The sequence below is a fragment of the Solanum lycopersicum genome, chromosome 2 (genome assembly GCF_036512215.1).
Source record: "Solanum lycopersicum chromosome 2, SLM_r2.1".
In the NCBI taxonomy this organism is placed as follows: domain Eukaryota; kingdom Viridiplantae; phylum Streptophyta; class Magnoliopsida; order Solanales; family Solanaceae; genus Solanum; species Solanum lycopersicum.
This window is the reverse complement of record NC_090801.1, coordinates 61,176,288-61,318,062: the sequence shown is the minus strand read 5'-3', so window position 1 is coordinate 61,318,062 and position 141,775 is coordinate 61,176,288. Positions and strand designations below refer to the sequence as shown.

Here is a 141,775-nt window from a genome sequence, read left to right as displayed (position 1 = left end):
GTTAGTCAATTATTTTTCTTTTACTCATCATTTGTTTTTTAATTAAGAACATTTTATTTTATTTTTATTTATAGTAATTCAAATATGTATCTTATAGGAATTTATATTTCTTAAGCATAGATGTATCTTATTTTTTAATAGTCAATTTATATTTTTTTAGAATATTGTATTCTGATTATACCATTTTGACTATGTATGCTATCTCATATGAATTTGTATTTCTTAAACATATATGCATCATGTTTTTCAACAGTTAATTTGTATTTTTTTAGAATATTGTATACTGATTATATTATTTCACCATGTATGTTACATGTTTTCCAGAATCTTGTATTCTTATTTCATTTATAGTCAATTTGTATTTATTTTTTTAGAATATTATATCCTTTCTCAACAAATTTATTATTTCCACCAAGTATGCTATTTTTCCCAAAAAATTTTGTATCCTTTCATAAATCATATTCATACATATTGAAATACGTGTATATATATATATATATATATATATATATGGTAATCAGTAATACTATTTTGATCACAGAAATACAATTTGTGGTTTGATTTTTTTTTTTTTTAATTTGAATGGTAAAGTGAGCACATAAAATGTAAAAAATATTGGTATACAATTAAAATGAAAACATAACAAAGGAAAGTTGATCTAATAGAATGAAAAAGGAGTTTTTTTTTTAAATTGTTAATAATGAGAATTTTAAGTTATATGTTCCTTCTCTAAAAACTATTATTTCACTTTTTCATTATACTAATTTTTTGTATTTTATATATTATTATACAATATTCTTAATAAAAACTAGAATAAATAGAAATACGAATAAAATACATATTGAAATGAATACGAAATAAAAAATTTCGAAGAAATAAATAAATACACATGAAAAAATATATGAATACAAATATGTTTCTTAAATAACTATAAATTCATTTGGCATACCTATTGAAATGAATACAAACTAATAAAAAAAAAGATTAAGATTATGGAAAAAAAAAAGAACAAGTTTGAGTTTTATTTAAAAATGTAACTCATGAGAAAATTATGTGATTTTTATCTTTTTTTTTGAAATATTTTCTCTCTTTTGTTATTAAATAATTCTATTCTTTAAATAAAAACAAATAATAAAAACATAAATAAGATACCTAACAAATTAAATTTTATTTTTTATTACTCCAGCATAAATTGTAGCTAGTACAATCTTTGTCCTTCAGGTGAGCACAATGTTATATGCACTTTGTTTAATAGTTTGTAAATCACGCAGAAAATGTAAAACGCACTAGACAAGCTCTATGTGATAGGCTCAACTCAGAAGGCATAGAACCTGTACAATCTCTGTCCGAGACATATTTTCTTGAACTAGAAAACTAGAAAAGTAACCTCTGCGTTAGGTTTTTGTTAGAAGGAATTCAAAGGTCGAATGAAGTTTACAAGTATTGGGACTTTAATAGTGAATGCATAATTTTAATTTTCCTTAAAAACAACCTTGATCGTAAAAAACAAAACAAAAAGTAGAGAATATATATATATATATATATATATATAAAATTTCATTAAAAACAATAATTAATATTGAAGATTGTGAAAAAGGTACAAAATTTACATTAAAAGAAAAAGAAAAAAAAACTATCTACTATCTTAGCATAAACATTTTAGAATTTTGAATAAGTTACTCAAAATTTTGTATTAATAAAAAAAGTTTTACAAACAACACCTAAGGTAGTGTAAGCAGTGATGTACACATGAGTTTTTCTAAACTCACCATTAAAGGGACAGGACAAGAATGACTCAAAGAAAAAAAATGAACGAAAATTTTATTTTAGGCGTCTAAATTAAGAAATAGAACTATTATTATGAACAAATAAAAATAAAATAATAAAAAAAATAGAATAACAAAAAAATTGTAGCAAGTAGATACTAACAAATAGAGCTATCATTATGAACAAATAAAATAAAAATTCAAGAACAAATAAAAATAAAATAATGAAAAAAATAGAATAACAAAAAAATTGTAGCAAGTAGATAGTAACAAATAGAACTATTATTATGAACAAATAAAATAAAATTCAAGAACATAATAAAAAAATAGAATAGCAAAAAAATACTAACATAATGTTGAGATTTGAGATACCGAATAACAATAATTGAAGAACAAGAACAGAAAGAAAATTGAACAAACTCAGGTAAAGGATTTAATGAGTATACTATAATTCTATTTGATAAAAGAGATTTTGAGCTTTATATTAATTTTTTTTAAAAAATTGTTAGGTTTTGAATGAATTAAAGTGAGTGATTACGTTTTTAATGAAGGGAAATACTGTTTTGAATTTAAAACAAAATTTAATAATTTTAATAAAAAAATAATTTTAATAAAAAAAAGGAGAATAAATAAAAACTTAAGTAAAAATTATGCGCGGCTACATTTAAGCAAATTCTGCTAAAAAAGAGTCCTGTCAATTATTTTATCCTTTAGTTTTTTTTTTTCTTTTTTGTAAATAAAATAAAGGTATATTTGATAAAAATGACACATCTTTATCTATGCCTAAATCCTCTCTTGAATGTTTGACTAATTGGCTAACACTTATTAATTAGAATTAGTTTTTACTTAAATATATAATAATAATATTGTTATTTGAAGTTCAAAGGTTTTATATGTTTTGGAAATACTGCACAAAAATAATTTTATAGTTCAAGTTAATCTTCACTTATTATGAATGGGGTTCCATTTGTTTAATTTTGATTTTTCAAAATTCCTTTTTTTAAAGAAAAATATGTATGTTAAAAAATAATATTTGAGATTTAATCATTCAAAGCAAAATTTTAACCATAATAAATAATGAAAGATATTTTTCTCCAACAGTTGAGAACATCAAAGCAGGGTTTGAGTTTGGAAATAAAGTCCACTATTTGTTTTTCAAGTGTAATGATGTTCAAATTTTATTTTTTGCTTTACATTGGAAGGTTTATGAGTTGGTTTAAAACATTAATAATTGTGTGATTTTGTGTAATTCTATTATAGAATAATACTGAATGAATGCAATAAAAAATAGTGTATCGAATTACAATACATTCCATACCTACTAAAACAAGGAGACACAAAATGAGAGACATATAATAACCAATTTCAATTCTTTTTTATGATTTTTTTAATTTGCAAACATATAATATATGTTTCTATATTAATGATATATATTTTATATTTTTTAGTAAGGGTATACATGAGTGGGTTGATTCATGTTTTTCAAATATCAAATCAAATTATTTGTGTCGAATTTTTCAATTTATAAGCCAAACCAAACTAGTTATATTTCGGGTTTTCAACATCGGGTTGGTTCAGATATTCAAAAATCAAACCAAATCATTTGTGTCAAATTTTTAAATTTATAAATCAAACCAAACTAATAAATCTCATGTTTTTTTGATAAATTATTTAAACGCATATAATTAACTTGTGCACCAAATATTTTTTTAATCCAACCAAAATACAACTAGCTAAAGTGTTTCTTAAGAAAAACACAAATATGAGATGTGTGATGTCACTAAAATATTCAACAAAAATTAATAACAAAATCTTAATATAAAAATACTGGAACTAAAATGTCATAATAAAAATGATCATAATTTAAAATTACCAAATTGAATTAATTTTTTTTGTTAGAATTCATATTGATTTGATTTTACATTGAATTTTATTAGAGTTAATAATATATATGGACTATAACTTTTATTGAACCATTCAAAATTCTAAGTTTCAAAAACTTGAACAAATATGTTAAGGAATAAAAATTATGAAAAAGTATAAGTAATATTTAAAAATTATGTCCAAGTAACAGTTTTATGCATAAAATAATTTTTTATTATATATATAATGTCGAGTTGATTACTTTTTCTTTTAGTTAAAACCAAATCAATCCAAGTATAGAGGTTTTTTTTTCAATACCAAACCAAGTCAAACCAAACCATCCGATAAGTTTTTTCCTAATTTGACTCGATTTGCAGTTTGATTTAATTTCCGATTTTGTACACCTGCATTTTTTAGGATTCATCTATTCATTTGTAATTTTATTTAAAATTTTCTTGAATTGAAATTAAAATTGTAACTACAAAAGTAAAATAACAACATATTAAAATTATTGAGACTAAACGGCTCAAATTGAAAAAATCATGACTCAACTCGACTATAGTCCATTTGAGCCCAAAGTAACGCAATATTTATTTCAACTCCTTTTAGCATCTCCAGTTTCAATCTAATCCGTCCATTTTGACGGCCTAATATATACCTTGTCTTTCACATCCACAATAGATAGTTGGACACATAGCTCAGATTACACAATATTTGCTCATATTTGGCTGAATTTTGCAGCTAAATGGAATAACAGCATATATACAGATTTATCAAAATTAAGTGAAAACATGTATATTCTGTAGTTTTCCTAAATACACAGTGGATTAAAATTTTAAGGAGTTTGATTAGTTGCATATCTGCTTTCCATCTGCAATGCAGCTAGTATCCACGATATAATCCGTCATTAGCTTTTTATTAGAATCATCCACCATCTGCAAATATCTCAAGGTAGTAGCTACAAGCTAAGTAAGAATGAAAAAGAAGTGCCACAGAGGAGAAATTATATGCATTCTTCTGCTTTAATCTTTAACATCTTTATATCGAAAGTTTCTTTTTAAAGATAAGTAAATCTTTTAATTTTACCTTTGATGCTAGGCGCTTCAAGTTATCCCACTCAAAGTCGTCCTTACAGTATGCTGATCGAACCTTTATGAAAATATATCTAATTCAGTTTGATTACCATAAATAATGGGGAAAAAAGATAAGCTGGAGGGTAAACCAACCTCTAAAATGCGCATAGCTGTGAAGAAGCCAATGAAAGTTCCCAAAGATTCAAGCAAACATTATCAGAAAAGTTAACATGATATAAAAGTTTGATGAAGTAGATGTAAAATCTTGAATTGCAGAACCAAAATTCTTAAAAACTTGCAAGTGAAATTAGAAAATTGTTGATGTACCTAGATCTTTATGTCTCGGGGATTCCCTCATCAAATCCGCGCAGAACTTATCCCCATCACTCAATGAATTCTTATCCAGAAACTCCCTCAGCTCCTCGTATGCTTCAGGATTGTAGCTCTGTTATGTGAAATTATGGTTAACTAATTTTAAGAATTTTCTGCACTTTATATAACTTACTGTTGTGCGGAATTTGAGATAATACGAGAAAATATAAACGCGAAAAACAAGACAACAGATTTACGTGGTTCACCAATAAATTGGCTACGTCCACGGGAAGAGAGGGAGCAGTTTTATTATGGAGAGGCAAAAACAGAATTACAGAATAGGGTTTCCCATAGCGTCTATATATAGTGCTAAGCTACGCCCTAACAGGCTTGGGCCCAACATACAGAATCAATAGAAAATTAAGGGCCCAATTCAAGGCATTCAACAAATCTCCACCTTGACTTGAATTCTCCGAACAGATTCTTCAGACGCACTATGATAGTGTCAGGCCTCCCCCTCTTCCTCAGAGTTGCCCCGCAGGGCAATTAACAGCTTCTGATGTTGAGCAAGTCCAAACAGTGTTGAAACTTGCTCTGTGGAACCGGCTTTGTAAACATATCAGCAGGATTATCAGCAGTTCCTACTTTCTTCACCTTGATTCTCTTCTCACTTCTCAGAAAATGATACCTTACGTCAATATGCTTGGTTCTCTCATGATGGACTTGATCCTTGGCTAGACAAATTGCGCTCAAACTGTCACAATACACCGTAGCCTGATAATGATGCAGACCAAGATCACTAACCAGCCCTTTCAACCAAATCCCTTCTTTTGCAGCCTCTGTCAAGGCCATGTACTCCGCTTCCGTAGTAGACAAAGTCACTGTAGGTTGCAAAGTTGCCTTCCAACTGACGACAGATCCTCCAAGGGTAAACACACAGCCAGTCATCGATCTTCTTGTGTCAACATCTCCAGCATAGTCTGAATCAGAATAGCCAGTAACCAAGCACTGAGTATCACCTCCATAAATGAGACCAACGTCAGATGTACCTCTAAGGTACCGGAAAATTCTCTTCACAGCCTGCCAATGTTCTCTCCCTGGTTGTCCCATGAATCTGCTCACTACACTGACTGCATGTGCTAAATCTGGCCTTGTACAGACCATAGCATACATCAAACTTCCTACGGCACTGGCATAAGGGACTCGTGACATATACTCCTTCTCTTCTTCTGACTGTGGAGCGAACATGGCAGTGAGATGGATATTGGCAGCACTGGGGGTATCAATGGGCTTAGATGAAGACATGCCATACCTCGCTAAGACCTTCTGAATGTAGCTTCTCTGTGACAAGAAAAGTTTCCTTCTCTCTCTGTCTCTAATGATCTCCATCCCTAAAATCTTCCGAGCGGCTCCCAGATCCTTCATCTCAAACTCAGCACTAAGTAAACCCTTCAGCTTCTGAATGTCATACTTCTTCTTTGCAGCTATCAACATATCATCTACATAAAGCACCAGATAGATGAATGAATCATCATTGAGCCTATTGTAGTAGACACAACAGTCATATGAGCTCCGAGTATAGCCCAACTTCACCATATAGCTGTCAAACCTTTTATACCACTGCCTTGGAGACTGCTTAAGTCCATATAAGGACTTCTTCAACTTGCAGACGTGATTTTCCTTCCCTGGAACTTGGAAACCATCCGGCTGAGTCATGTATATCTCTTCCTCCAACTCTCCATGTAGAAATGCTGTCTTCACATCAAGTTGTTCAAGCTCCAGATTCTGATGTGCAACTATCGCTAGTAACACTCGGATGGAAGTATGTCTGACCACTGGTGAGAAGATCTCATTGTAGTCCACTCCCTCTCTTTGGTTGAAACCTCTGGCAACAACCCTGGCTTTATACTTGACTCCTTCTGCTGGTGATATCCCTTCCTTCTTCTTGAAAACCCATTTGCAAGTAATAATCTTTCTCCCCGAAGGCTGTATGACCAGATCCCATGTCTGATTCTTGTGTAGGGACTCCATCTCATCTCCCATAGCGGCAAACCATTTTTCAGAATAAGAACTTAAAATGGCTTCTTTGTAAGTAGACGGCTCAGATGTATCTACCTCTTCAGCAACCTGCAGTGCATAACCCACCATGTCCTCAAAACCATACCTCGTAGGTGGCCGAACTCCAACCCTCCTTGGCCGATCTTGAGCTATACTCTGATGGATATCTGATGGCATAGATTCTAGAATATCAGTTTCTGTCTGTGGCTCTTGATCCTCCTCTTCAGGTTCCTTTAAATCGCTCTCGTTCTGAATGACTTGAAACTCCACCTGTTTGTCAAGACTCCCAGTTTCTGACGTAGTTGTAGGCTTCACAATGATTCTAAGCAGATAACTTTCATCAAAGACAACGTTCCTGCTCATAATAACCCTCTTTTCTGCTGGAGACCAGATTCTGAAACCTTTCACTCCATCTCCGTAGCCCACAAATACTCCCTTTTTAGCTCTTGGTTCTAACTTACCTTCACTGACGTGATAGTAAGCTGTACAACCAAAAGCTTTCAGATTTGAATAATCAGCAGCTTTTCCAGACCACATCTCCATAGGTGTCTTGCACTGTATGCCTGTATGTGGTCCGCGGTTAATCAAGTAGCAAGCTGTACTAACCGCTTCTGCCCAGAATCTTCTATCTAGCCCAGCATTAGAGAGCATGCACCTTGCTCTCTCCAGAAGTGTTTGATTCATCCGCTCAGCTACACCGTTCTGCTGTGGTGTATTTCTGACTGTGCGATGTCGAGCAATCCCTTCATCTTTACAGAATTGATCAAATTCAGACCAACAGAATTCCAGCCCATTATCAGTTCGCAACCTCTTGATCTTCTTCCCTGTTTGATTTTCCATCAAAATTTTCCACTCCTTGAACTTCTGGAAGGCTTCACTTTTATGCTTCATCATGTACACCCAAGTCATCCTTGAGTAGTCATCAATAATGGACACAAAAAATCTGCAGCCTCCCAAAGACTCAACACGGCATGGACCCCAGCAATCAGAATGGATATAATCAAGTGTGCCTTTTGTTCTATGAATGGCCTTTGGAAACTTGTTGCGATGTAGTTTTCCAAAAACACAATGTTCACAAAACTCTAGGCTCTTAACCTTATGACCAGCAAGTAAATCCTCCTTTGACAGAATTTGCATCCCTCTTTCACCCATATGACCAAGTCTCATGTGCCATAACTTAGTCATATCCTTCTGGTGAAATTCTGACGATGCAACATGGGCTGAACCTGTAACCGTGGAACCTTGTAGAAAATACAAAGTACCACGCATGACACCTTTCAGAATCAAATTTGAACCCTTCCAGACCCGCAAGACTCCATCTTTTCCCGACCAGCTGAATCCCTTGCTGTCCAAAAGACTGAGAGATATCAGATTTTTCGTCATCAATGGAACGTGCCTGACCTCGTTCAATGTGCAGAAGCTACCGTCATGTGTCCTTATCTTGATCGAGCCTGTCCCAACCACCTTGCAGACAGAACTGTTGGCCATCGAGATGCTGCCTCCGTCTACCTACTCATAAGTCGTGAACCACTCTCTCCTAGGACAGATGTGATAGGATGCCCTAGAATCAAGAACCCACACATCTGAATGATGAGTGTGCTCATCCGCAACTAGGGCAATATCTTCTTCAGAATTGGTGTCTTCTTCAGCAACAGCAGCAGACACTGATTGTTTTTCCGATTGCTTCTTCTTCTTCGGACAATCAAATTTCCAATGTCCCTTCTCCTTGCAGTAATTACAAACATCATCCGGCTTTGCACCCTTCGACATCGGCTTATTTTTCTTTCCGCTGTTTTTCCTTCCCTTTCCGCTACTGGTGAACAGACCGGAAGGCTGTATGTCCGTACTTGTGCCGTTAGCCTTATGCCGTAATTCCCTGCTATGAAGGGCTGATCTGACTTCTTCCAGTGACACAGTATCTTTCCCAACAATGAACGATTGAACAAAATTCTCGAATGACATTGGGAGAGATACTAACAGAATCAGGGCAGCATCTTCATCCTCGATCTTCACATCGATATTACCCAATTCTAATAACAAAGTATTCAATTGCTCTAAGTGTTCCCTGAGTTGTGTACCTTCAGCCATTCGTAAACCGAATAGACGTTGTTTCAGAAGCAGCTTGTTGGTTAGAGATTTTGTCATGTACAAACTCTCCAGCTTCAACCACAGACCAGCAGCAGTCTCTTCATCCGAGACCTCCGTGATGACGTCATCCGCGAGACACAGCATGATCGTCGAGTGCGCCTTTTCCTCCAGAATCGCCATCTCAGGAGTAACGACGGCGTTCTTGTCTTTCGACAACGGCGCCCAGAAGCCTTGCTGTTTCAACAAGGCCCGCATCTTGATCTGCCATAAACTGAAACTGTTCCTCCCTGTGAATTTGTCGATTTTCACGTTCAAAGCAGACATCTCAAATTCTCCAAGAACACCGATTAACCGAGAGGCTCTGATACCAATTTGTTGTGCGGAATTTGAGATAATACGAGAAAATATAAACGCGAAAAACAAGACAACAGATTTACGTGGTTCACCAATAAATTGGCTACGTCCACGGGAAGAGAGGGAGCAGTTTTATTATGGAGAGGCAAAAATAGAATTACAGAATAGGGTTTCCCATAGCGTCTATATATAGTGCTAAGCTACGCCCTAACAGGCTTGGGCCCAACATACAGAATCAATAGAAAATTAAGGGCCCAATTCAAGGCATTCAACACTTACGAACAATGTAAATAATGTATAACTATTACTTGCATTTAAACCTCTTTAGCATGTAACTTGACTTATCTTTCAGGTTATAAATCTCACTTTTGATGGACACTTATCTCTGGTTATCCTTTAGGTGATCTGATAAAGAAAACTTCAATGTTTACATTGTTCTGCTATCAAAGTCTGTGTATATACTTCTATCTATATTTAGGGATACAGAAACATGTTAATGAGATACTTCTGTTCTGCAACTATTTGCTAGTAATTAAGTGGAAGACAATGAACCTGAAGCTGTGCAGCAACAATTTTAACAGCAATAAAATTGAAAAAGTGGTGTAAGTGTTGGGCTGCTGTGGATTCTGGTGATGTCCCAAATCCTGCATAAGTCAAACATCTTATTATCTAGATCAAAGCAACGCGAACATCAAGTTCATCTGAATTCAATACTTTTAAGTCCATAAAAACTACAATAAAAAGTATATATGAACCCATAATTTAAAAAATAGAGTCTAAATTTTGGATTGGCCTATGGTGTAAACAAGTTAAACCGAACACGAGTGTTGTGAAAAAAGAAATCTGAAAATTGTAGGAGAAGAAAAGATAATAATGATGATTACACACCAGGGACATACATCTTGTGACAGTGGAAACGAGTAGATTGACAAGTTCTCTGTTTCGATGACTTGAATAGATGATTTCTGTTTTCTCTTTGAAGTGTTGAAGGGAATAAGGAGAGCTGTGAAGATACAATTGCTGTTGAGCATTCCATCGATATTGTTTTGTTAGGTAACTAATCAGACAGAGAGTATTAAAAGCATGTTGAATGAGTTGATTTTCTATAGCCAGTACCCAGTGGTCCTGAATCCTGAGGAAGAAAATCCTAGAAAAGAAAAAAGAAATATCTCTTATCATTTGCATAAAATATCTCCTGCCCACTCTATCCAATGCACAATCCATATTCTTCTCATGTTAATATACTGAAATTACTGGTACAGGGGATGAGAATACCATCTCATAAAATTATTTTATCCAAACCTGAAATTAGTACAAAGGGTGGGACAAAATAATTTTTGAAATTATTTAATATCTCAAACTAAACACGAGATAAAATTAACCTCAAAATTTATATTCGAGATTATTATCCTTATCCCCACGTATTAAAATTACATGTATGTATGTATGGACAAACATAAATACAAAAGGAGAAGAAAAAAACTAGAGAGGAAGAAAGAGGGACCGCACCCATCAATAAAAATTCACACGTACGTACATCTTGTATATTTTAACATTCCAACAATCCAAAATAGAACATATTTTATACTTATTACACTCCTGTTAGAATAAGCATCAAGATGAAGCAAAATGGCAAATGAACAAAACGAGATGATAATAATATTTATTTGAAGACGGCAACATTTTGTTGTATCCTATGTCATATTATTCTATAACTACTCAGCTTTTCTTCTAATAATTTCCTTTGATCCGACTCATAATAATGAATATCAGAGCGAAAACCATAAACCTTTCTAGTTTTTTTCTCTTCATCATTTTAAATGGTGAAGCTAAGTCATGTGGAAATGGTTGTGAGATGGCTATAGCTTCGTATCATATTTGGTCAGGAGCTAATTTAACTTACATTAGTCACCTATTCAATTTAACAATTCCTGTGATTCTTAATTACAATCCTCAAATTACAAATCAAGATAGTATTACTATTGACACGAGGATTAATCTCCCATTTTCTTGTGATTGCTTAAATGGTGATTTTTTGGGACATACTTTTGTGTACAAAACTGTGTTTGGTGACACGTACAAAAAAGTTGCCACTATGGCCTTTGCAAACCTTACAACTGAGTATTGGCTCAAACGGGTCAACAATTATGACCCGACCAACATACCGGATTATGCCATGATCAACGTGACCGTTAATTGCTCCTGTGGGGATGGTGAAGTGTCCGACGATTATGGGTTATTCGCCACGTACCCTATTCGCCCGGGAGAGAACTTGTCCACAGTGGCCGTGGGGTCGGGTGTACCGGCGGAGTTGCTCCAGAAGTTCAATCCGGGTTTGGATTTTGGTTCAGGGTCGGGAATAGTGTTTGTGCCGGCAAGAGGTTAGTGACTAGGTTTTTTGTTGTATATCAATACCTTGAACGTTATTATTTCAAGTTGAACCAAGACTAGAAGTCAAGAATTTAGGAAGTTTTAATATACATAAGGTATTAAGGTGTATAACTTCTTATATGTATAAAATAACTAGGGGTGTCAAACACGGGTAGAGTTTGACAAAGGCTAGTCAAAAATGAGCTAGGTGAAAACGGATAAAATGTCTAATCCAATCCATATTTGATATAAAGAAAAATTAAGTACTTTATTACAAATTTTTTTCTACTTTTAGGGTGTGTTTTGTTGTTTAGAGTTGATATATCTCTGTTATGAAAGTGACTCATATACACCCTTACCTACTCAAATATACCTTTTTCCTTAGATTTTTTTGGAAAATGAGTGAACCAGTGTCGAGGTAGGAGCAGACAGCTGACTTAAAACATTCTCTTCTTACCCCATTTTTACTTCATATTGTTAATGCAGATGCACACGGAAATTTTCCACCGTTGAAGACAAGGTATTTGTCCAAACTTAACATTCTTTTTATTTCTGCTCAGTATTTTTCTGTCTATGATAGTAACTTAATATGATTCTCTCTGACTTTTGTTTTGCAGATCAAGAGGTTGGCTCTATTTTGTTTTCTGCTCTGATCATGAGATGTACTCAACTTAATAAGTCCAAACGTGAAGTAGCACGTAAAATTGTTATGGCACTACCATTGCTTACTAAATGATGTCATTTGCCAGGACTCTCACGTGGAGCCATTGCTGGCACAACAGTGGCAGCTATTTTTGGGGCTACCTTCTTTGTAGTTTGTGTTTATTTTGTATTTTATAGGAGCAAGCAAACAGAAGAGGAATCATTTCTCCAAGGGTCATCTGATGAACACTTTAATGAGAACTTCCGTGAGTAGTTTATTTGATTGTGTTGTATCCTTTCCCCAACGAAATGATAATAGTTTCTTCTTGAAGTATATTGATTACAACAAAATTGCCTTAATTGGTAAAGCAGCGGAAATTTCTGTTGTTTCCTGTTGATCTCTTGTTTTGTTCCATGAATAATCATGTTCACTGAATCACTGTAAATAAGCCTTAATTATGTGTCCCCTGCACATTTTTCTGAATGTGTTTATAGTTAAGCCAAATGAGCCTACTAAATCTTTCAAAGCCCGATATTTAGTATGGTTTGATGAAATCCTTAATGCATCAGGTCCTCCGAATTTGGAGAAAATTACAGAATCAGGTCCTTTGTTTGGTGTTATTTCTCCAAGACCGACAGGGATCACAGTGGATAAATCAGTGGAATTTTCATACGAGGAACTTGCTAAAGCTACAAATAATTTCAGCATGGAAAATAAGATTGGTCAAGGTGGATTTGGATTAGTCTTTTATGGAATGTTAAAAGGCGAGGTTTGTGGATATTTTGTATCAGAGTTCATGAAACATAACACTTGAATAATCCTACTACTGATCACTGGTTGTAGCTACTTTGATTTGTCAGTGTTTTCTCATTCACAATACCAATATAGGGCTAATAGCGAAGAGCGTAGTAACTATTATTAATCAGTGATAAACATGGAAAAAAGTGTAGCTTAAAGGTGTTGAATTCTACATGCTATCCGAGGTTTAAATATGGCTGTTCAAGTAACCACAGTAGCATATAAATATAGGTCATGGAGGCCGCTAATCTTAGATTTAGAATGAAACATGAGGTTGTTCAATGATTTAACTGAACAAAACACATTTAAATTAGATGATAATGTAGCTTTCGCCTTTCCTATTTCTTGATCTTAGGCCTCCTTTTGACTTGAATGCAGAGAGCAGCAATTAAGAAAATGGATATGCAAGCATCGAAAGAATTCTTTGCTGAGTTGAAAGTCTTAACGCATGTTCATCACTTGAACTTGGTAAGATTGTTCTTCTTATAATGAATGAGAATATCAGCATTTCCTGTATTTTCATTTATTTCATATGTGCCTTCTTGCAACAAGCTAAACTCTTTGTCATTAACTTGAAATATCAGTAATACAGAACTTTCTCCGCCAATGTTAAAGGTCAGAAAATACTTTTTATGATTGTGAGACCATGAGATGACATGTTATTTTTAAAACACATTGCAGGTTCGGTTGATTGGATATTGTGTTGAAGGGTCTTTATTCTTAGTTTATGAATACATTGAAAATGGAAACCTTGGTGAACACTTGCGTGGATCAAGTAAGTGAAAGTCTACTACTTTTGTGAAATGTCATGTAGACCAAGTACTATAATCACTGTGCTGCATTTTTCTCACTCTTATAAATCCATCTCGACCTTTGACTTCCAGGCCGGAATCCATTGTCATGGTCTACCAGGTTGCAGATTGCTCTTGATGCAGCTAGAGGACTCGAATACATCCATGAGCACACTGTTCCTTTATATATCCACCGCGATATTAAATCTGCTAATATTTTGATTGACAAAGACTTTCGTGCAAAGGTTGTGAAAATTGTGATTGTTAAACAAGAGATCAAATGTTTGCATATAATTTGCCCTGAATGATCTTTAAATTTTGAAGGTAGCAGACTTCGGACTTACAAAGCTAACTGAAGTTGGAAGTACCTCTTTCCATACACGCCTTGTGGGCACTTTCGGTTACATGCCTCCAGAGTAAGCGTCTGATTCCAGGTGGCATATTTTGTCACCTGGTGAGTACTGATATTTTGAGCACTGTGGCTCTCATAGCATAGTTGACGATAGAATTCTGATTGTTCGTGCACTGGACTTCCCTTTTTATTATATTCTGTTTTAAAAGTGCCTTGTAAACAGGTATGCTCAGTATGGTGATGTTTCCCCTAAAGTTGATGTCTATGCTTTTGGAGTAGTGCTTTACGAACTAATATCTGCTAAAGAAGCTATTGTCAAGACGAATGAAGTTATAACTGAATCAAAGGGACTTGTTGCATTGGTACGCCTTGTTACCATCTTTGTTTTACCTAAATATTCCAGCCTCTAAACTACTAAAGAGAATTCTGTTTTCTTTTGCAGTTTGAGGATGTTCTTCACCAGAGTGGTGGTGCTAGAGAAGGGTTATGCAAAGTGGTTGATCCCAAACTCGGAGATGACTATCCGTTAGATTCAGTTTGCAAGGTAGAGTACTTTCCTTGTGCTTATGTTAAAAATGAAGAGTCTTTTCGCTTATGTAAATTAGTTGGTTATTTAATTTGCAGGTAGCTCAGCTTGCCAAGGCTTGCACACATGAAAATCCTCAGTTGAGACCTAGCATGAGGTCCATTGTTGTAGCTTTAATGACTCTATCATCCTCAACTGAAGATTGGGATATTGGCTCCTTTTATGAAAACCATCTCATGTCAGGAAGGTAGCAATAGTAGCTGCTGTTCACTCAAGCATTTTCAACCTCATGTGCTTGGAAGTATTATATGTTTATATGTAATGAGTATTATTCGTTTTCTTTGTTTTGTAAAGCTTCATAGATGGTTGCTTGATTAAGAGAATCCTCTGGAGCCCTAGGGAATACGAGTCTTCATAGGGCAATTATCCTCGCTTTTAAGTCCAAAATGAATCATTTGTGAATATCTCTCATCTAACATATGAATTTTAACAAAATCATACCACGTACTGGTTTTCTATGCCAAAACAATTAGTATTTCCTATTTCATTGCCAAATTCCATTCTTTGACTGAATCTCAAATTATTATTTTTCGTATAGATGTATAATTTATTGCAAAATTTCCAGTTGTAACTTGTAATATATAAGTAGGTTATCTGCCATTGCACGTTTCTCCTTCCCCTTTGAACCCGTCAGGTCAAAATTATTTGTCTTCTTTATTAAATTAATATAGAAGAAACAACACATAAACACAAATGATTGTGTCATCATTCACCACTGGCAAGCAACGAATAAATCTTATAGGTTCTAATTATAATCCTTTGAAATATTCATATTTATACTTGATCCAGGTATAATCTTCAATAATATTTTACTTCTTTGTTTTATCTCTTGGCATGCCATGTTTGATGCAATCTTGACTTTGATGGCATTAAATGTTAAAAACTCCTTTTACTATATCATTGCTCCCAAAATTTAACGCTATCCATGTGAACGTTGTATGTTTGGAGTTGAAAATAATACATCGTACTACTACTATATATTATCATGAAGTCACAATTATTTTAATTCATCGGAATGTGCTTACGTGTTCAACACCAATTTGGGGCTCAGAAGTTTTATTTAAGGGATTTGGAAAAAAATGCAAAAAAGTTAGCTTTCCAATGTTAATAAGGGGATAGAGTAGTTTTTATATATGCAAAAATAGTTACTCTATTCTACTTGCAAAGCAAAGCTTTAATTGAACCCCTTTTATACCTCTTAGCTCAGACATGCCCCTGTGTATTGTTGAATGTTCATGATGAAATGTAGAAAATTTATATAATCGATTATAACAAATTTAGGTGTGACATCATGACTTTTTTGCACCATCTACTTTAAGTTGACCTACTAGAACAAGCATATATTGGCATGTTCATCAAACTGTACTGATGATAGTAATTTTTTTTCTTCATATTTTCAGTAATATAAAATTAAATCGCCTAAACACCAAAAAAGGGCTTTGATAGGGAGACTGCAGGCGCACAAATGATTTGGCATGTTTCAACATCCATGGCTAACACTAACAGCCAATAATGGAGATGTGTTGACTAAAAAGGTCAACTAATGGACCCCAAAATATATTCCTAAAATTTTCTTTCTGCTTTTTCCAGAAATCACATGCTTTAGAATTCCCTGTCTCCCACTTAAAGTAATGCAAAATTCAAAGCTAAAACTCTTTTGTCTCTTGGACTAGGCCATGTTAAAAATGCTAAAAAGGCAAAAACTGAAGTTGTCAAGTGTCAACTAACACAACCATATTTTCATCCATTGGCATCTTTCATTCAAGATTCTAAAAAGAGTTCAAAAAATCTCAACCCATTTTTCAACTAGTACATAGTTGAAAATCAGATGATTTTTTTTCAAGAAAATAGAAGCTTTGAGTTGGTTTTAGGCCTTTTAGTGTTAAACATTTTGTGGGTGGGGGTTAAATCCCAGTGTAGTGATGATTGTGATGCATTAGCTTCATTTTATGTATGGAATGGTGCTAACCTCACTTTTATGTCTAATACTTTTTCAACCCCCATCAAGAATATCCTTAGTTATAATCCTCAGATAACCAATCCAGATATTATTCAATCCCAAAGCAGAGTTAATGTTCCCTTCTCATGTAGCTGTGTTGATGGGAAATTCATGGGACATCAGTTTGATGTGCAGGTCAAGACTAATACTACTTATCCGAGAATCACTCGTCTTTATTGTTCGAACCTTACAACAGTTGAAAAGTTGCAGGAGTCTAACAGTTATGATCCTAACAATGTTCCTGTGAATTCAATAGTAAAGGTTATTGTCAACTGCTCTTGTGGAAATAGTCATGTGTCAAAAGATTATGGACTATTTATAACTTATCCTCTTCGCCCTGGAGAGAATTTGGTTACACTAGCCAATGATTTTAGTCTACCACAGAAGTTGTTGGAAGACTATAATCCTGAAGCAAATTTCAGCAGCGGTAGTGGTCTAGTTTTCATTCCTGGAAAAGGTAATTGATCTCTTTACCAAGGCTTTTATACTCGTATTCTTTGCATATTTAGGTACAATTAGTCGAATTTGGATGAGTTTTTACAGAAAGTTATGCAGAAGCAATAAAATGGAACCATGCTCATTGTCTATTATTAAGGCAAGGAACAATTTTACATACTACAATCATAGTTAATTTTCGGATGATTTGACTTGTATGACAAATTGGTCGGAAGCTCAGGATTGTCACTTGAATATCTGTTACTATATGCCAAAGTGTTGGATGATGTTATAGTTTTTTTCTTTTAAATCTCTATTCTGAAATGTATTGCAGATCAAAATGGAACTTATCCACAATTAAGAACTTCTACAAGGTATTCTCCAACCCCAATGAGCTCCTGATCATTTCTTGAATGTTATACTATCGACAGCTAATTGTCGTTTCTTGCTTTTCACAGCTCAAAAGGTTAGCCTTATTTTACTGCTACAGAGGCATTGTTTTCAACTGATCAAGTCTGAGGTATCAAAAAGCTCTGAATGTGATTGTAATCTACTAAAAACTATGTTATTGACAGGATTCTCAGGTGGCGCAATAACTGGCATATCAGTTGCAGTAGTTCTTGTGGTTGCCCTTTTAGCAGTTTGCATATACATTACCTTTTATAGAGGCAGGAAAACGGAGGAAAATCTTAACTTGGAACCTTACAAACACAGTAGTAATAAGCATATTCCTGGTAATTTTATTGTTTTGAATCGACTGATGTATGCTTAATTACCTGTCAAACTCTATGGTGGTAATTCCTGTTTGTTGTTTCTCATTTCTCTAGCCTTAGGCTTCCTGCAATCGGTCCGGGTTAATGATAAAATTATGTCAACTGTTCTGTGGAAGCAATGTTTTGGTTCATCCTTAGAATAAACCTTGTAGTTTCTTTATATGACTCAGGTCATGCAAATTTTGAGAATTCATCAGAAGGGGGATCTCTTAAACAGGGCGCTTCCCCAGAGGTCCCGAGGATTGCTGTGGATAAATCTATAGAATTTTCATATGATGAACTTGCTAAAGCCAGTGACAATTTCAGCACAGCCTACAAGATTGGCCAAGGTGGTTTCGCATCTGTTTACTATGGAGAGTTAAGAGGCGAGGTTCGTCACATTATTCTTGTTAAGATTGAAATGATTAGCAATTATTCGGATACTCAGATTGATCATCGACCTAGTTCTAGCTGTTTTATTATGTCACCATTCACATAATTGTCTTGACTCAGCGTGCATTTCTTTTCTATAGTCAAAATTACTCATGCTGCTAATCTCATTTGTCTCGATAAAATGCAGAAAGCTGCTATCAAGAAGATGGATATGCAAGCAACAAAAGAATTCCTTGCTGAATTGAAGGTTTTGACTCATGTTCATCACTTGAACTTGGTAAGTTCTCATTACTCGTACTGATATACTATCTTTTCTTACTTGAATATAACCTCTCTGGCACCTGCTCTGAGTCTATGGGGGAAAAAATCAACATCATGGAGTCATGATTGGTTGAACTTGCTAACTTTAGCAATCTTTGAACTTATTTGTAATGCAATTCTCAAAAGTGGTCTGAGCCACTTAGCTTGATAATGTGATACTTCTCATAGTGAAAGTAAGGATTGGTGATTTGGTTCTGCCATACTTGAGATTTAGCAGATGATGAATCCATTTACCTCATATGTCATAAAGTATATTTCACGTGTTGAAACCTTTGCAGGTACGTTTGATAGGATACTGCGTTGAAGGATCCTTGTTCTTAGTATACGAATACATTGAAAATGGAAACCTAAGCCAACATTTGCGCGGTTTTGGTTAGTTCAGTTCTACTTATTGCACAAAAACTTCATGTCTAACCAAATTTTTGAATTTCTCACAGTTCCATATCAATTTTGTACTATTCAGTTCCAGGTAAGGTGCCATTGCCATGGTCTACCAGGGTGAAAATTGCTCTGGATGCAGCTAGAGGCCTAGAGTACATCCACGAACACACTGTTCCTGTTTACATCCATCGCGACATTAAAACAGCCAACATTTTGATCGATAAAAACTTTCGTGCAAAGGTATGAGAGTTCCAAAAACCAGAACTATGAAAACAAAAACCATGTGTGCTAATTCATTTGAAGATAATCTTTTTGTCTTGCAGGTTGCTGACTTTGGACTCACAAAACTGATAGAAACTGAAGGTGGTTCGATGAACACTCGTCTTGTTGGTACTTTTGGTTACATGGCCCCAGAGTAAGACTTTATTTCCCTATGGTATTAGTACTTATTCAATATCTCTGAACAAGATCAAATTATCATTTTTCGTACTTGACTTAATGTGCAGGTATGGTCAATTTGGTAATGTTTCACTCAAAATAGATGTATATGCATTTGGGGTTGTGCTTTATGAATTAATATCTGCTAGAAAAGCTATTATCAAGACTAGTGAAATTTCTACTGAATCAAAAGGGCTTGTTGGATTGGTACCTTTGAAACATTTCTTCACTCACCAAATTCAATTCTCACCTCTAAACCACTAAAAAGAGTCTAAAACTTCAACTTTTAATTGGCAATATTCTTTGCAGTTTGAGGATGTGCTTAATGAGGTTGATCCTAAAGAAGGGATATGCAAACTGGTAGATCCAAAACTTGGTGATGATTATCCCCTGGATTCAGTCTGGAATGTAAGAAAACAATATATTTTCACAAGTGCATTAATGTTAACGCGATTCATATAGTTTGAGATTTACGTGTACTCAAGTAACTTGATCGATTAACGCGATTCATATAGGTGGCTCTTCTTGCCAAGGCGTGCACACAGGAGAATCCACAATTGAGACCAAGTATGAGGTCAATAGTAGTAGCTTTAATGACAATATCATCCACAAGTACTGCAGATTGGAACCTTGGTGAATTTTATGAGAACCAGGGCCTAGCCCATCTCATTTCAGGAAGGTAAGTAATTCCAATTGGAGTTATATTGTGTTACTCACAATCAGGAAATTAGAAGCACAAGTTACACTTGTATATTTGTCTATTTACATCAACCATAATTTAAAAAAAGGAACCCTGTATCTCTCTCCTTTGAGTAGCCATTTGTCTCTAGATTTTTGGGCTTAAATTTAAAGTTTTGATTTCTCAGCGTTTGTTGATGGTATATGAACACCTCAATTTTAAATCATCAGTTGGAAATACCAAATTCATCAATACATAGGATTTCGAATCTCAAATTATTTTTCAAATATAATTTTTTTAGGTGTTTATATTTTGCAAATAAAGATCCGTTATTTTAAATTTTGCTCCAAAAATAAAGTAGTATAAAATAATACTCGACCACCAATGATTTACTCGTTTCATTTTTACTTGTCCCTTATACAAAAAATATATTATTTTACTTTATCCTTTTAAACATATCAAGAGAAGACCATATTTTTATATATTTTATCCTTTAAATCATTTCTAAAGACTTTAGACTAGAAATAAATTTATATAGGTATTGCAATAAAATACTCATACTATTCCGTATTTCTAAAGAATGTGCAAAGTCCAAAATGGACCAAATAAAAAGCACAAAGGGATTATTTGTTTGCTCCTTTGATAAAATTATATAACAGTCAATTTTTTTTTAATTATTTTCATAAATTACATATTTAAAATAAAATTTTAACTCAAATTAATTTAATTTCAATCATAATTTAAAATTACGTACATACGATCCACACCATTTTTTTTTGTGTGTGAGGTGGTGGTTTGGGGTGGGGGAGTTGTTAGATATTTTGCTCCTCTATTACATGTCATTTATGAACAAAGGTAATGACACAAGTCCCCACGTCCTTGTAAAGGAAAGATGACAAATAAACACTCTAAAGCAGGATATTTTCATATTTAATATTTTTCCCATTCTTATTATTTATAATAATAATAATTATTATTATATCAGTATCCTTAATAGTAGTAAATTAGTCATTCTCAAGTAAACTGAACTTAATAAGATTATTAGAAGGACAGTTGTGTCCACCAAATATTTCGTGTTCACGTCAATCTTCATAAGATCCAATAAGAAGACCAAGTGTGAGTTTATTTATGCAAATATCCCCTTTTTTAGGCTAGAATTCAAATTTCTTAACTATTTTAAAAGTTATACAAATATACCCCTTTTAAATTATCCTCTTGAATAGATATTATCTCCGTAAAATTTTGTTGTGATAAGGAGTAACTATTAATTAATTCTCGTTTTTTTTATTTAGAGACGAATAGCTGGAGTGCAGGAATTTATGTTATAAAACATTGACTTGGAGAATATTTATATAAAAAAGTGAATCTAGCCTTATCGAATTTTTCAAATTAATATATATGTACAAATAAATAAGTTACACCGCCTTACACAAACAACTTTAATGTCACTTGATAAGCGCCTTAGCTTGCTTATGAACTATGACGTCCTAAGTTGAAATCTTCATGACCTATAATATTTATAGTTTGTTGACTTAAATCGTTGGAAGGTCCAAATTTTGCAACAAAAAAAAAATAGACGTAGCGAGTGAGATTTAATTCATAAACCCTGGTTGTCAAAGAGAGCTTTAGTCCAAAAGGGATATTGTCTAATGTTTTTTTATTAAAAAAATAATTTGTTCTAAAGAAATTTACGAATTTGATCTAAATGGCTCATAAATGAAAAAAAAAGAGGAACACTTATTAAATATTTATTCTAAAACATAATGGGTGAAAAATTTCTCTAACACAATAATACGTGATTCAGGAATCAATTAAAATTTTGTAACTTAAACTCGTGATATATAAATTACACAAAAAAAATACTATACTTTTTTTGCAAGTCAGCGAAAAACTTTTTTAAGATGTATTATACACCAACTAATATTGACAAAATATTGCACATGGTTAAGATAGACATATAGACATGTTGAACATAAAGTCATAAACTGCCAAACGGATAAATTACACTATTCCATTGAAAATCAAAATGACAATGTTTTTTAAATTATTAATAAGCGAGTATTGCTTTAAAAATAATTATTTCCCATCGTCCCTACCTAAACCTCCTCAACCGCAAAAAAATAAAAATAAAATCAAGAAAAAGAGATGAGAGGTGAGATAAGATAATTGAAGAAGTTTAATGAAGTAGTTGAACAAAAATCAATCTCTCTGTTGTATATATTGAAACCTGACCTAATTTTTTTTTGTATCCTTTAGAGAGTGTGATTTTTATTTATATGATAAAAAATATTTTTTAAATTAATATTTAAGTTATTTTTTGAGTTTGATATATAAGTAAATATCATTTTATAACCAATTGTATACAATTTAAATAAATATTATAGACGTAGAGTTTGGAGATAAGTGTGTGGTGGTAAAAATGAGGCGATGTAGAGGATTTCATTATAGAAAAAACTGTTAATTATATGAGGATTTTCCTGAAAATTAATATGAAATTTTGCAGGAAAATAAGATTCCTGCGAATTTTCATTCTAATCCCCAAGAAAATAGGGGAAAATCTCCATATAATTAACAGTTTTCTTATAGTGTATAGAGAGATACAATCTATAAAATATCTTGTGAAAATTATTTTTCTTACACTATTGAGAGAAAACATTTATCTTATATTTAAGCCTTTTTCTTTAGAGAAACATTTTTTAAAAAAAAAAACGAACACAAATATTAAAAATTACAAAAGAATATACCCCTCCGTTTCTAATGCATATATATATATATATATATATATTATAGAAATACGTACCTTTTGTTTCACTTATTTCCATTTTTCATTATCCCCTATTACTTTTAAAAATCTTCAAAATCTCTTATTTCTTTAATGTATCTGAGCTACATATTATGTATCAGAGTTAGTTTTTAATGTATCTCAACCTGTATTTAATGTATCTGAGCTACACATTATTATTCGAGCTAGTTTTTAATGTATTTGAGTTATATATTAATATATCCGAGCTAGTATTTTATGTATTTGAGCTACATATTATGCATCCAAGCTAATTTTTAATGTATTCGAGCTACAAATTTATGCATTCGGGCTTCAATTATTGTATTCGTTTTCTTTTTAATTTTTAAGAAATTAATATAATTAGAAATTTATTAGGGATAGATAGTAATTTCATATTAAAACTATGAGATTCACGTAATTTACGTGTTATATATATACTCATATTCTGATCTATTGGCTTAAAATTTCGAATAATAATTCTTTAGAAATATCTGAAAGGAAATCTGTAATACCAATAAAAGATACTCTATTCAATATTTGGTTGTTTTTTCCTTCATATATAGTATATAGTGATTCTAATTCTGAATTGCCCCATTTATTTTATTCACCTTCCTGCCCCAACTAATTTTATAAATTCCACCTTTATTTCTCCACTCCTTGTGGTCCTTCTTTCCATATTGTATTTATAGCATGTAAAATTCATTTTATTTCATGTTTAAACTAAAGGGATAATTGCATTTTTATTTCTTTGGTTACTGAAGTAAATTCTGGTTTTGACCTTCGTGATATTTTATTACAAGCGTATTTAATTTTGAATTAATTAAAAATGTGTTTTTGTCCTCTTACAAAGGACATGTGTTAAATCTTTTTAGAATGATATTAACCTTTACCTATAAAATAATAATCTAAATTTAACATATACATTTATACATAATTAAATAATTTAACTCTGGATACATTTTTACGATTCACAACTAGAACTCAAAATTAAATAATTATTTGCAAATATTTTAAGGGTTGAAAGCGCAAGTTTCCCATTTCTTACTTACCAATCAACCACCCCATCCAACTTTTAAAAGATGTATCGTTCCAATTTAATCTATTTTTTCCTTTTATAGTTTCATTAGTTACTGTCTCCTGATCTATTAATAAGTTTTTTAATAAACATTTACACAAATTTTTGAAATGAAAAATTTATAATGTGTTGATTGAACATGTGATGGCGAATCTATCACGTAATCAAAAATACGTGATTGGAATAATATGAATTATGTGGCGGGTGTTAGAACTGCGCTGATTAATCAGAGGTCTTTGAGTTTAAATTTTAAATATTACATAAATTTAAAGTAAAAAATAACATAAATTTATTGTGATCGAAAAGAAAGGATAGAAAAAGGAATGGAGGAATTGATCAATAATGCTTTTTTGGATGCTTTTAGTAGCTAAAAGCTCAACCTCTCTTTTCTTCAAGAATGTTTTGTTTTTTCTTCAAAAAGAATACTAATTGGAAAAGATTCATTAATGCAATTGTTTATGAGAAAGGGCTAAAAGGGGAGAGGTAATACAGAAGGGTTGATTAATTAGTTGTAGTTGTCCATTATTGAAATTGCTTTTTCCTTTTTTCTCATATTGTTTTTTTTTTCCTTCACAAAATGCAAATAATTATAATACTCGATAAAATGAGAAAAGTAGTGGAAACATGATACTAAAGACCATAATGATTTTGCTGACCATGCATGTTTGTTGCTTAATCTCCATTTTCACGTTGAATATTCATTAGTCTCAACAATGTTTGTCTTCACCATGAAGCAATTTTAATCAGCTATCTTACTACTATTATTATATATATATATTTTACAAAGACCACATATTATTTTCTCGATCGCTAATTACTTGTTTACTTTTGAATTGATATACTTATTGAGAAAACAATAATAAACATCGTAGTTTACCATTTTACCCTATTAATTATGAAGTAAATAAATCAAAATTTTTAAAATTTTCACAAAGTTTTAATTTTTTCAAAATAATTAATTGATGATACAGTAGGTAAAAGAAACTCTCGTTTCTTGATCTGTCCACATGGATAAATAACGATAAACAACTAAAACGAAAATAGAAACAGTAACTTAAACAACAGAACAAATCACACATGGAGTAATTCTAGGCCATATATGATATAGTACTAATTTTCAACCTTTCAAAATTTTGTCTCTCTTACTTTTATTTGTTTCGACTATTTATTTAAGAGAAGTTCTGACTAGTACAAAATTCTCCAAGTACAAGTTACCTCAACTCATTTTGATCAAACACGTTTTTATATTTTAAAAATATTTTTTATGTAGTCATTTCATTTTAAGGATTATATGAGAAAAAATAATTTATTCTTACTTTATAAATATTTATTTCTAATATATGAGTCAATTAAAATAAAATAGAAAGGAGCATCAAAAGTCATATTTGGATTACAAAATGGCTATTCTTAACCTTTCCGATTAAAACATGCGAAAATTCAATTGCCAAAAATAGATTTTTATTTATTTATGAGATTTCATAAATAATAGTAATGGGAATAGAGAATTAGGAAGTCGACATAATATTCCCGCGTCCAAATAGTGGAATATAATATTTTCCTTTTGAGAAAAAGGTAGAATAATTTCAACCTTTTTTTTTTTTTCGTTTCGTTTTGGGCATCTTCTTTATGACTAACCACGGGTGCAACACATAATTAACGCGAAATAACCGTGGTTCTCTTTTTTGTTTATTTATTTATTTTTATAATATATAAAATAAATAAAGAAATAGTCAATACACCAACTACCACACCGTTCACCAACACTAGAATCCACGAGTACCGATACTCAAATTTTGCGGTTGTTTTCGATGATAAAAACTGATGTAAATTTGGTTTTTTTATATCATGAATCACGCTAGCTTTTGGGGTTGAGTTAGACTCATGTGTCATATCTTTGCATGGTATCAAAGTTAGACCCAATCTGAAGATAAAGATAATATCTTATATATGAATTTGGACAAATCTTCTCTTATGACCTAGCTCTTTTTGAGTTGGATTAGATCTATAATTATTGATAAGAAAAACATTTGCTAACAACAAAAACGGTTGCGTTATCTCAGAGTCAGAAATAGAAATGTTTGTGACATGTCGGCACGCCTTCGAAGACTCCAAAAATATCGTCTCTCACGTTATCATTATTTTGTTTACAAAACTAATTACAATTATTAATACCAACTTGTTCAATTTCTCATATTTATCTAAAGATCATCTTTGGAATTCCAAATAATTTTCAATTTCATTGATTCATTAAAACTTTTAGTGCATGCTTGATTGGGTAATGACTATTCAAGTTTTTGTTTGGTAATTAATTAGTCCATTTTAAAACGGTTAAGCTAATAAGAAAAACGTTAATATGGAAAATAATCATAAAAAAAAACATATCACAAATGCATGCCTAGCTTTTTCTATATTTGCCAACAAAAAAACATATCACATATGCATGCAAAAATTTTCTACATTTGCCATATATGTGCAACAACATAATATTCCATCTGATCTTACAAATAAAACTTGTAAAAATAAAATGTATACATATCTCATCTTTATTTTGATGTGGTATGAGTATATATTATACATGTAATCTGATAATAAATACATGTATATCTTATTTTTATTTTTCAAATTTTATATTAAAAATTATGCAAATATACATACAATTAAAAAGTATTTTCTTATTCAGTTAGGTCATGCATATAGGCTCTAACACTGTCATAAAATTCGCGTTTTTTAACTAATAATTTTACATTCTCAAGAATGAAGTAGAGTATAAAAACAACAAAAAGAAAAAAAGAATAAAAGTAAATACTGAAAGACAAAGAGAAGAACATTAAGGGACCTAACAAGATCAAATATTGTACTTCTAGCATCAAAGTTAACAGCTTTAATAGTATGAAAAACTAAATTTCTTTGCTATTGTTTTTTATATATATATATATACTTAAATTCAATAATAATTACTAAATGTAACCATATATTTTATGATAAAAAGACACACATATAGCTAGAGAAAATACCATCTCTATTTTTCTAATTTATAAAAAATAACATACTTTTTTGATTAAATTTGAAAAGTTAAATGCTATTTACTATTATCACTACTTTTTAATATATTTTGGTTTTAAGTAATTATAATTCTATTTATATCAAAGGTTGAAGATCTTTCTAAAGCAATTTATAATTATGTACAATTTACTTTAAATAATTAATTATTACTCTCTTCGTTCGAAATTATTTGTCATGGTTTATGTTTTTAGGATTAAAATATAAAAACTTTGACTAACATTTTAAGATGTAATTTTTCATTTGAAAAGTTGCAATTTATAATACTTTTCATATAGTTTTAAAATATCTAATATTTTTGTTTAAAATATCAAATTAATATGATCTAATTTAACTTTAAAAATTAATCAAATTGACTTTCAAAAAACGTAACATGACAAATAATTTCGAACGAAGAGAGTAATAGACAACAACAAAAACGTTCATACCATCAACCTCAAAATTCGTTTATTATTTTGAAATATAGGAGCGATTTATATTGTATCAATGACATATTCAATATCGTTTTAAAGTTGGAGTTCCAAAAAAAATAGACTTTCGACCGAATAGACGCTGAGCATATACAAGTTGTATAATACAACGTAGAATTGAAGTCATTACACAAAAATAGAGAAGAGGTCATTTTATGTAATTTTCAAAACATTAGGGGCTAACGGGGTCCACGACGGCAAAGAAGTAGCCGTTATAAACCCATGTGGCCCTTTGCCGACAGCCAAAGTAAAGAAACTTCTCAATTTCACAAACTCTAATTATAAAAAAAAAAGAAAAAATTAATTCCATTATTTAATAGGAGTAGTGTTTATTTTATTTTATTTATTGCTCTAGACAATTGAAGAAGAGAGATCGATTCGTTTGTCAAAACAAAACAAAAAAAAAAAAACGTTACCATCATTTCTCCTAACAGTATCTGTGCTGAAAAACACCTTTGCTTTCATCTTCAATCCTATCCCAACACAGTTCATGGACTTGTGTGCAAAAAACTTCAATTTTCTTGCATAGTTTTCATTATTATCCAAAACAGTGCAAGAAAAATATCTTCTTGATTTGGTGGGTGGTGTTCTGTTGGAAAAAACTAACTTGCCACTTTCTTTTCTTGAATTATTTTCCTATTATGGTGAATACATTTTCTTCTCAATATTATCCAAAATAACTACATTACGTTATTGTGACTTGGTGGGGTTTTGGTTTATTAGGGGTTGGAGTTTAGTTAAAGTAGAAGAAAGGGGAAAAAGTGACAACTGTTGGCTTTTATGGAGCTTTGAAGTTATTGTACTTCTCCGATCGGCTATTGCTACTCTGCTGCTCTGTTATACTCAGCAGCTCTGTAATTGGAAAGAGATTTATAATCACAACTCACAATAGTATGATCTTCTTTCTGCAACTGTTTTTTTTTTTAAAAAAAAGTTTTTTTTGTGTTTGAAAAGGGTTTTTGTTGATGAATTGCGGTTTTACTTTTGCTTGATTTCAGTGTCTGAATGTGTGTAAGATTTCATGTGTTTCCTAATCTCTGATTTGATTCTGCTAGTTAAGGACTTTTTTTTTTTGCCGTTTTAGGTTGCTGATTCGATTGATTTTCTACTTTTCTAATTTGTGTATTTCGAATTTCCATTTTCCCCAGATTCTCTGAGTTAAAAGAAATAGAGATGATCAGTTGTATTTTTGCGTATTTGTTTTTATCAATTAGGAGTATATGGTAATTTTGATAAGTCAAAGTAATCCAACTGAAACTTGCTTTAAAACAGTAAGCTGGTAAGAAGCAGCTGAATGTAGAAATATAAGTTCATATTATAACAAAAGTGGAAAGGAAGTATTTATCTTTGTCAATAGATGTTGATACTATAAATTGTGTTTGGCAAGGGTTTATAGAAATAGAAGTTCATATTATAACAAAAGTGGAAAGGAAGTATTTATCTTTGTCCATAGATGTTGATACTATAAATTATGTTTGGCAAAGGTTTATAGAAATAGAAGTTTATATTATAACAAAAGTGGAAAGGAAGCATCAGCGATTGTGTTTCATAGTGTGAGTGTTTCCCCATTTGAGAGGTTAAAACTTGCAGCATCTGTCTCGTGGTTTAATTAACCTTCGGAAGGGAGGAGTTGATGGAAGATCCGGAAGTGTATGTTTTCCTTGTCGTTTACTTGTTATCTAAGCAGGACATTGACCTTGTCTTTACAGGTACTAGATGGCGACACTTGGAGATATAGGCCTTGCAGCAGCAATAAATATTATATCTGCCTTGATCTTTCTTGTGGCATTTGCAATTTTGCGGCTCCAACCATTCAATGACAGAGTTTATTTCCCCAAATGGTATCTTAAGGGGCTGAGACACAGTCCCACCCACTCTGGGGCATTCGTCGCCAAATTTGTTAATGTTGATTGGAGAGCATATATAAGGTTTCTGAACTGGATACCAGATGCTCTGAAAATGCCTGAACCTGAGCTTATTGACCATGCAGGGTTGGACTCTGCTGTTTATTTGCGCATATACTTGCTAGGGTATGCTTTCTAATTATTGATATCACTTTTGGAGTGATAAGGCATATTTCTGCGATTGTTAATTGTAACCATGTTTTTAATACCATACTATTTTTCTTTGGTAAACCATGTTGATTAACATGTCGAAAATATCGTATAATTACCTTTTTTATTTTGCTTTGTCAAGTTAACTGGATTCATTTCGGATAAGAATGATTACACTGTGCATTCAATATGAAAATATCACAATAGACCCTATAAAATGAGCTGATATTTGAAAGATTCCTCATTATTTATCTTTTTATTTTTAAGTGAATGTGACTGTAAACTCAAAAAAAAACAATGAAGGTAACTGACTATATTTCTATTGGGGATCTTTGAGGTCTCATTTGATTGTATCAATAATAGGGGTTGACTTCAAACAGTGACGATAAAATGGAAAACCAAATATCTGCTGTCATAACCAGACCAGGGGACTGCTTTCAGCATGGAGTGTAGAACTTGAAACATCAATACTTTAGCTTGTTGCATCAATCTCTTGATTCACATGAAAATCCGAAAAAACCAAACATACTGGATTATCTTATCTTCTTTGTTGGCTGTTTGCGTATACTGTAAAATCAAGATAAATAGGTGGTCATGTTTTTCAAATAGTTTCTTTTTCGACTTCTTATAAGAATGGATGAGGATGATCCTTATAATAGGGGATTTAGGTGTCTTAACATTCAATTAGTCATCTATCTAATCGAGGTTCAGAAACAGGAAAAAGAATCAGCACGATAGGAATTTCAATGTTGTATACTTTAAAAGCTCCTTTATTCCTACTAAAGCATATTGCCTTCGTTGCGTTCATTCTATTTAGAGAAACTAGGTGGTCTGTGATGATTACTGCTTCTTGATTTCTGCAGGCTAAAAATCTTTGTTCCCATAACGTTGCTTGCATGGGCTATCCTGGTACCTGTAAATTGGACAAATAGCACTCTGACAAAATCCGACTTTACTTATAGTGACATTGATAAGCTTTCCATTTCAAATGTTCCGCTTGGATCTCTCAGGTTTGGAGATTTATCTTTCAAAATTTTGAAGAATTTGATCCAGTAGATTTGCCATTACGAGATTGTTTTTTCAACATTTAAGTCTTCTTTGATGTAGGTCTTACGCCTTGAAAACTTTTGAGGTCTTCCTCTTGTTTACTTGTTTATTAATTGTTTTTAGTTTTATCATGATGCTATTTGTAGCCTGCTTTGCTTTTGCATGATCTTGACTAGATCTCTTCTTGGGCCATGAATGAAAATTCTGCAGCTAATGCTTCAAATTTTTTCAAATTTCTTGGCGAGACCACCTAGTAACTTGCAAACAAGATTTGTCTTGGACATGTTTTGAGGATCAGTCATTGAGTGGATTTGCAGTCCGTATTTAGAGTCCCAGTTCTGAGATATGTTAACCCATTTTAGATTCCAGCTTGAAAGTCCATATTTAGCATTCAAGTGAAGTTATCTACTAGGAAAATGGCAATACCCCTTTGCTTACCTTAAAACTCCATATTGTAATTCGTATTGACCTGGATTTTTGCAGGTTTTGGACTCATATTGTTATGGCTTATGCCTTCTCATTCTGGACCTGCTATGTCTTAAAAACTGAGTATGCAAAAGTTGCAGCCATGAGGTTGCAGTTTGTCGCCTCTGAAAAACGTCGTCCCGACCAATATACAGTACGTATCAACTTACTTTTTGAAATTGAACATCTAAATTCTTCTGTGTTTTAACAAATTTAGTTTCTGGAAAATGTATTTAATCACTGAAGCATTTGTTCTCTGCAAATGCATTATGTTTTTCCAAAGTTGATAGACAGATATTGAAGCTGACAAGGCATATCTCCTTAACTGTTCAAACTTAAGAGAGTAGTAAAGTTCCTAAGTTTCTGCTTTCTTGTTTGTGTTTGAAATTTGCAATCTTAATTTTCTCATGGTTTGCGTGATTTGGTGGCTAATCTATGGATAAATTATCTGATGAATTTCTGGAAGGCAGTGAACAGATGACAACTTCATCTTTTACCTTGTCTTTCCATAGGTGGACTGAAACATTGGTTCCTCTTGAAATCCTTTGCAATAATTCTTTATGCATTTGATTAGTTTGAAGCAATAAATTAGTCTGTAATTTCTCCAATTAAGTGGTCAATATATTTAGAACTACTTTGCCCATTTTTTATTTTTTTTTTGTGCGTGTGAGAGATTGTGATAGCCATAAACAGAATTAGAACTGAAAATTTTAATTTCTTTTTACCTCTTTCTTCCATTTAACATACCCTCAAGCTGCATGTCTGTGTAAACTTCAATTTATCTAATGTGTGGACAGAGCTTCTGAGCTTTTTGAAAGCAGTTTTCAGAAGACAAAACATTACTTTTACCTCCTTGAATTATGAGGTGGAGTTAAACATGTTGGCGCTTTTTTTACAATTTCATTGATAACAATTACTTTTTTATGTATATTAGCCATTTGATTTAACAGTAGGAAGAAAACTTAATAGCAGAGGGTCATAACTTCCATTGCCCACCTTGATGGTGTTAATTATGGCTCTGTGGTGCATTTTTGTTCATATCTTAGTCAATTCCTTATTTTAGAGAGTAGATGACATCAGGGTAATTTGTTAGGAGGGAGTGTAGAGCAAGTGTATTTTAATGGGGTTTTCACTGAGTCTTAGATTGCATATACAAAATATGTATTTACATTGATTTTACTAGTGTAATTTTGTTTTTCTGGAGAGAGCTAATCATAGTAGCATTCTTAGGTTTTGACACATTAATGCTCCTTCTGAGAACTTAATTTGAGGAACAATATTTACAAGTATCTAGATTTTTGTTTTGAATAAACAATAGACTAGTTTACGTAGAATAAATATACCTCATTTCCTATTGCCATCTGGATTTTTTATGCCTACTATCTTGAACAATGTGACTGCAATTTTTATCTACATTTCTTCTTGTGCTAAAATTTGATTATTACAGGTCCTTGTTAGGAATGTTCCGCCAGATGCTGATGAATCAGTTAGTGAATGTGTGGAGCACTTTTTCCTGGTTAACCATCAAGATCATTATCTCATGCATCAGGTTCGAACTTGCTGGAATACAAGTATCTCATGCTGTTTTACTGATAGAAAAGACAAGTATCTCATATTGTTTTGAGGAAGTAGTGATATATTTTTTGTTTCTGAAATTATGCTCCTTGTTGAAGCCCCCCAAACTTTGGGCTAGTGATAACTGATAAGACGCGGTGCGTGATGAATGGGTTAGGCGCATGTCACAGTTCGAATCCATATTGTATTTTGCAACCATCTCATTTAAATTCTTAAGTGGTTAGACGGTGTCACACTTTTATCTAGCTTCTAATACTCCCTACCATGTAGATGGATGGGGGGTGTAGTTTAGGTTGGTATATCTTCTCATGGACAAGTATCATTTCGCCAGAAGCCCTTGGCTGGGAACAGGACTGGCTACTCTTTTGAGACGAGACTATAAACATGTTTGATATGTCAGTTCCATAGATATGGAGTCTTCATTGCTTGTTATGTTTATTTCTTTATGTGTTCTTCATTTTGAGATATAATAAATAAGAAGTAAGCAGTAGTGTTCATCTTGATATGGAGGACACCAATTTGTGCTTCTTTTTTTCCACTTAGAAACTTTCGGTATAGGCTTTCTTGAACAAATCATTTTAGTTCACCATGGGAAGGGGCACTAGTAAAATTCAATATAGAATATTTTTTTTTGTGAACTTTTTATAAGTTAATCCCACCAAATAGTATTTTTAATATATATGGCATCTGGGCACACCTTGACTAATTCTATGTGGTACCTGCTTCCTACCATAGGTATCTGGTAACTCTATCCACCGAGACTGCAGTAGGAATCACCTAATGTGCGCCTAGGATTCTCAACCCGCTTCATTGGCAATTAGGCCATACCCATGGGTGCAATCGACCAATTAGGTCGACTCTCAATGTAGAATTGTCTTACATTGAGCCCACCCAAATGTCAAAATCTTCATTAGTATTGCTTATTTTATTACTGCAGTAGGAGAAATTAAGGACTCGTGGCTTAGCACAAGGAAAACAACTAGTTCTGCCGGCGAAGAGGTTGGCAAAGACATTAGGAACTAAAGTGGAGTATTAGAAGTAAGTTATGATGCGACAACATAACATGAAAGAGGGCAAAAATCTGAATATAACTTAAAGGTAGGGAATAGAAGTATGAATCTTCCAGTATGGATTTTTTTGTGAGAAACCTTCTGAAAGTTTTGTAAGTCATCTTAAAAGCTATTATCTAATTTAGTAATTGAAATTTCAATGTACAATTTTTTCTGCAAGTTTGTTCTTTTATCATCCCTAATGCTTCTTTTCATGGAAGTTATCAGCATTTATTATCCCTTGTAAGATAATTATTCGTCAGTTTGTGCTCTGATAGGATGGTCTTAGATTTTACTATCCTCTGAGAAAAGTTATCTGCATGTTAAATATTTCAGTATGATGGACTAAAATTTCTTATTATATGCAAATTCTTCATATATGCTTTATTTTTTATGTTGATATGCTATTTCATCTTTATTCACTTAGTTGGATTTTACTATAGGGTGTTTATAATGCCAACAAACTGGCAAAATTGGTGAAGGAGAAGAAGAGTAAGCAAAATTGGCTCGACTATTACCAACTTAAGTACTCTAGGGATCAATCAAAACGGCCTATGATGAAGGTATGGATTTGTCCCTGATCCTACAGATTGTTATTTTTAACTTCTAATATCGCAAAGTATGTTCTGAGGCTCAATTAGTACTTCGTTAACTTAGTTTTGTCTACCTCTAAATAGGTAAGTTGTTTCAGTGCATTCTTTTTCAAAATTTGCAGACTGGTTTCCTTGGATGCTTTGGAGCAAAAGTCGACGCAATTGAGCATCAGATTGCTGAAATTGAAAGATTGACAAAAGAGGTAAATACCAAAACTTTAATCTCCCTAAATAAGTTGAAAAATTTCCAATCGACATATCCTTCTTAGATCAGAGGCTTAGAGTGTGTGATGGAGAATACTGAATGACTTGCTTTCAGCACCACTGAACATTGATTAACCATTTATCTGACATTGCCACATTCACAAATGGGTTTATTCTCTTTTTCTTGTCTTTTCCTGTTGTCCCTTTTTTCTGTTTTTGGTTGATGCTGTTGAATAGGAGGGTGTGGAGGTAGAATATTAGAGTAGAAGATTATAGGAGGGCGGGCATATTTCTATTCCATTCTCAAGAGTATTAATATTCTTCTTCTTCTTTTTTTTCTTATCTAGATTTCTATTACTACTTGTGATTCTTTAGCGTCAATATCCTATTTTCTTACTGTTGTTTCTGCTTGTTATTTCTGCTTCTTTTTCATGTCTATCGGAAACACCTGTTTTTTACCTTCTCAAGGTATAGAGGTAAGGTCTGCGTACGCTCTACCCTCTTCAAACCCCAGCAGTGGAATTACATTGAGTTCGTTCTTGTTGGTTAATGCTGTTGTCTTTCTTTGTTTTGGTTGTATTATTTGCTGTCGTTACTGTTCACTTCTCCTTTTGTTTCTATCTTCACTTCTGTATTTTGTTTCGACACTTGATTTTGATATGCTTTACTTGAGACTAAAGTCTATCGGAAACAACCTCTCTACCTATACAAGGTAGGGGTAAGGCTGCATATACACCACCCTCCCCAGACTCCACTTAGCTGGATATGTTGTTGCTGTTATGCTATAAATCAGCTCTAATTCTATTAATGCCTCGGTCTGACTTTACTTGCAGATAGCTGAAGAGAAACAAAGGGTAGAAAAAGACCCAAAGTCTACCATGCCTGCATCATTTGTCTCCTTCAAATCGCGGTGGGGTGCTGCTGTTTGTGCACAAACACAGCAATCCAGAAATCCAACCTTGTGGTTGACAGAATGGGCTCCAGAGCCACGTGATGTATTTTGGGATAACCTGGCAATCCCCTATGTTTCTTTGACAATTAGGAAGCTCATCATTGCTGTTGCCTTCTTTTTTCTGACATTCTTCTTCATGATCCCGATTGCATTTGTCCAAACCCTTGCCAGCCTTGAGGGGATTAGGAAGAAAGCACCATTTCTGAAAGTTATTATTGACGAGTGAGTACCACATTACACCCTTGTTGTGAATTCAGCCTCATCTCTCATTAGTTTTTTGTCATACTCATGATCCTTGATGGTGATATGACACCTTGGTTCATTCATTTCAAGACTCTAGTGACAGTAATTCAAAAAACAAAATGTATTTATGGTTTTTGGTGCCATCAGGTCTTTGTTTTTTTGGTACAATCAGGTCTACTCAGAAGATACTATATCTATCCTAGACACTTTAGGTTTGCTCACTTGTATATATGGTTTCAGTACAACCCATTACTGATTTGTGCTTACTACATACAACCGTTACCTTCTCAAAAAAAAACAAAAAACAGAATCTAGTGGTTTGTGTTTTTACCTTTGTCCATTTATTTTAAGTCTTTTCGTGAGAACAATTTCAAAAACAAAATTTAGTGGTTTGATATTTGTGTGTACTTGCTGGAACTTGTTTGACATTGAAGCTAGGAGAATTGTGTGAATTTTGCATAGTTAGTTTAGCTTTGTATGATTTGTGTCATCTCATTCCTTGAGATACTTTATCGCTTTTACATTATGTCATCACTCACAAAAGAGATGTTTGACAAAAGTATGCAACCTAGAAATGCTATTTTCTATTTTACATAGTGAGATGATCCATGGATTTCTGATTTCTTTGCGATGCTAAATTGACATCACAAGTAATACACAGCAACGAAACACTATCTATATATGCTGAATTTACTCTGCTAGTGGTTCTTCCAAATTCTTTTCTTGCTTTCTCCTCTCTGTTTTGGTCTTTGTGCTGAGGAATGGGCTGTTATATGAGTTGGTATTTTTGCCAATCATGATCATAGCAGTCATGCACCAGCTTATCTCAAATGTAGGTTTTTTTGGTTACTCTTTTATGCCTAATAATTCTACTGATTTATCATGCAGACCTTTCATCAAGGCGTTCATCCAAGGTTTTCTACCTGGGATTGCTTTGAAGATCTTTCTCATATTTCTGCCAACTATATTGATGATGATGTCCAAATTCGAGGGCTGGCTAAGCATATCAGCTCTAGAGAGGAAATCTGCGTCTAAATACTACATCTTCACTATCGTGAATGTGTTCCTCGGGAACATAATTGCAGGAGCTGCATTTGAACAACTAAGTACCTTTCTCAATCAGTCGGCAAACCAGTACGTTTTTAACGAAAATATATTACTACATTCACCTCAGCCTTTCTTTAACTTGTGAATCAATGGGGAAATTTTGGGAATGCAGTTAGAGTGTGTTTCTTTATGTTGACATTGTCCACATAGATGTACTCTTTCAGTTCTGCTCTAATAAATTATTCAGAATTGTAAAACTGCAACGCCTTTGTACACCCGTATGGAGTTAAACATAACATCACTGAGATATCAGTTTCTGCGAAGCTCAGTCCTCTAGGGACTTGGTGAAATGTTTAATTGAGGGACCAGTTTTCTAGTCCTTGTAAAGTTGGGTGTTACAAGAAAACAGTAGATATGAAATTACAATGTATATATAAAGTAATTTTTTTTTTTATTTTTTAGGTATAGCGATAGATTTGTATTATGAACACAAGACAAGAGGTTGGCTTATTGATTTAGGGGTTCAAAATTTCACCTTGAGGTTCCAAGTTCAAGAGGTTGACAACTAGATTTTTGTTTTTTGAACTCCCCAAGTGAAAATCCTATATCCACCATTGGCTAGGAAACAATTCATATAGGCTAGGCTTCCTTGTTACAGATGGCCTCATCCAGTATGTGAAAATGGTCATGTAGACCATGCATGCTAATCATGTATATATGCTCTTTTACTATCCTAAAACCCATGCTGATTAACGAGATCGTTCCTGTTCACAGTTCCATGCCTGTAATAGTGTTTAAATTTCTAGTTCTAGAAGTATGTTACATGGACTTCTGTATGAATGTTGGATACTGGTATTGTGTTTGGCAAGTTTGTTCAGTTTCTAGAAGGTTTTCTTTGCACTTGAGAGGATTGTTAAGCTGTCCTATATTTGAAAAACTTAATTGTAGTATATTTAATGATGTCTTGTCTTCTTGAATAAGAGGAAATACATCTTTAGTCAATATACTAGTCCCTTTTGGTTCCAGCCAATATATGATTGGTTCTTTATGTGCTGATTCTGCTATTATATTTGTATCGCCAGTGTTATCCTATATTCTTATTAGGTGCATTCTAAGTTTTCCATTCTTTGGCAAGTCTTGCTAGTCCATATCCTTTTACTTGAGGCTCATCTTGCTATAAAACTTCCTATATTTTCTGCAGAATCCCTAAAACGATTGGTGTCGCAGTTCCTATGAAAGCATCCTTCTTCATAACCTACATAATGGTTGACGGCTGGGCTGGTATTGCTGGAGAGATCCTAAGGCTGAAGCCGCTAATATTTTACCACTTGAAGAACTTTTTCTTGGTTAAGACGGAAAAAGATAGAGAAGAGGCAATGGATCCTGGAAGCGTTGGTTTCAACACAGGAGAACCACAGATACAATTATATTTCTTATTGGGGCTTGTCTATGCTGTGGTCACACCATTTCTGCTTCCGTTCATATTGGTCTTCTTTGGCCTTGCATATGTAGTATATCGTCATCAGGTTCGTCTTCTCTCTTCCTTCTTATGCCTATATTTTCTGCAGAATCCCTAAAACGATTGGTGTCGCAGTTCCTATGAAAGCATCCTTCTTCATAACCTACATAATGTGGGGGGAATTGAATGTGGCAAAATAAGGTCATTGAGAATTTAAATACGGGAAATTCTGATAAAAGATGTATAGAAGATTTACTTAAGCCAAGAAAACAAAATAGATTCTTAATTAGTTACACCATTCGCATGAAAGGATAATAAAACATGATACTTATTGAATAAAATATCTATGTGATAAAATAAGCAAAAATTTGATTACTTCCTATGTGTCAATTTGTTTGTCTTACTTTCTCCTTTTAGTTTCTTTTAAAAAGAAGGTGACTTCTCTAGTTTTGACAACACTTTAATTTTAGTATCCCACATGGCATGTTTAAGATCATAAGATTAGAGGGATGATACACATTTTTATGTTTATGACCACAAGATTCAAAGATCTTATTTACTTTCTTAAACTCCGTGACAAGTCAAAATAAGACAAATAAATTGAAACGGATGACACTTCATTGTACTTGTAACGATTATGGTGTCAGTACAAAGTTGATAGCCTTTGAAGTAGTTATGTAGGCCCTACTTCTACTTAGTTGACATGCTAGGGATAACATCAGCTTTGATATTGGATCAGACATGGAATCCCATTGGTTCAAGTGTATGTTATGTTCATAGGAGTGTCGTTTTAATGTTGTTTCTTAGGCCACATGCAACACTTCATTGACTGGGGTATTTGCAAACTGGTAGTATTAATTCTTTCCACATTTAAAAATTAGACAAAGGGAATATGGAGTACTTGTACTGATGGAGATGCACCTATTAATTCCTAGTAAAATTTGTTGTCACCTATTTGCATATGCTAATTCTACTGATTTGAAATTGTTGATGTAGACATGGTTGCATGTTACAATTAGCGTTTTCTGACGCATTCTTTTCCTGAGACAGATTATAAATGTTTACAATCAGGAGTACGAAAGTGCAGCAGCATTCTGGCCAGATGTTCATGGACGTATAATTTTCGCACTGTGCTTTTCTCAGTTATCTTTACTAGGCTTGCTAAGTACAAAACATGCTACTCAGTCAGCACCTTTCCTGATTGCCCTTCCAGTGCTGACCATCTCATTTCACTTGTACTGCAAAGGTCGTTATGAGCCAGCTTTCACCAAATATCCGATACAGGTGTGTGTGGAAGTACATCTTGCAAATAAAAATTTCCACTGTTACAATAGTTTGAGCTCTCTTTTTTTTTTGTGAGGGTCCATTTTTTTTTTCTTCAAATGTCTACAATGCTATCTTCTTCTCTATTTCAGGAAGCAAGGATGAGAGATACTCTGGAACAAGCAAGGGAACCAAATCTTAATCTGAAGGGCTACCTTCAAAATGCTTATGTGCATCCTGTTTTCAAAGACGACGATGAAGATGAGGATGAAGACTTTATGATGAAACTGGAGAACGATAGCGTTCTTGTCCCCACAAAACGCCAGTCAAGAATGAATACACCAGTTCCCAGCAAAGTCAGCGCTGGCTCATCTCCATCACTTCCTGATGCAGTTACTCATGAACATTAAACAGCTTAGAATGATAGGTTGGAATATTTCACCTCCTTTGTGCATGAGAGTTAGATCGCGGAGACTCAACCTTAACTAAGTTGTACAGAGAGCACTTCAACACATCATAGTTGAGCTGGCTGGACCAGTTTACATTGGGACGGTTGGCGTTGAAAGTACAAAAAATTGTAAAGAGCTCCGGTGGTAGCATTAGAAGTTTTGTACACTTAAGGATGTTCATATTTTTAGCATTTGCTGGTTGTTGACACTCAGGATATAATCTTGTACACGAGCTTTCTAAGGGAATGTATTTATTTTTATCGATCTTAGTTTAAGAAGAAATCTAGATTTCTTGTTTGGTCTGTTTTTTTAAGTTCGTAGTATATGTAAAATTATTATAGTATAATTAAATAAATCTTTAGTGTAATTATAACCGGCGGTGGTTCAATTGAAGTAGAGTAAAGATTCATGTCATAGAACAATAAGCAACTCCAGAATGCTACTACGGAGTCGGGATGCCTTAGACTTTGATTAACTTGAGAAAGTTCTCCTGACTATGATTTTTTTTTTTTCGTTTTCAAAACTTAGAATATGAAACTTCGATTTATTTGGATCCTAGCTTTCCTAATTATGATTTTTTTTTTTAATCTTGATTAAAAATGAAAAACTAGGTGTTTGATTGATGAATAGATAAAGGGACTGCTGATAGAAACAAAATTCACTTAAGACAGTAAGGATAGTTTGGTCATTTCCTCTCCACGGTATAACTATAATTATATTGTTATATTCCGTCCGCCATTTTGAATTAGAGTTTATGAGAACAAGAATGTACATTTATTCCATCCAATATTGTTTGTCATTATTTTTAATTTAGAGTTAAATTATAAAAATTTTGATTGATACTTTAAGATGTATTTTTTTATCATAGTAATATGTAAAAAAATTGTAATTTATAGTACTTTTCATATAGTTTTAGAATATTTTATTTTTTTTGTTTGAAATATCAAATTAATGTAATCTAATTTACCTTTAAAAATTAGTCAAATTAGCTTTCGATAAGCACAACATGACAAACAATCAAGGGAGTAATAGATAAAAGTTTGCTTCGGAATGAGTTTTTTTTTTCTTTTCAACGACGACTTCATCTCTTAGGTTAGGGTTCATAAGAATATGAACCAATATTAGTTTATGATATAAGAGCAGGTAAAATATTGTTCGAAAATTTAAGAGCTCCAGACACTATCAACCATTGAATACTGATAAAATATATTAAGAGAGTGTTTGGACGGATGTAGAGTTAGTTGGAATCGGCTTAAAAGTCGGTCAAATCCATTTTTAAGTTTTTGACTTCTGAAAGTATTTAATAAATATAAAAAAATAACTTAAAATAAGTCAAAAATGACTTAACATATGAAGTGTTTGGCAAGGTAAAAAATGAGTTCAAATAAGTCAAAAACAAAAGTAGGTCTCCCCTTACTTTTTTTTCGACTTAAAAGTCATTTCAATTTGACTTTTTATTTTTAACTTAAAACCGTTTTTTAAAGTCGATCCAAACGGACTCTTAAAAATATTATCAAATTGACTAATATAAAAAATAACTTAAAATAAATTTAAAAGTATTTGACGTCAAAAATAACTTTAAAATAAATTAAAAATCAAAAGCAAATCTCTCAATACTTTTTTTTTACTTAAAATTTATTTCAATTTGATTTTTTATTTTTGATTTAAAAATTACTTTAGATTTAATTATTATTATTTTAGATAATTAAGAATAAAATAAAACAGAAAAATTGTACTACAATAAAAATAGATAAAAAATATTAGTATTTCTTTAAAAAGAAGACAACGTGACGAGTACACGACACGTGAACAACCGCCTACGTAGTTACATCATCGGGAAACCTAGTTTTGGCAGTATGTGTTAATTTGGAGAAGATACTATCAGAAATAAAATGCTCTCCTCCGTTTAAAAAAAAATAACCTAATTTTACTTAAAATGGAATATAAGAAAAAAAAAGTCTTTTTAATCTTATGATTTTAAATTAAAGTTATGTCAAATGTATCAAAATGACATTTAATCTTGTGGTGTTAAACATGTCACGTGGAAAATTAAAATTAAAATATCGTAAAAAAAAGGGATCATTTTTTTTAAACAAACAAAAAAAATAGGAATATTTTTTTAAACGGAGGGAGTATTTGGATTAGGTGGAAGTGACTTTTGTGGTAGATAAAAAATGAGAGATGAGATTTGAAATAATTCGAGCATGTTAAAAAGTAGGGGTGTACATTCGGTATTTCGGTTCGATTTAAGTTTTTTTTTCGATTTTTGGTTTTTGTAAATTGCGTACCGAATACCGAATTGAAATATTTTGGTTCGATTTTTTTTAATTCGGTTCAGTTTTTATCAATTTGGTTCGATTTTTTAATGGGCCTGCTTAATGGGCTTTTTAAAATTTTAAACTTTACAATTTTTTCAATTTTTTGTTCGGCCATCTATATATATATAAAAAAATCACAATAAATTCACAATAACTAGTAATAAAAACAAAATCAGAAAAAAAAAATTAAAAAAACAAACGGACAAACCTGCTGGCTGCTGTCCTGACTCCTGCGCGGCTGCTGGCGGACGGCGCGGCGCGGCTGTTGCTGGCTGCTTGACGGCACGGCGCAGCTACTGCTGCTTCTTCTTCTGGCAGACGGCCGGGCGCCGGCGCTGCTGCAGTGCTGCTGCTTCTCGCGGCTGCTGTTGCTTCTTGCCTTCTTCTAGTGGACGCCTGGACGGCCGGCGCGGCTGCTTCTTCTGGCGGCGGGCGGCGCTGCTGGAGGAGAAGAGAATTAGAGGAAGAAGAGGATAGGAAGAGGAAAGGAGAAAAAGAAAATCAGTAGTATAATTATAAGGTTTCTATTTCTTACTTTCTTTTTTGAAAAAATTATTTAATATTAATAATTATTAATTAATATAATATAAATTAAAGTATAATATTTCTGTTTAAACCGAAATACCGAAAACCAAAATAATACATATCGAAAAATATAACAAAGTAAACCAAATACCGAACCGAAAATCGAAATACCAAAACCAAAATTCTGAAAAATTTCGGTTCGGTGTTCCGATTTTCTGGTGTTTATGCCCATCCCTATTAAAAAGAGATTTATAAACATTTTAGTGAGGAGGTGTGAAAGTTTAATGTTAGAGGGCTTAAAGAGAGGTAGAAGTAGATCAAGACGTATTGAAAGAGCTCTGGTCAATCAGAAACCGACAAGCCTTCATTTAGTTAATTAAGGACATGACTCATGATATGATAATATAAAAGTCGATGAATGAATAGTAGGTTATAAATAACTAATTTTTGTCTTGTCTCTCCTATAAGTAGCATTAATATTATTTTTGGTATTTTAATTATTTTACTAGCATTGTATTTTTTATTCTTAATTTATTTATTACTATGTGGTGTTTTATATCATTTATGCCTTTATTTTCTAACAGAATTATTAGTAGTGAATTTTCTAACAGAGATGAGATTTTTTATGATTTTAGGAGCATGAGGGACATTATTCAAAGAAAGGGTCGGGCTAGATGAAGGCAAACAAGTGTGACCGTAATCAAGAATAGAAATTTTATGACCATTACCAACAACTATATTATTATTTGGCTGAGTGCTCAAATTAAAATAAGACGAGAAGTTACCTGAAGAGGAAGTCATATGAGAGGTAGCTCCGGTGTCCATGTACCAAGACGGATCAGGCGGATTAAGGGACATAGTATGCATTGCAGCCTGAATATCGGTAGGAGTCATCGAACCGGACTGTTGCTGCTGTCCAGACGCCATGTAAGCCTGCTGATTTCGTGGCCTTGGGCCCAATAGTCCAGCTTGTTGGTTTGGAGTACCAGGCCTGGTCCATCATTGAGTAGGGTAAGTGCAAGGAGGAATGGGCCAGCCATATCCCCAAAGATACACTTGCTGCCAAAAAATAGGGGACATGTTCGAAGCTTGAGTCGCACCGGAGCCTCGCCCAGCAGCCGAAGGATTCCGACTATCATTATTTCTAGCACCGTCGGAGCCACCACCGGAGCCACAACCAGCATTTTTTCGGCTACCAGAGTTGCGCTTGTTTGACGAACTGAAATATTTGCTCTTCAACTGACCCGTGTTTGTCAAATGACCGAAGGAGTCATCTGACGAGGCTACAACTATGGCAGATTCGGTTGCCGCCTCCTTTGTCATTCCATTTTCCTCAAGAACAAGCATGGAGCGAGCCTTGTAAAAAGGAGAAAGCGGATTGCTTTGACGAATAAGCGTACCCACACCACGGTAGGCTCCGGTAAGGCCACCAACCAACTGTAACACCATCCGGCTATCAGAAACCGGCGCTCCGACATTCTTCAACTAATCAGCAAGAGACTTGAGATGCTGACAGTAAGAGGATGCATTGGGAAATTCTCCATAGAAGTGGTGGAGAATTCTTGTTCAAGAGCAACGACACGGAAATGTTGGTTGTCCTGGAATATGTCTCGCAACCTATCCAGGCCTCCATAGCAGTCGAATCAGGCTCAATGATGGTCTGCAGGAGATCATTAGAGATAGTGGTATATCTCCATGAAAGAACCATTGTATCCAGAGTTGTCCACAATTCCTTCTCTTGATCATTTGAAGGTGGTTTGGACGTACCTTCTTTCGGAGGGATAATATGGGCTAGTACTCTATGAGAACGAGCATGAATTTTGAATAATTCCGATCATGTAGAGTATTGAACGTTTTTCATCTCAAGAGTGATGGAAATATGGTTCTTGATATTAGAGACAGCCAAAGCTGGATGAAAAGATTTGTCCGACATTGTGAGATTGCCGGCGAAAAAAAAAACAAAAAAATAGAAGAAGAAAAGGGGGTGGAATTAGGGGCGTATGCGGAAGAAGCACCCTAAGCAACTGATACCATGAAAGAATATTTTCCTCAATCCCATCTCTCTATTTTACTGATCCTTATATACACAAAGATAGCAACAAATAAGGCTACAAAATATACTCCTAACTAATTTACCATAATACAAGATATTTACCATAATACAAGATATTTACAATATATTTAACAGGTTTGTTGATAACCGACCGATAATTGTTGATTCATTATTGAATCAATCGATATCTTATTAATTGATTAGCACAATAATCAAGGCCGACTCCTATGCCTATTTGAATAAAACATTGGTCTTAGGCCTCCAATTTTAGGGAGCCTCAATTTTTTTATCAATAATAAATTATGTGTTAATTTTTTAAGAAAAAATTAATTATTTATGATAAGATATATTTTTTAAACGATACTATTATTTTATTTTTATTAATTCCATTTAAATAGAAGAAATCAAGAAGAATTGTTTTATTTCCTCACCGTCTCTATGCTAATATTCACATTATTTTATCCTTTTAACTCCTTTTACACTCTTTTCTTTAAATTTTTGGTAAGTTGGAGTAATTTTCTATCAAAAATATGTATCAATAGTCGAAAAGTGTTGAGCAAAGTGAATTGTAAATTCTTTTTCTACTTCCTCTTAGATTTTCAAGCATTACAACAAGCACAGTAAAACAAGGGGTATACAAAATTATCAACTTCTTAAATCAAGTTTTATATTAACAATTCATATAAAAATTGCGCGAGTAAGCAAATGTTTTTCAACAATTGATAAAATATCATTTATAAAAGAATTAAGTATACTTTGCATTTAAAAATCCAAGTTTTTTTTTCAAAAAAAATAATGGATATGAAGTTCATTTAGATTTTAAGTCTTTAGTTGAAATTTCGCTTTAGGCCTCTGATAGCATTGAGCCGCCCTTGATAGTAATATATTTAAAAACCGAATAATGATAGATCAAACAGTAAATCAAAATTATCTGCCCCATAAACAATCCTAATTCTACCGTTTTTGTCTTTATAAATATTGTATTTTTACTTTTCTGGAAACAAAATCTATCAAAATATATTTTATAAAATCTCCATATTTTCTTCTAATGATAACCAACAAAACTGAACTAAATATATTATTATTATCATTGTTGTTATTGATGCATTATAAAAAAAAAGTGAAAATGATCTGAAAAATATTTTAATTTTAATCGAAATTGTTGTTGCGATATCAGATTATTTATAAAAATTAAAAATGATTATTATTTATATTCATACTTCTAAATATTATAATAATTATATTACAGGAGCGGCTCAAGTGTATTAGTGACCTATAGCAAAAATGAAATAGGGCCTTAAATTGTAAATTGTAAATAACTTTTATATAATTTATTTCTTCTTGTTTTCATTGGATAATATAATCATTCTTATTTTTAATTATTTTTCATTAGATATAGTACTCCAAATATGTCAAATTTCTTCTTTTTCGTGAAATGTTTACTTTTTCTACAAATAGTACTCAATATGTGTTAGAAAAATAACTTATAACCTATTACTATAAAAAAAAAATAAAAGGCCTCTTAAATCTAGGGACCTAAGACACATATCTTTTTTTAATACTATCGAGCCACCCCTATTATTGCACCGAGTATATCGATTAATTGAATACAACTAGACTAACATAATTAAAGAACTTTTTTCCTTAAAAAAACGAACTCTAATAACAATTTCATTGTACTTCCTCTAATAATATACTAATATATCCTGCTAAATATTAATATTATTTTCTCTGCTTAATTAGTAAACCTTATGTTTAGAGACCCAGACAAACCCGGTCCTCATTTCTGAGATCACTAACAGAAAAATCTATTATATTTAATATTTATATAAAAATACTAAAACAAAAAGAATCATTAAATATTTCCATAAATAAATTATGCAAACTATATCTTTTTAATCTAACTATATATTGAAGTATGCATGTGAGAAAAATCGTAGTAGGAAAATACGAGTGTAAATTGATCGATAATTTTTATAGTTTGTTCATCAACTCTTTCTCTATAGTACCTTAATTTTGTTGAATTTTAAATTTATTCAATTGTTATAAATTATACTTGAGATTTTTTAAGAAGAAAAATAATAAACTTATAAATTAGTAGTTTAAAAATAAGACAAAATCTTCTATTTATAGCTAACAAATATTAGTATGTATTGTTAATTGTGCCTTATCAGAAAAGTTACAAACCTTCAAAAAAGTCATAACTCATAAAAAATATCACAATTTTTGAAAAAGTCACAATCCTTCAAAAAATTCGCAACTCATCAGGAACGTCACAATCCTTTAAAAAAATCACAACATTTTTGAAAAGTCACAACTTTTCAAAAAAAGTCACAACTCATCGAAAAAGTCAGAACCCTTCGAAAAAATCATAACTCATCGAAAAATCACAAAGTCACAACCCCTTGTGAAAATCACAGCTCTTGAAATTCATTGCCTTTTTTCTTAATAGGGTTTTCTTTTTTTTTAAAAAATCAATTCATTCAACTATCTACTCTCACTTAATGATAACTCTACTAATCTTTTAATTAAACTACAGATTAAGATATTAAATTGACATATTAAGTTCTAAGCAATCACAAACGATGTCGCATTTTTTAATTGGTCAAAAATATAATCCATTAATTAATTAATACATATTGATGGCATTCATACTAAAACGTGTTAAGTAGTTTATGAGGTTTCGTTATTATTTTTCCTTTTAAGATATAATTCCCTTCTTTGTTTTATTTTACAGAAAATACAGATGAATTTCTGCTCTAGTTTTAATAATCCAAAATCTAATTCATTAATATGCGTATATCTTCTTGATAAATGTTCATTGAATTGAAATTATAATATAAAATACGTGTTCCATTTCATACTAGATAAACTTGAATGTTTTTTTTTTAATTTATTATTAACTTGCATTGTGCTAAAATGTGGTAAATACAATATGGACAATCTCATAAGTGCTGTTATTCTGCAAAATTTGGCATGCCTCTGGGCTAGTCTTCGTTAATCCAAGTAAAGTTAGGTGTAATAAATATATTAATAGATTTTTGATCTAATATTTTTTTTTGAAAAATTCTGTATAAATTTCATCCATAAAAAAGTAAAAAAATGTAAATGTAATAAATTCTTTCTTCTTCGTAAAAAATGTAATAACTTTTACATTAAATGGACTACGAATGATATTTAGATCATAGACATTAGAATTTTGAGTTTAGATACGCATTCAATTTACTTTGACTCGCCTATAATAAACGTCACAGATCTAAAAAATAAATAAGGTACATATTTTATTATAATATTTATTATTAATTAATAAATTTAAAATAATATATTTTATTTTTTTCCAAATATATTATAAGTGGAGGAATAAATGTGAACGGAATAACTGCGGTTGAAAAGGTAGCTATAAACTGCTAATAGTGGAGTATTATATTTTTTAATAGTGGTATATACAAATTAGGATAATTCTTAAAATGACCCAAAGATTTACTGCTACAAAATCCAAATCCTAAAAAGAAAAAAAAAGAAAAGAAGGTAGAGACAGTACCACCCACTGTTTTGTTTCCCTCTACATGGTTTTGTTGCGCCTTATTCCTTTTCTCAATTTCTCCGTTTTCCCTTAAATCAAAAGATCGAATTTCTTTCCTTGTCTTCACTCCATTCATTTCTTTTTTAAATTCTTCGAATTCACTGCATGATGAATTAGAATCCTGGGAATTCAATCGGAGCTGTTTCAACTGATCCATTGATCAGGTGAGTTCAATTGGAATTTTTCATTACTTTTTATGTATATCTGATCTTGGGTTTCAATCAACTTCTGTTTATTTTTTGATCTTTTTATGTTTTCTTGTGAATTTTCGTATGACTATTGGGAATTTGAATGAATTTGGGATATAGATTGTAAGGATTATGTGATTGTTCGTTTTAGATTGAAATGCCGATAATTTGATGTAAGAATTAGGGATTGGATTGATTCAGAATTTAATCTGTTGGTTTTTTTTTTTTTAAATAAAAAAATTATTTATGGTGAATAGGTTTGAGGGGATGCTGTTGACCCGGTTATGTTGACTTTGTTTCACCCCGGTTTATGCTGGAAATTCTATTCATTAATCTGTTTTTTTTTTTTGCTGTAGCTTTTAAATGAGTATAAACAGTATATTAGTTGATTTTAGTTTGATATGATTTCATTTCAGTGTCTATGTTTTTGCATTAGGACTTTAATCTGCTTGCTGATGTTTGATTGATAGGTTTTTGCATTTAAGATTCATTTTTTGTTTATGACATCTGTTATTTATCCTGAAGATTAGGGTTTTAAAGTTGGTATAGTTATGAAATATATGTACTTTTGCTTATTAAGTTCCTTTTTCAGTTGTGTTGGGAGTAGAAGATGGCAACATTAGTTGCGAAACAAGGGCCATTGAGCAGTCAGATTCAAGACACACCGGGAACGAGAAATCAGTCTAGGGTGTTTACGAAGAGAAAGTTTATCCTAAACCGCGATGAAGAAGAGCTTGAAAAGGACAATGCAGCAGCATCGGTGCTCAATGTTATAGAGTTACCTAACAAGAGACCAAAGCTTTGTTCTGAGCCTGGCGCCTCCCGTGGCAAAAGAACTGTGCCAGGGCACGCGAATGTTGCAATCAGAGAGGAGGATGCACTTTTATCGGGTGGATTTGCAGAGAAAGTAAAAACTGCAGAAAAGCCAAAGAGGAACATGGTTAAATCACATTTGAGAACCAAGACAGTAGCTAAGGAAAAAATGACTGTAAAGGAATCTGAAGGTTCACATAGAAGAATCACATCCAAGGGGTATCATCGTTCCGCAGAGAAGAAATTAAGTTCTAAAATTTGGGATGAATTGGTGGGTGATGATAAAGAAGAGGAGAGTGAAGAGGAAGAGGAACAGGAAGAGGATGAAGAGTATTTTCCAGGATCCTTAACAAACTTTCAGATGCCACTTAAGGAAGCATTGAATAATTTAAGAAATACAGAGAAGCTTTTGAGAACTTGCACCAAGGGAAAAGTTCTGAGAAATGGACCTATAAGAAATAAAGGGAATGATGAAGAGAAAGACGAGCCTTCCCAGCGCAAGGAGAGGCTCAAACTATCTACCACCACAAAAAGCATTCTTCTGAGAGGAAATTCACAAACAAAAAGGATGCCTGATAAAGTAAATCTAGAACAACCTTCGGGAACTTCAAGAAAGAAGATGACTCATAAAGGAGATAATACAATGAACAAGGTGGAATTTGGAAGTGAAGAAAAGCAGGGCGTGTGCAAGAAAAAACCAACTTTATCCAAGGTTGGAAAGAAAATGCCAGGGACTCGTGGAGTTCAAGGCTCAGAGAATATAAGGCAGGTGCCTGCTATATTAAATGGAGAACAGTGTCTAAGAACGTCAAACAAGAAGAAAATTCCTCAAGGAGAGAGTACAATGGAGATGGTGGATGAAAGTGAATATGAGTGGAAGGAAAAGCCAAGTTTGTCCAAGGATGATAAAAAGAAGCAGGGAATTCATGAAAAAGATGCTCAGAATAAAAGGATATCTGTACGACGTGCTACAGCATCATTCAAAAGATACAGTAATGATTACTATGTTGGTGAGTGGGAAGATGATACTGATGAGTATGAGGTTTTCCCACTAAGTGATGGACATCATATACCAAGTAACGCAAGAAACCAGGGAAGTGATGTTTCACTTGAGTCAAAACCAAAAAACAGTCAGAAAAATATATTAAAAAATTCAGGAAAGTTACCTGTGTGTAGTTCGTTTCCTTCCTGGGCACCTGCTAAATTAAATGGAGAACAATGTCTAGGAACGTCAAGCAAGAAGAAGAGTCCTCAAGAAGATAGTACAATGGATAATATGGATGAAAACGATGATGACTGGAATATGTGCAAGGAAAAGTCAAATATGTCCAAGGATGGAAAAAAGAAGCAGAGAATTTATGAGAAAGATGCAGTGGATAAAAGGACATCAGTCAGACGTGCTGCTGCATCAGTCAAGAGATATGATCATGATTACCATATTGATGAGTGGGAGGATGATATTGAGGAGTATGAGGTTTGGCATCATACACCAAGTGACTCAAGAAGTCAGAGAAGTGACGTTTCACATGAGTCAAAACCTAAAGATAGTCTGAGAGATATAGTATATAATTCTGTGAAGTTATCTGCTTGTAGTTCATTGCCTTCCTCCACATCGTCTTCTGGTTCGACAATTTCAAGAAATGGAATAGATAGATCTAAAAACGTGAAGGTTAAGCTCTTGTTATTCATCTTTCACTTTAAATGTCATTTCTTCTCTGTTTTACTTATTTCTTTCAGACGATGACTTATTTATTTTATCCTGTGCAGGTAAATTGTCATCAATGTAGAAGAAGTGATAGAAGAACTGTTGTTCCTTGTACTAAGTGTAAAGAGAAATTTTACTGTATCAAGTGCATCAGGGAATGGTAAACCTCTAATGTGTATCTCTTATCTTGCTGTCCAAATGCTTAGTGATTCTCTTTTAGTGTGAGATGGAGTTTTAACCTCATTTTAAGCTTCCTGCTATTTATTTTTGGTGAGCAGGTATTCTGAATTGGAAGAAGAGGAAGTCTCAGAGGCTTGCCCATATTGTCGTGGAAAATGTAACTGCAACTTCTGCTTACACTCAAGTGGCATGCTTAAGGTTTGCCTTTTCTTTTTTTTTAATCGAACAAAATGAGCTTGTAGCTTTTGTTTCCTAATTACTGTTAAATATTTCTTTTGAAGACATCAAAAAGGGATCTCCCTGATCGTGAAAAGATCAAGCATTTGCAGTATTTGATTATCAAGCTGCTTCCCTTTCTAAAAGAAATTCATCAGGAACAAATTCAGGAGATAGAGACAGAGTCTTCTATTCGTGGTATGTATCTAAGTTCTAAAAACAAGACCGACTCCGATAAAACTTTTCTTACATTGTTCGCTGTTTTTATCACAGGGGTATCTTCATCTTCAGTTGATATTAAACAATCACTTTGTCACAATGAGGAGCGAGTTTACTGGTAATACATCTTCTCTTGTTTTTTTTTTCAGCTATACCTTATTTTTTGGAGGTTTTATTCTTATTGATTCCTTGGCCTTGGAGCAGCGACAACTGTTCAACTTCAATAGTCGATCTTCATCGAAGCTGCCCAGATTGCTCATACGAGCTATGTATAAGTTGCTGCCAAGAGCTTCGGGAAGGAAAGTGTTTAGGAAATAGTAAAAAAGCAGTTGTCAAATATCCAAATATAGGTTATGATTACATGCACGGTGGAGACGCAGAGCCTGAACGTTATGATGATATGGAAATTCCACAGGACCAGAACAAACCAATTACTTGGGTTACTAATTATGATGGTAATATCATGTGTGCTCCTGAAGCAATTGGTGGTTGTGGAAATTTTGTACTAGAGCTCAAGCACCTGCTACCAAAAAACTGGATATCAACCTTGGAAGCAAAAGCAGAAAGGATTCTGATTCAATGCAATTTCTCCGAGATTATTTCCCAGCCGATTTGTAGAACGGATGACCCTGAACAGTTACACAGAGCGGCTTCAAGAGTTGGTTCTGATGACAACTACTTGTATTTCCCTACTGCAAAGGACGCAATAGAGGATGATGCACTTTTACACTTTCGTAGACACTGGGCCAAAGGTGAACCAGTGATTGTGCAAAATGTTCTTGCACATACAAGTGGTTTAAGCTGGGAACCAATGGTTATGTGGCGTGCATTGTGTGAGGGCACTGATTCCAAGATCCTTACAAGTATGTCGGAAGTGAAAGCTATCGACTGTCTGGCCAATTGTCAGGTTTTTCCTCATTCGTCTGCATTTTCTACCTTGTCCACAAGCTTAGTACCTTTCTCATTCCACTTATTCATCATCCCTCTCCCCATTCACTTGGTAGTTACCATGTTTTCTAATGGGTTTGTTTTGCTACTAGTATCCTTTTATTAAAGAAATTTTTTTTCTCGTATTTAAGCATTGCTTCTTGAATAGCTTCATGGTGTTATTAAAATATGATCATCTGCCATTGTGCTAAATCATCAAATAACATAAAACTTTTGCAGGTTCCGATCAATACTCGAAAATTTTTTAAAGGTTATACGGAAGGCAGAAGGTATGAAAATCTTTGGCCTGAAATGCTCAAACTTAAAGATTGGCCACCATCTGACAAGTTTGAGAAAGTCTTGCCTCGGCACTGCGATGAATTCATCAGTGCATTACCATTCCAAGAGTACACAGATCCAAGGATAGGGATTCTGAACCTTGCTGTTAAATTACCGGCTGGAGTCATAAAACCAGATTTGGGTCCAAAGACATACATTGCTTATGGTCTCAGCGAGGAACTTGGGAGAGGGGATTCAGTGACAAAGCTTCACTGTGATATGTCAGATGCGGTATGATTTTGACAGGATTATTGTAGTTCATTCATTTGATTTCACTTTATTCTTATGTCATGTCATTGTGAATAGCCCTGGTTAATACTTGAAATCACAATTTGGAGGATATTACCTTAGCTCACATCCAAAAACTATAACCAAATCGACAAGGACCTTGGCAAGAAGGTATCTCAATTGTAGGAAAATTCCAAAATGAGCAAAAAAAACTAAAATTTTATTTCAAATATATAGAACCACATTCGTCCAATCTCTTCTGCCTTATGGCCAGTCCTATACAATATGTTCGACAATTGTCACATTCCCGGTAAATTAATCCACATACCACAATCTAGTTTAATGTTTATTCTCACCTTGGTAGCAGTTTACTGCTTTTCCCAGTTCTGTATTCTGTCCATGATGAAGCCTGCAAAGACTGCAACCATTACTTTTTCAGGCTTATTTCATGACAAGCTAATATTTTAAAATTTTGAATTGCTCAGATAAATATTTTGACACACACAGCAGAGATGGCTATAACTGATGAGCAGCGGTCGGCAATTGAAATAGTGAAACAGATGCATAGAGCTCAGGATGAAAGAGAGCGCATCGAATGCGAGGCTGATAAATATCCTATGAAGATGTCTAGTGACATTAGCAGGGAGGAGAAAACCTTTGATGATTCAGAGACAACTGGAGGTGCATTGTGGGACATTTTCAGAAGGGAAGATGTACCCAAGTTGAGTGAGTATCTTTTAAAGCATGCAAAGGAATTTAGGCACACTTTCTGTTGTCCGGTTGATCAGGTTTTTCATCCAATCCATGACCAGAGCTTCTACTTAACTTTGGAGCACAAGAGAAAACTGAAGGAAGAATTCGGTTAGTAATTTACCCTGTTCGTTATCTTTCCTCAATAACAAGGATCACATTTTATTTAATAAACTCAAGATGTGCACGCTTACTATTTTAGGGATTGAACCTTGGACATTTGAGCAAAGACTTGGAGAGTCAGTTTTCATTCCTGCAGGATGCCCTCACCAAGTGCGTAATCTCAAGGTAAGAATCAATACTTAAATAATCCATGAAAATCCAGATGATAAAGTTCATCAAGTAACCAACCATCTGTTTTCAACTTTCCAGTCGTGTACCAAAGTTGCTGCTGATTTTGTTTCTCCTGAAAACATTCGAGAATGTTTCCGCCTCACAGCTGAGTTCAGGACATTGCCGAAAGGCCACAAGGCCAGAGAAGACAAACTAGAGGTGCCATATAAAAAATGCTTTATTTTAATCTGACTATGTTAAGACAAGCCTCCATTTCTTACTGACTTGTTTCATCCTCTGGTGTAACAGATAAAGAAGATGGTCCTTCATGCAATCAACCAAGTTGTCACAGATTTGGAGCAGCTCACATACATAGCTTAGAGAAATAGCAGTACTTTCTTTGGCAGCAGTAGCAGTTAGTATTTGGTTATTGCTATTGTCCTTGTGTGTTCTTTTAGGTGTTAGGCCAAGGACAATTTTGATACATATTTCTTGCAGCTTAGGCCCTCTTCACCATTGTTGCCTGTAGAAAAGTAAATGTTAAAGGAACATTCTTTTTTAGATCATACTTTTCCTGCAATAAAGGCAGCTTCTCCTATACAGAGACTCGTAACCTTTGCATTTGATTACATAATGGAATACAATGTGAAATTTCATGCAAATACTTTCTATAGTACTCTTTAAGCCTAACAGGGATTTAGAATTTGATTGGTATTAAATGATTTCTAGATAGAAAAATGTGAAACTAATGCAAAGGGAGTTTATACCAAATCAAATGTATTTTAGTATTAATTAAGTGATTTCACGAGGTAAATTGTATGTTATAATCATGCAAAAAGCTAAAGTACAAACGTGTATGGATTGATTAACTACGGGTCAATACCGAATATGAGTAAATTTTTATCTGCAAATTACCGTTGCTTATACACACTTAAATCACATATTATACTAATCGTAACTGTATCATCATTATTAATGAAACAGCACTAAATGCGCATGTTCTAGATCAACATTGTGAATTCGACAACTATTAGATCACATTCATTCAGGGTTTTGACACAAACTAAATTATTGTTATTTTATCGTAAAATAGTGTGGAGACGTTTGGTGAGATAAAATGAGACAATTTTTGAGGTAAATTTTTAGTATCCATTGATCTCTTGTTTGGTTATGAAGTTTGTGATATCTTATTATATAGTATTAATAATCAGTACTCAAATAAGTTGTTACTGTTTCTAGATGAAATAAGAGTCTTGAAATAACTAATCCTAAGACAAAATAGTTAAAGTGACATAATATCCCAATAAAACCTCTTTATAATTATTTTACACATTCTTAAACAAATTTATTTTTAGAAATTACGCAATTCATATCATTTTTAATATAACAAACCAAGCATTTACTTAAAGTACTAAGATAATTATTTCTAACATATCTAATCTTAAAATAAGATGTCTTCAAACTAAACAACCATGCATGTCCTATAGAATTTGAAGCATTAATTGAATTATCGCTCTAAAATTGGTCATTTTTTCAAATCAATTTAGTGCACTAAAACTAAGATGTACACGCGTCAACAACAACAATATACTTCGATTATGACCGACTTATATCTCTGTCGACCAGTCGATTTCAGATTTTACAGACTTATATCATTAAGCTCATGAGCAGAATCTTAGCTTGAGCCTACCTTCGCACACCCCCGTCACTCTTTAAGAAGCATTCACCTCAAATAAATTACCCACCTCGCAGTGTCCCGCCTCTCCCTAAATGATCGATGTGGCAATTAGGCATCCTTAAAAGAAAGAATGGTCTTTAAGGATTGGTCGTTGTGTGTCATCACTTACCACCTATCCTACATATTCAATTAAGGTCGTCACTACGAAGCTATAATTAAGGTCCACAAGGTCTTATCATCTAGTCGTTGGTACTCTGCATCTTCACGGAGAATTTAATTTCACCATGTTATTTTAATACACCAAAAAACAAACAATACATAAATAATGATCTCAACATAACTAATGCAAACATCACTAGTACACTCTATTTAACTTTATTTAACAATATTCGTATACACCCTATCAAATGACCTCTTTAGTTATTCCATAATGAGGTTTTGAAAAGAGGATGTGTAAACATCTAACCTCATCTTGTGAAGATATTGATGTTGAATCAATAGATCCTCGACTCAAGTTAAAAAAATATATATAAAAAATTAAAACTAATATAATAACGAAGATGTGTTGAAAACAACTAAGAAAAAAATAAGAAGCAATAATAAACAATGGGTAACACAAAAACCAAAGAATAAAACCAGGAGAAGATAACAATAGTAATAATTATCCGGGAACCAAACAAACCTCAACTACATAAAAATCTATCAATCTTAATCGTCAATCTTCATATCTTCCTATCCATAATCTTGTATTTGATAAGCCACATATGTGTCAAATCATGTGATTCATGTCTAATAACCTTAATCCAAGACTTTTTTGCCTACCACACCTTTTGTTGGAGCATTTATTCCTCATATATCCAAAATCATCTTAGTGTCATCTCACTCATTTTGTCCATTGCAAGGCCACTCACTCTACATTATCCCAAATAGTTTCTTTTCTTATCTTATCTCCCCTAATATGTGCATAAATTCATTTAAGCATCCCAATGTTCACTAAGAAGTGCCAATTCTTCATGTCCAAACCATTTAGTGTTACATCACTCATCTTGTCTATTACAGATATCATTCCTATCTTTTCTTGAATAGTTTCTTTTCTAATCCTATCTTTCATAATATGCACTTATATTTATTTAAACATCCTCATTTATGCTAGCTAACACTTCCACAATATGTATCAACCAAACACAAATAGGCTTATGAGAAGAAATCACCTACTGTTTTTTTCTCCGCTAGAACTTAAATTTTAAGTCTCGTGGTTCTCAATCCACTTAATAGATCACTAGGTTGAATCATTAGATCCACCCTATATTCAACCCTACCAATGGTACATGTGCAACTCATTATATTATTAGGTTCAATATGAAATTACGTGCAGAAACAAAGCTAAGTGATGATTCATAGATTCAAACATATTTAGTAACTTTCTCATAGACTCTGTATTTGCATTAGAAAATTATATATAACATGTGAATTTCTAATAAAATTAATTCATGACATAGTGGTAAGCTAAGTGAAGGTTGGTAAGTTCAGACAAATTCAATAACATTTTCTAGATTCTATATTTGCATTAGAGAATAATATATAACTTGTGAATTTCTAATAAAATTGATTGATGACACAGTGATAAGCTAAGTGGGGGTTCATGAATTCAAGCAAATTCAATAACTTGTGAATCCCTAATAAAATTGATTGATAACTCAGTGGTAAAGATGGCATCATGGAAACACTAACGTTGTGGATTTAACAATACCATCAACAAAAGTTTCTCTTTTTTTAAAAAAAGGAAGCATCATCTCGTCTATCCAAGAATTTAGATTCCCCAAACTCATTTCTTCTATCTTAAAATTTAGAACCTCAAACTCCTAAACCTGACTCACACGCTCTCTAATTAGACAACATGATCAACAAGGTGATCACAATTAAAAAGCAAAATATATTAGGTGAATTGGAATAGTTAGTTGTTATGAACGGGCTTAAACGCTCAAAAATCAAATCCAAAACATCCAAATCAATCAATCCAAAATCGAACTTTAAATATCCATTCCATTGAAATCTTTTTGGATTGTAATTTATTCGATATGTGATCAAAATTTTCATATTCAATCTGCTCGGTCAAACACTCACCCCACAACAAGTCTTTGTCAATCAATTTAACCACCTATCCTATTTGTGAAATGTCTCCCAATAACTCGACCGCCCAAGCTAGAGTTTGAAAAGCGATGAGAACAACTTCCCAACAATATGGAGGCATCTAAATACGTTACTAATCCAAATCCAAACAACAAAGAAATTAGTAAAGATGCAACTTCTACGAGAACTAGACTCATATAACACAATTGTCTTTGGGAATCAAAGCTATATAGCCAACTAACAAACAATTTCAAAACACAATGCAAACCTTGCAAAGAGCTAGTCAAATTTGAAAACAACAAAATACACTTGCACAAAGTACTTACCATGAAAGAATAAGCCCTTCCAATTCTTCCATACCCATGTTTTTTGATCCTTTCATCCTTTTTGTTCTCAACTTCATTCAAATCCCCCAATCCATCCAAAAATCCACACCAATCTAATAAAATTTTACAAATTAACTTCAAATTCTAGATCCATCTTTGAGTATTTTTTGATAAGGAAAAGTTGCTTCAAAACCCTCCTTCTAAGCCCCCCACCCCCTTTTCCCATATGAGGAATCACAGGGCCAAGCAAAGAGATCCCCTTACACATATATAGGTAATAGTGCAATAGTAGGGTTTGATTAACATAGTAAAATGACTTGTTTGCCCTTATGCTTGAGGAACAAGAAACGATTGATGAAAGATGCCCTTTTTGGGACCTATAAATGCGCCTTTTTTGGTGGACATTTGGCTCTAAAATATGTATTTCCTTGTCTTTTTATTTGTTACCCTCTTCCTTCATATGATTATAAAAATTTGGGAAAACGAGTACCTTTCCACCTATTCTTGAAATCTCAGAGACACATTTATATTATACTAAGGTTCTATTACCCTGAATAAATTTTATAAGTAATTTTCTATCTCTTTTTTACTTATGTGGTATTAGCTTGAAAATAAAAGTCAACCAACGCTTGACCCACAAGATAGTGCCACGTAGGCTGAAAAGGGGTAGAAAATTATTAATAAAATTTGTTCAGGAGGATAATAAGACCTTAATATAGTATAAGTGTGCATTATCTCTAAAATTTTTGATAAATATTTTATATTTTTTTTTCTTTTAAAAAAATCATTTTGTTTTATTTTTAGTCTGTTTTAAAAGGAATGATTATTTTTCTTTTTGGTAACACTTTAACATTAAGTTTTCACTTGGCATGTTTAAGACCACAAGATTAAAGTGCATTTTGATATTATTTAACATAACTTTAATTTAGAACCACTAAATTAAAAAGTCTTCTTTCTTTTCTTAAACTTCGTCCAACTCAAAGTAGGTCATCACTTTTTAAACATGGGAGTATATACTTTCATCATATTAATATGTAAAAAATTGAATTTTGTAGTACTTTTTATATAGTTTTTGAATATCTATTTTTTTTTAAAAAAAAGTTATCAAATTAATGTAATCTAATTTAATGTTAAAAATTAGTCAACTTAACTTTTGAAAAGTGCAACATGACAAATAAAAATGAACAGAAAAGTAAATTTAACTTGATACACTTGTTAAGAGAATAATAATTGATATATTAAATTTTTTAATTATATAATTTTAAGACATATTTTACTAAAGAATATTATTGATCTTCTTTAATTTGTCAAAAATAACAAATAAAAAAAATCATATTAGAAAATATCTTACAAGTAAATACAAACAAAAAAAGTACTCTTTACTTTATTTAGAATTTCTAAAGTTCGAGTTGAATTGTATTTGATTATATTTTTTGTCATAAATATTTAAACTTTGGATATATTTTTTTAAAGTATAAAATATAATTTAAGGTCATTTTACAAAAACAAAAAAGATTGAATACTTTTTTGTGAACTAAAAAATTCTCATGGCCAAACGTTCCCAATAGTGAGGTGAATATTTGGGTAGGTTTTATAATATATTTCAAATATTCTATTTTATTTGAGATTTATAAAATTAAAATAATAATTTATTATTTGTGATGAGATAATTATGTTAAAAATATAAAAATTTATTTACATTGAGAATAAACACAAAATAGGGATAGAAGTGTAAATGAACTCTGGTCCAAACTCTTTGAATAGAGTAAGCCCAGCCAAGCCCAAACCCAAACACATGCTTACATTATCTAAACTTCTTCTCATCAACAAATTGCCACCTTCAAATTGTCAAACCACTGCAACTTCTTCACTCCCCTTCTCCCCCATAGCAATGCCCATCCAACTCCATACTTCTACGCGCCTTCATCACTTGCCTTCTCATCTCCTTCCTCGTCCTCCTCTCCTCCGCTCTGCGCTTTTACTCCCTGCCTGTCGCCGTCCTTTACTGCGCCGTGAATTTTGTAACCATGAACGCTTCGGAGTCTCCAATTGTACAAAAAGTTCTAGCAAAAATACCGTGACTGTGCTAGTAAATGCAATTGATGGGCAAAAGATAAATGAGAAACACGAGAAGGTCAAAAGGGCTTACCCGTTTCACGAAATTGAACCAAAATGGCAACATTATTGGGAAGAGAATAAGACATTTCGAACCCCTGATGAGATTGATACTTCCAAGCCCAAATTCTATGTTCTTGATATGTTCCCATATCCAAGGTACGGACTTTTTTACTCCCACTCTTTCAACTTTAAATTGCTCTGTGCCAAGGATGGACTATGGAGTATCTTCTTTTAACGAGAAGGAAGCTCTATTGTTTATGGAGTTTTGATGAGAAGAAATCAACCTATTGGTAATGATGTGTTTGCTATACCTTGAAACGGAGAACTGTTAGATACCTACCAAATGAAAAGGTAAGTTCAATATAATATTATATGTAATGTTATATGTGAGTGAATGTTGGACCGTTAAAGTCTACCATATCCACAAGATGTGTTGCATGGATGAAATACTAAGATAAATAGAATGTGCAACTAGCACATATTGAGGATAAAACCAAAGAAGATCACTTGAGATGGTTGTTGCTATCCTATGTCAACCTCTAAAAGTACCGATATGTGGGTGTGAAACTATGGTGTTAAAAGGACTTTCGGACCCTAAATCACATCAAAGTGAGTTGTCTCGAAAGACGGACAATTTCTTGGAATCCATTCAAACCTAACGAAAGACATGACACCATGAAAGAGAAGATCTATATAAGTGATATTAGTTCGCAATATGGTTTAGTTTCAACTTGGTTTTACATCAGTTCAGACTCTTGCCTTGTGTATGTACACCATATTTTTAGGAAGTTCCTTTCTTGAAAATGGTAATGCTCTAAGCTTTACAGGATCATTAGACATAATTTGTATTTCATGTAGCATAAAAGTGGTTTAGTACGTTAGCAAAGACTCAAATTGATTACCTACTCCTTAGGTAGAGTAATAGAGGTTTATGTAAGGATTGTAAGGTTATTTTGAGTGAGAACCTCACATTTAGCATAAACTCTTGCTAATGGATGTGGAGAAGAAAAAGGAAAAAAAAAAGAACTTTGTATGACCAACCAAGGATGAAGTGGGGTAGTGGGGCTTGAGCTTGACTAAGGAAAGAATTAAGGAGTTGGGGGAGAAGTTAATGGTTATGGAGGCCTAGGAGAGTAATCGGATGCAGATAATATGTGGACAAGGAGAACTGATAATATAAGGGAGGCAATTGGAGAGGTGTTAGGAGTCGCGAAGGGTAACTTTAGGGGACCCAAGTGGTCTGATGGTGGGATGGAGAGGTCTAGGGGAAAGTGGAACCCAATAAGGTTGCTTACGTGAAGTTGGTGGAGAGCAAGAATAAAGATGCATAGAGGACTAACAAAGAGAGGTATAAGATTGTGAAAAAGAAAGCGCGGATGACGATTACAACGGTTAAAACAATAACATTAAACACTTGCATGGAGAAAAGAGGACAAAAGTGGTGCATTAAAGACAAGAATGACAATGTACTGGTGGAAGAGGCCCTCATTAAATAAAATGGCAGACGTACTTCAAAAACTCTTAAATGAGTGATTTAGAGAACACCAAAAGTAGTCAAGATTTTGGGTATTGTAAGGTATGTTAAATTTGAGAAGGTTAAAGAGGGAAATTTGTAATATAAGAGGAGGACAATGATTGGGTTAGATGAATTTCTTGCGGCATTATGGAAGAGGGCAAGCAAAGTGGGTTTGGAGTGACTACTTTTGTAGTTTAATGTCATTTGTTGGATGACTAAGATCTCATTTGTTTGTACTTAATGGAGGTCTGTATCTTAATTATTCAGATTCAGCCCATTAAGTGTGTTTGATTTTAAGGTCTGAAACTAAATGATTCAGATTCATCTCATTAAGTCCATTTGTTTCTTTCCTCAAAAGGTCTCTTAATGAACCTCAAAAGGTTTGAATGGACAAATCTGCAGGAGAGTCTTAACATTATTTAGACTTATTTCATTAGTCATAAAATAATAATGTATCGTGTCTCTCGGTCTTTGCGTAACTTTTGCTCTCACAACTACAAACTTTCTTCATTTTTTTCAATCAAACACCAATTTTTTTCTCTTGAATTGGTAAAATAATAATGTTTTTGAGTTATTGATTTTAAAAATAGTGCACCTACATTTAAAAAAATATATGCAAAAATTAGATGGACTTGGATGAGAAGAGTCATTATACAATACATATGTTAATATATTTTGTCAAAGTGTCCACTACAAAAAAACATGAATGACGTTAGATAAGGATTCTTTAGTTTTTCTTATTAGCCAAAATATATGTTAATCGCTGATAATGTGATACCTTATTTATTATTTTGAACTTTTTGATATTATATTGTGCCTATAAAATATTTTTTATTAGTGATTTTTTTATGTTATGCTTGATGATCATGATATTGTTTTAAATAAAAAAGTAATATTTTCATTGAAATGATTTTTTTATAACATTTTATTAACATAATGTTTGATTTCATATGCACATTCAGATATTGAAACAAACTGTAATCATTCTGGGTTCAAATACGGAGACCACATATTAATATTCTGATGTGTATTCATATCTAAACACCTAGCCCTTAATGCAAATCTTAATATTCAGACGTGTATTCAAATTCAGAGGTTTTAATCTCAATGAAAACAGATGAGGCCTAAGATGCCCATAGAATGAAAGTGGAGTGTAGTGATCCCATTGTACATGAACAAAGGTGATACTCAAAACTGCAATAACTATAGAGGTTTCAAATTACTAATCCACACTATGAAAGTTTGGGCGACATTCAAAATTGCTACAATTATAGAGAATCGTACAAGAGCAAGCATGATATTCAAAATTGCAACAATTGTATGAGTATCAAACTACTAAGCTGCACTATGAAACTTTAGGAGGAATGTGTTTTATTATTAGGTTCAATTTGATTCATGTTGAGGTTATACCATCTACTTTTTAAGGAGATTGTTAGAGTAGTACAAGGAGAAAAAACTAACTTATATATGGTCAGTGTTGTGAAAGGCGCTCGCCATAGCGCCTTTGGCGAATGGCGAGGCGAGGCGAGGCTGTGTTGCCATTATCCACTGAGGCGAGGCGACCTCAAATAGGCGACCCGAGGCGACGTAAATGGCGTCGCCATTTTGATTTATTTTTTTAAAAAAAGTTTTAACTTCATAATATTGGTTTTTTTTTCTATTTTCAAACTTTCATCAGACTTTCGTGTATTCCTCTTCTTCTCTTCCTCGAGTCGCTGCTGCTTCTTCTCTTCCTCAGTCGCTTCTCTCTTCTTCTCTTCCTCAGTCGCTGCTCTCTTCTTCGTCTCTTTCCCTCGAGTTGCTGCTCCATTCGTCTCTTTTTCTTTCACTCTTCATTGCTCCCTGCCTTCACTACTCTTTTTTCCCCTCTGTTTTCTTCACTCTCTGTTTTGTCCCGGATTACTGTAAAATGCTTTCTGCTTTCACTGTGTTGTGACCGTTGTCCATTATTTTTTTGAAAAAACATTAATTCTTCTATAGTAATTGTAATATATGTAATTGCTATTGAAATTTTGAATATTATATGTGCAATTAAATGTTTTAAATTTTTGGTATTAATTGGCGCCTCGATTCAAAAAGGCGAGCGTGGCGAGGCAGACCCTTGTCGCGTCTCGCGGTCCAAAACACTGTATATGGTGTTCATCATTAAAAAGACCCGAGGCGACGTAAATGGCGTCGCCATTTTGATTTATTTTTTTAAAAAAAGTTTTAACTTCATAATATTGGTTTTTTTTTCTATTTTCAAACTTTCATCAGACTTTCGTGTATTCCTCTTCTTCTCTTCCTCGAGTCGCTGCTGCTTCTTCTCTTCCTCAGTCGCTTCTCTCTTCTTCTCTTTCTCAGTCGCTGCTCTCTTCTTCGTCTCTTTCCCTCGAGTTGTTGCTCCATTTTTCTCTTTCTCTTTCACTCTTCATTGCTCCCTGCCTTCACTACTCTTTTTTCCCCTCTGTTTTCTTTACTCTCTGTTTTGTCCCGGATTACTGTAAAATGTTTTCTGCTTTCACTGTGTTGTGACCGTTGTCCATTATTTTTTTGAAAAAACATTAATTCTTCTATAGTAATTATTATAGTATTTGTAATATATGTAATTGCTATTGAAATTTTGAATATTATATGTGCAATTAAATGTTTTAAATTTTTGGTATTAATTGGCGCCTCGATTCAAAAAGGCGAGCGTGGCGAGGCAGACCCTTGTCGCCTCTCGCGGTCCAAAACACTGTATATGGTGTTCATCATAGAAAAGACATAAGATAGAATTATGAGGGAGGTTTCATAAAGATGCTTGAATTTTAGAATTATAACTACACCACATATGATTAAGGACATGTACAACATAATCAAGATTGTCGAGGATAGTGAGAAAAGACTAAGAACACTTTTCGGTCAAGATGGGTCTGCACTAATGGTCAACTCAGCCTTTTTTTCATTGTCTTGGTGATAGATGAACTGACACGACATATTCAAGAGGAAGTACCACGGTGTATGTTATTTGCAAATGACATAGTATTGGTCGACAAGACACACGACAAAATTAACAGTCACTCGAGATTATGGAGACACACCCTAGAGTCTAAAGGCTTCAGATGTGAAGGACTAAAGTAGAGTACATATAGTGTAAGTTCAATGTCATATCACATGAGGCAGATGGGGAAGTGAGTATTGATACACAAGTCATCCCCCAAGAGAGGAGATGGAGATTGACAAGGATGTCATTATATTTGAATGAGATAAAGGAAATGGAGGCTCACATCAGTGTCCAATGTTATAAGACTGCATGACCTGCTGTTTGGGGTGGAGTGTTGGTTAGTCAAGAACTTGCAAGTTGAGAAAACGAATGTAGTAGGAATGAGAATGCTTAGATGGATGTGTGAGCATACTAGAAGAGACAAAATTAGGAAAGAAGATGTACGAGGCAAAGTGGAAACACAAACCACTCTTTGACAGCTATGTGGCCTTGGAAACTAATCTCAAGGTGAAGATACCACAGAAAGTATCATGCTTTGTGTGGTTGGTGATTAGAAGAGCCTGTTTGACCCATGAAGTCTTACAGAGAAGAGGTATATGGATATGCCCAAGGTGTTACATGTGTGGACAAGAGGCTGAGGTAAATGGTCACCTAATTCTGCACTACAAAACAACTACAAATCTGTGGAACATGTTCTTACATATACTTAGGGTGAACTGGATAAGGTGCAGTACCACTTCTGAGGTACTGGTTCATTGGCAAGAAATAGGGAATCAAGGATCAAAGGAAGATTGGTGTAAGGGTATCCCAGCCTGCATCTGGTGGACATTGCGAAAGGAAAGAGATAAGAGATACTATAAAGGGAAAGCTAGCAACATCCAGAAGATCAAGATGAGATGTCTTAGTCCTCTATACTTTTGGTGTAAACAGTATACAGTTGGGAGATAGTTTAGTGGAATTCATAGGCAAATTGTAAAAATTGAAAGTAGATTTTTTTTATGTTACCTCCTGGGTGTTTGTAAATCCTACTTCATCAGTTTCTGATGAGTTTTTTGTGTGAATACAAAAGTTACCTAAAGAACTATATATTGCTATAGTATCAAACCAACCCAGTCGAAGGATCAACACCAGAAGAGAAATAACTTTACTAGCTTAAAGCTCCAAATGGTAAAACGAGAATGTATATCTTATCTCATTTGCCACTTCCAATTCTATGCTTGGGCTTCTATATCAAGTATCAAATCACTCGTGTATAGCATGAGGTGCACAGGAAAAATTTCAAGAACCTAGTTTAACCACCATCTTGTTGCAGAAGCACAAATTATGTTTAAGTAAAAAACAGCACCCCAAAATTTATGTGAACTTGCAAGAATAAACACTTGAAGGCACTCCTTCGAACAACCAAGAGTCCTGGCTTACATCCAATTTGATCAGTTTTAAGAACTAAATAAGACCAAATAATCTTTTGAAAATGAATTTTAAATATCTAAAAAATCATGTATGGAAATCAGTAAATTGCACATATTGACAAAAATGTATTTCTGTTCCAAAAAATATAAGTACTGCCATTGGATATAGTGAAACAACTCTTTCTTGGACTCTGTTTTTTGGTTTTTCCAAGTACTTCGAAATATTATTGTAAAGAAATAGATCTTGGGCTTAGCTCAACCCAAAAATAGCTCATGAGGTGAGGATTGCCCAAAATCATACAAGAAAACCAATTGCCCATCCCATAACCAATGTGAAACTTTTAACCCTCCCTCCTCCCTCCTCGCAGTATAAGACTGAACATCTAGAGCATGGGCTATACAATATGGACAGATCACGGATGCTATTTTGATAGCAAATGAATGTGTGGTACAAGGAAGAAAAGCAGGAGGATATGAATATTATACGAGCTAGACATAGAGGCCTATGACCTCTCAACTTGGAAATTCTATGGAAGACATGGGAGAAAAAGGGCTTTGGCAGCAGATGGATAGCTGGATCAAGTGCCCATTTTAGAAAAGGTTTTCGTAGAAGTGTTCTGCCCATGTTCAAAATTTGCAGTCAGTTATTTAAAAGAGTTTTATGGTGGATAGTTGCCAATCCATTGTGAGCTATGGCAATTGCCTTTGTAATCAATTGATCGCAACCTGCTAAATTTGCTTTGGTGCTTTATTCATCCATGCAGTGGAGCTGGTTTGCATGTTGGACATCCACTGGGATATACTGCGACAGATATCCTTGCTAGATTTAAACGCATGCAAGGTTTCAACGTATTGCATCCAATGGGATGGGATGCATTTGGTTTACCTGCTGAGCAGTACGCTATTGACGTAAGTTTGCATAAGTCACTGCTTTTAATTTAATATTGCAGGTATCTAAGTTTTTACCTTTCCTTTGACAGACAGGCACACATCCAAAAATCACAACTTTGAGGAATATTAGTCGTTTTCGCTCGCAGGTAACTTTCTTTTCTTTTGATGACTATATTCCGTGTTTACATTGAGGCTTTTAATCCTTTCCAAAAATTCTGAATTTTTAGCCATGAAATCAAAACCCTAAGTTTGTTATTTGCATTCCTAGTTCAAGAATCAAGTGTTCATTTAGGTGACAGTAGACTTTGAGCTACTTTTTGTATGTATGTGTGATGTTTCAGTTTAATTGAGACTTGGCAAATCCACAGAATATCTGTTTTTCATTTGGCAGAGCACTGAAGGAGAATTTAGCCTTTTCATGATAGTGTAATTCGTACATGGTTTTTAAGGTCTGAAACAGTAAAAAGTCCTCTATCAAAGTAACTATTCAGGTGAACCATCATTCGTAAATTCAGGTCTTGGTCACTTGGCCCTGTTTTTTTAAAAATGATAGCAACTACATATTTTGCAACTCTCCATCCATGAGCCTGCTGTCTTGCCCACCATCTGTTAGTTCTGTTACTTTTCCTCCAATTCCTTGCTGGTTCAATTTCAGCTGATATTTGTATGTCCATATGCTCTAATACCTGTAAGAAAAGGACGGTTTCCCTGCAAAACTCAGGGCATTTAAATAGTCATTGTTGGAGTTTATGTGCTAATCTATGTAACAAGAATGTTTCATGATTTGATCTTTTGCTATCCTTCATAGTATAGAATGGTGCTTCAAAAATATCACTTTGCTAATATCTATATTGATTTCTAGCTTAAATCATTAGGCTTCTCTTATGATTGGGATCGTGAGATTTCTACGACAGAACCTGATTACTACAAATGGACTCAGTGGATATTTCTTCAACTTCTGAAGAGAGGACTAGCTTATCAGGTTTGAAGTTTTCTGAATTTCATTTTTATTATGGCAATGGTAGGTTGAAGTGACCCTCTTCGACTTATCAATGTTCTTTGAATCCAATATTAGGCTGAAGTGCCTGTCAATTGGTGTCCAGCACTTGGTACTGTCTTGGCAAATGAAGAAGTAATTGATGGTGTAAGTGAAAGAGGGGGGCATCCAGTCATCAGAAAGGTAAGCTTTCAAATACCATGTTACATTTTGAGGTAGGAAATTTCAAAAGAACCGTACTTCTGTTTACTCAATGTCTAGTCCTTATTTTCATTGCCTGGATGGTTTCATGATTTTACAGTACATTGTTTATTGCCAAGCAGCCTATGCGGCAGTGGATGTTGAGGATAACTGCTTATGCTGACCGTCTTCTTGAGGATTTAGATGACCTAGACTGGCCTGAAAGTATAAAGGAAATGCAGAGGAATTGGATTGGTAGGTCAGAAGGAGCAGAATTGGATTTTGTTGTCATAAATGGTAACAGTCAGGAAGAAGAGAAAAGAATAACAGTTTATACAACAAGACCAGACACTATTTTTGGTGCAACGTATGCGTTCTTCTTTTGATATCTAATCATTAATGCCCCATTTGTAGACTACATTTCACATGTCGCTAGTCTTCTTTTTGCTGTGCAGATACTTAGTCCTTGCACCTGAGCATCCCTTTCTGTCATCACTTGTATCAGAAGCACAAAGTAAACATGTATGCTCTTCTTCCCCTTGATCTTCTCTTAATCTCAAAATGTTGTTCATTCTTGTTCTTTTAAGAGATGACGGATGTGAGACAGGTAGAGGAGTACAGGGAACATGCTTTTAGAAAGAGTGACCTTGAGAGGACTGAGCTTCAAAAGGAAAAAACAGGCGTCTTTACTGGTTGTTATGCAAAAAATCCAGCCAATGGCCAAGCTGTTCCTATTTGGGTTGCTGATTATGTCTTGGGAAGGTTGTCTACCTTCTTATCTCCTCTTGTCCTACATTTATCGAACAATATATGTCATATGAGTCTATGACTGCTTAATGCTCTCGTTACGAATGTGAACCTAATACTAAAGTATTTATTTGTCTTACGAACTTCGTGTTGACAAAGTTTTGGGGTTTTATAGTAGCGTAACAATTATGATGCAGCTACGGGACAGGAGCAATAATGGCTGTGCCTGCCCATGACACACGCGACTTTGAATTTGCTATGAAGTACACTATCCCAATTTCTTGGGTTGTAAGACCAGATGATAGCAATTGTGGCAATTTTGAGAAACCATATTCAGGTGAAGGATCAATGATAAATTCATCATATTCAGAGTCAGGGCTTGACATTAATGGTTTGCCTAGCAAAGAAGCTGCTTCAAGAGTCGTCCAATGGCTTGAGAAAAGTGGAAACGGGAAGAAAAAGGTAACCTCCTCTGATTTATGAGGGATTCCTCATAAGTTTGTATATCAGTTTTTGGAAAGTTGATGATCTTAAACAGAATTATGAAGATAAGTATGAAGGAAGCAATTATCATTTCTACTGCTCAGAAGATCTTACTTATTGCCAGATTTATCTTGCTTCAGGTAAATTACAAGTTAAGGGACTGGCTTTTTGCCCGGCAACGCTATTGGGGGGAGCCTATTCCAGTTATCTTTTTGGATGACACAGGAGAAGGTATTCCAGTTCCAGAAACCGAGCTTCCTCTTACCCTTCCTGAGTTGGATGATTTCACTCCCACTGGGACTGGGGAGCCACCTCTTGCCAAAGCAGATTCTTGGGTAGGTTTTGCCTAATATGTGATGATTTCAACTTGACAAACATTGGTTCTTTGTCATTTGGTACTTCTCTTTTTCCGTTTTGTTCTTCCCTATTAGCTTACAACACTTCATATAATGACATTTACTATTTTGACTGAACAATTTGTCAGGTTATAACCAAAGATCCTTTATCTGAAAAACCTGCTAGGCGAGAAACAAACACCATGCCCCAGTGGGCTGGTTCTTGCTGGTAATCAGCTTTGTATTTGCTTCAATATTGGGTGTTTATGGAAGTTTAATTTCTTTTACAAGATCTACACCTAAAAAGACTTTGTATTTAACTAGTATTAGTTTTGTTTTTAAATATTCTATATGGTTGTCATTTGTCAAAAGGGAGAAATCTAATGGGAATAGTACCAATTTTTTTTTAAAAAAAGTGAGAAAACTAATGAGAATATATATCTTTTATGTGTTTGTGTTTGTGGGAAAGAGTACGATAATATGGACAAGAAGCATAGAATATTATAAGGCAAAGCAGATAGGAAGGATTTTTACACTTACCAATTATAAAAATGAAGAAGATTGGAAGTACTTTACCCTGAATTTACTTGTTCGTTATCCATAGTGGGTGGCATTGGGTGCATAATTTGTCACCGGTAGTTATGGAAGTAAAAGGCCAACACTTACCTACTGCATTTAGATAAGAAGAGTGTCTGATGTTGACTCTCAAAATTTGGCTGCTTACTATGGGATTGGAAGTAAATGTGAGAAAAGCAAGGGATCTATTAATACTTAAATGTTATGTACTTAAACTGATAATGTGTGGTTCAAAAAACCAATGCAACTTTCACCTTCGTCCTGTATTTAAAGAAGAAACCATCTTAGCTTTCAAGGTTCCTATGGATGTGTCATATGTCTGATCTGTATCTTGGTGCTTTTCATTGAACCATGTCACTCATCCTCTTTGATATGCAGGTACTATCTAAGATTTATGGACCCAAAAAACTCCAGCGCATTGGTTGACAAGGCACAAGAACAGTGAGTTTGCTTTCTCTTTGTACAATCAGAGCGGCCATATTTTTCTGGCTTTCATTTTGTTATACATGCTAGTTTGGAAAGTCTTGGTGTTTCAAAGTATTAGCCATTCATTTGCTTCAATTTTCTTATAGGTACTGGGGCCCTGTTGACGTGTATGTTGGTGGTGCTGAGCATGCTGTTCTTCATTTACTTTATGCCAGGTTCTGGCACAAGGTTAGCACTCCCAAGTCCCAATGCACTTATTCCAAATAAAAAGAATACACTCAGTTTCATGCTTTGGCTGTGCTTCTTTAGCCAGTGCAGATGTTGTCAACATTGCAGTTGATACAAATGAACCAAGGCTTTCTTCTTGTAAGGAATCTGCTTTTGAACTGCAGTAAATTTAATTTTACTGCCTATGTTTTAAGTTAGACTTAGTCAATTAGTTGTTAGTCATGCTTTCCTATTATTTAGGAGTTGTTTTAGTGACTGCTAGATCATGCATTATTATTTTTATTTTTCATTCAAAGATTATAAATATCTTATCTGAAGCATTAATAAGATATAATTCTTCTTCTGCTTCAATTCTGTTCTCTTCCATCTTTATATTTTAGGTGCAGACTTTGATTTCCCTGTGTTATTTAGCTTAAATAGTTTTTTTAAAAACCATCAATTGGTATCAAAGCTTTATTTCTTAAGGGATCTCTGTGTGTGGGCGCCAATCAGATTTCGTGAATGCCATGAACGGAGAAGCAAGTTTTTCTTCAATGGCACCACCAACTTTTGGTGGAGAAAGTTATCGAATCTTGGCTGTTAGAATGCACGCATATCTGGAAACTTTGGATCTATGGGAGGCTGTAAAAGATGAATACATCATTGATCCCTTGCCAAACAATCCGATGATGGCGCAAATAAAAAATCACCAGGAAAGGAAAATTAGGAAATCAAAGGCAAAGGCATGTTTATTTGCTGCAGTTTCATCCACTGTCTTCACTCGTATCATGTCTCTGAAGTCGGCAAAAGAGGTATAGGATTATCTTAAGGTTGAGTATGAAGGAGATGAGAGAATTCGAGGGATGCAAGTGCTAAATTTAGTACGTGAGTTTGAGCTGCAAAAGATGGACAGTGAAACTATAGATGGACAGTGAAACCATAAAGGAATACTCTGATCGGCTTCTTAACATTGCCAATCATGTCAGATTATTGGGTTCCACTTTTAACGATTCAAGGATCGTTGAGAAAATCCTTGTAATGGTACCTGAAAGATTTGAGGCGACCATTACAACCTTAGAAAATACTAAGGACTTGTCCAGTATTACACTAACAGAGTTCTTAAGTGCCTTTCAAGCACAATAGCAACGACGTGTTATGAGACAAGAAGGAGCTTTACCTGCCAAGCATCAAGATGATGGACGGTATAAGAAAAAAAGAACAAGAAATACCAACCAACAAATCGAGAAGGTGCAACACGCAACAACAAAAACAACAGGTAGCTTCAAAGGAAACTACCCTCCTTGTAAGCATTGCGGCAAGATGGGACACACACCTTTCAAGTATTGGAGAAGGCCTGAAGCTAAGTGCAGTAAGTGCAATCAGTTTGGGCATGAAGCAATCATCTGTAAGAACAAAACTCAGCAGCAGGATGTAGATGCTCGAGTTGTAAATGAACAAGAGGAGGATCTACTATTTGTTGCATCATGTTTTGCAAGCAATGTTTCTAGCGAGTCGTGATTGATTTATAGCGGATGCACAAATCATATGACTCATAATAGAGAACTCTTCAAAGAATTGAAGCCTACTCGAGTTGCAAATGTTCGAATAGGGCATGGTGGTCACATTCCAGTAAAAGGAATGGGAACTATTGCAGTTGAGACACAAGCAGGTAGAAAAACAATAACAGATGTTCTTTATGTACCAGACTTAGAGTTAAGTGTTGGTCAATTGTTAGAAAAAGGTTTCAAACTTTATTTTGAAGATAAATATTGTTTGATCAAGGATCCCTCAAGGCAGGACCTGTTTAAAGTCAAAATGGAAGGAAAAAGTTTCTCATTAGATCCATTTGAGAAAGAGCAAATGTTGTATCAACAAAAGAAAATGTCATTGAGTTATGTCATAAGAGACTCGGGCACTATCATTATCAAGGGCTTGTCAAGATGCAAAAGTTGAAGATGGTGGAGAGCTTACCTGATTTGGTAGCAAATTCCGCTGAATGTCATGCCTGCCAATTTGGTAAGCAACACAGAAAGCCATTTCCAAAATCAACCTAGAGACCTCACAAAAGCTACAACTAGTTCACACTGATGTCGCAAGGCCTCAAAGAACTCCATCACTACAAGGTCACATCTATTACGTTCTTTTCATTGACGATTTTACAAGAATGTGTTGGATTTTTTTCTTGAAATTCAAGTCAGAAGTTGCTGTTGTATTCTGGAAATTCAAGAAATTGGTGGAAAATCAAAGTAATTGTAAGATTCAAGCTTTGAGGTCTGATAATGGGAAGGAATACAGCAACGAAATTTGCTTCGTTCTGTGAGGAGGCCGGCATTGTGCATCAGCTTACAACACCATACACACCAGAACAAAATGATGTTAGTGAAAGAAGAAATAGATGGATAATGGAGATGGCCAGATGTATGTTGCATGAGAAGGAGTTGTCCAAGATATTTTGGGCAGAGGCAGCAAATACCGCAGTTTTTATGCAGAATCGACTTCCAACGAAAGCTTTGAAGGATAAAACACCATTTGAAGCTTGGTCAGGGTTTAAGCCTTCACTAAGTTTTCTTAAAGTGTTTGGTTGTGTCTGTTTTGTTCATGTTCCTCAGGTTAAACATGACAAACTTGACAAGAAAGCAATCATAGGCATCCATGTGGGTTACAGTGAAGTTTCTAAAGCCTACAAGGTTTATCATCCTCAGACAGGAAAGATGACAATTACAAGAGATGTTCATTTTAGTGAGAATGAACAGTGGAACTGGAAGAACTCTCAGAAATCAGGAAGACGCTCTCTAGAAGCAAACATCAGCCCTCCTGAAGAGCAAAAAATAGAACACTGGCAGCAAAAACTAGAAGATGATCATCCAGTCAAGGGGAGAAGATTGTTGTCAGATATCTATCAGAGGTATAATGTCGCCATCTATGAACCTGCTGGTCCAGTAGAAGCTTTGCAAGACCCAAAATGGAAGAAAGCAATGGAGGAGGAAATCTCCATGATTGAGAAAAATAAAACTTGGGTGCTTGTCAACAAACCTGAAGATAGAAAAGTCATTGGTGTGAGATGGTCTTCAGAACAAAGTTAAATGCAGATAGTTCCATCAACAAATACAAGACGAGGCTTGTAGTTAAAGGGTATGCACAAATTTATGGTGTCGATTACTCTGACACCTTTTCTCCTGTTGCAAGATTAGACACAATCAGGTTGCTACCCGCAATAGCAGCACAAATGGATTCTCAGATAGTGATTAGGCCAGATCCGCAGATGATATGAGAAGTACCTCTCGCCATTGTTTCAGCCTAGGTTCAGGAATATTCTCATGGTCATCTAAGAAACAGGAAATTGTTGCACAATCAACAGCAGCAACAGGAGCAGTAAACCAAGTCTTGTGGCTTAGAAAGATCATGTATGATTTACATGTGGAACAGAAGGAAAGTACTAGCATTCTTGTCGACAACCAGGCAGCTATTGCAATCTCAAACAATCCGGTGTTTCACAAGAAGACCAAGCATTTCAACATCAAGTTCTATTTTCTGAGAGAAGTACAGCAAAGGGGAGAAGTAACTCTAGTCTATACTAAGACTTTACCGATCAGCAAATTCGAGCTTCTTAGACAGAAAATTGGAGTTTGCAGTATCCAAAGCAAGGAGGAGTGCAAGGAATCTGTTTTGAACCGCAGTAAATTTAATTTTACTGCCTATGTTTTAAGTTAGACTTAGTCAATTAGTTGTTAGTCATGCTTTCCTATTATTTAGGAGTTGTTTTAGTGACTGCTAGATCATGCATTATTATTAGTGACTGCTAGATCATGCATTATTATTTTTATTTTTCATTCTAGGCTTATAAATATCTAATCTGAAGCATTAATAAGATACAGTTCTTCTTCTTCTGCTTTAATTCTGTTCACTTCCATCTTTATATTTTAGGTGCAGACTTTGATTTCCCTGTGTTATTTAGCTTAAATAGTTTTTAAAAAAACCATCACTTCTTCTTCCCTTATCCACCCCGTTTTATGGCTGTTGAATCCCTTCGCTAACCTAAATTTGACTTCAGTACATTGTTAGACAAGCCAAGTGACATAAATCTTCTTCTAATCAGAGCTTGTAAGTGGAAAAATAGATGAGGTAGGATGACAAATAAACCAAAAAAGGGCTTTACAAGCAAGAGGAATGCCCTCTCTTTTTTTATTTGTCCTTTGGTAGAGCAGTTCATTTTACGAGATCAAGTTATATTTATTCTCTAACATCTAGTAAAAACCATGACTAGAGTCATTGTTGCAGGTTCTCTATGACATAGATGCTGTGTCAACAAAGGAACCATTTAAGTGTGTCATAAATCAGGGCATAATCCTTGGTGAAGTAAGTTGATTTGCTTTGGGTCTTGAATGTCCATTATTTTGTTGTCATTCTTAACAATCAAGTTGTCAGGTTCAATATACAGCATGCAAAGATGACGAAGGAAACTTGATATCAGCAGACTCTGTTGATGAGCTTGCTGAGTACAAACAAGAAAGAATACCTGAGGAAAAGGTTCATTGTAAACTGATCATGTTCAATTACTTGGCTTCCTAAGAAAATCTTCTAGCATCTTTTTATTGGAACTTTAGTTGTCAGACTGTAAGCCATCTGTTTGAAACTATACTTTGATGATGAGTAGGTCATGAAATCTGGTGACTTGTTTGTTTTGAAAGACAACCCCAACATTCGTTTGATTGCCCGAGCTCACAAGATGAGTAAAAGTAGAGGAAATGTCATCAACCCTGATGATGTCGTTTTGGAGTATGGTGCAGATTCTCTACGCTTATATGAAATGTTTATGGGTCCATTAAGGTAGCTTCTTCTGCCTGTCCTTATCTTTTCTTTTGTTTCTCAAATTTGTTTTGTTATGATATATGTAGATCATCTTAAAGTTGTATTAGACAGCATATCTTCTAGTGCGTAATGCAAACTTTTTATTATGTCTGATAGAGACTCGAAAACATGGAATACAAGTGGTATTGATGGTGTTCACCGTTTCCTAGCAAGATCTTGGAGATTGGTTGTTGGTTCAGCCTCACCCACTGGTTCATATCTGGATGGAACTGTTACAGTTGATGAGAAACCTTCAATTGAACAACTTCGTTCTTTACACAGATGCATTGATAAGGTAGTACTACTTCTCATTGGGTATGACTGGCATGTAACCTTTGGAATAGAATTTGGTTGGGATGTTAATGCACTTCCTATTATTACACATCAGTTGTTGATTTGTGAGTTGTTTTATTATAACAGGTAACTGAAGAAATTGAAGGAACTCGGTTCAACACTGGAATTTCTGCAATGATGGAGTTCATTAACGCAGCATATAAGGTTTCTTGTTCTCATTTCCCCTCAGTGCTAAAGAAATAGTAAAACTGGAAAAAAGAGTACCCACACTTCAATTATTTTTTTTGTCTCAACTTTTGTCAGTCTGTTAGAGCAATTTAATAGGATTTAAGAAAAATGTCATCACTTCAATCTTGTAAAATTTCAAAGGTATCCAACTTGGGCAGGTTGGAATAACAGCTTAGTCCAAAAATTTGATGTGCTTGTCAGAGTTAATTGCACAAGGAAAGAGATTTCAGTCTCTTCCTCGAGGCAAATGAAATACAAAATTGGTGAACTACTCCCAAGAGGACTTCTCTAGCTCTTCTCCTTCCCTGTTATATTAAAGTATCCAACTGAATGCTTGTAGACATCACCTGGGAAAGGGGCTGCACTGGGTCTAGCTACTCACGGAGTCGAGAAAGGGCTGGGTCCCACTGGGTCTATTTTACAGTCTTACTTACATTTCTGCAAGAGGTTATCTCTACGGAAGACTACATTGAAATGAGATCAAACTAGACATTAAAATTTCTTGCACTTAAAAATAACGACACAAGGGAAACAAAGAGTGATGTAGCTATATTAAGTTCATTGCGAGTTACCTGTTTCTGATAGCATTTGAACTAATCTGTTGGGTCTCATGTCTTTAGTGGGACAAGCTTCCGAGATCAATTATTGAAGCATTTGTTTTGCTGCTCTCACCATATGCACCTCACATGGCAGAGGAGCTCTGGTCTCGTCTGGGACACTCAAATTCCTTGGCATATGAGCCCTTTCCTAAGGTGAGTACTTTCTTGATCTTAATTGTTACTCTCTATTCTTCTTCCCGATCCCATCCTTCTGAAAGACGTATGGATACTTGTTTTTCCCTAATCTATTTACTGTTGCTAAAAAGGGGAGCTAAGTCACCTACACCCTGCTGCATAGCTTCTCGTTATCACTTATCTACATTTTTAGTTGTTTAGTTTTGTTGTAAAACTGCAGGAGTGCATTTTCAGCAAATATTGAATATAAACAGGTTAAACCCAGATAATTTTGAAAAATATGAAAACATACTGTTGTTTATAGTTGCCTTCTGAGGCGAATTAAATTTCTGGGAGTACTAGAAGCTCATGAACATCTGAAAATAATAAATCACTGAATTAGGTGAAACATTTACTGATTTTTGGTTATCACGACAGGCTGATACTGCATATTTAAAAGAGAGTACTGTAGTCCTTCCAGTCCAAATTAATGGAAAGACTAGAGGTACCATACAGGTCGAAGAAACATGCACAGAAGAGGAGGCCTTTAGATTAGCTTCATTTGATACAAAACTGTCCAAGTTTTTGGATGGGAAATCTATTAGGAAGAGAATTTACGTCCAAGGAAAAATTCTGAACATTGTCATAGATATGCCAAAAAAGGCCAAGGTGGCTCAACAGTAGCTGATACGATGATGCCCGGAATCTCTATACAATATGTTGGTTCATAAGGGTTGACGGATTAATAACACCAATGGTAGCAAAGCAGTGATGGCACCTGTACCATAATTCATTTTCTGTACAATATTGTTAAGAGAACAAAAACCTCTCCAGCAGTGTAAGTGGAATAGGCTGTGTAGTATAGTTGAAGAGATAGAAACAGAGAGAGAGAGGGGTAAGCAGAATTGCTTAATCTATTCGTCTTCTGCGTTATAAATTATATTCATTGTTGTACCATTGTACAAAATATGCTGTTATATTTGTTTATGAAATGTTTCTATGTGTTTCAATTTTCAAGGAATTTTGTGACAAGACAAATAATATGAATAGAATAGTGTGATATATTTGTCAGAAGAAGGATAGGTGGATGATTTAACTTTCTGGATTGTGTGTGATAGAAAGAGGAAGTTAGGTAAAACTGTTCCAAATAAACTTTAGCTAAAGGAAAGAGGTCTCCATGTTCTGGTGTCTAAATTTAAAAAATAATTAGCGTCTCGTTTACTTCAATAGTCGGTGCCAATATTCATTTTAATTGTCGTGAAGATTTGTGCTCAAAACAATTATTGATAGATTGCGGAATTTCTCAATTCCATCAAGGGGAAGGTACCTAGTTTTACTATTATAAAAACTAGGACACGTATTTTTGCATGACACTAAGGAAAATCATTCTATCATGTTCTATACAATTATGTTCATTGACTTAGACAGATTTCAATTAAAGTAGTGTTGACAAATCCTAAATAAAATGCATTTTTATCTTTTATGCCATTGCTATGCACCTTCGTATGATATAACACATCCAATTTGTTATTTTGTGACACATAGTTAATCAATCGCGATACAAAACAATATTAAGCTAGCGTTTGATAATATATTTTCACATATTTTTTAGCAGACATTATTTAGGTGAAATATCATCATGTGTTTGGCCACATATTTGAAATATACTAATTCTCGGAACGTGCATCGCACGTTTGTCCCCTAATTAATATTAGAAAACTTTAATTTATATAGCTAAGTTCAAATCTAAGTCCTGTATAAAATATAACATAAAAATATTGTGTTAGATGTTGGAGGTTTGATATATTAAATACTTCATGAAAAATAAATATTTCATTTTATCAGAGGAATTAATATATTTTAATAATTAAACACAAGTTTTAATAATCAAAAAAGAAATTGTCTATAAAAAAAGATACGTATAAAGAAAAATATTACAAAATATTTGGGCGGTATACCATCAAATTTATAGAAAAAATTACAATTTCAAACGAAAAAAAAGAAGTAAATAAAAACATGACATCCATAATAAAAGACATCACATTAAAATATATAGACAAAAAAATACTTTCATACTAATTGAATTACATTTTGTTAAAGTAGACTTACTCTAGACAAAACATGACTAACTCTAGACGAAACATATCATATGTATAAAAAAAATTATAATCATATAATAATAATAAATAAGACAAACAGAAAAGAACGCATGAATATGTTAAAAATATTTACTTACAACTTCATATTGGAGTTCATCTTATAACTATGATAATTTACATATTTCTCAACAAAAAGAAGATGAATATGCATGAAATTTTAAAAAATACAAATAAATAAAATAGTAAGAATTCTTATAATTACAAACTGGTAATGAAAATTTTACAAGGAATGTAGACTAACCTACTATAGAATGCAAGATGATTACAAACTTGAACAATACAAGGAATATAATAATGTGATGTAATTATGTTTGATAGACTCTTCACTTACCCCACTTATCTTATAAATTAAAATTGAAAGGTTATTAGACTCTTCATTATCTACATTTAATTAGTACATGGATATATGATGCATTAAGATCTTATTTGATGCATGAATTTAAATATTAGTTTTACTTAATATTTAATTAATTAAATAGATATTAATATTAATTATTTTAAAAGTAAAATAAGGGTAAAATGGTAATTCAACTTTAAGGTTAAGAGCTTCCCACTTATAATAATATATGATATATATATATCATATAGAAGCGTTGACGTAACAAGATTCATCACTTCCACAACAAGTTAATTAGTTCTTCATTGCAATAAATAACAAGTAGCATCCATGACACTGGAGTAATTTGGTAGTTCGGAGTGAACCAACAAGCATCAATCCATGTATCATGAAGTAGTCGAAGCACATGATTTTATTAGCCTGAGTCGATTATTCGTCATTTTCATGAATAATAATATCATCACTTTCATATTCACTAAATATTTCGTCACTGATGTCGTGTTCACATAAATTCTGTAATACAAAGCAAACAATCACTATTGAGAAAGTATTTTTTTTAAAGATAAAAGTTTGGTTAGAAATTAATTTTTTTTAAGCTTCCAAATAATGAGATTTGATTCAAATACTAATTTTTTTTAGTATTTGAAAATTTGGATCATTTGCTAAATAATGACAAATTCTATGAACCAACACAATTTACCAATTTTTTTCTCAAATTTTACTTAAAAAATCTATAGCCAAACAGGAATGTGGTGAGAGAAAAAAAAGTGAGAGGGTGACTATGAATTGTTTTTGAAGCAGTAGAGGTAGGTCAAAGAAGTATGAAGAGGTATATTAGCCATGATATGGTGTTAGTCTCAGCTTATGGAGCACATAATCATCAATTGAAAGTTGTGGAAAAAAGCAATTGTGATTGAAGATTAGTAGGTAATTGAGTGTTAATCTGAATCCTATAATTTCATATCCTTTGAATTCAATTAGTGTTTGTTGTTGTTGGTAGGTTTATCGAAAAATAGTTTTTCACTTCGAAGGTAAAGAGATGTTCGTCTCAAATATCATTTTTCGAGATTATACTATACTATAATGTTGTTCGTGAGAGGATATAAAATATGTAGAAGAAGGCCTATCTATATAAGTGAAAACGACGTCGTTAGGTTCTTCCCCTTCCTTGTCTTTGAGACAGTTGTGCACCAAGGAACAGAACAAAAGGCAAAGCACCAGCAAGCAGTGTGAAACCAAAAAAAAAGAGCATTTGGTGTCGTCTCTGAAATGCTTCTCTCTCTCATTCGCTCCCTTCAACCGCCACCTGTTCAATGTAAAGACACACATATATATGTGCATTTATTTATACACAGAGAGAAAGATAGAGTGCAAATCTCTTTTTTCTTTTAAATTTTCAGGAGAAGGAGCAAAGAGAATTCAAACCTATGAAGAAGAAGTCGGCGGCGGCGATGGCTATGGCGGCGACCGCCGGAATGTCTGTCAGAAACGTGTTGTGGTTGTGGTGGAAGTTGTTGGTTCTGGTTTCTCTTACTATTTGTGTGTTGGCTTTTCTAAAGCTTCAAAACTACTCTCTTTCCGATTCGGAACTTTCCTCTTCTACTTCTTCAATTTCCAGTAGATCTCGAGCTCTTTATTATACTGGCAATCCCAAAGTTGCGTTCCTCTTTCTAGTGCGGAGGAATTTGCCTCTCGATTTCCTTTGGGGAAATTTCTTTGAGGTTAGTTGATTTTAAATTTTTCAGAGCAAAAATTCATCAAATTTAGGATCAAAATAGCTCTTTGTCCTCCCTTTATTCTCTTTTGTGATGATTGAACTCTTCTTGCAGCTTCAAAATGTGTAACTGTGCATATTTTTTGGGAATAGTAGTGAAATTTCCATCTTTCTTAAATTTGCTAGACACAATGGAAATGTGAAAGTTTTTTGGTTGCACAGATATTCCCTGTTTCAAAACCTGAATATTTGATATCATTATCTGTTTGGTGTTTGCAGAATGCTGACCCTGGCAATTTTTCCATATATGTACATTCGGAGCCTGGTTTTGTTTTTGATGAGTCTACAACAAGATCAACTTTCTTTTATAATCGCCAATTGACAAATAGCATCAAGGTAAGTGGTTTACTTCCCTATATGTGTTGCACATTGTAATACAAAATTTTTCTTTTTTGTATCTTTATTGTTTTTTTTTTTCTGGGTGATTGAAGTAATTTCATTTTTGCAGTGACATGAGCGTTTAATTCAATAAATTCATTTTATTCTTTTTCTTTTGTCCTTTTGATCAGTCTATTTGTGTTTATTGCTCTTGAATATTATCAGGAAATGTATCTGATTGAACTATTATGTAAAGATTTCGTAGGTTGCATGTAATATCCTCCAATAAGTTGGAGATTAGATTCTAAACCTTAAACTTATATATTATTATTGCACCAACCTATAGCGATGTTTGGTATATGGTAAATCAATCACTCTAATTGGTAGGACTCTTTCTGTTTTGGGCGTACCAAATTGATCGACAATGTTCCCAGTATTCCATTTGTAATATTATTTTGTAAACTTTCACAACTTTTAAGGATTTAAAAACTTTATATTTTTTAAGTTCTAAACTATGAAGTGATTTTTCCTGTATCAGATACTATCAATTGGACTACCACTACTTTAATATCTGTATCCACTACCATCAATACAAGATTTAAAGTCAATTTGACATTTTAAAAGCGGTCTCATAAAAAAATGTAGTAATTCATTTACTTCTGTTTGCTCTTTTTATAACTTTCATCTCTTTACCAGAACGATACTAAGAGTTACCTGTAGGTAGCTTGGGGAGAATCAAGTATGATCCACGCAGAAAAATTATTACTTGGCGCGGCACTTGATGATCCAGCAAATCAAAGATTTGTTCTCTTGTCGGACAGGTAGACTTTTTAATTCAAAAACATCTCAACACATCTCTCAGATAAGTCTGTCTAGGCGGCTTGTTAATGTGCATGCACGTTCCTTATTGATGCATGGCATTCTCAACTATTGGTTTTCACGAACTATCTTTTTATGCTTTCGTTTTCCTCATGACCCTGATTTACTTGATTCTTTCCCATAAATGGAGAAGTCCAGCATCTTTCAAAGCACCCCTTCATATATTTTGAAGTTCCTTTGATGATCAAACTATTTAGACACATTTCTTTGGAGTACCTATCTAACTAAGATCGAATCTCTTATTAGCCATCTCAAGCTTAATAACCTATTCACACCTTTTGTTTTGTAAATTTACACACAGCTCAAACCGTGTGATCTGAATTGCGTTTGAGGGAATACTTGCATTAGATATCAAGACTCCGGTATAGCTGTAATATTTTTGATTCTTATTATTGAAGAAGAAGCAGTCATACAACTTTTTTTAGACATGCTTAGCACCAATGCTAATTACTATCATTACTATATTGAATAGACATGGATATGGTAGGAAGTGAATTCACACTGGAATTATTGAATGGACAGCACAATCATATTCTTGCTTGGTAAATGGTCATAGTACATTTATAAGACAATACAAATTTCGTATCCAAAAAGGGGAAAAAAGAAAAGAAAAAGAAAACAAATGCATATTCAGAACTTTCTGGCGCACATACAGTCCATGCTAAATAACTTAAAAATCGTCCAGTATGCAGTTGCACTAGAGACTAAGTACCTAGAAAAAATTATCTTCTTGACTTCTCGTTAATGAATCATGAGAAAACATACTTCAAAAATGTAGTGTGTTCCAATTCTTTTATCCATGTATTTCCCTTCTGTTTGTTTCACCCAATTATTGAGTTATGCTTTGTGCCTTTGTTTTAAGAATTTTTCTCTAAATGTGTGATGGTTGATATTGCAGCTGTGTCCCACTGTACAACTTTAGCTTCATATACAACTACTTGATGGCTTCTCCAAGGAGCTTTGTGGACAGGTAACATGGATGATAAAACTTGTGAGTTGTGTGATTGCTGGACAGGTGGTTGATTTTGTGGAACTGGTAGGGAAGGATAGATATAGAAAAAGCAATCAATTCCTTAAGTGGGTTCAGGATTTAAGGATCTGGTTGAATTACTAATGAATTATTTCGAATTCTCGTATTTGCATCAACATTGGATGAATGAGGTCTGTTTGTCTTCCAGTTTTCTTGATAAAAAGGATGTCCGCTACAACCCAAGGATGTCACCCTATATACCAATGAGCAAATGGCGAAAAGGGTCACAGGTAATTGTCCCTCAGTCTGAATTATAAGCACATCTATGTCCCACCAAGCTCTACTATGAAATTCATTACTCTATCGTGATTAAAAAAACTAAATCCATTAACTTGTGTATTTTTCTGCTCTAGTGGAGTTGAATTTTCATTAATTTCTTGCTAAGCAAAATTCAAGGCATATGATAGGGTAGAGGGGTGTTGGCAAGCAGGGTGTGACAACTCTAGAAGCTTCGAAATGCTTGTTTTTTCAGATTAATCCAAAACCATGTTCAAAGATCAAAGGAAGGAGCACTTACCAGCTCCTTCAAATGGGAAAATGATGTACAGAAGTAAAAAGTAACTCAGAAACCAAAGAGGTCTGCAAAAAACTTGTGCTGATAACAACTAAAAGCACCTATAAACATGATCTAAAAGGAACCTATGTGCTTGAAACGTGTCAACCTATATAACTACTTAACAAAAATTGAAAGATATTATTCAGAAGGAAATTACACACCATCTTAATGATCTTTGTTGAACTTGTATCTGTGAATAAAAGAAATAATTCAATACGTGAAAATGTAGTCCATGAAATCTGTGAGTCCTTGCCGTCTTAAGCGTAGGGTTAGGCCTTATGGTCAATGAAGTGAATTGAGAACCATGAGGTATTGGGTTCGAATCCTAGCGGAGACAAAAACATTTAGCGATTTCTTCTCATTTGTCCAATCATTGGTGGACAGGGTTAGCAGGTACCCCATGGAATTAGTTGAGGTATGTGTGTTAGTTGACCCAAACACCATGAAAGTTTCTTGTTAGATCAAGACTGTGTTCTAAACATAAGATTTTAGCATGGCGGTCAATCAATGTGGGAAATATTGATTGATTTTTGCCCCCTAAAATGTCATTGTGACCTACTAATTTTAAAGGATAGTTGCTGAACTTCAATGAGAAGAACTATTTTTTTAATTGACGAAATTTATGTGTGCTCAAGTTATTGTTGCTCTTTAAACATCTTCTTTAGTTCCTGATCCAGAGTCATTTTTAGTTTCATCCAGCAGTTTTTTTCAACTTTTAAAGTTCATAGTTTCTCTATTCTATAAGCTAGATAGACTTGTTTTTTGAAGCTCAGATGTTTTTTAAAAAAATCGTAATATCTCAAATCAATAAAATATACTGCATGATCATATGCGTATGACACTGGTCCATATCTGCTTCTATGAGTTTTGACTTGACATTTTAGTCCAGTGGATCACTTTAATCAGGAAGCATGCAGAAGTGGTGGCAGATGATGATGCTGTGTTTCCAGTCTTCAAGATGTTCTGCAAGGTTCAATATCATATGCTCTTCCCTCTTTAAACTTCACATGTGTGTTTACATGGATAATGCTATAAGGTTAACGGCATGCTTAATAAAGCATTGGTGCTTCAGGTTTATAAAATTACTAGTGCTACTCAACAGCCTAAAAATCCCTTATTTACTAATGTATACATGATGATGGACATGTTTTTGTAGTTTAATGTCTTCCGTAGTTGGGTTACTGTCTGTTACATTTTCTAATTGGAACTGTTAAGTGTGGTTTTACACTGATGCATCATACCTCTGCTTCATTTAGGTGATAACTGATAGAGTCATGATTTAATCTTGCAGAGACGTCCAGCGCTGGAAGCCAGTAAGGGAAAAAAGAATATTGTAAGTCAAGAGTGCCTTCTGCTAAGAAGATGCATTTGAATATTGTGCGTTGGCCGTGATGCTGTGCCGACTTCCTCAGTTGGCTCCTCTCTCTTGGCCCCATCCTTTCTTGCGTCCGTGTTACTTTTGTCATTCCAAGAACCACCCCCACCCCCATCCCCACCCACCCCACCCCGTTATACAGACATAACTTCTCCTCTATTGATACTTGTTTCTTCTAACCTTGAAATAAACCTTGCAGAAACTTCAGAAGCAGCACAACTGCATTCCAGATGAACACTATGTGCAGACATTGTTGGCGGTAAGTATCAGGCATATTCTTCCCATCTTTAGGCTTCTTGTCTGTTCTCAGGACTCTGAACTTACCAGACTTATTTACCTAGGTTATGTTTATCTTTAGTCTTATTGTGTGTTCTCAGGACTCCGTACTACATCTTTCTTTAGGAAATCCATTCTTTTAGATAAGATACACAAAGTACTCATGCTTATAGATATATCAAGGATTTTTCTGTGTGGACTGCTTTTGAGAATTATTCTTCGGGACTAAGGTTCTAGATTTTAATTGGTTTACAGATACATGGGCTTGAAGGAGAACTTGAACGTAGAACGATAACCTATACAGAGTGGAATGAATCTGTGACAAATATGGAGAAAAAGGGTTGGCATCCCATAACATTTAGCTATGCAGATGCTGGGCCTGTACAGATCAAGAGAATAAAGGTGTGTATTTGGATATGTCTAATAATTTGTCATCTCTAGCTTTGGGCATTTGACGCTATGATCATATCTGGTTACAGTTTCATGTTGGCATAGTTTCAGCTTCTCTTTCTTTGACTTTGCTTTTTGGTTTCCTTGTTAACTTCCCCGCTGGTTTTCCTTCATTCCCTTTTTTGGTTTTCCTTCCCTGACTTCCATAGTTGTTTTCTTTCTTAAAATCTTTTGTTGGTTATTTATATAACTTCTCTAGTTGTTTTTGTGTCTTCAACTCTTCTGTTTGGTATTGCATTAAGATATATTGCCTACTGAACTGATTGCTTTGTAACTTGCTATCCTTACAATTTTTACAGGATATCCGCAATGTTTACTATGAAAGCGAGTACAGGACAGAGTGGTGTCGGAATAATTCTACGCTAGCCCCCTGTTTTCTGATTGCAAGGAAATTCTCAGGAGGGGCTGCAATGCGCCTCTTGAGTGAAGGAATAGTTTCTCCATTCGACGCCTCCTCTATGATGAATTTGACACCATGATATATTAATTAGTCTCTATTTATTAGTTTTTATTTGTCATATACTTTGATGAGAGGATAAGTTGCCAATTATAACTGGAGTGTGTCACAACACCTCTAGCTTACTGATTTAGGAAATATATTCAAGGAAGCTGATCTAAGTATGGCTCATGTAAAACAGTACTGTAGATATTTTAAAAGAATCACATAACACTCTTGTGGTTATCTGTCTTAAAATGTTAGGAATTTTTTTTATTTCCTTTTTTTGGGTACATAGTGCATTATATTTCGAATTTGAGAAAACGAGGATTGTTGATTTGTATTGTATACTTCATTTCCAGCTTCCACTATCTTGTGTTCTTTTCCCACAGATGCTATAAAAAAAGGTTTGCCCTTTCTTTGTGAATCCTAACTAATAGACCATAAATCGAACGAGATGTTTCAATTTCTTGGCTATCTATACTGATGTCAGATTGTTTCTAAAATGACTTGTATTGTTAGCAAAATTAGGGAAATGTCCATACTACCCGAATACAAATATTTCTATCAAGTTTACTTGTTTCACTAAGAACTTGTCTAGAACACTTGCTAGACTCAAACAAGTTCCTGTTTCCATCCTTGATGGCGCGCTCTGAGCTCCCACATAGAAGTGACTTGTCTCTGTGCTTCTAAAGCATTTTCAGCCTTCTCTCTAGCTTCTTCACAAGTTCCCATACCTGATGTACATTTGTCTGCCTCCTTTTGATATTGGGACACCATCTTTTTTGATTCAAGCAGTTGCATGTCTGCTCTTCTCTGGTTTTCCACTGTTTCACCTTCCATTTGCTTTAATTCCTCTGTCAAAAGAGCTGTGAAGTTTCTCTCCTCCTCCTCACTCACCCCGAGATCATGTTCCATGCAATCTATGAAAAAAATAGAGGGAAAAAAGACTCTTTTATCATTCAAGAAATTTGGTGATAATAATAACTAGCAAGTATTCATACCTATAATATTTTGTTTGGAAACTCCTTTTTTACTAATTCTACTTAATATTTTATGCTTATTCTATTTAACCCCCCCCCCCCCCCCCAAAAAAAAAAAAAAGAAGAGGGGGACTAGCAAAAGGGTGAGAAAACTAACCTGTAAAAGTACTCGCATTCAAACCTGGTAAGAAAAAAGAGGTGAACCATGTCAAACACTCTATTGGAAACATCTAATATCAAGAGTGTAGCTATGAATTGTTTCATTTGCTTGACATAGAGGTAGATTCAAAATTTAGAGTCTAATTGTGGATTTGAAATAAATGTGGTTTGCTTACATCTCATTTTAGCTAAGCCAAAATATTATGTCAGCTATATCATTAAACATACATACTACATATTATACACATGCATGTGAAGTACTAAAAATTGATTCAAAAGGGTATTGTATATGTAATACCTTGTGGAAAAGAGTGAATTTGTTTATCATTAGAGCAATCACAAGGACAAGAAGGGCAAGAATAATGGGTGGATGAAGAAATAGATTGAGAGAAGTGCCAATAGAGGGGTGGACCAACTACATGATAAGCAGTTATGCACAACCCCATAATTAACACCCCAAACATCACCTGCTTCCCACTCCATCTGCTTCTTCCATGTTTATTCATTTTTCTTCTCTCTCTGTGTTTGGATCTTTTCTTCAACGCTTATGTTTGTCTACATGTTGAAGAGGTTTTTCAGGATCTTTGTGCTGTGTTTACCATGTTTTATATGTCTTTAAGAGGTTTTTCAGGATCTGCATAACCAATAATCAGCTCTTTTTTGCTTTAAGCCCAACAAAATTCTAAATTATTTTCTTTTAGATAATGTTTAGTATATATAATATGTAATTCAAATAATTATTAATGATATTATTATGTACCATCTTTTTAATCGTTTGTTGTCATTTTGTTATTGGTTATAATGATTATTCACTCTATATTACTTTTAGGGATTCTGTTAAGGTAATAATAGTAGATGAAAGTGATAGATGTATAATTAATATTGCAATTATTTCCTAATTTCTCGTATTCACTGGAATTTATTTATTTTTTGAAAAAAAACAAAACATCTTTGGCTTGGTAAGGTTTCTTCTTATATTAACAGACCCACTTCTAGCTAATTGGACCGTGACATACTCCAGATTGGAATTATAAGTGCAAGGAAATAAACTCAGTTTAATAAACATTGTTTCCCAAATGTCTGTATTGATCATAGAATAATGTTAACCGTTGCCATATTTGGATGTAGTTTTTCAAAATCAACAAATCTTACTGAACATCAACTATCTCAAAAAAAAAAAAATATGAAATGACTATAATATCAATTGAATGGAGTGCACCAACATGGGTTATGATGCACTGGTGGAAGTGTTTCACCCTTAATCAGAGGGTCTTGGCTCCGTACCATGGTATAGAGAAAATCTTGTTGGGCAATAGCATGGTATAAATAAAGAGGGCTGAATACTTGTCAATGTTTTCCTACTTAAAATTGAAACGCATGAACTGAGGCAATATGTAAATGTTCCCGATTCGCTGCAAAAAATTTAAGGTACAAGTTTCCTTGGGTTCTTTCACTAATAGGTGCATCAACCTAGTCCGGTTGCTTCTTTGGAAATTATCTTGTCCCATTTGGTCGATCCAATTCAAATATTTGTACTGCAATTTCAACTTTTAGCAGTAAAGTATGCATATGTTGTACTGAAACATGGCTTAGAACAGGAGGTCGGAATGGAGCATATGTATAATAACAAAACAATGCTGGCTAATTAGCAGACTGAGAGCAGGTTTTCTTCTCTTCAAGTGTGAGTGGTAAGCATATAGCAGGATACAATGGACGAAACGTACTTACCTAATATAATAGTGTTAGACCAACTGCTCCTTGATAGAAAACAAGTCTTAGATCCCTTAAGGAGGTCCTAGGCGACAAGCATAGAATGACGAGTGACTGCAGGAAGAGTCAACGGATTGGAGGCAGGAGGAAAGCTGGAATTGAATATCACTGACAAGATCTTCCTAGGCAATTCTGACAATGAATTTCACTGACAAGAAACAATTGAGCAAATATCAAAAGATAAAATCATATTAACACTTTAGGTGAAGCAGATAGTGAAGGGATTACGACTCTTATGCAGAACAGAATAGTACCTTCCTCTTCTCCATCAGTGGATTGGCAGTTAGTAGTTGTAACACTTCATGGAATCCTTGCTTGTGCTCAGATTAAACTGATATTTCCTTGTTCAATATCTAGTACCACAATGACATACTGAACAAATTGACATTTAGTCGAGTATCTGCAATGAAAAAAACAGCACGGAGAAAATGTTGTTCATAGGCGCTTATGATATATCCTCTGTGTTAGACATGATTACCCTTTCACTGATCTCCTCACTCAAATTCTTCAGAACCAACATTATATCTTCCTGCTGAGGATGAGAGGTTTGGCCCATAAAAAAAGTTGTTATTACTCCGTGTAAGTCAATAAAACTCCAACCAGGAAGCTTTTTGAGCCCAAGTTCTCTCAACTGGACCCAGGTCTTACCAACGCCTTCCCACTGGGCCATTGAAGCATAACTATGAGCCAATTGTACATACCTTCCAGCATCCTCGTGATCTAACTCTGAGATTTCTTTGGCAACGACATCCCTTAGTTCTTCCAGGGCTTTTGTTTTGCAAGCATCAAGAATTATACCCAAAGCATTGGCCATTGGTTCTGGAAATTTCATCTTATAGAAGTTGTATCCATCTTTCACCTTACCAGCTCGACAAAGTAGGTCAACTATACATGCACAATGTTCGAGTTCAGGTTCAATCTTAAAATCCCTTTCCATAGTATCAAACAAGTTCAAACCATGGTCCACAAGTCCATTATGACTACATGCATAAAGAACAGATAAGAAAATAACACGGTTTGGTGTAAGACCACTTTGCACAAGCTCCGTATACAACGCCAGAGCGGCTTCCCCTTCACCATGACTGCCATATCCAGAAATAATTGTGCTCCATAAAATGAGATCGCGTTCTCTGACCCTGTCAAAACACTTTCTCGCACTGTCTAAGTCACCACATTTGCAGTACATATCAACCAAAGCTGTACCTATCTTAACACAAGGTTCAAGATAGCTCCTTACAACAAGATTGTGGATCCACTTCCCTTGCTGATATGCTCCAATCGAGGCACAAATTTGAAGAAGGCAAACCACTGTTACTGAATCAGGTCTTTGATGGGCTATCCTCATTTCATTAAACAAATGCAATGCCATTGATAAATGCCCATTCTGGGCATTCCCGGCAACAATTGCATTCCAGGAGACCACATCTCTGTTTTTTATCATATGAAAAACAATAAGAGCTTGCTTCAAATAGCCACATTTTGAATACATAGTGATAAGAGAATTTTGGGCAGCAGTGTCAATGGCCATTCTTTGCCTGAACATATAGCCATGTATAGAAGTTCCTACTTTCAATGAACCTAATTGAGCACAAGCTGCAAGTGCACTTGCTATGGTAGTTGTAGAAGGTTCAGTTCTACTACACAACATGCTTTGAAACACTTCAAGTGCTCTATCTGCACGTTCATTCTGAACAAGTCCTGAGATGATAGTTGTCCACAAAACTACATCTTTATCTTTTGCTCGCTCGAAAATCTTAAATGTATAATCCATGTTCCTACATTTTAAATACATAAACATAAGTGATGTCTGAAGATGCACATCTAATTCAAATCCAGCAGCAACTATCTGTCCATGCACCACTTTTCCAAATTCAGCACTACCATCTTTTGCAATTGCAGAAACCAACGCCCCATATGTTTGATGATCAGGCCATGAATTTTCTGAACTCATCCTGTACATAAGCGTCAATAATTCTTCTGTGTTCCCCACTAAAGCACACGCTGAAACCAAAGAATTCCAAGAAACAATATCTTTTTCGTCCATCCACTCAAATAACTTCCTAGCATACTCAATTCTTCCACATTTACCATACACATTCAACATACAATTCAACAACGCAATGTGACCCATAAAACCATATTTTACTATACAAGTATGCAAACACTCCACATGAATGCTCTCTGATACTCCAGAAAGCAGAGTCAACACGGTAACAGAAGTCGGCTTTATTCCTTCATGTAACATAGAATTGTACAGGTAAAAGGCATGCTCAAAATCACCAATTCGTGAGTAACACCCAATAAGAGTCGTCCATGGGACAATGTTCCTCTCAGGCATTGTATCAAACATTTTGTGTGCATGCTCTGTAAGCCCAAAAGAGGAATAAAAACTGATTAGGGAAGACCCAATATAAGGATCAGAAGAAAACCCATTAACGACCACATGTTGGTGTAGCAAAAGACCGTGCGGGAGGAGGTTAAGAGAAATGCAGGCTTTGAGGAGAGTGGGGAAAGTGAATGGGTCAGGACGTACAGAGGACTTGAGCATGGAGTCGTATGTGAGTAAAGCATGATGGTGGGCACCTTCTGAGGAAAGGCGGTGGAGGGTGGCGTTGAAGGACTTGGTGGTTGCGGCGGCGGCGGCGGAGTGGAGAAATGGCGGCTGTTTTAAAGGGTGGAAGAGGATGTTGAGTTTGAGCTTATGCATAATTCATGGTCACATTATTCCGGGTTTTTTCTGCACTGATCTTTTTGTTCAAGATTTATAGAAGGTATACATACCCAGGTCACCAGAGTTTCCATATTGGTACTAAATACTAATCCCTTCAAATTTATTATTGACATTATATTAGCTAACATCGAAAATTTAAAGTTCACGAAGAGCTATAGTTTATGAGTAAAAAATACGTGCAGCGACATCACTGAGATCAAATATGACTTTACATTAACACTCAGTGACCTTAATAGATAAAAATAATAATTTTATGACTTAAATAATACATAACTCATGTTTGCACAAGTTACGACTGTTAGCTGCCCTGCATAGTTTAGTCGTTCTATCAAAAAAGAAGATCCACGGACCAAAAGTATTCTCACAGATTATCATCAATTAGTACATCTAGACGAGAGTCTATCAAATCCCAAAATACTATTGAACATCGAGATCGCAGCTCAAGAGTCAAGACTATGTTCAGCAGTAATAATAGATAGAATACAGACAGGATATTGTAGCCACATAGCCAATGAGGTCCATAGTGGCATCGTACAAACACTCATATTCCGACATGAAGCTGCAAAATCTTAAGGTACATGTTTGGCTCAAGCTCTCTTCACTAAACTGGGTTCATCAACCTAGTTCGATGACTACTTCGTTGGATATTCCCTTGCACCAAATATAGTAGATCCAACTCGAACATTTGTACTGCCCATCTCAACCTGTAGTAATAGACAGCATTATAAGTATAGCAGAACATGAGGTCAAACGAAGCATATGTAGAATTCAATACCAATGCTGGCTAGCAAGCACGAATGTGTGCTTGTTTCTTTTATTGAATATAGCAGGACACAAGGATAAAATATGCTTACCTGATACAATAGCCTAGACTACTCCTTAAAAGAAAATATCTTACATAATTAAGGGGGCCATAGGCTACAAGCATAGGTTGATGGGTGACTGCAGTACTAGTCATCAGATTGGAGGTAGGATGGAGGTTGGAACAGCGCATCACTGATAAGATCTCCCAAAAGAATCAACAACTAATCAAATAAAATTCTACTTGTGATACTAAATTTTTCTTTTCTTTTTTGAGAGCGTCAAACGAAATTCTACTTTTAACAACAATCCACCCTACAGATATATAATATCAGCCACAGAAAACAAGTACACATGGGAAACTGATAGAGAATAGCGCAAATATGAAGGGCAGCCGGCATTCACACAGGGTCCAGGAAGATCCACACCCCCAAGAAGTATGATATAGGCGGGCAGCTTACCCTAACTAACATAAGCATCACTAGTTGGTTCCAATGTTCAAACCGGGTCACATGACTTTTACCTTATCAAAAGATAAAAACAGACTAACCCTTGAATTGTAACAAGCTGTTAAGGGGTGAAACTACAATCCTAGTCTGAGCGTCTTAATCCCATGGGTGTGGCGGGGAGCTGGGCGAGTTTATTGTCCAGCGATAAAGCATTATACATCAGACTCAAGAAGATTCTAACAACAGAGACCAGTAATGAAAACTGAGTCAGATGTCTAGTTAATACTTTGGTTTAATTTATAAAGAGTGATTGTATAATTGGTGCACTCAGACTACCACATGCTCCCCAGAGAACTCATGTTATACAAGTTCCTTCCAAGCTTACTAATGATTTGATGTGCTTAGTGACAAGTCAGGTCACTCACAGCAAGTTCAAAGTCGCCTGACATGCCCATTGACAGCTCACATTGATCTTCAGATATTCCAAGTGCCTCGCAAACTTCACTTCTACATTTTGCTAAAGTCTGAAACCAAGCATGACAAATAGCAACATATTTGAGTTGAGGATATAACAATAGCAACCAGGCCAAGAAGAAACAACAAAGATAAAACCTCAACCTTAAAGTTTTCAGGAGTCGATGTATAATCTGGCATTCCAATAGTCATCAAGCCACAGAATTCAAGATTAGGGCAGTTTGAAGTAACATGTTTCACGAGTTCCAGACACCCATCTGGTTCAACACCAGATTTAGCTGCAATTATGGAATCAAATCATGATTAGCTTTTCCTTCATGAATATAGTAGTGTTCACAAAAATAGATCAAATGACTCTTAATAAATCAGAGACATACTCCAGATACCCACTTTCTTCCCCGCTTGTATTAACTTGGATAAAAACTTTCAATGGCTTTCTTCCAATGTTCGCAGCCACACGGTCAAGCTGATTTGCAATCTACAAAATATATTAAAGTATTAAACAAAATATAAGAATCTTTGCAAGATGGACAGGATTTTGCTAATTCTTTGAACTGTAAATATGGTGGCCAAAATTTCCTTAATGCTAATAAATATACGGTAACCATTCTCAAAAATAAAATAAACACTACTCACAATATTGAATATTATAGTATAAATATTCTTGTTAGTGCTTCAACTCATATTCCCCAAATGTCTATCCCTCTCCAATAGCTCCGAATAAATTAAATATGTGCATTAAAATAAAAAGGCTTCTTATTAAATTCACTTAATAACCCTTTTTTTTTTCTTACTAAAACCGGCTTTATTTCCTTCTTGCACAGACTCTTCACTTTCGGTGCCGCACCTGTGTTGACACGTCGTGGATGTAGGTGTGGGATTTGTACCAGATGTGGTCAAACGATTTTGGATACTTCGACCAAAACCGATCAAGAAATTCGAGATAAATACAATGATTTTTGAATTGAAACAAAAGTTAAGAGTGAAATCATTATTAGGCATATGTTTTTTGTATTGTTAAAAGATGTTTGTATTAACAAGTCAACAACCAGAATATGTTCTAAAGATATTTACTGGACTAGGAGACAAATTAGTAGCAGAGTCTGTGTTAGTTACCTTTTCATCATCTACTGTCTCCACCATAGCAAGATTTGGCACTCCAGCTGAAAACAAAGATGACGAGAATTTATTATAAGCTCTATACATTTATACCCGTTGCACAAAAATGTGGCTCAAATTCGTCATTCAAGTTATGTCATGCATGCCAACTCAGAGAGGAGATAGAATCTTTTTGTCCATCATCTGACTGATGTAAGTGAAGGCGAGCTGTTTCACCATATCTAGCATTTTTTAAAATATTTGCAGTACCTAATATAATCAAAATTTGATGAAGCAAGTATGTTTCTTTCACCAAGATAAAGTTTACAACTCTTGAAACAACCCTTCCCTCCACGGACTTCACCAGGACGCCAAAAAAAAGTCTTCTCCCCTTGTTTCTCCAACAAAATTATCCTGTAATCACGATTTTTACGATTTCGCTTCATCCTGAAACTATTTTCATAGAAAGGTACATTTCTCCTTATTGGTCCATAAGGAAAAGGATGGGAGAAGGAACAGTGAAGGAAGGAAGGAGAACATACTTAAAAGTGGCTTGACTTTATTGCTCTGCAAATTCCCTATGAAATGCCACTCTATATCATCTGGAAGCTGCAATTCACCAAAGGATAGCAGTATAAACACCTCATCTGAAACACAATACTTCACATTGTTCCCCACAGAAATTTTCAACAGCCCACATAAAAAATAAAACTTACCATGAAGAAAATACTCTCTCACACACAAAAAAAAAAGCACTAACTAGCCCAAAACAAAGAAAATAATCAAAAAATTGATACATGACATGGCTAAATCTTAGAAGAATGAACAAGTGCAAAACACCAATTGAATGTGATTATGATGTCTGTGAAAGGTTAAGAACTGGCAGACTCTGAAGCTAGTGAACTTCTGAAGTAGAAGACATATTAGGTGATTCACACCATGGAAGGGACAGGAAAGTCCTGAACTGTATATGACAAATAATAAGGTAACTTGGTAGCACACTTGAGGCATCTTTCGACTTACTCGAGGGATTAATCAGCAAGGTCTATTGGACAAAGCGGGCAATACTGTGCATAAGCAGGTTGGGCTATAACAATAATTCTAAAAGCAAACTATCTCCTCTTGGCAATATTCAGAAAGAAAATCAATTCAGCTACAGGTGAAAAACTTCATTTTCCTATAAATATAGTGTATCCCAAATAACAAAAACATAAAAATACCTGAAGGGCATTTGTTTAAAAGATCTAATTTGTCTTAATATTAATCCATACTAAGCTAAAAACAACACACAATTGAAGCAGAACATTCCTATACTAAATACCAGTTAATTGAAATTAAACTACAAGACAGGATTAGATTACATAAGCCCAAAAATTTGCCTACAGTATTTGTATTGGATAAAACTTAACCTTAATAAAATGACTCCTAAAGTCAAATAAAACAAAAAAATTCGATCAGCAAACCAATCAATCATATGTTTTCTATGCTTAGATTATGTAGTGGCCATCACACACGAGTATAGAACCTTTACCTGAGGAGCTTTCTCAATGAGCTCTTTGACGTAATTTTCACCGAAACAACGATGACCGGCGTCGTAAACTTGTTTGAGGAGAGATACTGGCTTAGTTTTGCTTACAGCCACCAGCCTTACTTGGTCCGATCTGCGGCCACATCGTTCAGCCACGTGTTCAATCCGCTGAATTACCGACCGTACTGCCGTCGCAGCGACACCATCCGTAGCGGAAGCAGCAGCCATTCCTGAATCTGACGGTTCCGTCTCCAGCACTGCACTTAATGAATCTTTTTTCTCGCCTTTTGTTGTTTCCTCGTCCACTGATTTTTCTAGATTGGTCACTTCGAATTTATTGGGGGACATAATATGCAATTCTCCGAAATATACATTTCAAGCATACGAGTACCTTTTTTTACATAAAAAATTTGTTTATTGTAATTTGACTTATATTAAGGAATTTAAAAAAATAAGATTTGAACATTATGATTTTAAATAATAAAGCATATAATGTATAAAAATATTTCAGATCTTCTGAATTTATATCATATAAGATATTAAAATTAATTAATTATCGAATTAGAAAAAAAATCTTTTGAAATACATTTAAAAAGGAAATTGAGATAAATCAAAGTGTTTGCTGTCGCTAAATGAAATCCCATATAAGAAGTTCTGGATAAATATTTTTTACTTTGTTTGTAAAAAGTGTTTTAAGTTAAAATTATAAATTAATTTATTTTATTTTGAATCAAATATTATTTAAATATGTTTGTGATAGTGGAGATGGTTTGTATTGTGATGTGGTTGATGCTAATAGCATGTGGTAGTGATGGTGATTTATAGTTATGATTATGGAGGTGATTGATATTGTAAGTAGTGACTGACGTGATAATGATAGTTATTAATGGTGATAAAGTTGATCTATTTTAGTAGTTAGTTAATAGTAATATCCGAAGAATGATGATGTTGGTGGTGATACTAGGAGCTAGTAATTGGTAGCAAGAGTCAAATTGATGTAGTGAATGATAGTGATGACGATGATAGTGGCTATAATTATGATAATGAATATGATAGGTGTAACATAGATTTTTAATACTGACTGATAGTAATAGTTATGATGATAGAGATGGTTAAAAATAGTGATGACAATTGACGGTTATAATTGTGATGATAGAGCTGATTAGGAACAGCGGTAATGGTTAACATCGGTAATTATGATAACAGAGGTGGTTTATAATTGTGGTGATGACAGTCAATGTTTTAAATAGCGAAGACGTGAGGCGAGACGTTTTATACGGTACATGGTGGAGCATAAGTCCCATAGATCTACGGAGTTTAGTCTCATATATATTCAATCAATTTTATCTTTTTATTACTAATAAAATAAGCAAAAGTAAGTCTTTCAATGATTTATGATTTCTATTTGAGATAAGTATTAACAACCAATAATGAAGAAAAAAAGTATTATAATTACTATTTGAAAAATATCATTATACCAACAATAAAAATATGATTTATAGCAAATAAAAAATTTTAAAAAAATAAATTAAAAACACCCTGCATACCTTTTAAGCACAAAGCTTACGTTTTTATGCTTGAGGTTTACACCTTAAGGATCTACGCCTTTAATTTACGCCCCAGAGCATTTTTGATATGCCTAGCCCCGAGACTCGCTCATAAACGTTTTTAAAAACACTGATGACAGTAATAAAAATAATTGTGATGACAGAAATGATTGGTGATGATTATGAAGAAAGTGATGATAAAATTATTCACTAAAAATTACTTCAAAATGAAATTAAATTTTTATTTAAAATCTTAAACATTATTTCAATATTTAACTAAATTTTAATATAAATAAATAGATTTGAATCAAAGCCACATTCAGCGCCAACAAATGAGGTAGTATGTCACAATCAAAATCCGTCGGAAAATACATAAAGATAAATCAGCCAAATCTAGCCGAGCAAATTGACTGGCTTAACATTCAAAAGAGGCCAGAAAGGAAAAGATGAACGTGTTTAGTTGTACATAAAAGTCTGCATATATAAGTGCATATGTAACTGAAAAATTGAAGAAAAAAAACTGTATTTTTTGTGAGACGAAATGAGATGCAGATTCAGGTTAACGCTATTTGACTAGTTGCTTCATTCATCTACAAAAACAAGAACAATATTAAATAAAGTAGAAAAGTTGTTCATGCTTAGTCATCCAACAACAAGCATGTTGACCAAACATTCAGCTGAACAAGTACAACTCATTGCTAGAGTCAATATCATAAATTTTCAAATATTCTTAGTTAATATTATTTGAGTGAAATTTTACCATGTGTTTGGTCATAGTATTTAAAAAATATATTTCACTTTTTTAAAAAATATGATTTATATCCATAAATTTAAAAACTATCAAAACTAACCATAAGTTTGTATTACAAGTCAATTGGATCTTCGCTCCAACAATAACAAATAGTGTCCATGACACTAGAATAATGTGGTAATTTAGAGTGAGCGCAACAAGTATCATTCCATACATTCTGAAGTAGTCAAAACACATGACCTTGTTATCCTGAGCAGATTGTTCATCATTTTCATCAATAATCATACCATCATTTGATATTCACTGAATATTTTATCACTACTTTGGTGTTAACGTAAAAAATTATGTAATGCAACCAAACAATCTATAGAGGGTGTTTTTATAAAAGATAAAAGTTTGGGGTAAAATTTTAATTTTCAAAAGATTCCAAATAATGAGATTTAGCCCAAATACTAAAAAATTAGTATTTAAAAATTTGGGATATTTATCAAAAATATTTACTAAGTAATGACAAATTATATGAATAAACAATATTTATCAATTTTTTTCTCAAATATTATTTAAAAAATCTATAACCAAACAAAGCCCAAGACTCTAGAAAAGTAAAACAAGAATTTTTCACCATCAAAATCACTTCAAAAGATAAATGCAGGCATATGTCCACACGATAAGTGAATTTAACCTTAAAAATAAGCAAGAAATCCAGCACATCAGATTAAAAACACACTGATAGAAGTATAATTATTTACTATGGTAATACATTTGATTCTTTTTTCTTTTTTTTTTTTTAAATGTTTATCTTGGGGAGCAGGCAATTGAAAAAAAAAGAATGTTTATCTTGGGGAGCAGGCAATATTTTGTGGGTCAACTCGTAATAAGTTACTCGTACAAGACTATTTACTGTTCCTCGATTTTAAAAAGAATAACCTACTTTTTATTTTTTAAAAAAAATTAAAATTATAACCATTCTTTTTGGCAATACATTAATTTAAGTTTTTTCATATGATATATTTTAGGTCATAAGATTAAAAGACATGTAGATATATTTGACATAATTTTAATTTAGGATTACAAAATTAAAAAAGAAAATTCTTAAATTCCGTATCAAGTCAAACAAAATTATTATTTTTTAAACGAATGAAGTACTCCCTCAATTAATTTTTAATTTTTATGATTTTCTTTTTAAAGTCAAACGATAAGAATTTTGACTTATATTTTACGGTGTATTTTTTTATTTTATTCATAAGCAAAAAAATACAATTTATAGTAATTTTCGTATAATTTTTTAATATCTAAATTTTTTATTAGAAGTGTAATGTAATCTAATTTAAATTCAAAAATTAATCAAATTGATTTTTTTTTAAAAGTGTAGTAATATTATGGAAAACTTTCACATATAGCCATTCAAAAACAATTAATTACTTTCTATAACTATAGTTTGATAATTACAATTTGTAGCTACATGTTATTTGGAGGGGAGAGGCGAACGAGACTGGGAGAGAGAGGAGAGAGGCGAGAGAGAGGGGGAAGAGAGTGGGAGAAAGGTGAATTTATATGTATATTGGTTAGATAATTGTATATTATATATATGTAATTGTATATATGGCAAGAGAGACTGGGAGAGGGAGGAGAGAGTCGAGCGAGACTGGTAGAGAGAGGCGAGCGAGAGAGGGAAGAGAGTGGGAGAGAGGTGAATTGTATATGTATATACTTGTATATAACTATATTATACATATACATTTGTATAAATGGCAAGCGAGATTGGGAGAGAGGCGAGGAGATTGAGAGAGGGAGGAGAGAAGCGAGAGAGACTGATAGAGGGAGGAGAGAAGCGAGCGAGAGAGGGCAGAGAGTGGAAGAGAGGTGAATTGTATATGTATATAGGCTAAAAAATGTATATTATACATATTTATTTGTATATGCTGGCGAATTATACATATAGAGACATGACTAATCATACAAACTCGAAGTCAGCCCATGTAATTAATGTATAGTGTTAGTCGCGAGTGATAATTATAGCAAACTATAACTATTATGAGTAATTAAATAATATAAATTTACTTATCCGCATAATTTTCCCTAATATTATGCTGTGAGTCAAAGTGTATACGATTTTTTTTAAAAAAGTCGAAAAGTGCTTACGCTTTGGTACTCTAGTGCTTCTATACCTGTGGAGTTATACATATAAAAGTCAACATGTCAAATTTAAGCCTTGCCTAATAAAATTGGAGAAACGGGCCATTCACATAGATTTAGCAAAACAAAATCTTGCTTTTATTTATACTATAATATAATATAATATTAGTTATAAAATACTACTATTAAACACGTTGTGTTCAAAGAAGTGCCTAATTTTTGTAAACTATTTGACTTCACGTATGTCGTCTTAGGTAAGCTGTGAACAGAGAACATTCCACTTTCTAGTAAAAAAAAACTCGAGTCAATTAATTTCATTTCCTCTATAAATACTCTTTCAATTCCTTCTCCAATTTCCATCCAAACATTTCAATTTTCTCTCTATATTTTGCATTCTAATATATTTCATCCAATTTACAAGAAGCCATGAATTGCATGAAAATTTTCATATTTTTAGCCATTATAATGGCTATATTTTCAGTAGCCTCATCAGTCGATGAATTAGAAGAAGAAATACTCGCAAAAGATGAGAATGAAGTTGAATCATTTGAAGTTCCTTTGAATGAAACTGATGAAAGTTCATCATCATCCATTATTCGAGGGGCTAGTCGTTTTCTTCTATCACATCATCACAAGTCGAAAACAATACATAAACGTATGACATGTAACAAGAACCCTAGAATATGTCGTTCCAAAGGTAGCCCGGGGTCCTTTTGCTGCAAGAAGAAGTGTGTAAACGTGTTGGCTGACAGGCAAAACTGTGGATTATGTGGGAAGAAATGCAGGTATAATGAGACTTGTTGTAGAGGGAAGTGTGTTAACACTTTGTTTCACAAGAAGCATTGTGGGGGTTGCGGTAACAAGTGCCAGCAAGGAAGTTCTTGTGTCTATGGAATGTGCAGCTATGCAAATTAAAGGACAATAAATTATTTATTTGGCTGATGTTCAAATTATAGTATTTGATTTGTAGGCAATGATTCCTTTTATTGCGTAGCAAATAAAGGATATGCCACATCATAAGTTGTTTAATTTGTTTCATTTTTTTTTTACAAAAATTGTACACCTTGTTATACGTAGATGACTAGAAGTGTTTCATTAACATGGATTATTATCTATCGATAAAAAACTGGACATTGGTCGTGTGATTCAACACAAAAAATCCCAAAATCATATATAGAGCTCATTGCTCTATGGATACTATCACTCCTCGCACTTCAAAAATTGGACATCAAAAGCAATAAATTGATTTACATCTTCGCTCTAATATCATGTTAAAATACATAATCATTTCATTTACCTTATTATAGGTAGATGTTCATTATACTTGTTCAGTTTAGAAAATCAAGAGATAATTTGTTATTTGCGTCTATTTTATCCTTACTATTAAATACTAGTTTATACTTAATTGTTACTCTCACCTAACACATTTTTCAAAATATTGTATTTAAAGGAAAAGGGTCAAATATGTCCCTAAACAATTTGTTAAGGTCTAGATATACCTTCCACTTAAAGTTTGGTTCAATCACGCCCTCGTCGTCCAACTTTTGGTCCAAATATGCCCTTATGGACATTAGTTGTCATGTTGGACATATCCAACTCATTTTTCATTTCTTTAAATGCCACATGGAATTGTCATGTCATTTTGACCTTACCACATAACATTTATATGAAAATGGAAAGATATTCGGATTCATAAACACCTAATCCGACCCATAAATCAGCTCCTTTTAAATTCACTATCGACCCATTTTTAACAATTTTATTTAATTTTTATTATTGCGGTAAATCCCGAAAATGAGTAATTGATTAATAAAAAATAGGAAAAATATGAAAAAATATAAAATTAACGCCAAAATTCACAAATAAATATAGTAACCTTAAATCTATCATTTCAATTTTTTAAAAAAATTATTTTTCGATAAATCTCGAAAATGAGTAATTAATTAATAAAAAATATGAAAAGTATAAAAAATATAAATTAACGCCATAAGTTCACAAATATATATAGTAACATTTCAATCTACAATTTTTTTAAATTTTTTATATTTTCGGCAAATCCTGAAAATGAGTAATTTTTTAATAAAAAGGGAAAAATATGAAAACAAAATAAAAAATATACGTCAAAATTCACAAATAAATATAGTAAACTTAAATTCAATAATTTCAACAAATTTTTTTATTTCATATTTTCCTATTTCTTTATTTGTGAATTTTTTGCGTAATTTTTATATTTTTCATATTTTTTGTTTAATAAACTCAATTTTGGGATTTATCGAAAAAATTAAAAATTAAAAATTAAAAAATGTTAAAATTTTTGAATTTAAGGTTACTGTATTTATTTTTTAATTTTTGGCGTTAATTTTATATTTTTTTCATACTTTTTATTAATCAATTGCTCATTTCAGGATTTATAAAAAAAATTAAAAAAATGTTTAAATTGAATTTAAGGTTATTATAATTATTTATGAATTTTTGGTGTTAATTTTATACTTTTTTCATATTTTTTGTTTAATAAACTCAATTTTGGGATTTATCGAAAAAATTAAAAATTAAAAAATGTTAAAATTTTTCAATTTAAGGTTACTGTATTTATTTTTTAATTTTTGGCGTTAATTTTATATTTTTTTCATACTTTTTATTAATCAATTGCTCATTTCGGGATTTATAAAAAAAATTAAAAAAATGTCTAAATTGAATTTAAGGTTATTATAATTATTTATGAATTTTTGGTGTTAATTTTATACTTTTTTCATATTTTCCTATTTTATTATTAATCAATTACTCATTTTCAAAATTTATCAAAAAATATAAAAATTAAACAAAATTATTGAAAATTGGTCGGATAATTTTATTTAAAATGGGGTTGATTTATGGGTCGGATTAGGTGTTTATGGTCCGAATATCTTTCCATTTTCATATAAATGTTATGTGGTAAGACCAAAATGACATGACAATTCCATTTAGTATTTAAAGAAATGAAAAATGAGTTGGATATGTCCAACATGACAACTAACGCCCATAAGGGCATATTTAGACCAAAAGTTGGACGGCGAGGGCGTTCATTACCAAACTTTAAACGGAGAGTATATCTAAACCTTTTCGAATAGTTTAGGGACATATTTGACTCTTTTCCCTATATTTAATAAAGTCAAAGGATAAAATAGTAATATTACCTTATTATTTATTGTTTCTTAAGTGGACGTAGTTGTAAATTAGCAAATACGTGGACCGTGGTGTGCAAGTGTACTAATTAAGCATATTTACTTCTTCACAAGTAGGAAATTTTAAAACTCCAGCTACCTTCATTTACTATGTCCAAGAACATTACAAGTATGTGGAGCACGTCACTTAATTAAGAATATAATTAAGTTAAGAAAATAACTTGCAATCCAGAAAATTGACGTGTTATTACTTGGATATATAATTAGTCGGATATTAATTACACATCTAAATAATGATAAAGTATAGTGATTATAATAACTTTTTCATTTGTGATAACATAATTACAATGCAATTCCAGCTAGTAATCATATTTGATTGCACGAGTACAATTCTAATTTAATATTCTTTTTTAAAAAAAGTTAAACAATTTTTTCTTCACATAAACATGTAAATAAATTTTAACATGTAGCAGAATTTACGTAATATACAAGATATAGTAATTTTTTTAGAAAGAATTTGAAAATCATATAATAATTACTTAATGTAATTGCTACGTACTTATTAATTATTTAATTTTCTCAGGCGTGGAAATTATTGTGCATAAAAGAAAATTGAGAATAATATTGTGCTGTACAGTATAAATTATGAAGTATACAAAAAAAGAGAAAAAACATTAAAGCACAAAAATTCTTCATGTCTTGTCACCCAACAACTAGCAGATTGACCAAACGTTCAGCTGATCGAACAACTGATTACTAAAGTCCGGAGGAGTTTAAGTAGACGGGAGGTTTTAACTAAACAAAATCATTATATAAAGTCATTTATTAAAATAATATGTTTCTCTAAAATTTTACAAAATTAGTATAAACGTATTCCACAGTAACGTTTTAGGATATAATTTATTTTTTAAAAATTAATGGCGTCAGATTGATATACGTTACTCACAGTAACGTTTTACTCCTAAAACGTTACTCACAGTAACGTTTTAGGAGTAAAACATTACTGAAAATAACATTTTAAAAGTAAAACGTTACTTACAATAACGTATATCAATCTAATGCTGTTAGTTTTTTAAAAATAAAATATACCCTAAAACGTTACTGTGAAATACGTTTATACTAGTTTTGTAAAATTTTAGAAAAATATATTACTTTGGTAAATTGTTTTATATAATGACTTAGTTTGGTTTAAAATTCAGTAGACAGAGTAAAAGATAAAATAATCACAAGCAAAATCAAAATCACTTAAAAGATAAATTTATGTAATTTATCACGAAAAATAAAATAATAACTTGAATAGATAAGCAAAAAATTACTTGTCATCGTATTGAATTATACGGATAGAAGTAAAAATTATTTACAATGATAATGCATTAATATTGATTCTTTTCCAAGTATTTTTAACTTGGGAGTGAGTCAACTCCTAATAATTATACTATATATTAGTACTATATTGCAAGTCAAAATGCATCCGCTAAATAAAAAAAAAGTACGTACGATTTGGTACATTAGTGCTTCTATACCTGTGTTTGTTATATATAAAAGTCAACACGTGAAAATTAAACCTTTGCCTAAATAAACTGCAGAAACACTTGGTGCTGCCAGCCTGCCATTCACATAGATTTTATTTAATAAAACTAAATATTGCCTAATTATTTGCATAGGATAGATTCGTTTCAAATTGGCAACTAAATGCGGGTGGCTTTTAGTATAAAATATGATTAAACAAAAAGGAATTTTGAACACATTTTGTTTAAGGAAGTGCCTAATTTTGATTAACTATTTGACTTCACATATGTCGTCGTATAAAGTTAGTTTTAATTTGAACTAAGACCACTCCACTAGCAAAAACGAGTCAAATAGTTCCTCTACAAAATTCATTTAATTTCCACTATAAATACTCTTTCATTCCTTCTCAAAATCCCATCCAAACATTTAATTTCTCTCAATATTTCATCTCATAATATCACAAGTATTAGCCATGAATAGCTTGAAAATTTTCTTTTTGCTAGCCATTATAATGGCCTCATTCACTATACTTTCAGTAGCGTCATCAGCTAATGAATTAGAAGAAAAAATGCCGGTAAAAAATAAGAATATGGTTGAATCATTTGAAGTTCCTTTGAATGAAACTGAAGAAAGTTCATCATCTATTCAACGGTTTCTAGGACATAAATCACCTTATTATTACAAGTCTAAAATCATACAAAAACGTATGAGTACATGTAACAAGAACCCTAGAATATGTCGTGCTAAAGGTAGCCCAGGGCCATTTTGCTGCAAGAAGAAGTGTGTAAACGTGTTTGTAGACAGGCAAAACTGTGGATATTGTGGGAAGAAATGCAGGTATAATGAGACTTGTTGCAATGGGCAGTGTGTTAACACTTTGTTTCATAAGAGGCATTGTGGTGGTTGCGGTAACAAGTGCCAACAAGGAAGTTATTGTGTCTATGGAATGTGCAGCTATGCAAATTAATTAGAGGTTATTATAAGGACAATTCAATTATTTATTTGGTTCTACAAATTATTTTACTGTTTAATTTAATTAAATTTGATTGTAGGCAGTGATTCCTTTTATTGTGTATCAAAAAGATTATAATGACAACATGAATGAAATCATATGAGATTATATTAATGTATTACTGAAATACAGCATGTGGCAGCGTAAACCATAATTAAATAACAAAGGAGAAATCAAACCCAGCCAGTCTAACCCGTTTAATAACCCCCTTCATCAGTTCAACTCATTAAACCCAATCCATTAAAAGTGAGGTTGATATATATCTCAAATTGATTTATGAGAAATCTTATCAAAATATTTTTAGAACACCTTTTTTTTTCCAGTTTTATATGTTATATATAGCCTGATAGCCATATAAAGAAAAATATAATTTTATAGGTACTAGATTTTAAAAGATCAAGTAAACCAATTAAGCTGAGTAAGGCTGGATTGAGTCTTGATGCGTTATGTAATTCATTATCCAGCCCATTTTGACCTGGACAAATTTGGGTTGAATTGAGTCTTGACCTGAAGATTGTCCTGATCCATTATGACTCGCCCAAATTTGACTCAATCTGTCCGATTGTCACCCATAAATAAAATTAATTTAGGGTACTGTCTCTGGATAATTTTACGTTAAAATGGACTACAAAGTTTCTAATTTCAAAATTCGACCTCCATTTACTAGGTCCAAGAGCATCACAAGTATATGTTGCGCACGTCAAAGTGCGTCCTAAAACTTGCCTCTCAATTACTAGGTCCGGTCGTTTGGGTGTGAAAGTATCAAATAACACAAATACACTGAGACCTTATTTTTTAGATTAAAATAAGAGTATGTTTGCATATACAACTTTGGACCTAACGACTGTCCAATAACTTTTTGAAATGGGTAATCTCTATTGGCAACAACCACTATAGTAGTTGCGGAACTCTGGCCGGAAAAGGAGCACTTGATGATGTTGTGTTTTTAACTTGTATTCTTTACGTGACTCATTTAATTCATGGGCATATCGCATGAATTAATGTATACAAAAGAAGGGCTTAGGCAGCAGTAGATTTAGAAATCCAATAGCAGGGAGACGTAAGTTATGACTTGTGATTCATAGCATCTAAGCCTAGCTAAGAAAAACAATTAAATTTGGAATATCAACCTGCAGTATATAACCTGTCCATAGTGTCAAAGCTAGGATTTTTCGACATACGTATAGTATTTAAAGTTTATAGGTAATTTCGAAGTTTGTTGTATACCATGGTGAAATTAGAGGCAAAAAATAAGGCATCGGAATTGTGGTCTTTTTATAAAACTAGATATTTTATGTATATATTTTTATAAAATTTGTATAATGTTATATTTTGGCACCCATACTAAAAAGTCTAACTTAAAGTCCGCAGTCTAAAGGGTATAAAATGTTAACAAAAATTCTAAAATATGAATTTTTATTTTAACCAAAAGAGCAGAATCGCTAGAAGAGGAGCGATTTTTATTGTCGAAAAAAATGTGATAAAAAGAAATCGCTGCCTTAGCAGCGATTTTTAAAATATTTTTTTAAAATAATTTTTTAATAAATCGCTCCCTAAGCAGCGATTTTCTTAAGTTTTTATTTAAAATTAAAAAAAAATTAGGAGCAGATCGCTGCAAGTGCAGCATTTGTCTCCAATTTCTGGGAAGCCGTGCTCATTGGCCTGTGGCGGGGGTAATAATTATTCTATATTGCTGGGGTAAATAGCCCCTTTCCCAACCCGAACTTGGTTTATCTGATGCTTGGCAAAATCAATTTTTTAGAAAAAATTTGATTGCTACTTATTTTAAAAAATCATTAAAAAAAATTATTTTGGAATAAGTAGTAGAAAAATTTAAAATTGGAAAAAATAAAAAAACAATTTGGAGACAAATCGCTACCGTTGCAGCGATTTGCTCTTAGTTTTTTTTTTAATAAATAATTTAAAAAATTAAAGAAATCACTGATTAGACAGCGATTTATTAAAAATTACTTTTTCCGGCGAGCGAAATTGCTGCCCTTCCGGCTATTTTGCACTTTTGATTAAAATAAATATTCATATACCGTTTTAAAATTTTTATTAACATTTTATACTTTTTAGACTCCGAACTCGGATTAAACCTATATTATTGGTTTCCCTCTTTCCATGCTAGCTCCTCCCATGACCAAGATTATCTCCAACTATCTTTTTGTTCTCAACTTTTTTCTATTTTCTATATTATGTTAATTGTCCAAATATCATTTTTCTGTTTGAGCCGAAAATAATGCACAATAATTGAGTAACATTCAGTGTCCGTGCATATTTTCAAATTTTAACGTTTTACTACTTTATTCTTTGATTATATAAGTCAAATATCACTATACTCAAATCCCAGTTATATTAAGTGTTACTAAAGAATAAAATTTGCTTAACTCTCTCAAAAAGTCAATCATCCAAAGCTCGTGCAATCACGTCTATTAATGTTCCCTTAAATCTTAGCCAAAATGCTGACTGAATATTGCAAAAAGAATTAGTCTCAATATTCTATATCATCGTGGGCACCACCTTTGTCATACCCTAATATATATCGAACAATTTTCCATAGTTTGTATACTTAATTATCTCATCATGGCTTCTTTAGCACTTGTACTTGCTCTTCTTTTCTTGTGTATCTCAACGTTACAAGCCGAGTACTATGCACCTAGTAAAAACTATTATGCACCTTCTACTACTAAAAAAACCATGAACGTGATCGATTCATGTTGGCGTGCCAAGTCAAACTGGGCCAAAAATCGCTATGCATTAGCCGATTGTGCTGTCGGCTATGGCAAAGCAGCTATCGGAGGGAAAAACGGTGCGATATACGTCGTTACTAACCCGTCCGATGACCCGGTCAACCCTAAACCGGGTACACTAAGATATGGTGTAATCCAATCTAAACCACTGTGGATTATTTTCAACAAGGATATGGTTATAACGTTAAAGAATGAGCTTATGATCAATAGTTACAAAACTATTGATGGAAGGGGTGCAAAAGTTGAAATTGCATATGGACCTTGTATAACAATTCAACGTGTTAGTCATGTGATTATACATGGGATCAGTATACATGATTGTAAGCCGGGGAAAAGAGGTATAGTCCGGGATAGTCCGGTGCATGCCGGCCATCGTAACGGCGCCGACGGAGACGGCATTGATATATTTCAATCCACTCATGTTTGGATAGACCATTGTTATCTTGCACGTTGTACCGATGGACTTATTGACGTTATTCATGCTTCTACTGGTGTTACCATTTCAAATAACTACTTCACTCAGCATGATAAAGTAAGTCTATGTTAAATGAGTGTGTTGATTAAATATTTTTTCACTTCTTAAAAATAAAAGAAAATGATTTTTCTAGTGGAAATAAGTTTTAAATGACATTTCAACACTGCCCCACCTTTTTTCCTTACTTATCAAATTTTTATTTTCTAAGAATAACATTTTTCTAAACACACCCTTAGTGAGACATTAGAATCTGCATTTAATGAAGTGATAGATACGAAATGTTAAATAAGCTAATTAAGCTAGTGCAAACCATGATTTTTATTGTGTGTCATTTTCTTTTAATATACTGACAAAGGTCTGATGAGCAGGTTATGTTATTTGGGCACAATGATAACAATAAAGAAGACAAGATTATGAAAGTTACGGTAGCTTTCAACTACTTTGGCCCTGGTTTAATTGAAAGAATGCCAAGGTATATACAATTTCTCAACCCCCACTTCCCAAAAAAAAAATGTCTTACATTATACATACATATTTATTTAATTGTAAAAATTACGACTTCTTACATGAAAAAGACAAATATATATATACGTGCAGAGTAAGGCTAGGTTATGCTCATGTGGCCAACAATCGTTACGAAAAATGGTTGATGTATGCTATTGGTGGAAGTGCTAATCCAACCATATTTAGTGAAGGAAATTATTTTTTGGCATCTAAATCCACACAAGTGAGTCTTCAAGTCTGTGACATTCTTTCCTTTTTAGTTTATTCAGAACGAACGAATATGTATATCAATCAATATTAACAAAATAACTTATTGATAGGTTACAAAAAGGGAATCTAAGAATGGATGGCAAAATTGGAAGTGGAGGTCTTCAAAGGATAAATTTTTGAATGGAGCCTATTTTATACCATCTGGTTATGGTACTACTAATCCATATTACTCAAAGGCTCAATCATTTCCTGTGGCTGATGGATCTATGGTTCCTTCTTTAACTGCTGATGCTGGACCTTTGCGTTGTACTTCTTACAAATGTTAACCCCCTTCTTTTTTGGGCCTGGAATTATTTTAAGTGCATAATTGTTTGTTTTGTTTATGCACTAATTTTTATTTTATTTACTTCTACCAAATGGGGAGTCTTAAAAAACTAGAATCCCTGAGAATGAGATGACTACTGTATTGAGGATCCATTTTGGATATTGTGTTGTTCATTAAAAGAAAAACTTTCATGTAAATATGAGTTTAGTTTATATAGTTGGACAGATCGATTCAATTGCTCTTTCCCTTAATTTTTGACTTAAATTGAATGAATAATAATATTCGCAAGTGTCTGTTAGTCATTACTTTTTGATTCGTCGATGAAGTTAAATAAACTATTTTTTTTTTAAAAAAAAGAGTAATCTCAGGCAATAAAAATAAGATCTATAAGTGACAGTTATTTTAAATTTAGTTCAAAATCATGTTTTTATATCACATGTTCAAACACAAGCTTAAAGTTACGCGTGCAAATGATGTTACTATATCTTATGTACAAAATAGTACATTTCTTTTTTCGTTCAAAAGTTAGCACCAAATATAACTATCCGGGTTTATTTAAATTTGAGTTAGATATCGCTTATTATTAATCCAATTTATTTGATCCGTATAAATTCATTTGAACCCATTCAAACTTATAAGGAAAAGGGGAAAAAACAGTAAATGTTGGAAGAAGAAAAAAATCCATTGGAAGTAAAATGGATTTGCCTGAAATTTTTGAGGGATAAATTTTCCATCAAGGAAAAAGAAAACTGACACAATTAGAATCGTACCCCGTTTACCTCTTGAAAGGAATAAATGAATCCCCTTGATCTTAGACAAAATTAATTGAATCATTGCATTATTTTTAAAATATCAAAATTAGCCCTCAATTAGTATGGATTATATAACATACACTTTTTTTAATAATTAAAAATTATAAGCAAATATTTGTGTAGAATTTTAAATCATTAACGCATCTTCTTATGTTATTGATTTTCTACCTTAGTTTTGATTTTGATTTTCAAAACCTCTTTTTCCTTCGTGGGTTATTCTTTTTGTAGAGCTTTCAATTTTAAAATGTGTTGATTCATCTTCTTATGTTATTAATACCATCGATGTACGTTATACTCCAACTAGTTCATTTTGCATAGCACATTTATTCTATTTTTTTTTTTTTTTTACATATTTAAAGGTCTAATGAATTTGAAAACAAAATATTCTAATTTTAAATGATAATACGGATTTTTTTTTCCAACAACATTTTTGAAATCTACTGCAGATATATGTTGATGTAGAATTATGAACCGAACTTGAGGTTGACTTCATCGAAGTCCCTCAACAGTATCGTTCAAAAGAGATTAAATTAATTTTTTGAGCATTTGTTTATAAAAATGTGATTAATTGAAGAGAATTTTCTTTTTTATTGGAAGTGTAACGACAGACATAATTTAATTAACGTGCATGACACATCAATTGTTAATAGTATAATGTTGAGCACTACTACTATATGAAAAATGGAATCGTTACGTGGCAAGGTCTAGATTTCATGAATATTAATTAATGTAAATTTATTATTATTAATTGTAGGATATTCCAAAAACAAGGATCATGATCTTCCAGTGCATTGGTTAGTTATAGTCCTAGAATCTTACAGAACACGTGTCTTATATTAGAACTCGTAGTCCCCCAAACTTGAATCTAATTTATTATCCTCAAGATGATATGTTTTGAACCGTTAAATAGTTAAAAAGTACTTTTAATATGTGTAATATTGTTTATTTGGATGAAGTTTATACGTTTTCTCTTAAAAGGTTACACACTTTATAAATAATATTTTTTAAAAAAAAATTAATTATCAATATGAAATTTTATTCATACTGACATATTATATACGTAGGCATGCAATGCTTACTCGAATAGTTGAACGTATCTTCTAATTTTGTAGCTCGTGCTCTCACGTTCAATGTTTAAGTTCCAAAAATCTCACCAAACAGCTAAATGAAATTGATATATTTTCCAAAACATGCCAACCACTACTACTATAGACTATTTAAATTTCACTCTTATGATTATTCTCATTGCATCACATAGTTAAGCCATGGCAAAATCAATTAATTCCCTCCAAATACTTTCATGGCTTCTAATTATTTGTTCTTTTTTCACCATTGTAGCTAGTAAATCAAGTGATAAAGATGAAACTAAATCACTACATGATTTTTTTCCAAGTTATGATCCTCAGCCTCACAAAAACGGCCTACTCAATGTCATCGACTCGTGTTGGAGATGGAAAGGCGATTGGTCATCCAATCGGAAGGCTTTAGCGGATTGTGCAATAGGCTTTGGAAGTAGTACCATAGGTGGTAAATATGGTGACATTTATATTGTGAATGACTCTTCTGATGACCCTATAAATCCTAAACCAGGCACACTTAGGTATGGTGCAATTCAGTCCGAGCCACTTTGGATAATTTTCAAAAGGGACATGGTACTTACACTTGAAAATGAACTTATGGTGAATAGTTATAAGACTATCGATGGCAGAGGAGCGAAAGTGGAAATCTCTAATGGTCCATGTATCACATTGGACTATGTCACAAATGTTATTATTCATGGGATTAGTATTCATGATTGTAAGCCTGGTAAAAAGGGTATGGTTAGGAGTAGTCCTGAACATGTTGGTGAAAGATCAGGCTCTGATGGTGATGCTATAAGTGTGTTTACATCGTCCAATGTTTGGATTGATCATTGCTATCTTGCTCGTGCAACGGATGGACTACTCGATGTTATTCATGCTTCAACTGCAGTAACCATTTCCAACAATTACTTCACTGAGCATGACAAAGTAAGTCATGTAGTTGTCAATGGATATATTCGAGTCAAAACTATATTATAGTTGAAACATGTAGTGATGTATGTTTTAGTTCTGACTTTAAACCAAATTTCCAGGTTATGTTATTGGGACACAACGATGAATATACTGCGGACAGAAACATGAAAGTCACTGTAGTTTACAACCATTTTGGCCGCGAATTAGTTCAGAGAATGCCAAGGTACATATTCAAGATTGATCAAAATAATTGAGCAAGATTATCAAACATTTGACAATTTTTTTCCCCTTACAGGGTTAGGCATGGGTATGCTCATGTGGCCAACAACTATTATGATCAATGGTTAATGTATGCTATTGGTGGTAGTGCAGATCCAACAATATTCAGTGAAGGAAATTATTTCATTGCTCCTGACAAAGCTTACAACAAAGAGGTATACTAACATCAAACTACCTGTTCTCAAATTGGAAATCACAAAAAAAAACAACTTATACTAATGTCATCGCCATCGTTATGTTACAGGTTACCAAGAGGGAGACTGAAGAAAAAGGATGGAAGAGTTGGAAATGGAGATCCTCCAATGATATGTTTATGAATGGAGCTTATTTTCTTCCATCTGGATATGGAAGTATTGCTCCAAAATACACGAGAGGACAATCGTTCATTGTTGCTCACGGAGCATTTACTCCCTCTTTAACTTCCAATGCTGGTCCTCTTCAATGTGTTGTCAATGAACCTTGCTAAATGCTGATACAAAATTTCCTTCTTTCCTTTTCCTATCATCAGCATGCCCTGTTATCTTCGACAGGATTTTTTAATGTCTTGACATGTCTAATTTATACTTCGCGAATACATAGTTAGCTTGAAAGATTCAGGCTTTAGGAGTACAAGTTTCTTTGAGATATGAAGAATGTTGTATTCCTAATGATAGTTTATACAGAATTTTTTCTGTTAAGAATGACAATATATTTTTAAAGGGTGTAATACAACATAAACTGTATCTCTTGTTGAATTGTATATGCTTCTATCATCTATAAAATGTCTGTTAGCAAAGAGTACTGGTTGCAACAGAACTTTATGCTAAAAACTAGACATCATAGATATTCAAATACATGAACAGAAAACAAAAGGCCTCACAAGGTATAGTGGTTCTCTAAAGACATTCCTTACTCCACATACAAGCAATGTCAAAACATGCTAAGACAAAAAGTTGATTCCTTTAACTTACAAACAGAACCAATTAAAGTGCAAGAATAATCTAAGCTATATAAAAAAGTAAAAGAGAAAAGGGGGGAAAACAAGTCGAAAAATGGTGAAGAAAAGTGAGAAAAAAAAGAGGAAGAAATAGAGCAATTTTTTAGTTTACTTCAAAAGAAGATCTCAGAAGAGTCTATTCTCATTGGTTTGAACTCCATGAGTTACCGGTGCTTTTGCTCTGAGTTTCTTCAAGTACCATACACCAGCTCCGATTCCAAATGCCCCTGCTACTGAAATTGCAGTTGCTGTTCCTGCAGCAATTCGAATAGTCAAGTTATACAATTGAAAGCTCTTAATATATCAATCTGCCAATGGGAATGAATAGATCGATAAAATCTAGTAATACTTACCTGCTACAACTCCTCTTCTGTGAGAGCTCGTATGATCTGCAAATCATTAACAACAAATCAACTTGATCTGTATATACTTCATTTAATAAGATTTGAGTAAATTAACTAACTCTAACATGTTAAATTAGATTGAGTGCATATTAATTTAAATCCTTCGTACGTACCATTACAGTAAGTAGTACTGTTCCCTTTGTCACACAGGCACAAGAAATCCTGTGTTTCTATATCAAATCCACAAGTTCCCCCTCCCTTAGCAGTATCTTGACACTGCAAGCATCGCGTAGTGACTGGAATATCAAAATCAACTCTAATCCCATACTCAGGAGCCTGATCAAACGCGGGGGTTGAACCAAGATTCCTCCAATACACACTAGTATAGCTTGCACAATGCTTCAACATCAGCCTCAAAGATTCAGTAGCTTTGGGATAGTAAGAACAACAAGAGCTACTCCTCAAAGCAGTAGGACATTCAGGCATGTGCCTACAAAGATAACTCGAACTATCACAAGTTGAATCACACTGATCAGGGAAACGCTCGCAGAACATTGGTTTTGGCTCAACTAACACATCACTTTCACTACAATTAAAGAACAAGTAGTCATTTTCAGAGGACAAAGTGAAATGTGTGCTAGTATCTAGGCTAAACGGCCTGGTAGGTCGAAAATTGTCACCATCTAGACAATTCCACATTAAGGGATCGGTCACAAGAATATGTGGATCCATATAACTCAAATTTCTAACAGGATATCTACCAGAAGGGGTTCTGAGTTGAAGCTGACCACCAGTGCATACAAGAATGTGTCGATAAAATGGACTTCCACAGCCATCATCAATGCCAAAAGGATACTGAATTGGGATATCGCCACAAGAATTTCTACAAATGCTTGATTGAGCTTCTGTTATGCATAGAAATTGAAGTACAAGGAAAATAATAAAGATGGACAAATTTGAAATGGCCATGTGAGATTTGCTTGAAGATTTTCTCTACCAAGATTTTGTATAGTTAAGGAAAACTGTAGCATTGGGAAAGTGTTTATGGAGAATCTTTGCTGTTGGTTTTTGCTTTATATACCTTTCACTTTTTTTTCTTTCTTTTTCTTTTCAGAAGTTTCATTTTGTAAATGCTTTTGCTTTGCTTAACTTTAAATTTTTAAAAGAAAAGAAACATGTTATTGTTTGGCACTAATAACAGTTGTAATATCTACTTCCATTATGAAGATTAGCTGCACGCTAATTTTCTTTGCTAATTAACAAATTTGGCCATACTATTTCAGTATTTGCAAAATACATGTTGAAAAAAGAGGACGAATCGAAATATAATTGCTACATCAAAAAGCTGGAGAATCAAACCTATTCCAACAAGATAAAAGTTCATATAATCAATTAATCCCGGAAAAAAAATCTTGCTTTTTTGAACATTGAACGAACCTTTGACCAAATGTTTCTCTGGACAATGTTTTCATAGTTTGAGATTAAAGTGGATGTCCAATCTTTGGTACATTTAAGTATTTTTGCAATTTTTCTCTCCTTTCTCATTTTGTGATTTTTGGTTCTTCTTCTCGATTCAAATGTCTATCTTTCAACTTTATAAATTAACTAAAACCTCACAAAATATAATTAATTCTTACAAAGAGATGGACTCAGGCAAACTCTTCTTCATACAAAGCTACCATGAGAGTCGGAGAAAATTTTTAATAAAATAAATTAGAGTTGTTGGGCTAGCTCATCTCATCCAAGTTAATTCATATAGGCTTTGATATTTTACAGGTCAGGCCGGGCTAATCTATTTTTGACGTGAGTCAGAAAATGAATCCATGAGTACATGGGCTACGAGCTTGCCGAGTCAACCCACTTTAAAAAAAATATATATATATATATATTTTTATAATTATTAACAAATCATAAATGACACAATTACCGGATAGAAAGGTACTATTTCCTGAACACATTTTTGGGCTTTATAATCCCTATTGGACCGAATAGTTTTACAGAATAATACTCATAAAGTGACACGATTTTTCACTTCAGATGTTTAGTCTTTAATTTTTGTCTGCAGTTGGCAAATGTGCTATGGGTTTCTAATAGGTATTAATCCAAAAGGGAAGTAATTAAGTGCACGATTGGGCTTCAATTTACGTCTCTTGGGTCTTCCTTGTAGAATCTGATTTTTCTTCACAAGCCCATATCTAAGTTCATTGGATATATTGTGTGAAATCAAGCAGTATCATCCTAGTAATGATGTTGGACTGTTTCTCTCAAGGGATAATTACGAACATATACTTCGACCAACCAATTTACAAAATATTATGTATGATATATATAGATGATATTTTATATTAAATGTATATATTTTATACACAACACATACACCCTCAATATGTGTATAATAGTGTGTATATATATATATATATAAATATAATGTACATTTCGATCATGTTAATAAATTAGTTAGTCCAACGTGGTATATTGGTAGCTTTCCCTTTCCCTGATTCAACAAAACCACAAGTATATTAGTAATTAAGCTTAGACTAAAAACTTGTCACTTGCATGACCAACTTGTGAGTATATATATAAAAATTGCTTGCAAGATTTTTTCTAATAAGAAATGCATTATATTGCCCCCACACAACATAAAAAATGACAATACAAATTCGTATTGAATTTCAAAATAGAAGCTTAATACTCCTTTCGTCTGGTAATGTTTGTTATGATTTCTATTTTTAGAGTTAAACTATAAATATTTTGACTAACATTTTAAAATGTATTTTTTTTATCATATTAATATGCAAACAATTGTAATTTATAGTACTTTTCATATAGTTTTAGAATATCTAATTTTTTTTGTTAAAATATCAAATTAATGTGATCTAATTTAACTTTGAAAATTAATCAAATTGAGTTTAGAAAAACGCAACATAACAAACAATACCGAACGATGGGAGTAGTATAGTTATAATCAATGTAAAATTTTATCATTTTTATCATCAAATGAAAAAATGAACACGTAATTGATGGCGGCAAGTCTATAACTCTCTCAAATTAAGTTACTTGTTTTGATTATTATCAATCTAGATTCATCAAAGCGATCACAAAAACACCATCCAGTTGTGTTTGTGTCCCATCCACCACTTTTATATTAATATAAGTTATCTTATTTACATTAATTATAACTAATCAAATCCTGATAAAGATCGATTATCATTCTCATGCACCTGATATTTCATAAATAAATAAAAATATTTTTTCATAAAATGCATTGAAGATCATACCTAAAAACAAACCCTAGAAATGCATGATCAGTTACCGAAAATATTTAGGCCTTATTTGGTCCTAAATGTAGGTGTGACTAATTATGTCTCTACATTGCCCATATTTTGTGATGGTTTTTAATTATGTCTGTCATAATTAACAAATTTGGATAAGTTTATTTTCATATCATACTATCTCACAAGTTATGTCCGACGTGAATGACTTCACTTTCTAAAGAACTTATGATCCTTGTAATGGAGAAAAGTTAAAGATCAATCTATTTGAAGGATAAATACTACAATTTTTATGAATTACTCCCACAATTACATTTTATTTGACTCCATTGATTTGACACTCCTCTTAAAAGTATTTATTAGGGTTTCATTTCACAAAATTGATCTTATTAATTGTGTTCTAAAATTCTAAATATGATTATTAGTATTTTATGTGGTTATTTAAATATGAAATAATACTTATTGATATAATGATAATTTTAAAAATATATATATATATATATATGAAAGAATAGAACGAAATATCTATTTAAGAATCAAGTAAAATGATACGTCTGGGTAATTAATTTCTCCATACTTTAATTAAAGAGAAGAGTCGTGATTAGAAAAAGATCGCCAAAACTAGCTATCGGATTTCAAAAAGGTTAATTGGTCCCCATCTAGGACTAGCACAACTTGAAATTTCTTTGTCTAGAAGGATGCTTTGAATCAGAAAAGAAACTAGTTTGAAAATAATGAAAAGTTATAAAGGATTTGGTCCCAAATCAAAATCAAAAGTAGAAAGAAAGGATGAAAAAAGGCTCCTCCCTGTAACACTTCTTCCAAATAATACTACTACTTTATTCACTGTCAAAAAAAAAACATCCTTCTCAATGCATTCAAAGAGGAAGAAAAAAAAAAGAAGGTAAAATAAAGGAAGGAAGATAATAGTGTGAAAAGTATCTTTCTTTAGCTTTAATTTCTCCTTAGGGTGCACGTAAATTAGCTCGTGTAAAGGGATTATTCATTAAATGTCTTATAAGTCTATGATTTTTCTTTGATTTAGACTTGTTGGTCCAATCTACTCTATGAGGCTGCTTGCCAAATTTCAACTTTACAACTTTCTTTTTTCTTCCAAATTACCACTCAAATTAATATACCATGTATGCCCACGGGTACTTATTATAGTCTAATTGTTTAGAGAAACTTTATTATAAGACAGAAAAAAAAACCTCACCAAACATGAAAGAATACTTTGTATTATGAGTGTTTGGACCGTGTTTCATGACACTTTTCAAAATTCTAAACAAAATTATTACTAGTAGAAAAGCAAAAAAAAAAAACTACAGGCATATGTTTACTTTAATTGAGAAACCTCAAATCTATGTTTTTCTTTTTTATGCTTGAGACCTTTCTAGATTACCTAGAAAACAAGTGTTTAACATCTCTAGAAACTTTATTTTATCGTTAACTAAATACTTTCAACTGTTTATTTGTACTTATTCACTATATTAAAAATAAATTTTCGAATTTACTCCTAACTTTAACCTACCAAGAAAGAGTTTTGGGATGTTTGTACCGCATGTATAGCTCAAACCGCCTAACTTAAATAGTTTATATTAAACTAAATAAAATGAGTCTAATTAATAAATAATCGGATAGATAAAAGTATATTGGTCATGTACCTATCTTATTGAAAGTCACATCCTATATATGCCTTAATTAGTCATCCAAAGACTAAAGTCTACAAGTCTCTAGGAATTAAATCACATCAAAGATAGCGTAAAGTATCCACCATATATATATATATTCATTTATCAACTTTAATTTCACTCGTGCTCATATATTTATAGAGAGAGCTAGTGTTCAAAACTTAGTTTTCACCAACCTACTCCTCTTTTACTAAATGATATCTATATAATGCATGCATGAAATCACTCTGTTGAAAAGAAGTATTCTTGAGTATCTTTTTTAAATGAATTTAAGCTATATACACCTAAGTAATTTTATTTAACGCTTTATTCACGGGGCGACATTAAAGGGTTAATTAGTTCTAAATATTTAATTGTAAGAACAATTATTTTTATGGAATTAACTTGATATTTATAAAATTTATAAATTTTAAATTCGTGTTTTATCATAGTTGTAACTTTAATATGTACTAGCAATTCAGTTACCATTCATACTAGTTAGGTTTAATATTTATATTGAGTGAAAAAATTTTGATATGAAAATATGAGTTGTCTGGTTCATTCAATTTTGGTCAGGTCATTAGCCCACTTAAATATCGTTCGTTCTTTTTTATTAGTTTCTTTTTGACTCGCTCATTTATGTCATTTAAAAGTTTTTGTGAGTATTTTAATTTAATATGTAATTCGAAATAACTTATTAGAGTTAATGGTATAAATATTAATTTTGAAAATCTCTATCCGAGTAAGAGCAACATCAGCAAACAACTGAATAGATAATACTCCTATAGACTTTTGCTACACCTCTCCGTTGGTACACATCATCACACTTAAGAGTATTAATTTTCCTGTTTCAATTTATGCTGCACCGTTGAAATTTGAATAATTTATAAAAAGAATATTATGTCTTTTACATATTTTATGTTATTAGTTTTTATGATTTAAATTATTTTTTTATGTAATTTTTAAATATATAAATTTTATTTCAAAATACTTAGAATTTTTATAATCAAATTTATAATCGGGCTTTAGAAATTTGAATCTCAAATTGTAATTGTGCCGCATAAATTAAAGCGGAGGAAGTTTTTGTTTTGTCCAAATACCAAAATTCTCATGGAGCTTAGCCTAACAACTTCAATAAGAGACTAATAAAACACCTATTAGCACAACATTTATACTGGTGTTCTAGTAACAAGCTAGTCATCCCCCCTTGCCTTCATGCTATATGAGAGCTTAATTTATCCTATTGATCATTATTTTTATTTGGTAAAGTTAGTTGAACGTCAATTTGACATTAATGTTGAAAATCACGCACGAACACGCTCTTAATTTCTTTTTCTTTGTTATTTTAGCACTCAATTTTCTTTTTCTTATTTTATGACCAAAATCAAATATATGGATAGATACTTAAATTTAGTTTTTATTGTTACTTTGGCACCTCTATTTTCGTTGTAACAAAAGAATCTGAATGGTTACAATGAAAGTTGCGGTGCTAAACTGATAATGAAAATTATGTTTAAGCGTCTATTTGAATATTCTATCTTTGACTAAACTAGACAACTTGTATTTTATGTACCCAAACAAGAGGGGGATTAACGCAACCTATGTTACTAACACCAACTATATGACTTGTGATTTCAGAATCTTCAGTAGTTGATAATCTGGTAACTTTAAACGTTAATTTCCAAGAATTACAAAGACGACAAATTTAATTTTTTTTAATAATCATATTAAGACAAAGGCATGTCCTATATATGCTGATACAAATTGAAGAAAAGTGCACACCTAGCCACATATTTAGCACTAATTGCAGAATTCGAGATAATACGAGAAAATATAAACGCGAAAAATAAGACAACAGATTTACGTGATTCACCAATAAATTGGCTACGTCCACGGGGAAGAGAGGGAGCAGTTTTATTATGGAGAGGCAAAAACAGAATTACAGAATAGGGTTTGTCATAGCGTCTATATATAGTGCTAAGGTACGCCCTACAGGCTTGGGCCCAAAATACAGAATTGACAGATAATTAAGGGCCCAATACAACAACATTGTATACCGTCGGGCCCGGGGGCGTCTCCGCCCCCCTGGACCCCCGACTCGCTGACCGGGGCAGCGAGACCCCCGTCCTTTCTGTTGTAACGGGTCCGATTCAAGGCATTCAACAACTTCAACTATGTCACTCTCTCGTGATGGGCAAAGTCTAAGCTTTGATTCTTTGTTTATTAGGATAATAGCATTTCTTAGACGTCATTGATATTAATTTGAACATTATACTAAAACTTACTATAATCATTTTCTCTTTGTCTTTTTTTCACCTCATTAAATTTAATTAAGTAAGCTTCCTCAATTATTCACTCAAGTCACCAAAGAGTACGTTGATTACTTGTAGAATTTGAGAAGTATTAACGAAATAAAAATAGTCGTCAAAATTAGCTGGAAACGTTGAAAAAAGAAAGTTTAATTTCAATTTTCACATACTATTACCATTCAACGGCAACTCGAAAATAACATGTACAACCAAAAATAGCATGCTTTTTGAGTATTAGGTTTGAACTAAATTAGGAACTGGGGTTGAGACACTAGAGGATGAATTTTTCTACACCTGTACGATCGACGCCTGGCCTAGCCTCGTTGAATTTTTGGTACCATAGAGAATACACTCTTCGTTTATTTTTATTTTTCATATTTAGGCTTGATACAGTATATCAAAAAACAATAATTGACGTGATTATTGTATTAAGCTAGTAATTTTAAGGAAATACTAGCCCGTGTGAAATGTCACTATTTTGTTCTTTAAAATCTGCACGTAAAGTATTGTGTAACATTATCTCAATTCACAAGAATTCAATGCTATGTCTTCCTTTTCCAAAATTTTGTCCAATCAAAACCTAACAATAGGTACCAATTTTCTACGTCATGGAGCAAGCAACGTGGGTCAAATAAATCTTAGTCAACTCACCTTTTGTCTTCAACCTCGATTTGTCCTCTTATTTCACTTTTGACAATCCACCGCTACAAATTGTCACATTATCACAATATTTATATATTAAGAAAAAACATTTCATATTATTATATAATGTATAGTCAAAACAAAAAAGATACTTACCAGGTTATAAAATAATTATATATAATAAAAGAAAACTTGGTAAATTAAACTATGGTATGACCATTGCTTAACTCATTTTGATCAATTATCTTTTTATTTTTATTAAATTAAAATATACATACTCAATTTCTCAATAGTATTATATACATAGATGAATAAAAAATAAATCTGATATGATATTAACATGATAATTCAAATATGATTAAAAATATCAAGTAAAATAAATTTAAAAATTATTTCACAAATTAAATAACCACATACGAAAAAACTCATTACAAAAATAAATAAATATAAGAAATATATTGATTAATTCGTATGTATGACAATGATATTTTGATCTTGAAATATATAATTTTCTGCTTTTGCTTCCATTTTTTTCTTAAAAAAAAGAGTTATTAGCCAAAACATTATTTAAAAAGAACAAAAAAATTAACTCAAAATGAGTGCTTTTAGCGTTCAACAGCAATGCTAACAGGCTCTTAGGCGTATTAATAACTTGTTTATTTGTATATTAATAACGCAAGTCAATTTTCTTGATTTGGCACCTCTACATCCGTTCTTTGAATATTTTACATAATATATATGACAAAAATTCTTTTATGGTAATGTTCTTTTATATACAAAAGGGGGCTACTACTTTTTTTTGTCTTTCAAATTTCTTCCTTTTTGTTTTTTAACTTGCTAACCTCCTTTTACTTTTGGTTGATATATACAAGACTTTGTTAGTACTTATATTGCGTGTTTTTGAGGTTGCCAGGTTAGTAAAATATATAATATTCAACTGTTTTATATACTAAAAAAAATAATGAGGAATTAAGAAAGTCATGAAATGATGGCTACTAAGGAGACCAAACAATATGGGTCTAATTTTGGACAGTGAGAAAAGAAAGAGGATTACTTTCAGTGTCTTATATCTTTGAAAAACATGAACATTTAATACTATTTAATAAGTTTTCATTAATTATATATGAAAGTCGAACAAATTATGATATCAATTTATGGTATTAGAAAATATGTAACTAAATTCAGAAATATATTTAATAATAATTACCAAAACAAAACAAAAAAACAGTAATACCACGTTATCTCCACCCCGAGATAAGACCATATAGCTTGAAAGGAAAGACAAAATAACACTTTAGGTACTGATCATGATATATTCATTAACAAAAAATTAATTAGAAATGTATTTTATAAAATAAATAGTAGTTTGAAATTTTAATTTTGATTACCAACAGTAATATGAAAAATATATATATATATATAATTTATTAATTTGTTAAATAGATAAGTATATAGAATTTTTTTTTTGAATATGAATCAAGTAAAATAAAACGAAGATAGCAATTATCAATTTACCGTCGTGTGAAGCAATTAAATTTGACCCATTTTTTGCGGGTATTAGCTGTTTGCTTACATAGTCGTAATGAAGAAAAACAAATTAGTCCAACCAGTCTTTTGAATTAATAGCCTTTTTTGAAGATCCCCATGCATGTCCTAGCAGCCATTTTCTTTTGATTATGAATTGGACAAAATCCCTTTTTCTACTGTACAATATACAAATTCTAAACAACATATGAGTATGAACAAAAACAAAACTTCTAAAAGAGAAAAATTAAATGAATTAGAAATTTACACATTCTTATTTTCTTCTGAATTATCACATGCTTTGCCTTTTTCTCTTCCCTTTCTCATTGGATCTTGTTTTGTTCAATTGCCTTTGCCTTTTAGACGTTGAACATGTATAAAAATGTCCATGGATTATACCAACTTTTATTGGATTTATTCTATATTAGTAGTTGGCAATAACTGGCTAACGTGTTAAATTTTATGATGCAATTTATGAAAGCCTAGTTATAACTTTAAAATTATATACTATATATACCAGTAATATAATTAAGTGGTAGAACAATAATTATATATCATAATAATCAAAATTAATAATTTATGTAGTAACTGCTAATTAAAGTTAGCTACTCTTTTTTTTCTTTTTTTTTGTTTAGTGTTCAAAACTCACATTGATATAAAAACATGATATCTATCGGCCTAAGTCAATACCAAAAATTAATTTTAAAATGGGAGAATTGTTCAAGTCTTATCAATATGAAACTTTATTCTTCTTTAATAATTAAAATCCCGATTAAATCTTAATAAATAATTTACATCTTATATTGTACAAGTAATTTGCCATATATATAAACTTAGTACTCAACTATAATTAAAGTGAAGTGTGTATTCTCATTTAAACTTCATTATATGAAGCTGCAATATGGTTGATAGTGTAAAGATGATAAATTAAAACAAGATTCCTCATAGTCTTTCCTCTCACCTAATACAACGAATTTAATTTATTCAAATCAGACGGTGGCACATTTTTTTTAAAAAAAAAATCCATGGGTTTACCAACTTTTATTGGATTATTTGTGAGTTATTTCCTAATTGGTGGTTACGATTCTCTCGTATGTACTCGGAATAACTTAACTAAGTATTTTAACATCCAAAAGATATGGTCAATTTCAGACCACTGGTTCCACTGATTGATGAGAGGAAAAACTTTATCTTTATAGAATCTTTTAACTTTTTTATCTTATAAAATTATAACTTTTTTATCTTATAAAATTATAATAAAATTTATGCACGTTTTTTTTTTCTTTTAAATTTATATTTATAATATCACACAAAATATGTTGTTATTGTTATAAGAGATTAAAACGCGGTGAAAAATATTTATTTAATGCATAAAAAAAGATTTTTTTAAAAAGAAATTTTATATTAATAGATTACCTAAAAATTAAATGATTATGCCTAACTATTCATAATATTGTGCAAGTAAAATATAAGAAGAAGTCCTTTAAGATGGCTCAATTAGTTTGGAGGGTGATTATCTACACGGATAACTCAGAATCCATACAAAAATGAGTTAATTATATGATAAAATGTACATAAAAATGTAATAGTAACAAATAAAAATTTGACTTAGATTTTTAATATATGAGCAGTTAAAGGAAACATGAACAAAAAGTTCCACAGTGAATTTTATTTTTAATTAAAAAAGATACCATATTGATGAACAAAATAATCACGTTAAAGGAATAACAATGTCGATTGGTATGCTCTTCTTTTTTTAAAAATTATTGTTTGGTCTAAAAACGCAGAGAAATGCATTTACCATCCAATTGTTTCTTTTCTGAAATATGACCGACATATCAAATGGCAATTTTTCCAACGCTTCTAACAATTCAATTCAAAATCATATTATTGGTGTAACACTTCCTCCGTTTATGTTTATTTGATTATTTTTATTATTTAATTTAATAAACTAATGTATTATATAAATAATTTATCCATATTATTAAGTATTTTTTCATTTTATTTTACTTTAATTTTATAGTTTAATAAATTAATAGAACTTTATTATTTTCTCCCAATATTATTTTTAATATTAAATAATTATATAAAGTAATAGTAAGCAAATTTAGATTTTCAAAGCATAAAAATAAAGTTAGTTTGATGAAATAAATTGTTAATAAATAATTTCTTTAGGGAAATGTTGTCAAACTATCAATATGAATCAAGTAAAATGAAATTAATACCGTAATAATCACGATAATATAATAAAATGTTTATTTCATTTCTTATTTATTAAGGGATGTACTCATGTCTTATTTTCCTTGTTCCTTTTCATTTTCATACTTCAAAACTTTTCTTGTTCTTTATGATTATTATTCACTTTGAATGTTGATTATAAATAACATTATAATTCCAATACAAGTTATTTTGTGATTTTATTCTAATCAAACATGAAATAAGCTAATACAAAAATTAATATTAAAATTAGTTATATATTAATTTTTTATCAAACGAGTTCTCGTTATAACATATCAACCTTAGCAATTAAGTACCTTTTGGGGCATTTTATTTTTATGAAATAATAGTATAATAATAATTTTTGACATATTTATTAAGAAAATAATTTTTTGACATAGTGAATTTACTATTTTAACCCTATTAATTATAAAGTGGATAAAATGTAATTTCAGATTTTTAAGAAATTTTATCTTTTTAAAAATAATTAATTAAGGATATAATAGATAAAAGAATTACTTTTTTTTATTTGTTAAATTAGAAAAATAATTAAGAAAAATTATAAATAAATAAAAAATGAACAAGTAATTATTAACATAGAGAAGAGATCAAATTAGAGATGTTAATGAAAGTCAACAACTGGTAAGAATTAGGGAAAGAACTAAACAGGGAGAGTATTAAGAGGTGTTAATATGTAGGGGGCTACTTTCATCAAGTAGCCCACTACTCATTGACTTTAAACTCGATTTAATGTATCATTAATTAGCTTAATTATCAATTGAAATAAGACTGCACAATGTAACTGCACATAATTGATTAATAGATTGCCAAAATCAGGTTATATAATTTTAAGATTATGAGTGTTTTCGGTACGAAGGAAAATATTTTTCTGAAAAATAAGTAGAATTTGGATTTATATTTTCTTATTTGGTTGGTGAGTAGAAAATATTTTTCGAAAATGATTTTTAGTGTTTAATTTATGGATGAAAAATATTTTTGAGGAACATCTTTTATTTTTACTAGAGTAGAAAATAATTTATGAAATTGAAAATAGTTTTTAAAAAATAATTTTTTTGGGGTGGTGGGGAGTAGTGGGGTGGGGGCAGGGAGAGGGGGTAGGAGTGAAAAAATAAAAATTTGAAGTTGATAGTATTTTTGAAAAAGCAAAATTAATTTTTTGGTGGTTGGGGTTGGGGTTGGGGGGGGGGGGCTGGTAGGGTGTGGGTAGGGGGGCTGGCAAGGGGGAGGTAGGAGTTTATAATAAAAATTTAAAGTTGAAAATATTTTTAAAATGAAATTTTTTTTTTAAAATTGATGTTTTTCCCAAAAAAATATAATTTAAAATGGGAGGAGAACTTTGGAAAATGTTTTCCTTAATTTTTGAAGGGAAGTCATTTTCCTTAGTTTTAAGGAAATGAGTTGATTTGAAAAACATTTTTTAAAACTTTTGTCCCAATCAAACATTAAAAAATTGGAAAACATTTTTTAGAAAATATTTTTTCTTCGTACCAAACACACTCTACGATAAAAGATATCCATCTTATTTTTCAAAACGCTAAATATTTTCATAATTGTGAATTTGTGAAACAAAAAAGTTAATATGAATTTAAATACTAAAGAGAAAATTACTTTAATTTTAAATTTTACTTTATTATATTTGGAAATAGGCACTTAATCCTTCCCACCAAACGCATCTTAAAGAGTCAACAGATGGTCCCTCTCCCTCCCTAGGGATGGTAACATGTTTAATTTGGTGTGCTATATTTTTCCTATTTTTAGATCTACTCTATTTGGTTCACTTTTATTTCTAAAACGTTATATTTTTTTAATAATTTTATATAAATATTAAGAAAATAATAATTATTAATTAACATGATTATCTTAGCATATTATATCTATTAATTGCTGCTCATTACAATATGAAGTATTAATAATTAATTTGAAAAATAAGTCATTAATGATAGTAATTAATACGATATGTAAAAAAAATACGTAATTTTATTTTGATATGTTAAAAATAATAAATAAAAACACAAAAATCAAAGATAGTTTTTAGTTTTTTTTTAACGTAGACAACGTGTTTCCTAAAAAATCTTATATCGCAGTTATACACGACTACGTTCCACACACAAGCATTCTTAAATCTTATTTTCTCTTCTTCTTTGACAAAAGATAAAATAGAACTTCAAAAAAGATAAAATTTAAAAGTTATTGACCAAAATTAAAGATATTTTGTGTTGTCCAGCCAAAAATAAAAGTGAACTCCATGCATGTAAAACTTCAAAAAAAAAAAAACATTCAAGATTTTTTACGATTAAACGAATCTTAAAATAGCAGGCTCAGAAAATTTTAACGTATAATTTCATTTAGAGAAATATTTTGTGCAAATAAAAGTCAAATATATATATATGAATGATAATTTATTATGAATTTTATATAAATCATATAAAAATAGCTAGAATGAGTACATATACAAATATCTGAATATATAATTAAAAAATAAATTATACAAATTGTAGATTATACAAATCAGATGAATAACAATAATTAAGAAAACTGTATGCACTGATTATAATTTTCTTAAAATATAATTATAATACTTAATATAAGCTAAACATTTAATATTCTGCCTAATTTTCACTAAGAAAAAATCCGACCCGAATGTCTGATAATAACAGACATCTTCATTGATAAAATAAAAATTTTAAACTTAAGTATATTGCTGAAATTTTTATCTAAAAGAACATTGAATTATTTTGGTGTTTTCCATAATTTAGTTAAGAAAAAGAATTTATTTGTGCAATATTTAATTATTTCCCTATTACATCACAATTGCTTTGATACATGTTCGGGAATCAAATTCGCGATAAAAAATAATTAGGTCAAAATTTATTAGCATCTAATAAAATGTATAATAATTAGTTAATATATGCTTCCATCAGATCAAATCACTTAAATCATACTGTTTATTTATTTTAATTAATTGATAAAAATAAAATAAATTTACTTTTTTCAATTCATTTTATTTACCAGTTAAATTACTTTGTAGCTAATGTTTTTCTAAAAAGATATTGCAAAATTATATATCAGTAGCTAAGACGAGTGTTTAATCTTGACAGCTATAACATATCACGTTATCTACGTGGTTATAAAAAACTTTTAACTAAAGAATTTAAGTAAAATGAATTTTAAATACAAGTAATTAATATAAAAATAAAAAATGGGATTACCCAGTCGTGAGTGTGACCCGAAAATTTTGTTCGTCAAATCCGTTGACTTTAATAATGGTATTTTTCTTTTGATCACGTGGGACGCGCCGCATCGTTCGGGGCGGTGGATTTCTTCTTTTTCTTTACTTTTTATAAGAACGAGTCAAACTCAGTCTTGACCCTTTGAGACGAAAACTCCCTCATACCGCTTTTTCCTCACTTTTTGGGACCCACTTATTGACACCTGTCACCCATACAATGACGCACCACCTTACGTTCCCTTCATTTTTACCACTTTTGACAACACTTTTTTACCTTTTCTTTTTCTTTTATATTTTCATGTCACATTTTTTCCTCATATTTTTGTATATAAGAAAAAAAATTCATCCGTATAATATTAGTTCATTATCTTAATAAATCAAGAACATTTTAATTAATTTCTATATTACACTTGAAATTAATTTTTAGTATTCACAATTGTTTGTGAAATTTTCAAAAAAAATTGAAGAGATAAATTAAAAAATAATCTTCTTATTTATGATTTCTTAATATTAATATAAAAAAAAATAATCAAATAATATTTGAATAAACATATACTTTCCCCCGATTAAAAAAGGATCACATAAATATTTTAATTTAAAATTTTCACATGATATATTTTAAACTATTTTGACATACATATAATTAACTTTAATTTAGGATCAATTGAAAATATTTTATTATTTTCCTAAATTTTTTGTAAAATTTAACTAGATCTTTTTTTTAATAATGATTAAAGTAATTTATATGTATGGTAGGAGAATTTCGAAAAGTTGCACTAAAGTATATAATAATAATAAATATAAAATGTTTGAGTGTCTAAACAGTAATAGTGACAATTTTTGGAAGGATAAATTTTTAATTTTTTTTTTAAAAAAAAGGTTAAAAGGGTAGAATTAGTAGTTTTCTTGGTTTACGTAACCTTCGCGGAAGCTACTCATCTCAAAGTCTTTTTATAGCAGCGTCCATTGCATCTGCTAAAAACTTCTTAGACTCTTCAATTTATCATATTTCTATCTCTACCTTTTGATCTTCCAACTTTTATTTTTTTTATGGACAAAGGATGGGGTCTTACCCTTGAAACTTCTTCTTCTAATTCTGATAGAGCTGGTTTCTTCAAGAACAAGCCTGTTTTTGGTTTTAATTTAAGTCCTAAATTTAACGCTGCTGAAATGTTTTCCTCCTCCGATGAGAAACGTAGCATCGTTAATGAAGTCGACTTTTTCGCCGATAAAAAGCCTATTGTAAAGAAGGAAAATTCTCAGACCGATAATTCTATCAGAACTGATGATCAGTGTGTTGTAAATGTAAGTTTCGTTGTTTATCGACGTAGAGTTTAAATTTTGGATCTGTCTCTATATTTCGACGTATGACGTGAATATTTTCAATTGATAATAATTGTATGTTATTCAATTTTGTAGACTGGTTTGCAACTTGTGATTGCAAACGCGGGAAGTGATCAGTCAACGGTAGATGATGGGGTTTCATCGGAAGTACTTGAGGAGAAACGAGCTAAAATTCAGGTAATTAATTTGACTATTTACTTTATTAAATAGTTTATTGTAAAATAAAAAAGAAAAAAAAATAATTTTGTTAAATGTATTTTGATTTTGTAATTGACTTATATCTGAATGTATAAATAGCAGTTGGCACAATTGCAAGTTGAGCTTGAACGGATGAATTCCGAAAATCAACGTTTAAAAGGGATGCTTACTCAAGTTAGCAACAGTTATTCTGCACTTCAGATGCATCTTGTTACACTCATGCAACAACAACTTAATTCAAGAACTGAAAATACACATCCCCATGAGGTACTTCATCAAAAACACCTGAAAAAAATACTAGTAATTCTGAATAATTGAGTATGTAATTTAATTTTATCAATCTGTTATTCGATGACTTTTTCATTTAAGCTCTAAATCCGATGTATATCGTTAACAATTTTTTTATTTCCTTAGGTTGTTGGCGCAAATTCTGATGAAGAAAAGAAAAAAGCGAATAATGGGACCATAGTTCCAAGACAATTCATGGAGCTAGGCCCTAGTGGTTCCAAAGTTGACCCAATGGACGAACCATCTCATTCTCGCTCTTCATCGGAAGAAAGAACACTCTCTGGATCACCTCGGAACAACATGGAATTAGTGTCAAGGGATAAGGCAATTAACCGCGAAGAAAGCCCAGAATCTGAGAGTTGGGCTCCAAACAAGGCCCCTAAATTGATGACTTCATCATCAAAGCCTGTTGAACAGTCAACAGAAGCAACCATGAGGAAAGCTCGTGTCTCCGTTCGTGCCCGATCAGAAGCTCCCATGGTACGTTACCTAAAATATCAATCATTAATAGTACTATTTAACAATTTTAGCATCAAAATTAAAAATTAATCATTTGTAATATAAATTCGCAGATTAGTGATGGTTGCCAGTGGAGAAAATATGGTCAGAAAATGGCAAAAGGCAATCCATGTCCACGTGCTTATTATCGTTGCACTATGGCTGTTGGTTGTCCAGTCCGAAAACAGGTACTCATCTACTCAAATATATCCAACTTTTAAATATACACGGTCAGTATAAAAAAATTTACGAGTTACATGACATAATTATTCAGGTGCAAAGGTGTGCGGAGGACAGGTCGATCTTAATAACAACATACGAAGGTACACACAACCACCCATTACCACCAGCAGCCATGGCTATGGCATCTACAACATCTGCAGCAGCAAACATGTTGCTCTCTGGTTCCATGCCAAGTGCTGATGGGCTAATGAATACAAATTTCCTAGCAAGAGCAATGCTTCCATGTTCATCAAACATGGCAACTATTTCAGCTTCAGCCCCATTTCCTACTGTCACATTAGACCTCACAGCCCAAAATCCAAACGCAGCATTGCCTAATTATCATCAAAGAATCAACCAAGCAAATCCTCAATTCCAATTCCCTTTACCAGCTGGGCTAAATCACCCGAATTTCGCCGCTTCAATGTCAGCACCACAAATGCCTCACGTTTTGGGGCAGCCTTTGTATAACCAATCGAAATTTTCGGGTTTACAAATTTCTCAGGAAAACATTCATCATCACCACCCATCAATTTCTCATGACACACTCTCCGCCGCCACGGCTGCTATCACCGCCGATCCTAACTTCACCGCCGCCCTTGCGGCTGCCATCTCCTCCATCATCGGTGGTTCTCATCCGAACAACGGCAACAGTCCCATGTCCGGTCCCTCAAGCAATAATAATAACACTAGTAGTTTCCCAGGGAACTAATTAAATAAAATATTATTTTGTTTTGTAAAATTTGCTATTGTAGTCTTTCTTCATTCATTTTTTTAAAAAATTTGTTAGGACATTAGGGGATGAAATTGGAATGAATTTACATGTTCATATCTTTTTTCTTTGTATTATTACCGTGGAGGAAAGAGTATAGGAGAAAAAAAACGTTATTTTCATTCTTTTATTCTGATTTTGGTTATACGAACAAAAATGAATGCAATGTACTATGTGATTGCTTAATTAAAATCATCTTCGGATTGAATTAATTATTTCGATGTAAATGTTTTTATTTTCTTTTTCTCTTCTGCTTTTTCGTAAGTTGATAAAAAATCAAAAAAAAAAAAAGAGAGAGAAGGAAATTAAGGTTCAAAAAGGTTGGCAAGATCCAAGAACTCAAGAAAAGAATAATCGTACTTTTTTATTCATTGTTGAGTAGTCAATAAAATCAGGCTATAATAGTTTGACACGTAAAAGTTTGTTCCATTTGGATTGGTTTGAAACTTTTGAACCTTGTAGAAACTTCAGTGTAACTTCCTTTTGATTCTCTGATCATTTATCATGCCATTGAATCTCCATTATCTTATGTTATTTGAGAGGTTGCCAGCTTATAAAAATAATACAAGAAGTAAAACAATAAGCAATTTAGATAAAGATACAATTTAAGGAGAATTCAAATAAAACATGTCAAATTTTCTGTTAATTCAGCAAAAGTCAAGTTGTGGTAACAAACTTATGGTAATTAGCATCAACAACGATCTGTTATTTCGAGTTAAATTAAATTGATAGTGTAAAAATTCTTAGATCCAAAAAATACATATCATCTCCGTCAAATCGGAAGTTAGATTTATTATTTTAAACGAAAATCAAAATTTATTTATACGATCAATATTTTTATAATATATAGAGTAGAATTGGTTGTCAATTATAAAAATCTTAGAAGTCTCTAATAAATAATAAAGTTATAATCCCGATATATTATGAGTATTTATCTTTGCTTGGGTCAAATCCTTTATGTCCTCCATGATCTCGGTGCATTCATGTTGGAGATTTTTTGAAGAAACCAAATGACTTTTAAAAGAACAAAAGGATTTGATTTCATATGTTCAAACTTCAAAGACGTCTTCATTTGACTTCACCTCCTTCAAGATGGTTTCTTGTCTCCTGTCTCACTGTTTAGTTTAAATACGTTATATTTATTTTTGTATTGAAATAAAAATAATTTCAAAAGAATAAAATCATATCCTTTTTAAAATTCTAAAAACACTATTTATTTTGAAACGCTCTAAAAAAGCTAATCACTTATTTAATTTTTGAACGAATGGAGTATTTATTTTTTATAATAGTCAGGAAGAGTTCACTCTTTTTCTTTTTTTTCCCCAATAGTTGGACTCATAAAATGATGGTATAACAGCTAGCAATGGGGCCAATTGTATTTTATTTGAAAGAAAATACAGCAAATTAAATCCCTCCTTCCTAGCAACATCATATGGGCTGACTATAAGATTTGTTTTGAATATAATGGTCTTTGAGGAACTGAATTCATCGACTTTTTAATATGGTCTGAAAACACAAAGCACGGATTAAAAATTAAATTAAATTGATGTGGTATATCACACAACCACAAGAATAGTAAACGGAATTAATTGACATTAGAACACAGTTGAATATCCAAAATATATACTTAAATGTGAACGTATATATGAATGAGGTATTTAACGTCAAAATTATCTCTAATGATTCTAAATTAAGCAACTTTGATGTTGTTCAACATTTGGTTTATATTACTCTCTTTAGTAGTTTTATTTAACTCTTGATCCCTAATTGAACTTTACACTATGTTTGGATTATTGTTATTCATTATATTGTATCGTTACTATACCTAATGTTTATTTTGATTGTTCTTTAAAATATATTGTATTGTATTGTTAAATTTTGTTGTTACGTAACAATGAAAACCCCTGTTTTAGGGAACAACCAATTTGGTGTGTTCCCATTGTTACTTAATGTATTTTTCCAAGATGATATTTCAAAATACTATTTTACCCTTTATCTTAATTATTTAAATCAAATCAAACATACTACTCTAAAATAATTTAGGATATTTAATTAAATTTATAAATTACAATATAGTACGATTTGATCAAACCAAACAATTAAAATGTTATTAAACAACAACAAACAATACAGTCTAGCCAAACATTGTATCTACCATACAATACAGTACAATACAATACAATACATTATGAAACAATGGGTAACAATGATCCAAACAAAGTGTTAATGTCTACATAATCTTAAATCATAGTGAAAAATTTGATTTTTTTTTTTAAAAAAAATTTGACAAGTCTTTCATGTCGAAGCTCCAGGTGAATACGAGAAGATTTACTAACCGAGAAAAACATAAATTGATCGATGTCGTAACAAAACAATGGATGGAATTAATCAATTTTATATATTATATAGGGAAAAAGGACAGATATACCCCGAACTATTGTAAATGGTATGCAAATATCCTTCGTCATACTTTTGGGACATTGATGCCCCCCTACCATCATATTTTTGAGACATTGATGTCTCTATCGTCATATTTTTGGGACATTTGTGCCACTGCTGTCATACTTTGGGGACATTGGTACCCCTGTCCCTTCGTTAGAGTGAAGGGCACATATGCTCTAATTTATGAACGACAGAGACACCAATGTCCCAAAAGAATGACGAAGGATATCTGCATATCATCTACGATAATTCAGAGATATATGTATCCTTTTTCCCTATTATATATATATATATTGGATGGTTTTTCCATTAATTGAGTGCATAATTGTGATAAAACAGAAGTTCATGGATGAGTGCAATATTGAGTAAAAGTTTTGTACCTAAGAAACAAAACAAAGAAAATAGGCCATGGAAAGAGTATAAGAAGTAGTGTAGTAATTTTTTATTAGACAAGTCAGATACGTTATTGACTTACGTGCACATATATACGACTTTTTTATTTGATGATGTGCCTACCAATCATATATGTAATGTACTTATTAAAATAATACAATTATTTTATACATTAAGTAAACATAATAATAATGGAACGTGTGACTTTGTGGGTCGCAACCGTACTATATCCACCGTACAACATCGTTTACCAACGACCTTATTATTATTCACACATGCTCCCATGTGATCTTCTTTTTTTCTCTTTTTACAAAAATAATAATAATACTTCTTCCATTTTATATTTAAGCGATTGTTTGATAGAGTGTATAAGCTTAATACAAAATAAAATGTATTAATAGTATTTGTTTTAGTCATGCTTACATTATTTTTTATATTGTTTGTTCGATTTATTAGAAATAACTTGCATAAGTTCAAATTTTCAAATTAACATAATTGTTCAATTTTCAAGACTATTTTTAGAATGTTCTTTCAATTTTATCCTTAATTAGTTAGTATTGTAATTAGTTATTAATTATTATTTAGTTATTTTAATTATAAATTTAATAATAATTATTAAAGATAAAAATAAAAAAATTATATTCAATTTATATTTCAATCCTCTTTTTTCTTTTTTAAATGGTGTGAAATATGTTAATAATTAAATTAATTTGAAAGGGAAGGAATATTAAAGTAAAAAAGAAAATATCAATTTTGGGTATTGTGATATTTAGATAGATCTAGGTTACTTGCACCTTTTATCTAAGATGCAATAAGGGATTGATATTTTAATTAATCATAAATCAAAATTATTTTTTTAAAGGATTGATATATTAAGTTATAATTTAGATATTTTAAGTTTTATGAAGTATATATAACGTGGTATTTCTTTTCGTATCAATATGGTGAGGGAATGTAGTATCCTTAATATTTTAGTTAAAATTTATAAAGATAATTAAACTTTCAAAAAGTAAACCATGGCAAGTATTTTAAACCAAAACAAAACAAAAACTAAGTAATACAACTGAATGTTTTGATCACTTAGTAACTATTGTAGAATAAATTTGTGATGGATACATACAACATTGAGTTGTTTAACAGAAATAAAGATGAAATTTTAGAGGTTTAATAATGAGTCATTTAGAGCCTGTTTGGCTCAGCTTCAAAGCTGATCAAACTGACTTAAAAGCTGGTTTTTGACTTATTTAGCTGTTTGGCAATACTCAAAACAGTTTATTTTAAGTTAAAAAAAACTTATTTTAAGTGAAAAGTTAAAAGTTGGGGTAGGGGTGCTTTTTTTTTTTAGCTTGACCACATTTTTATCTTTTTGTGCTTAATATTTTTATACAATCTCCAAATTACCCATATAACCCTAACATTTCTTTCTTCCATTTTTCCCTTTTCACGTTTGACATAACAACTTCAGCACTTTTATCCAAACACATAACTGCTTATTTTAAAAATAAGTTTCAGCATTTTTAAAAATACTTTTTTAAAGCTACTTTTATTAAGCCCATCTAAACGGGCCCTTAGTCATAGTAGCCATTACTCATGCCTCGACACTGATAATGTAACGTACACTATATATCAATGTGACTTGTTTCTTTTTCAAACTTCACATATAACAAAGAATACATCAAATATTTTTTTAACAATCAACTCATATTTTTACTTTTTGGTAGAGGGTGGCGAGGCATTGGTGGAGGCGTACGTGGAGTAGGGAATTAGCCCCTTAACCAGAAACTAGATATATCACAAAGTAAAAATTATCTTTTATATGTATAAAAATAGTGTTAGAAAATAGCATATACAATAAAGATGTTTCAAAATCATAGATCTTACATGAATATAGACAACAATCACAAATACGTATTACATATAAAATATGTTGAAAATTAACTGAAAAATTATCTTTAAAAGCATAGGCTATCTTAAAGCAAATTTGATTTCAGTTCTACAATTTTTCCACATATCGTAGGTAATTATTTTATATAAAACTAATTTCCTTTCTAGGTTTAAAAAATTTCTACTTATAAAGATTTCTTCCAAATCTAAAAAAGAGAAGAGAGTATAAATCTTTTTTCTTCTAGAAAGGAAAAACTTATAGGGTTCTTAGTGATAGAAAAAAGGGTAATGTATTTACCACAGAATTAATTATTGAGCTTTTCTATTAAGGCAATAATTTGAAATAATTGATTTGAATTAATTTTTTAAAAAAATTACAAATCATTCCACTAGAACTTCGCAATGTATTACCTCTTCCACTTATATTTCAAAATTCCCCCTCAAAAACTTGTGTAACTCTCCATGTTTAGGTAATACTAATCAATAAATTAAATCAAATGAATTTAATTCAACGATTAATTTCCTTTAGAGCAATACGTAATTCATTTCTTGTGTCGGATTCACAAATCAATTGGTCAGGAATACAAATGAAAACTTATAAGTTTCTCATAAAAAGATATATTATCTATCTCTATATTGAGACATGAATTGCATCAATTAAATAATTATTTCACCAATATATATTATTATCATCCATTCTACCAGACTTATTGATTTATTTCAAAATCTTACATTTTAATAGTTCAAAACAATAATTAATACATACAAATCATAATCATTATATCAAGATTAAGAATATAAGTACATTTAACAATTTAGAGAATATGTTTTTATCGATCAATCTAAAACATTTATCTCTACTAGATTCTGTTTAATGCATATAAAATGCACTAGCACGGAAAGTTAGAACTATATCATTTTCATAATTAAGAAAAATTACATTTAATCTCGTGCTACAATCTTTCCGATGAATTGTCCAAATTTCCATCTATAATAATTGTGAACAATAACTTTTAACTTATAAGAACTAATTATTATAAGAAGTAACTATTTAATCTTCTCTGTTTAAATGTAAACTCTATACACCAAATGATTTACTATATAAATTGAGGGCACATATATAACAAATTGAACCATTTAATGAAACATTTTATTAAATCGAATAAATAAATAAATAATACTATAGGTTATATATATTAACAAAAACAAATAGATTTTAAACTTTTTAACTCTTATCAAATGTTTACTTTTTTAATTTTGAATTCCTCGTTGAAATCTTTGTCACTTTATAATTTGAAAATCCTACCGACAAGCCATACGCATTTTTGATTAGTTAGGCTTCCAAATTGTGGCCCATTTTTTAATGGACCATATAAAGGATCCATATAAACGCTAATGTGGCCCAATCGTTAGCCCACTCCATCGTATAGGTGTCTACGCATTTTGAGATTCAAATTTAAGGAATTCCATAGTGTAATATAATAATTACATTCTGTCTCGACAAATTTAGTATTTACTAATAATTTCTTAAAATTGTTGTAGCGTGATACATTAGTATGTTGTGATACATGGTAAATGATACACAGTAACTTAAAACTGTTAAGATTAAAAGGGGAAAAATGGAACATTTAAATTTGTTATCTAAATCAGCTTAAATTACGGTAACAGTTCATTAATAAGCATTAATTCAAGTAAAAATTTAAGGAATCCCATACTGTAATTCAATAATTTCATTCTGTTCCCACAAATTTGGTATTTACAAAAAAATCCCTTAAATTTGTTGAGCCGTGATACTTTAGACTCTAGTGATACATGGTAAATGATACATGGTAATTTTAAACTGTTGAGAAAAAAAGGGGAAAAAACGGTACAGTTAATGTTGTTAATAAAACAGCTAAATTTACGGTAACATATCATTAATCAACATAAAATCAGCACTTAATTGGATATTAATTTCAAATTTTGAAAAACAAAGATTATATCATCTATTTTGAAAATAATTTTTTTGAACAATTTGTTAAATTTCGAACTACAGTAATTTTATTGTTGTTACAGTGGATTTTTCAAGATGAATACTTCGATTTTGATGAGACATTCCGGAATTTGGGTGAACGAATTGCAGAATGAAAGTTACAAAATCGACGGAATCGTTGCTGGAGATTCAATTTCGTATCTAATACATGTATCAGAAACATCGACTAAACAATATACACACTGATTCTATATGTATCATCAAGTACAGTTGATGACGCATTTATTAAACGTAGTGAATGATACATTATAACAATTTTCAAAACATGTATCAGTACATCAACTAAACAACTAATACCTTACTGATACATGATATCAATTTTCAGAAATTCATACTATATGCAAAACATGTGATACATATCTACTACATGTATCAGTGAATTGACTAAACACTGTACACGCTGATTCTATATGTATCATCAAGCACAGTTGATGACGCATTTACTAAACTTACTGAATGATACATTATAACAATTTTCAAAATTTCATGATACATATAAAATGTTATGATACACAACAAATTCATGTATCAATTCACCATCTAAAACACTATACACACTTATTCAAATGTATCGGCAAGCACACTAGATTCCTTAAAAATTTTACTAATTTCAACAACAGTTTTAAGTACCAAAATACTAACCCGAGACAATGTAGGCCTAACAAACTTTAACTCTTTGAGTCCTGTTTGGCCTTATGCAAAGTTGATGCTAGAGGAAGAGGAAGGGGAAGTGGTAACTGGAGAATGTATTGGGATGAGATGAAGATTGTCTACTTGTTTTTATCACCTTAACTTCTTCTAAGGCAAGACGCACTGGTTCTTAT

The 141,775-nt window shown here is 32.4% G+C and overlaps 14 protein-coding genes, 1 long non-coding RNA gene and 1 pseudogene across 24 annotated transcripts; 9 read left to right on the top strand and 7 right to left on the bottom strand.

Moving 5' to 3' along the window:
* Positions 1–4,195: 4,195 nt before the first annotated feature.
* On the bottom strand, positions 4,196–10,729 carry LOC101245517 (chaperonin-like RBCX protein 1, chloroplastic). Its single transcript, XM_004232637.5, has 6 exons — positions 10,403–10,729; positions 10,067–10,158; positions 5,030–5,147; positions 4,856–4,872; positions 4,716–4,778; positions 4,196–4,564 (listed from the first exon to the last, which is right to left on the bottom strand). The coding sequence occupies exons 1-6, from the start codon at positions 10,548–10,550 to the stop codon at positions 4,478–4,480; spliced, it is 525 nt and encodes a 174-aa protein (XP_004232685.1). The 5' UTR covers positions 10,551–10,729; the 3' UTR covers positions 4,196–4,477.
* Positions 10,730–11,276: 547 nt separating this feature from the next.
* Positions 11,277–15,245, top strand: LYK12 (LysM receptor-like kinase 12). The gene is made up of 12 exons (NM_001247796.1): positions 11,277–11,895; positions 12,371–12,404; positions 12,502–12,509; positions 12,634–12,792; positions 13,097–13,296; positions 13,704–13,793; positions 14,007–14,100; positions 14,210–14,361; positions 14,441–14,532; positions 14,692–14,830; positions 14,911–15,012; positions 15,093–15,245. Exons 1-12 carry the CDS (start codon positions 11,277–11,279, stop codon positions 15,243–15,245), a joined length of 1,842 nt encoding a protein of 613 aa, NP_001234725.1.
* Positions 15,246–16,882: 1,637 nt separating this feature from the next.
* Positions 16,883–20,456, top strand: Lyk11 (LysM receptor-like kinase 11). The gene is made up of 12 exons (NM_001247790.1): positions 16,883–17,510; positions 17,823–17,862; positions 17,947–17,954; positions 18,064–18,222; positions 18,432–18,631; positions 18,821–18,910; positions 19,233–19,326; positions 19,418–19,575; positions 19,659–19,750; positions 19,842–19,980; positions 20,083–20,181; positions 20,289–20,456. Exons 1-12 carry the CDS (start codon positions 16,883–16,885, stop codon positions 20,454–20,456), a joined length of 1,875 nt encoding a protein of 624 aa, NP_001234719.1.
* Positions 20,457–28,083: 7,627 nt separating this feature from the next.
* Positions 28,084–40,521, top strand: LOC101245814 (calcium permeable stress-gated cation channel 1). Of its 3 annotated transcripts, XM_010318267.4 has the most exons (13): positions 28,182–28,416; positions 28,563–28,730; positions 29,549–29,869; positions 30,757–30,903; positions 31,424–31,559; positions 32,853–32,954; positions 34,473–34,592; positions 34,745–34,825; positions 35,660–36,000; positions 36,910–37,155; positions 38,270–38,594; positions 39,578–39,811; positions 39,943–40,521. In XM_010318267.4, exons 3-13 carry the CDS (start codon positions 29,556–29,558, stop codon positions 40,198–40,200), a joined length of 2,304 nt encoding a protein of 767 aa, XP_010316569.1. In that variant the 5' UTR covers positions 28,182–28,416; positions 28,563–28,730; positions 29,549–29,555; the 3' UTR covers positions 40,201–40,521. The 3 variants fall into 3 exon arrangements, with proteins under 3 accessions (XP_010316570.1, XP_004232686.1, XP_010316569.1); XM_010318268.4 differs by lacking the exon at positions 28,563–28,730 and having other exon boundaries at positions 28,084–28,416; XM_004232638.5 differs by having other exon boundaries at positions 28,084–28,730.
* A 3,018-nt stretch (positions 40,522–43,539) lies between these two features.
* Positions 43,540–44,910, bottom strand: LOC138342320 (uncharacterized; annotated as a pseudogene).
* Positions 44,911–48,572: 3,662 nt separating this feature from the next.
* LOC101254269 (lysine-specific demethylase JMJ26) lies at positions 48,573–55,218 on the top strand. The gene is made up of 12 exons (XM_004233734.5): positions 48,573–48,882; positions 49,499–51,388; positions 51,487–51,584; positions 51,703–51,802; positions 51,886–52,018; positions 52,094–52,157; positions 52,244–52,946; positions 53,207–53,536; positions 54,019–54,394; positions 54,486–54,571; positions 54,656–54,775; positions 54,866–55,218. The coding sequence occupies exons 2-12, from the start codon at positions 49,517–49,519 to the stop codon at positions 54,935–54,937; spliced, it is 3,954 nt and encodes a 1,317-aa protein (XP_004233782.1). The 5' UTR covers positions 48,573–48,882; positions 49,499–49,516; the 3' UTR covers positions 54,938–55,218.
* LOC104645792 (uncharacterized) lies at positions 53,733–59,120 on the bottom strand. 3 transcript variants are annotated; one of them, XR_011214763.1, is made up of 5 exons: positions 58,691–59,052; positions 54,478–55,079; positions 54,039–54,378; positions 53,890–53,942; positions 53,733–53,809 (listed from the first exon to the last, which is right to left on the bottom strand). It is a non-coding gene; the product is annotated as an uncharacterized lncRNA (long non-coding RNA). The 3 variants fall into 3 exon arrangements; XR_011214762.1 differs by having other exon boundaries at positions 53,890–53,951; positions 58,691–58,950; XR_011214761.1 differs by lacking the exons at positions 53,733–53,809; positions 53,890–53,942 and having other exon boundaries at positions 54,026–54,378; positions 58,691–59,120.
* Positions 59,121–60,410: 1,290 nt separating this feature from the next.
* Positions 60,411–78,640, top strand: LOC101246305 (leucine--tRNA ligase, chloroplastic/mitochondrial). Of its 3 annotated transcripts, none has more exons than XM_010318269.3 (21): positions 60,411–60,964; positions 67,463–67,607; positions 67,679–67,735; positions 68,452–68,571; positions 68,665–68,769; positions 68,910–69,133; positions 69,222–69,288; positions 69,374–69,528; positions 69,711–69,975; positions 70,137–70,331; positions 70,481–70,560; positions 71,286–71,348; positions 71,480–71,561; positions 71,643–71,699; positions 75,819–75,896; positions 75,966–76,067; positions 76,195–76,367; positions 76,506–76,683; positions 76,809–76,886; positions 77,531–77,662; positions 78,062–78,640. In XM_010318269.3, exons 1-21 carry the CDS (start codon positions 60,426–60,428, stop codon positions 78,305–78,307), a joined length of 3,141 nt encoding a protein of 1,046 aa, XP_010316571.2. In that variant the 5' UTR covers positions 60,411–60,425; the 3' UTR covers positions 78,308–78,640. The 3 variants fall into 3 exon arrangements, with proteins under 3 accessions (XP_010316571.2, XP_004232688.2, XP_025885215.1); XM_026029430.2 differs by lacking the exon at positions 60,411–60,964 and adding an exon at positions 61,044–61,159; XM_004232640.4 differs by lacking the exon at positions 71,643–71,699.
* A 2,229-nt stretch (positions 78,641–80,869) lies between these two features.
* LOC101246782 (glycosyltransferase BC10) lies at positions 80,870–87,581 on the top strand. 2 transcript variants are annotated; one of them, XM_069293735.1, is made up of 11 exons: positions 80,870–81,046; positions 81,520–81,840; positions 82,113–82,229; positions 82,932–83,032; positions 83,989–84,060; positions 84,269–84,350; positions 85,566–85,646; positions 85,968–86,009; positions 86,251–86,310; positions 86,583–86,729; positions 87,077–87,581. In XM_069293735.1, exons 2-11 carry the CDS (start codon positions 81,547–81,549, stop codon positions 87,254–87,256), a joined length of 1,176 nt encoding a protein of 391 aa, XP_069149836.1. In that variant the 5' UTR covers positions 80,870–81,046; positions 81,520–81,546; the 3' UTR covers positions 87,257–87,581. The 2 variants fall into 2 exon arrangements, with proteins under 2 accessions (XP_069149836.1, XP_010316573.1); XM_010318271.4 differs by lacking the exon at positions 80,870–81,046 and adding an exon at positions 81,115–81,434.
* A 126-nt stretch (positions 87,582–87,707) lies between these two features.
* LOC101247088 (pentatricopeptide repeat-containing protein At4g04370) lies at positions 87,708–93,087 on the bottom strand. Its single transcript, XM_004232643.5, has 4 exons — positions 90,380–93,087; positions 90,084–90,273; positions 88,354–88,377; positions 87,708–88,136 (listed from the first exon to the last, which is right to left on the bottom strand). The coding sequence occupies exon 1, from the start codon at positions 92,830–92,832 to the stop codon at positions 90,571–90,573; it is 2,262 nt and encodes a 753-aa protein (XP_004232691.2). The 5' UTR covers positions 92,833–93,087; the 3' UTR covers positions 87,708–88,136; positions 88,354–88,377; positions 90,084–90,273; positions 90,380–90,570.
* Positions 87,829–88,131, bottom strand: LOC138342186 (uncharacterized). The gene has a single exon (XM_069294396.1). It carries the CDS (start codon positions 88,129–88,131, stop codon positions 87,829–87,831), a length of 303 nt encoding a protein of 100 aa, XP_069150497.1.
* Positions 93,088–93,197: 110 nt separating the features above from the next.
* Positions 93,198–97,604, bottom strand: LOC101247388 (uncharacterized). Of its 2 annotated transcripts, none has more exons than XM_019212354.3 (7): positions 97,210–97,604; positions 96,221–96,287; positions 95,697–95,743; positions 94,971–95,058; positions 94,725–94,858; positions 94,492–94,630; positions 93,198–93,560 (listed from the first exon to the last, which is right to left on the bottom strand). In XM_019212354.3, the coding sequence occupies exons 1-6, from the start codon at positions 97,552–97,554 to the stop codon at positions 94,508–94,510; spliced, it is 804 nt and encodes a 267-aa protein (XP_019067899.1). In that variant the 5' UTR covers positions 97,555–97,604; the 3' UTR covers positions 93,198–93,560; positions 94,492–94,507. The 2 variants fall into 2 exon arrangements, with proteins under 2 accessions (XP_019067899.1, XP_004232692.1); XM_004232644.5 differs by having other exon boundaries at positions 94,532–94,630.
* A 12,209-nt stretch (positions 97,605–109,813) lies between these two features.
* LOC101254868 (probable pectate lyase 16) lies at positions 109,814–111,786 on the top strand. The gene is made up of 4 exons (XM_004233736.5): positions 109,814–110,607; positions 110,919–111,022; positions 111,148–111,277; positions 111,375–111,786. The coding sequence occupies exons 1-4, from the start codon at positions 109,909–109,911 to the stop codon at positions 111,588–111,590; spliced, it is 1,149 nt and encodes a 382-aa protein (XP_004233784.1). The 5' UTR covers positions 109,814–109,908; the 3' UTR covers positions 111,591–111,786.
* Positions 111,787–113,551: 1,765 nt separating this feature from the next.
* On the top strand, positions 113,552–115,408 carry LOC101255166 (probable pectate lyase 16). Its single transcript, XM_004233737.5, has 4 exons — positions 113,552–114,410; positions 114,515–114,618; positions 114,691–114,829; positions 114,919–115,408. Exons 1-4 carry the CDS (start codon positions 113,667–113,669, stop codon positions 115,138–115,140), a joined length of 1,209 nt encoding a protein of 402 aa, XP_004233785.1. The 5' UTR covers positions 113,552–113,666; the 3' UTR covers positions 115,141–115,408.
* Positions 115,409–115,542: 134 nt separating this feature from the next.
* LOC101247978 (wall-associated receptor kinase-like 20) lies at positions 115,543–117,126 on the bottom strand. Its single transcript, XM_004232646.5, has 3 exons — positions 116,168–117,126; positions 116,004–116,039; positions 115,543–115,904 (listed from the first exon to the last, which is right to left on the bottom strand). The coding sequence occupies exons 1-3, from the start codon at positions 116,961–116,963 to the stop codon at positions 115,777–115,779; spliced, it is 960 nt and encodes a 319-aa protein (XP_004232694.1). The 5' UTR covers positions 116,964–117,126; the 3' UTR covers positions 115,543–115,776.
* Positions 117,127–131,831: 14,705 nt separating this feature from the next.
* WRKY6 (WRKY transcription factor 6) lies at positions 131,832–134,351 on the top strand. 2 transcript variants are annotated; one of them, NM_001365763.1, is made up of 6 exons: positions 131,832–132,183; positions 132,298–132,399; positions 132,523–132,687; positions 132,835–133,188; positions 133,281–133,394; positions 133,481–134,351. In NM_001365763.1, the coding sequence occupies exons 1-6, from the start codon at positions 131,929–131,931 to the stop codon at positions 134,138–134,140; spliced, it is 1,650 nt and encodes a 549-aa protein (NP_001352692.1). In that variant the 5' UTR covers positions 131,832–131,928; the 3' UTR covers positions 134,141–134,351. The 2 variants fall into 2 exon arrangements, with proteins under 2 accessions (NP_001352692.1, NP_001352691.1); NM_001365762.1 differs by having other exon boundaries at positions 132,520–132,687.
* Positions 134,352–141,775: the final 7,424 nt, after the last annotated feature.

What these genes read in the sequence shown, in the direction of transcription:
- LOC101245517 (XM_004232637.5), bottom strand. Translation starts at nt 10,550, where the DNA reads ATGGAATGCTCAACAGCAATTGTATCTTCACAGCTCTCCTTATTCCCT. An exon ending in TCACAAGATGTATGTCCCTG is followed by an intron (nt 10,159 to 10,402) that starts GTGTGTAATCAT and finishes TGACTTATGCAG; the next exon opens with GATTTGGGACATCACCAGAA. An exon ending in TGAAGCGCCTAGCATCAAAG is followed by an intron (nt 4,565 to 4,715) that starts GTAAAATTAAAA and finishes AGATATTTGCAG; the next exon opens with ATGGTGGATGATTCTAATAA.
- LYK12 (NM_001247796.1), top strand. Translation starts at nt 11,277, where the DNA reads ATGAATATCAGAGCGAAAACCATAAACCTTTCTAGTTTTTTTCTCTTC. An exon ending in ATGGAATGTTAAAAGGCGAG is followed by an intron (nt 13,297 to 13,703) that starts GTTTGTGGATAT and finishes ACTTGAATGCAG; the next exon opens with AGAGCAGCAATTAAGAAAAT. An exon ending in CAAAGGGACTTGTTGCATTG is followed by an intron (nt 14,831 to 14,910) that starts GTACGCCTTGTT and finishes TTTCTTTTGCAG; the next exon opens with TTTGAGGATGTTCTTCACCA.
- Lyk11 (NM_001247790.1), top strand. Translation starts at nt 16,883, where the DNA reads ATGATTTTTTTTCAAGAAAATAGAAGCTTTGAGTTGGTTTTAGGCCTT. An exon ending in TAGTAATAAGCATATTCCTG is followed by an intron (nt 18,223 to 18,431) that starts GTAATTTTATTG and finishes TATATGACTCAG; the next exon opens with GTCATGCAAATTTTGAGAAT. An exon ending in CAAAAGGGCTTGTTGGATTG is followed by an intron (nt 19,981 to 20,082) that starts GTACCTTTGAAA and finishes TATTCTTTGCAG; the next exon opens with TTTGAGGATGTGCTTAATGA.
- LOC101245814 (XM_010318268.4), top strand. Translation starts at nt 29,556, where the DNA reads ATGGCGACACTTGGAGATATAGGCCTTGCAGCAGCAATAAATATTATA. An exon ending in CAAAACGGCCTATGATGAAG is followed by an intron (nt 34,593 to 34,744) that starts GTATGGATTTGT and finishes CAAAATTTGCAG; the next exon opens with ACTGGTTTCCTTGGATGCTT. An exon ending in CTGAAAGTTATTATTGACGA is followed by an intron (nt 36,001 to 36,909) that starts GTGAGTACCACA and finishes TTTATCATGCAG; the next exon opens with ACCTTTCATCAAGGCGTTCA.
- LOC101254269 (XM_004233734.5), top strand. Translation starts at nt 49,517, where the DNA reads ATGGCAACATTAGTTGCGAAACAAGGGCCATTGAGCAGTCAGATTCAA. An exon ending in ATAGATCTAAAAACGTGAAG is followed by an intron (nt 51,389 to 51,486) that starts GTTAAGCTCTTG and finishes TATCCTGTGCAG; the next exon opens with GTAAATTGTCATCAATGTAG. An exon ending in ACTGTGATATGTCAGATGCG is followed by an intron (nt 53,537 to 54,018) that starts GTATGATTTTGA and finishes TGAATTGCTCAG; the next exon opens with ATAAATATTTTGACACACAC.
- LOC101246305 (XM_010318269.3), top strand. Translation starts at nt 60,426, where the DNA reads ATGAACTCTGGTCCAAACTCTTTGAATAGAGTAAGCCCAGCCAAGCCC. An exon ending in ATGCCAGGTTCTGGCACAAG is followed by an intron (nt 71,562 to 71,642) that starts GTTAGCACTCCC and finishes GTGCTTCTTTAG; the next exon opens with CCAGTGCAGATGTTGTCAAC. An exon ending in CATATGAGCCCTTTCCTAAG is followed by an intron (nt 77,663 to 78,061) that starts GTGAGTACTTTC and finishes TTATCACGACAG; the next exon opens with GCTGATACTGCATATTTAAA.
- LOC101246782 (XM_069293735.1), top strand. Translation starts at nt 81,547, where the DNA reads ATGAAGAAGAAGTCGGCGGCGGCGATGGCTATGGCGGCGACCGCCGGA. An exon ending in AATTGACAAATAGCATCAAG is followed by an intron (nt 82,230 to 82,931) that starts GTAAGTGGTTTA and finishes AGTTACCTGTAG; the next exon opens with GTAGCTTGGGGAGAATCAAG. An exon ending in TTTGTTCTCTTGTCGGACAG is followed by an intron (nt 83,033 to 83,988) that starts GTAGACTTTTTA and finishes TTGATATTGCAG; the next exon opens with CTGTGTCCCACTGTACAACT.
- LOC138342186 (XM_069294396.1), bottom strand. Translation starts at nt 88,131, where the DNA reads ATGGAACATGATCTCGGGGTGAGTGAGGAGGAGGAGAGAAACTTCACA.
- LOC101247088 (XM_004232643.5), bottom strand. Translation starts at nt 92,832, where the DNA reads ATGCATAAGCTCAAACTCAACATCCTCTTCCACCCTTTAAAACAGCCG.
- LOC101247388 (XM_004232644.5), bottom strand. Translation starts at nt 97,554, where the DNA reads ATGTCCCCCAATAAATTCGAAGTGACCAATCTAGAAAAATCAGTGGAC. An exon ending in TCATTGAGAAAGCTCCTCAG is followed by an intron (nt 96,288 to 97,209) that starts GTAAAGGTTCTA and finishes GGTGAATTGCAG; the next exon opens with CTTCCAGATGATATAGAGTG. An exon ending in CGACTCCTGAAAACTTTAAG is followed by an intron (nt 94,631 to 94,724) that starts GTTGAGGTTTTA and finishes GCTTGGTTTCAG; the next exon opens with ACTTTAGCAAAATGTAGAAG.
- LOC101254868 (XM_004233736.5), top strand. Translation starts at nt 109,909, where the DNA reads ATGGCTTCTTTAGCACTTGTACTTGCTCTTCTTTTCTTGTGTATCTCA. An exon ending in ACTTCACTCAGCATGATAAA is followed by an intron (nt 110,608 to 110,918) that starts GTAAGTCTATGT and finishes TCTGATGAGCAG; the next exon opens with GTTATGTTATTTGGGCACAA. An exon ending in TGGCATCTAAATCCACACAA is followed by an intron (nt 111,278 to 111,374) that starts GTGAGTCTTCAA and finishes ACTTATTGATAG; the next exon opens with GTTACAAAAAGGGAATCTAA.
- LOC101255166 (XM_004233737.5), top strand. Translation starts at nt 113,667, where the DNA reads ATGGCAAAATCAATTAATTCCCTCCAAATACTTTCATGGCTTCTAATT. An exon ending in ACTTCACTGAGCATGACAAA is followed by an intron (nt 114,411 to 114,514) that starts GTAAGTCATGTA and finishes CCAAATTTCCAG; the next exon opens with GTTATGTTATTGGGACACAA. An exon ending in TTAGTTCAGAGAATGCCAAG is followed by an intron (nt 114,619 to 114,690) that starts GTACATATTCAA and finishes TTCCCCTTACAG; the next exon opens with GGTTAGGCATGGGTATGCTC.
- LOC101247978 (XM_004232646.5), bottom strand. Translation starts at nt 116,963, where the DNA reads ATGGCCATTTCAAATTTGTCCATCTTTATTATTTTCCTTGTACTTCAA. An exon ending in CAGTACTACTTACTGTAATG is followed by an intron (nt 116,040 to 116,167) that starts GTACGTACGAAG and finishes AATGATTTGCAG; the next exon opens with ATCATACGAGCTCTCACAGA. An exon ending in CAGAAGAGGAGTTGTAGCAG is followed by an intron (nt 115,905 to 116,003) that starts GTAAGTATTACT and finishes GAATTGCTGCAG; the next exon opens with GAACAGCAACTGCAATTTCA.
- WRKY6 (NM_001365762.1), top strand. Translation starts at nt 131,929, where the DNA reads ATGGACAAAGGATGGGGTCTTACCCTTGAAACTTCTTCTTCTAATTCT. An exon ending in AAAATACACATCCCCATGAG is followed by an intron (nt 132,688 to 132,834) that starts GTACTTCATCAA and finishes TTATTTCCTTAG; the next exon opens with GTTGTTGGCGCAAATTCTGA. An exon ending in GTTGTCCAGTCCGAAAACAG is followed by an intron (nt 133,395 to 133,480) that starts GTACTCATCTAC and finishes ATAATTATTCAG; the next exon opens with GTGCAAAGGTGTGCGGAGGA.